At 41.1% G+C, this 144179-nt stretch overlaps 1 protein-coding gene and 1 long non-coding RNA gene across 3 annotated transcripts; one reads left to right on the top strand and one right to left on the bottom strand.

The window, feature by feature from the left end:
- Positions 1-27604: 27604 nt before the first annotated feature.
- On the bottom strand, positions 27605-32489 carry LOC128411138 (uncharacterized). Its single transcript, XR_008329704.1, has 2 exons — positions 32332-32489; positions 27605-27807 (listed from the first exon to the last, which is right to left on the bottom strand). It is a non-coding gene; the product is annotated as an uncharacterized LOC128411138 (long non-coding RNA).
- Positions 32490-32547: 58 nt separating this feature from the next.
- Positions 32548-123396, top strand: KCNK2 (potassium two pore domain channel subfamily K member 2). Of its 2 annotated transcripts, none has more exons than XM_053383189.1 (7): positions 32548-32803; positions 35689-35999; positions 52371-52482; positions 86394-86554; positions 87904-88090; positions 99950-100089; positions 121111-123396. In XM_053383189.1, coding segments are annotated over exons 1-7 (1230 nt in total). In that variant the 5' UTR covers positions 32548-32802; the 3' UTR covers positions 121429-123396. The 2 variants fall into 2 exon arrangements, with proteins under 2 accessions (XP_053239164.1, XP_053239163.1); XM_053383188.1 differs by having other exon boundaries at positions 86373-86554.
- Positions 123397-144179: the final 20783 nt, after the last annotated feature.

The raw sequence follows: 144179 nt of genomic DNA, 5'->3' as shown, positions 1-144179 counted from the left end.
AGCGAAATGAGAGCCGCAACCCCAGAGTCGGTCATGACTGGACCTAATGGTCAGGGGTCCCTTTACCTTTACCTAATTCAGTTTTACTAGCAAACTGGAGGTGAAACTAACCCCTTTCCAGCCTCAGGAGGAACGCAGGGAGCATTCACACCACACATCCACACACTGCAGCCAACACACTAACATGTCATGACACACAGTTTGGAAAGCTCTGTACTAAATATTTAATTTCTAGTTGTCAAATGAGACTTGCCAATTTGAAGAAACAGTGCAATCCTATACATTCCTACAGTGGGGAACACTGTCAGGTAAGTGGGTCCAGGAATGAATGGTGTGCATTGCGGCTTCTCTCAATGAATCCTGGAAGCTGTATTTTGTCAACAGTGCTAAGAATTCTGTTAGCTTGTTATTCATCGGGGGGACCAGGCAGGCAGGAGAGGAAGGAAGGTAAAGTCACACCAACGTCTCCTTCTTGTTCAGTATGGGCTCGGTAATGAGTGCCTTTGGGAAGACTGAAAGAAGGCAGAATCACACCCATGAATTCCCCCTTCAAAGCAGAATAAGTACATTTCCCTAGAAAATACAGCACTCTGGCGTTTCCCCCCCTCCCCTCCACCAGAGTTCCCTGCCTTGACACTAGTTCTTTCTACTTTGAAGTTTGATCTTCCTGAGCACATCTGCAGAATCTGCAGTTTGCAATGAGGGGAGCTTGTTAACTCTCCTTATCGAAAGTGCTTATCTCTGGGAGTAGAAACAATACAGGGGAGGGTGCTTCTCCTGGTTCAACAGTTTTAAATCTCACAGTTTTAAACCAAAACATCTGATTTGGCTTGTGCTTCAAGACGAGCTTATTGATACTCAAACCTTATCTCGGCACAGGTTGCCCCTTACAGAATGAAGTGACCACAGGTCTCTGAAAATATAGTGTGACATAAAAACCGAATTCCCTGTAGGGAATCCTTGAAATAGATGATTTCACGTTTTCTAGACTGCCTGAGGGGAAAGTAGCCGAACAGGGCTACCTCTTTCAAAATTTAGCATTAAAACACCCAAGACAGAGTTTTAATGAGAAATTTTTGAGAGGGGTAGCCCTGTTAATCTAAGGTGTTAGTTTAAAGTGTCTTTGTTTTTAATGAGAAATGTGATTTTAAAAAATTATATGGGACTGAAGGGAGGGCTGACAATTTGGTACATGTGGAGGGGCATTTGCATGTCCAAAACACATGACTTCCCCTAATTTTCCCCCTCACACAGGGGTGTAACATGGAGGGGCAGGGTGCCATAGCACCGGGTGTACAATTTTGAGGGGGTGAAAACCAGGAACCTCCGCAGGTATCCCCATACTGCCCTGCCTGTTGCTGGGGATCTCTGAGCCCTGGAGCCTGGCCTGACCTTGCCGACGCAACCCCAGCCCCTTTGCTGAATGACCGCCTGGCTAGTGTTGGGGGAGATGCACCCACCAAGGGGCACATTGGCCAGCCGGGCTCCCCCTTGTGTGGGTGGGTGGGCAGGTGGTACAGCGTGACCCTGTGAACTCTCTGTGCCCCACACCTGCCCGGTGACGGCAAGAGCTGGGCTGGCACAGCAGGTTTTGTTCACACTCCACACCCCGTCCTGCCACAGCTTCTGACACCGCTGCCTTCACAGAGCTACAATTACCAGCACCCATAACAGACTACAGTTCTCGGGCTTCTTTGGTGGGGGGGGGGGGACGTCATGTGCTTTAAATGTGTGCCAGGTGTGCTTTAGATATATAGCAGATCTGCTCATAGAGACTGGGAATCTTTCCCTTTACAGCCCTGAGTGACTCACTGGGTGGGGCAGCAGAATTTAGGTCTGTGGTTTCCTATTTCTATCCCTAGCAGTTCCTGAGAATGGTACACATAGGACCTTTTGGCATGATGAGGTACTTTTTCCCGGCATGCTACTTATAATAAGCATTCAGCAGACGTTGGGAAAGTCCCCTTGTTGCTTCACTGCATCACCTAAAATTCTGGCATGGATAGCCTTGATGTGGGCAACTGCTTCGCTGTGGATTCAGTTCTTATTTCATGCTCAGAAAGCCAGACACCTCAGTTCTGCAGGGTCCCAGGATATCAGTTGAGATGCTTGTACTAAGAAAGGCTAGAACTTGCAAGTGAGCAAGACAGCTAAATGGCTCCCTTGATCTGTGTCTTCAGACCACAGCTGCTTCTGGATTTTGTCTCCTTCTCACCCAATGCATATAAAAGATTGAGAAACCAGAGGGTTAATTGGGCTTACAGGTAAATGTATATATCTAAATATAAGGTTAGCAGCATGACAATTGTTCAGAGAGCATCAATGTGAGCTTGAAGTAGACAGAGGAATCCAAGTTGGACAATATATTCAAAGACAGTATTAGCATAATTCACATATTATCTTTCAATTACCCATGCTGCATATGTGCTGAATATCAATACTCAGTGCTAGTAGAAGCTCAGGAACCTGCATAAATTATACAAATTAATTCAAACGTAGAAGTCTTGAGTTGTTTATTTTGTATACAGTTATTCTGCAACTTTCAATCATAGGGTACAGATACAGATCTATGTAGGACACTGAAACCGCATGTTGTAACTACTGAAAATACTTCAGACCTTCTGAGAGTTCAGCACCACCCAAACATGGTGGTGGAATTCAAGGATTCTGAATTTTGCATGTCCAGTATAGAGATCGTATCCTTAGATTTACCACTGTTCAAGATGGAGTAGAAATTTGATTCCATTCACATTTAAAGGCAAACCTACCTAATTAATAATTACTGAAACAATGATTCAAAACACAGCCATCATGCAGAATTTGAACTTCCCCAAATTTTGCAATGCAATTCCCCAGCCAAGTAATGTGTACAAAAATTCATATACTAAAATGTGCATAAAAGTTAGTGAACATAGCATACAAAAATGTTTTATAACAGGGGATATTGCTTTGCAAAACACTGTACATCGGGGACAATTGCATACAAAAATGTGTATATTAGGAGAAATTTGTGCCAAAATGCCAATAATTGGTTTTCTTTTTAAAAGAAAATTTGCAGACCGATATGGAAACATGGAGAACTGAATTTAAGATTGTGAAAATGAGAAACTGAAATCCATCCCTAGGCTCTACACGTCTTCAGCTTTGATCTTTTCACGTAGGACAAAGAGTCAAAACTATGACCATGGCCTCACCTTTCAAGAGGGCTTACTTCACTTCCAACCCAGCAGCTGATTTCATCTTTGCCTGCATTCTAGCACAGAAACCAAAACAAGAGGCTAAGCAAACCCCTGTATCTTTAAAGTGCTAGTTCTGCTAAGCACTGCTATGCCCCATAGCCAGAAGAAAAATAGTCAGGTCCCTTTTGCATCTAAATGAACTCATAGCAAATTTGAACCATTTGTAATTAAACCATTGCACTGAATTATACAATGGCAAGAAGAATTATTGCTGCAACAGCACACAGTCCTAGTCAGTCACTGCTAAAGTACATGCGATAGTGAAGCAACTGCTTTGCCACTCTTATTTACTATGGGATGCACGTCGTGTGGGAGCTGAGTAAAGGCCTGGATTGGTAGTGAAGCAATTGGGATGAACCTTTTGCCATGCAGCTTATTTTAGTAAACCTCAATTTTACCCTCATAGTCCTATCAACAGGGGAATTATACGAATTATCCCCCAACTTGAGAAATTCCAGGTTCAACTAAGTGTTGCAATGCATATTACACAGTACTGTTTTTACAAGAGCAAAATAACATTTGAGATAGATTCCGAACATTCCTGTGCCAGGGCAGAGTAAGCTCTCCACTGCAGGCTACAGATTTCGAATTGTCAACATTGCGGACACAAAACACACACATACACAAACACACTAGCTGATGCTCTGTTGATTTTACTAAATCATGTACATGAATCTCTTTGATTTTCAATTATTCTTCTAAGAATTTGTATTATAACATCTCCCCCCCCCCAAAAAAGGCATCATCCTTTCCCAGCCCAAGCAGGCCGGTAGGAAGGCCAGGGCAGTGTGTGGAGCGGCAGGACCAGGAGTGGTAGGAATGGTGTTGGTTTTGGGATAATGGGCTGCTGGCCACCCCCAACAGGGCCGTCTTTACCCAGGGGTGCAAGGGGTGCGGTGCACCTGGATGCCAAATTCTGGGGGCGGCAGATGTATTCTGAGGGGCACCAAATGTATACCTACTGTATACCGGTCCCTCTTGATCGGCGGCAGTGAAAAGCAATGGAGCGCAAATCCCCGCCCGTCCTCCGTTGCTCTGTTACTCTGTAACGCCAAATATTCCCGACGAGTCAGGAAACAAAAGCAGTTATTTTTGCTGTGTCGTTGTTACAGGTAAGTGATTTTCCTCCCCCCCCCAAAGGTCAACAACTTTGGCTTCCTCCCTTCCCCCAAGAAGCTCAACAACTGGGGGTGGCTAAACTAAATTTGGGGGTGCTGGGCCGATCTTTGCGGCGGCGCATATCCTCAAGATGGCCCTGATCCCCAAGCATGGAATTCTGTTCCATGACTGGAATTTGTAGTTGTGGTTGAGGAGTGAGTGGTGCCTCGGCCCTTGCTTGATTGTATTTATCTTTCTCTCTTGTTGAATAAATTTTATTGCATTTTTTTGGGGGGGGGAGTACAAAGATTAATATTGGATCTCTTTTTACCAAGATTAAAAAATTTAAATAAACACACAGAGCAGAAAGAGAAAGAAAAAGAAAAAGAAAAAATAGATGGAGGGAAAGGGGAAAAAGACTGTATTTGTCACTCTTGATATTAGAGAAAGTAAGACTCAGACAGAAAATAAACTTGCAGTGCAGTCCTATGAATTAAGCAGAGGCAAGTGCCGCTGAGTCAATAGAACTCGCTCCCAGGTGCATTTTGTTTTATGTTACCCGTTGTTAGGCGTTTAGGAGCTGGTTGATAAATCTAAAAATGAATAAAATAATGTAGCAAAAGTTCTGTGTTTGGGGGGAAAGGTAGAGGTTCAGTATGAATTTTTGGAAAATAAATTCTACTAATATTTGTAGTTTCATTTAAAAAGCGGGGAGGTGGTCTATACTGTTGTTTCGTTTTATTCTGCTTGACTTTTCTGCAGCTCTTAGGTAGAGCACTAATGGATCAATAGAGCGGTCTCAGGGGCCATAGGATGTTCATACCCTCCTCTCTACATTCAGACAGGGTGGTCCACGTGCAGAGGCCTCTCTTTTGTGTTCACAGAAAGCTCCACTATCTTTGTTGGCTTATTCTCGGTGCTCTGAGATTAGTGTGAGCGGGTCAAAATGGGGCATTTGGGGAGTGTGTCAGGGGTGGTTTTGGACTCGGTGGTGTGGCCCTAGAATGGGAGACAACTAGGCCAAACCTGGAGCTGGCATACTTATTTTAGCTCCCAATAACCAGTTGGACCAGGGAGAAGCGGGGGAGATGGGAGGACAGGACACAACAGTGAAATGAAAAGGGGGGAAAGATTGTTAAAAGCCTCTGCCCAACTTCTGGCCTAGCCTGTGGGGGCCCAAATAGGCTTTAGGTAGTGATGGGTCGTTTCCCGCAGACCCCTTCCCCACCTCTAAGCTCTAGAGAATTGCTTTCTATGTACCAGGGCTGGATCAATTCATTTTGGCACCTGAGGCAAACCACAAAATGGCACCCCCTCCCTGCCAGGGAAGAAGGGGTGCGTGGAGATCTACATCAGGAACAAGGGGTGGAATAAAGATTATATAGGGATCTGCTGCCCCTCTGGATCCTGCCACCTGAGGCGGTTGCTTCACATTGCCTCAATGGTGGGCCAGCCCTGCTACGAACAATCTTATCAAGTAAAAGAATAATTTACAAAGAAGATTTATTTTGTGAACTGTTCATCTGCGAACTTACTACAGTCATAACTGCGATACCAGGTCTCTAGTCCTTGCCCTGTTTACAGTGGAGAAATTCCTGCTGTTCTGTTGCCCTATTTTCATTTTCATTGTATTCCGAAGTAGGAATGTATCTTTGTCTAAATATGTAGAAATGTAAAAAAATCGAAAGGACCAACCATAAAGGTCACATCTTTTGCAAACAGCCAAAACTACATAACTGAAATGAAGTGAAGCAATGGAATGTGACCTAAGAAAAATCATTCTCTCTCTCTCTCTCTCTCTGTCACACACACACACACACACACACAGAAAGAGAAAGTGTGTCTTGGACTATACACTTTTAAAATGCTAAAATGTAAAAACATGCCTTTTGAATGTGGGTGGATGGGTGTAAGAACAACTAGGGGTAATTCAAAATGCATCCCTCAATTTTGGACAAGAGGTTTCATAAAAATAAAGAAAAAGTTATAAGCTGCTATTGGAAGCTGAGGGAGCATCCTTGCCTAGAGAACTCCATGCTTGTTGTTGCTGTTTAGTCCTTTAGTCGTGTCCGACTCTTCGTGACCCCATGGACCAGAGCACGCCAGGCACTCCTGTCTTCTACTGTCTCCCGCAGTTTGGTCAGGCTCATGTTTGTAGCTTCGAGAACACTGTCCAGCCATCTGTCGTCCCCTTCTCCTTGTGCCCTCCATCTTTCCCAACATCAGGGTCTTTTCCAGGGAGTCTTCTCTTCTCATGAGGTTGCCAAAGTATTGGAGCCTCAGTTTCAGGATCTGTCCTTCCAGTGAGCACTCAGAGCTGATTTCCTTCAGAATGGATAGATTTGATCTTCTTGCAGTCCATGGGACTCTCAAGAGTCTCCTCCAGCACCAGAATTCAAAAGCATCAATTCTTCGGCGATCAGCCTTCTTTATGGTCCAGCTTTCACTTCCATACATCACTAAACTCCATGCTAAAGATGTCCAAACTCAAGTCCCTAAGGATCTAACAGTCCCAGAATTTGGATCTGGCCTGACTTAGCTGATCTTAATGGGAAGTTGTACATAGCAGAAGGAAAACCCTTAATAATGCAGTTCCCAAGTTGCGTTAACAACATCCTGAAAAACTCTTGAAAATGTAGTATGTCTTTCATGCTCAGCTAGTCCTAAGCTCCTATAACAGAATGAAAATAATATTTGATACTGCACCTAGACAAGACACTGAGAAGCAACAGCTGCTGGCTGCCTGCATGGAGGGCAGTGAATGTAGTTTCTCCTTGCCCATTCAGCATGATGTTCCCACCTCTGCCATCCATGTCTTTTCAAATGCCTGTACAACTCCCATCATATATTCAGAAAGAAATGGGGGAAAGGACTTGAGGTTTCCCAACCCATGAAAAATAAACCCCAATATATTTTCTAAGGCACCTGGGCTCAAACTAGCATAAAAGATGAACAGAGAAATCGAAGTCCTACCAAAGGAGATCGATATTTGTCTGGGAGATTCATTGCTGTCCATTCCTGAAAGGGTGTGCGTTTGTGGTTTTGTTGAAAAGATTTTATTGGAAATACTGTATGTGAAAAGCCTCTCAAGAAGAGCCATGAAAAAGACGAGAACCATTCATTTCCTGTTTTGGAAAAGGCATTTCATCATAATTGTTAAATGCAGACTCCCTTCCATGATCCTGTTGTTGCAAACAAAAGGTTAACGATTGATCTGATGCTTATGCACTAATCTTTCCTTTACTTGTAAATGGGTTTTATAGCTCAGAGATTAATATGGATAGTTGTTGGCAAGGCTGCCCTAACTTGGAGTGTAGCAATCAAAGCATGGAAGGTGGAAAGTTGTCTTCTTTCCTGGTTTTGTGAGCATTTTTATTTCTAGTCTCTAATTCATCTCTTTTTTTTTGCCTATGCTATATTACAGATTATATAGTTACAGATGCTAATCTTTCATATATATCAAGTTGTCCAAAGGTTTTGTTGCCGTTGTGTTTACAGTAGAGCAGGGGATAGTGGAATTGAGAAAAATGTTCATTGTGTTGCTATCCAATCTCTTGGTATGTGTGTGTTTTCTCTAGGCAAATGGGATGGACCAGTGGGTAACTGATTGTAGCAGCAATATGCAGGAAGGGTTTATTAGTTGCTTTTCAACCCATGGGAGGGGAATATGGGTTTTTGGGGGTGGGCTGGTGCTGCATGTATAAACACATAAATTGGTTTTTGTTGTTATTCAAAGAGATTAAGGTGGTGTACATGGCTCCCCAATTTCCCATTTGTTCCCCTCGCAACAAGCCTGTGAGTTATAAGGGTCATTCATTAAAGATTTCCCCTGACCCACTTCTGGTTATCGTAGGAGGGTGAAATTGCACATGTATAATGTGTCGGAATCAAGCCTTAGTCAGAGGAATTTGCCACTCTCCAGGCACCCGGCTTGAGTTCCTTTGTTGACCTCCCGGTCTGCGACTCCCGGCAAGATCAGGCGAGGTCTCAATCGGCGATCCTCCTCAACGTGAGAAGAACACACCACTCCTCCCCTGCCACCCCAGGGAGGGGAGAGAGACAGACAGAAATGTATTTACATGCCTTTATTTCTGTCCTTCCAGCAGTACAGAGAAATCGTGACTGCACTCTCTTAACATCAACAGCAGAGAGAGAATAACTCCTCCCATGTACTTCCAGTACAGATCAGGTGACACACTGAGCTAACATCCGGTGCTCAGTGGTGTGAATAGACTGTTCCTTTGTTCCCACGGAACAGTCCCAAAACATCAACATCCTGTTTGGCTTTCCAGCCACCTGGAGCTCGCTGCTGCATTGCTCCTCTCTCTCCATAGGTAACGTGGTAATTTGTAGCTTTGAGTTCCTAATGGTTTCTCTGTTACGGGTGCTAACATGGAGTAACGTCTGATAATGGAACCAGTTGAATCCAGAGCGGTCATCAGGTTCCTGTACTTGAAAGGGCGCACACCATGGGAGACGTTTGATGAGATGAAAGAGACTATGGGGAGGATGCCCCATCGTATGATGTAGTCAGGCACTGGCATCGTCAGTTCAAGTGTGGTCGGACTTTGGTGGAAAGGCTCCCATTCCTGTGTGACCACAGTCCACTATTGATGAAGACACTATCCAGCAAGTCTGACATTTTGGAGGATCGCCGCATAACTGTTTGCCAACTAGCTGCAGATGTCAAGATCAGTGTGGGCTCTGTAGAAAAAAATAATCCATGACCATTTGCACATGAGAAGGGTGTCCGCACCATGTGTTTCCTGGCTGCTGACGCCTTTCCAGAAGCAGGAATGAGTCACATGCTCATGGGCTCTTTTGGCCATGTGTCATGAAAACCATGATGACCTCTTCACCAGACTAAGGCCCCATTAGACTCAGGACAAAACATGGGTCCATCATTATGACTCAGAGACTAAATCACACTCCAAACAATGGAAGCACTCTGCCTCACAACCTCCAAAGTAGGCCTGTATCCAACCGTCAGTGGGCAAGCTCAAGCTCGTGGTCTTTTGGGACCAGTGCGGAGTAGTGCTGATGGATTTACTGGCAAAGGGTACTACAATTACCGGGACATACTACGCTTCACTGCTGCAGAAATTGCAGAAGGCCATCAAAATTGAGAAGCATGGTATACTGACCAAAGGTATCTTCTTCCTGCAGGATAACGCCTCGATTCACAACTTACACGTTACTCAGACGGAAGCACGGTCCTGTGGCTATGAAATCCTTCCTCACCCCCCTTATTCTCCTGACCTTGCACCATTGGACTTCCACCTCTTTCCAACCACAAAGTTATTTTTGACGGGCAAGCTTTTTCCAGATGATGAAATGCTGATTTCTGAGCACAAGTTGTAGCTTCTGATGCAACCTGCCAACTTCTACAGACGAGGTCTCCACAGCTGCATAAAGCGATGGGAGAAGTGTTTGACACTTGCTGGTAGCTATGTAGAGAAGGACTAATAACTGTGCCCAGTTTCATTTGCCTCAGTCCACGGGAAGCACGTCAGGGGAAATCTTTAATGAACATCCCTCGTAGGTTAGGCTGAGAGATGGAGGTTCAGGTCCACAGATAAGTTGTAAGACCCAAGATGCTGCAGACAATTGGCAGTGAATGTTCAAAATTACTGACAGGAATTCTCATCTGCTTCAAGACAGGGAGAGGACGGTGGGGGAAAGGGGATTCTTCTATTAAATACAGAGACCATCCTAAAATTTTGACTAGAGTTCCTTTAATATTTTGACCATTTGCTCCTCTGTTGGATACCATCAGATTCTCAAAATTTTGCTTAAAGCGGCAAAGCTGTTATATCAGCTCTTGATTCTCCCGCCTCCAAACTTTTGTGGAGAACAAAGGGAAGAGGCAAGCAAAACTGCTGAATTGAAAACTTTAAAAACACACTAATCTATCTAGAATGCACTGTGTTCTGGCCCATAGTTTTTTAGGGGAAAGATAAGGATCAACTAGCTCATATTATTCCTCCCACCTAGTCAACTATTCTTTCCTTTCTGCCTGCCTGCCATGTACTAATACTCAGAATAACTGTTCTATATCTCTATTGCCATACAGTGGTACCTCAGGTTAAGTACTTAATTCGTTCCGGAGGTCCGTTCTTAACCTGAAACTGTTCTTAACCTGAAGCACCACTTTAGCTAATGGGGCCTCCTGCTGCTGTTGCTGCTGCCGCGCCGCCGGAGCACGATTTCTGTTCTCATCCTGAAGCAAAGTTCTTAACCCAAGGTAATATTTCTGGGTTAGCGGAGTCTGTAACCTGAAGTGTATGTAACCTGAAGCGTATGTAACCCGAGGTACCACTGTAATTTGTTTCCATTGGGAGAACCTCAGCTGTTCTGTCCGGTGCTGTTTTTAAACACAATTGGGAAAAATTCTTAAGGCAAATGGTCTCCTATAGTCCAATATTTAAATTACTTTCATGGGGGTAGGATTAGGAAAGTAGCTTGATGGGTGGTCAAATAGCTGGGCCCTTAATTCTTATAGGATTGCAAGGGAAACCATTTTGACTAAACATATGTTGCACCATGAAAATCAAAATCATGACATTCCAGAGGAATAAGGCACCACCTCATTGGGTTGTTTATTTGATTCCAGAGGAAAGAAGCTCCATCAACTGAATATGTTGCACAGTATTTCTTAGTAGAAAAATCAGTGTTAATTATACATAAACAAGAGATCCCCAGCAATTTCATGAATATTGCTTGTATACACTTGTAATGCTGCCCCACTGGTGTCTGGAGAGTGGACCAGAGGCAGAGCTGAAGGACCTGCTGGATCCTAAGTCAAGCCAGTTCCTAGAAAAGAGTCTGATCTGGACCTGGTGCAGCAAAACATACGGCTATATCCACCACCACCTTTTACCCCAGTTGACGTGAGCAGCAGGGCTCAAGATGCCATGGCGGTTCTGCCTCTTCAGTCCCCTGGAGGAAGTTAGATTTGCTCTGCCCATCAACCTAATGTTATTTATTTAGCAAACTCTGTATGCCACTTAATCAATCAATCAATCTCTGAGGGGTTTATGCAAGATGTTATAAAATATTCATTTAAAATAGCAATAAAACCAACCTACAACCTCTCCATCGATGCTGAACTAGACAAGTGTATTGGCAAGGCTGCTTCGGCAATGGCTCGCCTCTTCAAAAGGGTATGACAGAATGAGATGTTAGCATGAAGTGATGGACATGAGGCAGGAGTTGATGATGCAGGTGAGCTGTGCACAGGTGAGCTGCAAGCAAGCTGCTGGCCAGCCCTGTGGAGCCTCCTTTTATTGACACAAATATGCAAACTAGGCAGATACATTTTGGGCTGTGATCTTTACACATCTTCTGGTCCCGAGATCATGGGGTGGTACAAAGTTATTTTGGCACCTGTTTCCACTGCTCCATTTCCCCCTTGCACAGTGTATGACGACAAAAGGTCTCAGAGACAAAGGTCTCTGAGACAAAAGGTCTCAGAGACAAAGGTTATAGACAGGACACTGCAGACTACTGAGACCGCAAAGGGTTAGACAGAGGGTACGATGTTAAGAAAGCTGTGGCTTTGTCTGTGAGGGGGTGTGTGCCCCGCCGCCCAAGGTCACGCGGTGCAGGCAGACTGTGGCTGCCTGCGGGTGGGGAGTGTGCTCCCTCCGGACCCCACGATCATCCCTACATTAGCGACCGATACCAACATGAAGGTCTACCAGGCTTGCAGTTGAGCATGCTGTTTTATGGTAGTGAGTTGTGGACAACTGACCACTGCCAGGAGCAACGCTTTGACACCTTCCACATGCGCTGCGTCAGGAAGATTTGAGTCATCGCATGGCAGGACATGGTCTCAAACAAATATGTGCTCTCCCAAGCTCACATTCCCAGCATGTTCACACTTCTGTCTCAACGACATCTACGCTGGCTTGGTCATGTCCACAGAACAGAAGATGGCAGGATCCCCAAGGACGAGCTCCATGAGGAGCTAGCTTTAGGCCCCCTAAAACTGTTGGAATACCAACGCAGTGTTACAAAGATGTCTGCAACATGGCATGAAGGCTGGCAAAATCAACCCCTTCGTGTGGGAATGTCTTGCAGATGATTGCAACACCTGGAGTCACTCAGTCAGGTTGTGTATTCACAGCAGTGACCAGAGGAGGAATGACCGCTGGGAGCAGCACAGAAAAAAGGAACGCCACGATGCATCTGCAGCAGCACAATTGGACGCCTTCATCTGCCCCAGCTGCAGCAAAACATGTCTCTCCCATATCAGTTTCTACAGCCAAAGCAGGCAATGTAACTCTCCAATGGTTTGACTTCACCCCCGAAGGCGCACTCCTTCATTGTCTCCCGAGACAGACACAAAAAACGAAGTATTTAAAAGCATTTTCTGCATTTAATTAATGGAGACCATTAGGCAAAGCAGTCCTAAGAGGTAAGTATCCCAAGGCAAAATGAATTAAAACCTGAAAAACAAAACAAAACTGGGAAAGACATGGGGAATATAATCATAGCATACAAAGCCAAGCCAAGCAATCATAAAAACAAACCTTTTAAACAACCCTGCCAGATGGCACAGTGCATACCAGGGTACATTTACCTTAATTTACAATATCTGAAAAATCAGGTTTTCATGCTGAAAAACATAGCCTTGCTTCTCCCTCAGAGAGGGCGGTCAGGTGTCTGGCATGCAGCCAGGATGATAACAGCAAGAAGCTCTGCAAGTCTTTTTCACGTTTCCTGAAAACAGTTCATAATGACCCTTGCAGCACAGTCCTGTACATATTTACTTCGAAGTAAGTCTCCTGTGTTCAGTTGTGCATACAGGTATATATTATTCTATTCTATTATTGTCATCTATTATTGTCATTTAGATACTGTATGCTAACAATGTCATCTAGGTGTTCCCCAGAAATTAAAAGAGAAATAACAGCATATATAACATTATATAACAGCATAACATTATAGCAGCAGATATAACATTAAAGCAGTCAACAACAAGAGTACCCAGAATCAGATCCTTCTAATAGATTTTTTTTTTTAAAAGCCTGGGGGAAAATGTCAGGTGCACGTAAGAGCATCTGCTTGGGAAAAGCATTGCAGAGATTTAGCATCACAGCTTTTGAGAAAACCAAACAGGAGTTTTAAGCAAAGAAGACAGTATCTGAAAGGTACAATACCACAGCTGAAAATCCAAGAGAAGAATCTCATTTAAAAATAAATGCACTTCATAGTTCTGTTATACCCAGCAATATTAAAGTGAACATCCACATTGTGGTGAATGTTTCTGTTGACATTCATGTGCAAATGCTGATCTTCCTGAAGCTTTTAGTTGAATATCTGAAAATAAACATGTATTTCTCCACCCTTTGTCAATATTCACTTCTGTATTTTCCAATCACATTCAGTTGACTCTTAATATATAATGATGTATCAATGAATTCTTCAGGCCTACAAAAAGTCTGTGATTCACATGAGTGCTGACATTTATCAGACTTTGGATATTTGCTGGAACATCTATAAATCATACAGATATCAATCAATGTGTTATAGGATATATAACCATATATGGAAAGTTTGGGAATGTTAATCTTCAGTTAATTAATTGCATTTATGAATTGCTTCATAATTGAATAATGTAATACTCTTGACTAAAAACAGCAGTTCTTGGTATTTCTTATTCATGTGTTGGAAAGTTGGCAACCTATAAATAAACTCATTAATGAATGCATTTGCTAGGCAAGGACATTTCTTATAATTGCTACATCAGCCTAGCGTTTCCTATCTCCCCTTACTTTACAATTTAATTTTGTCTCTTGCTATAGGCTACTAGACCAAAACCAAATAGTGAAGGTTAAATCACAAAAGCTAATGGAGCAAACCGATTGCACTTCTGCAATGCCATTTAAACAAATGGCAGCTACAGCAACAGATGGCAGCCAAGAAGAGAATTTATGTAGTGTCTCTTTCTAATGTTGCTGTGCAGTTACTGCTTTTCTTTACTCCAGAAGCACTGTAGCATTAACCAAATGTAAGAATGAAGAGGGATGGGTTTATTGAAAATATACACCTCCTCGGCGGAATGTCAGTAGGAGAGCTCTTATAAATATTACCAGTACACTTTAAAGCTCTCTCTTGTTACTTCTTTAACTCAGTGATTCATACTGTTACATGTACTCCAGTTTTCCAAGCCGTGAGAAGTTCTGGGGGTGCAGTGCCTACTCACACTGGGTGGCTTATTGGCATTTTGCAATATTTGCATTTCTTTACAAATGTACAGGTTGATCATAGATGGAGGTGAACAGCTTAAATACTCTTTAACAGATAGGCCCAAATTTGGTTCTTCCACACTGGATCTCTAGGGAGGCAGCCAGCACTGTAAGGAGCTTACAAAGCCCGAACTCAGCTCTCTGCATCTCTGTCTTTTTCCCTGTGGGTTGCCATATGTCCTCTTTTTCCAGGACATGTCCTCTTTTACATGGGTATGTGAAATGAGAGTTGTCATAGCAATCCATAATTAAAAGTAGAAGTCAGCAAATGTGTCCTCTTCAGGTTAAGAGCAATTTCAGGTTAAGAATGGACCTCCGGAACAAATTAAGTTCTTAACCTGTGGTACCACTGTAATAATAATAATAATAATAATAATAATAATAATAATAATAATTATACCCTGCTCATCTGGCTGGCTTTCCCCAGCCACTCTGGGCGGCTCCCAACTGAATATTAAACAGAATAAAACATCAAACATTAAAAACTTCCCTAAACAGGGCTGCCTTCAGATGTCTTCTAAAAGTCAGATAGTTGTTTATTAACTTGACGTCTAATGGGAGGGCATTCCACAGGGTGGGCGCCACCACCGAGAAGGCCCTCTGCCTGGTTCCCTGTGACCTCACTTCTCGCAGTGAGGGAACCGCCAGAAGGCCCTCGACACTGGACCTCAGTGTCCGGGCTGAACGATGGGGGGTGGAGGCGCTCCTTCAGGTATACTGGGCCTCTCATATTAAATTATCCACCCTCCTATAGTGTGGACAGAGAGACACAACTCAAGAGTTTGGGAAGGGAAGGGACTTTGCTGGCTTGTACAACTGAGAGGCAGATATCCAAGTCAAGCCAACCAATTGGTTATTTTATTCCCAGCAGCAAGATTCAGGAGGAAACTACCAGGAGTTTTGTACCTATTGAGAGCTTGGTTTGGCTGGGACAGAAGAATCAAAGAGCCTGGTTTCAAACTCTTCTGCATTATAATAGAAGAAGAAGAAGAAGAAGAAGAAGAAGAAGAAGAAGAAGAAGAAGAAGAAGAAGAGTTTGGATTTGATATCCCGCTTTATCACTACCCTAAGCAGTCTCAAAGTGGCTAACATTCTCCTTTCCCTTCCTCCCCCACAACAAACACTCTGTGAGGTGAGTGGGGCTGAGAGACTTCAAAGAAGTGTGACTAGCCCAAGGTCACCCAGCAGCTGCATGTGGAGGAGCGGAGGCACGAACCCGGTTCACCAGATTATGAGTCTACCGCTCTTAACCACTACACCACAGTGGCTCACAGAAAAGGCCGTGGGGAGTTTAGTACAGACATACAGGGGAAGAAAACCCTCTTTGTCAGTGGGATAGCATCTGGAAAGTTAAACAACTGCTGTCAGTTTCTATGCCCCCCAGAACAGAGGCGGATTTAAGGAATCACAACTATGATGTACTGAACTGAGTAGAATGGAAGGCAAGAGGGATGGGGGGGCGTGTGCCAAATTTTGGCATATTTTTTGGGTAAACAATTGCTAAAACGCCAAACAAAATAAATGCTACGTTCACTGTTTGACTCAGTGGTGGGTCGTAATAAGGATTTGATTAGATTCATGTTAGTTGCTGCCAGACTTACGATAACACAAGTGTAGAAGAACAATAGGACTCTTGCCATGGATTTCTAGTACAGTACGCTTTGGAAATTTGCCATTGCAGGGAAGCTTACGCATTATAACCATGTCATCAAGAGACAAACAAAACAGGATGCCTTTTTAGCAGAATGGAGTACATTTATTTTTCATACAAATAACACTAATAACATTTTCAGCCCATTATGTGACAATTTTGAAAAAATCATTAAGGATTCAAGTTTCTGGGGAATTAGCATCCGTTAATGTTGTTTATAATGTCTTAAGTCACTCTGACGAATATGATTATTTTCTTCTATATTAGACCCATTATGAGAAATAATATTACATTAGCTCAGCTGTTGGGCCATTATAATTGTGATACCTTTTCTCTGGCCCAGAAATTTATTTGTTCATTGGGTTTTTTCTTGTTTAATCCATGCAAATAATTGTAATTCTCAATAATTTTGTAAAATAAAATATAGATTATCTGTTTTGGTCGTGAGCACCTCAAGGAATCACTTGAGCCATCACTGAAAAGTTTTTATGTAAAGGAAGGTATGTCAGGCATAACGAAAAATCAAACATTTCAATAGGGGCAGCAGATATTTTTGACAAGAAAATTAAGAATTAATGTAACCCTGTTGGAATCAAGAGACTGTCTACTTTATTGCTAGAGATTAAGTGACTTCTTTCTGGAATCATTTTCACTAGTCAGCGGATGGGAGGTTTCTTTGATCTTATGTGGCTGAAACTGATTCATCCTGTTAATTGCTGTGTTTGAACTGGGTTAGCAGGAATTTTCTGCAAGTTGCAGTGCAACTATCTTTTTAGCTGAAAGGTTGGTAAACTTCTGTGCATCCATTGCAGAGAATCTCAACAGAAACAATAGATCTGCATTAATTTAACACACAGGTATTTCCAGGAAAACTCAGGTTTTCCTAAAGGAGTAACACCAGTCTAAGCTGAAGGAAGAGAGAATCTCATTTTCACTTTTCTTTCTTGAGAAAAATGTGCTCTTCGTGTTTCAAAGCTGAGCCCTGGTTCCAAAGCAGACTCAGGCTTCAAATTAATTTGGGACTAGGTGAAAATGGAATTCTCAGGTCCTGATCTAATTGCCTGAAGAGCATGGGGTTCCATGGAGCAGGGGTGGTGGCGTAAGTGGGATGTTTGCACCCCAATCCTAAATATATCCATTTATTTTAATGCACACAGTCACAGACACACACATCCATCTAGTCAGCAAGAGTTTTAGAGTGAGCTCTGAGACCTATCCTATTGGTAAAGTGTGTCAACAGCAACTTAACAGGTCATATACAAGAGCTATGGAGGAAAATTAACAGAAACTGTACCCTACAATATCAACCATTTTGCATTGTGGGTCACATGACCTTGATCTTCGTGGTGAGACCAGTATAGCAGGAAGACCTTTTATTTGAGGCAGGGGATGAATTTTGTTTTATTTTTAAAAAATGACACAGGCAGGAAATGCTAAGCACGCATGTTTAAGAGTGCCCAATGGGTTAACAAGGCTGTGCAACCAAAATTTGAGGGAATATGTTGTTGGGAAGGCTAAGGCTTCCATGAGATTCTCAGTCATAGAAGATGGAACAGCGGATACTTCTGGCATTGAACAACTGCCTTCAACTTTTATTGCTTGTCTTGTGATCAAATATTCTTTGATTAATGAGCCAGTCTCCCAAATTCTGAAGTCTGTGAGGTTAGATGTGATGGACATGAAAGAATATATAGAGGGTTGCTGGAAATACTGGAATACAGAGAATCTAGTGAGGAGACTTTAAGCACAATAACAGAATATAAGACATTGGCAGATGAAGTGGTTTGTAGAGTATCTAGACAAAACCAATCTGCCTTCAATTTGCTATAATTGTATCATACCCTCCAACATTTTCCCAATGAAACTAAGGACATCATAAGGAAAAGTGGGACATTCTAGGATCAAATCAGAAACTAGGATGTCTTCTCTAAATCAGGGACATCCCTGGAAAACAGGGACATTTGAAGGGTCTTCTACAAGCATCTCAGATACACCACATTAAAAACTTTCAAGCCCATGTCAACTCTATTCAGGAATTTTACAGATCGGAAAACATTGGGGATGTATCTGTTGCTTAGTATGAGTTGAGTTGAGGGCAAAAATACATCCACCATTGCATCACATATACTGTTGCATGTGCAACTCATACATGCTGTCTGTGGTATCCACTTTAAACACCCTAAATGCTCTGGCCAGTGGATATCTTCGGGAGCAAATGCTCCCATAAGAATTTCCCTACAGTATGAAATCAGTTGAGGTCCTGCCTTAGGCCGTGGTGGACTTTGGGGCCTCAAAATCCCCTCCCCCGCTCTCACCTTCCATTCTACATAATAGTTTTGGCATCTCTGGTCGCATTTGCATAAATCCGCCTCTGATTTAGGCTCCATTGTATTTGGAGGCCAGACTGGCTTCTGCAAGAAGCAGGACTTACTTCATTGTCGCCAAAGAGCTGTAGTATAAACTTCTATGGGGACTTCCCATAAGCATCTCATTGGCCACTGCGAGAACAGAATACTGGATTAGATGGGTCTTTGGCCTGATCCAGCAAGGCTCTTTTTACTTTCTTATGGGCTGTGCAATTCACTCCTTCCCTTCTGGCATTCTTCAGGTTCAAACTGCATAGCTCTGCAGTTGTTTAATTTCATTTTTAAGTTTTTGCTTGGTTTGTAATTTTGCTGTTAATGCATTTTTAAAATTGCTATTGTTGTTTTGACTGACTTTGATGTAAACAGTTTTGAAACCCCTTTAGGATAAATGGTGGCATTTAAAGGGCGGATATAAATTTAGATGCTACTGCATCTGAATTTACAGCAGCAGCACCACTACCAAAATATTTTAAGCAGGAACCCCCTTCCCATTGTTTAAATACCACTTGGCTATGGACTCCCATGCATATGATACAAATGCTTAGCCCTAAGCTGCCTTTTAAACAGAGGTGTTTGTTACGCTATTTCTCCATTAAACTGTGAAGCCTTACAATAATTGTTCATGTTAATAACCTTAAAGTGTGAAAGAGAACATAAACTGCCATAATTTCAGATTCTGATTCTTTTATGTTTCTTCTTTTTGTGTGTGGGATTATATAGTTAATAAAAAGAGTGCACCTCATTTCATACACACAGGAAGCAAAATATTGATTGTTGGCAAATAAATCTCCCTACAATAAATATTTTGCTATTTTAAATACATTTCTTAGAGCTTTTGCTTGAGCAACACTCTCCCCCCCTCCCCAGCTTTTAAGGTAATTCATTCCAATTTTGAAAGTATCATCTGGCTATTTATTTATCATTTAAAGCATTTTTTATTTTTTACCATAATGGTTGCCTTTATGATTTACACAAAGTCAACAAAAACAAGGCAGTCCTTGCCTGCAGGCTTACAATTTAAAGTACATGGCACAGAAGAAAAAGGTGGAGAGAAGGGAAGAGGAAGACAAGCATTCACATACCAGTTATTGAAGGTACCTAAGCCCTGTTCTGGTACTTAGTTTAGGTATTAGAATCATGGGAGGTTATTCCCCCTGAAAAGTACAAGTACTACACACTATGTAATATGCTGTTTTTATCTTACTGCTGTCAATTCTCTTGAAAACTAGACTCACTTCTTCCTTCCCCAGCTCAGTGTCTTCATGTTTATGACAAATATGAGCACATAGAAAGAAGCATAATCTATAGGGGGGATTTTTTTTTGGGGGGGAAAATATTGCACCACAATATCTATTTTTGTAAAAAATTACAGGTATTTGTAAAAACTGGAACCAGACTGGAATAGAACTTTAGGCATGCTGGCTGTCAACCTTTTTCTATAAGCTCAGATGACATTAACGAAACACTGAAAAAGGAAGCAGAAAAGTTAATTACAAAAGAACATTAGGACTGCTTTTGGAATTGGGCCAATGCACCGTTAGCACGCTCCCCCCTTCAAGGAGATAATATTAATTCGAAATAGTAATGAGGTTGGTTTTTTTTTTTTCATCTGCCACACAACTAATCCATAGCAAAAAAGAAACACCCATTAATTCACACTTCTCTCTTAAAGCAGCAGCAAAGGAAGCAAAGTGCTGTGAGGGGGAGGTCAGTCACAGCTAGCTTTATTGAAAAAAATATCCTGTGTAAACAAATAAATATTAAATAATTGCTTTTATTTCAATAATATATATTTCATAGAACCATATAATCATGTTGAGGACAGAGGGCCTTAAGGAGGAGCACAAGGTGCTTGCCAAAGCAAAGGCAATTTGCTAAGCACTGCCAGTCCCTGGAACCAACTCGGATACCCCCTTTGTTGGGACTGAGACATGACTTACAGAGCAATCTTTAATCCAAAGAAGGTTCAGTCATTTCATTCCGAACTCTCTGCCAACTACTGCTTCAAAGAGAATTGCATAATATTTGCACAAAAGGCGCTGAATAATACCTGCATAGAGCACCACTCATCTCAATGATCTTACAGGTCTATAAAGAGGTAGGCGGTCTTTTAGAACCTGTTCCTGAATTGTTCAGGACTTCATATGCTAACAAGAAGACCTTGAACATAGCCTGATCATAGGTGATCAGCAGCCAGTGTAGTTCCCTCATTGCATGTGGAACATGCGCACATCTAGGGGACAGGGGTGCCAACTTGAATAACATATTGTGGAGGCCCAGGTAAGCCCCGCCCCACGGAATCGATCACACCCCATTTGAATGGCAATGCCCATCAACTTTGTGGGGCCTGGCCCCCTCAAATATTTATTGTGGGAGCTGAAGCCCTCAAAGTCCCTAGAAGTTGGCTCCTATTCTAGGGGTTGTATGGGGTGTTAGGGGAAGGGTAGTGCTTCTTGAGAGCCAGTGTGGTGTAGTGGTTAAGAGCGATAGACTTGTAATCTGGTGAACCGGGTTCGCGTCTCCGCTCCTCCACATGTAGCTGCTGGGTGACCTGGGGCTAGTCACACTTCTTTGAAGTATCTCAGCCCCACTCACCTCACAGAGTATTTGTTGTGGGGGAAGGAAGGGGAAGGAGAATCTTAGCCGCTTTGAGACTCCTTCGGGTAGTAATAAAGCGGGATATCAAATCCAAACTCTTCTTCTTCTTCTTCCTCTCCCTCAACCGTCACCTGGGGTTGACGGTTCTGGTTCTTCTTCTTCTTCTTCTTCTTCTTCTTCTTCTTCTTCTTCTTCTTCTTGGGGGACACATCATGCTCCTTCTGGGGTAGTTTGTCCACACTTGGTCCCTAACCTGCACTCAGCTCTCACCTGTTGCTCCTAGAAGCATGTGACAGCAGCCACACAGCTTCAACTTGCTGGCTAAACCAGGTGAGTGTAGCCAATGGGTCTCAAACCCTTGGTAAGTTAGGGATGTAAAGACAGGCTCCGGTGGATTGAGCAGACGACACCAATAGTGGATCCAACGGTCAAGGAGATGGTTTCTGCACATGCTGTAGAGGGAATTGAGGGGCTGATGGGGCTCGTCAACCTGGGAAAGTAGCCCATTTAAAGCTCTGCTGCCTTGTGGTATATCTTCAGGGGAAGAAAAGGCTAAGGAGTAAACCCTATACAAATCCAGAGCGGAGTCCCTAGGGTGGTTGGATGGAACCTTGCATGCGTCCTTCTGGCAACACTTGCAGCCAAGTGGTGGCAAACATACTGCTGTTTTCCTTTGAACCACATCAGCAAAGTTATGGGTGTGTGTGTCTTGTCATCTGGGCAGTCCAGGACCTCCATACACACTGCCCAGTCTTGCACCCCAGCAAAATGCAGCAAAAACAATGTGGGAGGCAGCAGTTACGAGTTTCTGAGATACCGGTCTCTGGAGCCATAGCAGATGCTGTGATTCTCCAGCAGTTTGACTTCAGTTCTGGCAGCAAACTGCATTGTCTCTTGAGACAGATGGATGCTGACCACAACAACAAGGTGCACACAACAAAGCAATGATACCTGTGTATCATTGATGGTTATGTGATCATCTAAAGCACATATCCCCACAAAATGTAATGCAAACGAGTAACTGCCGAGTAAGTAGACTTTGGCAGAAATCGACCCAATCTAATTGAAAATGTAATAGAATTTGATGGAACTTAAAACTTTTCTGGTTTCCCATTGGAAACTCCAATTGTATCATTGGTCTAAACTTTATTTTTTTTAACCATTATTTACTCTGAGACTCCTTAGTGGTTTCCCCCCGCTGTTTCTTTATTCTGCATACAGAAGGTATCCAGCAGTGGGACATGAAAAAAGGTAATTTTTGGACAGCTACCATGCTGCCACCAAAACTCTGGAGAATGGGGGTGGAGACCCCCACAAAGCAGATTTTAGCCAAAGCAGATTTTGAAGGGGAAGACAGAATCATTAAAAGAAACCTTGCTTCCTTCCTCATTTCTCACTTGCTGCATTTTGATAATTTTTGGATCGGCTTCTTCACGTTTTTCATGCGAGCATTCTACTGCTGCTTGTCTGTCTCTTTTGTGTTATTTTAATCAGCTTGTATTTTACCCAATCATTTCTTCTAATTTCAGTGTTCAGTGCCATCACTTAAGTAGCCAAAATGGTACTGTCTGTGCAAAGAGAGAAGTATCAGTAGGCTTGTGAATGCCCCAATGTTTTCAGAAGTACAGAAAATCTGGTGTGTGGGGGAGGAATCCTAAGCAGCCCAGTGAGGGCTAAGTAGCCATGAAATGTTGGCTCATTGTTGGGGGAATTTGTTTCAGGGGTTAACATTTCTTATTTCCACCTCTCCTGGCTTATAGACTCTGTCATCCACATTTTTTTAATTTTTATTTTTGCTACATCCATCTTCATACTCAAATGATCCTCAAATCTATTCAGTTCTGATATAATTTGATCACCAGTAATGACCTCAGGTTTAATAATAACATCAGCTTCTCCAGGCCTAGGCTCCATTTTTAATTAAAAGTACTTAGTTATATTACTCTTCATTTTTATTTTTAACATAAATAAGCACAGGAAGTCATGAAGGGAAGGAAAATACTGAAACATTTCCTACATGTTTAACATTTTCCATAATTCAATGAATAATGATGATAAATCAATAAATTCTTCAGATAAATAGGCAATAATTAATGCAGAATCATAATGAATGATGGTTGTATCAAATCATTAATCAAATAGTCAGCTTGTCTCGCATTCTACCAATATCTGCCAATAGACCATCAGTAGCATCTAAATAGGCTGCCATGAGCTCTATCCAATAGTGACTTAGAGAGGTTCTTCTCACACAAGATGAAGCATTAAGTTTCCACAAATCCCATTTATCTGCTGCAGTCTTCTATGTTCTGGGTAGCCACTCAACTTTCCAGGAGGTGGCAAAGACTACAGTGGTGGGGGGAGGGGGATAGTTGAAAATCGGATGACCTACGTGGTGCAAGCAGAAATGTTTTTCACTAGTACAAAACCACCATTAGGTACAATGCCATGATCTTTCATTTCAAGCTAATCCGAAATCAATCCATCTGATCTGCCAAACCAAGCCAATTAATCTTATCAGTCCATGATTACTTCTAAGTACTTCATCCAGGTGAAAGCTATTAAGAGCTAGTAACGCGACATTGGCAAGAGCAGGAATCCCACAAGGAGACCTGCGAGTTGAAGAAAATATGCCTTGACAATATTAATGATGACAACAAATACACTGTGAATTCTGAAACAACTTCCCACTCTCTGTCCATGAATAAATAAGACAGTTATGAGAGCTGGAAAAAATTACAGCCCAATTAAGAGTGGCAACCGAGCAGTATGAAAATAGATGGGCACATGTGAAAATGTTCCCCCTATAAATTGGTGCTGCATTAGAGAACGATCACATAGATGCCTAACAAATAATTTGTCATGCTGTGATCAAGATATACAAGTGAGTGTGATAATTACTTTGATTGAGATTTTAGTTAATGATACCTCGGAGTCTCTCTCCTCTTTTTAAAAACAAAACACACACACACAAAAAACAAGCAATGTTTTCCTACAGAAAAACACCATGAATAAATACAAGTGTAAACACTTTTGACATTTATTTCTGGAAGAAAACTTGGGGAAATTTTTTCTTTCTTTCAACATAAGCAGTGAATGTGAACAGCTTCGCTTTAAATGTGTTTGACACCACAGCAACATTTCTCCCTGAAACGCTGATAGATTACGGGTTGGATTCTAGCCTCATATATGTTTAGTGTGGTTACATTTAGTTATTACTACATGTTTTAAATATCTAAGGTAAAGGTAAAGGGACCCCTGACCATTAGGTCCAGTCGTGGCTGACTCTGGGGTTGCGGCGCTCATCTCGCTTTATTGGCTGAGGGAGCCGGTGTACAGCTTCCGGGTCATGTGGCCAGCATGACTAAGCCGCTTCTGGCAAAACAGAGCAGCACACGGAAACACCATTTACCTTCCCACTGGAGCGGTACCTAATTATCTACTTGCACTTTGACGTGCTTTTGAACTGTTAGGTTGGCAGGAGCAGGGACCGAGCAACGGGAGCTCACCCCGTCATGGGGATTCGAACTGCCGACCTTCTGATCGGCAAGTCCTAGGCTCTGTGGTTTAACCCACAACGCCACCCGCGTCCCGTTTAAATATTTATCTGTTTCTTATGTAAGTTGCCTTGAGACCCTGGACTACAAGGTGATGCATACTAACACTAATACTAATAACACTAATACTAATAGATACTACTGCCCAGCCCTGCCAGTGTCACCCTATCAGGCCAGAGCTCCTTCTTTCATGGCTAGGGATGCAGACACCAGTGAAAAATCTTGTTAACAAGGCATTCTGGGGATGGGATGAGCTGGTCCTGGAACTATTGACAGTGCCCAGCGTCACTCTTAGATGGGGGTCCAGATGGTATTTCCTCACTTGATCCATGACACCCCTGGCTATTTTCTCTAGACCTGTGGCATACATTATCAGCCAATCCAGCAGCACCTTTTTGAAGATTACAAGTGCAAACGACACTGAACTCTGTCTTGACACTAGCTGTACTTGTGGAAACAGGATTCAAACATTGTTCTGTATGTGGACATTAGCTTCAGCCTTCCATTACTGAAGTATTTCAAATGCATCCATGGGTGCTGAACAGTTTTCCAAGGTGCTCCACCATCATGCAACTGTGTTTCTTCTGTTTATAAACAATGTGGGTGCCATGTACTCTCCCCACAACTTTTAAATATTTTTCTTATGTTGTGCACTGGTGACATCAGTTGCAAAGAATTTGCTAGGAAAACTAGAAAGATATATTGTAACCTCGGCCCTCACTTGATCCTGTCTATGTTTGTCTGCAGTGTGTTTTTTCAGTGTTTGAGCTTGTTTGCTTAATGAAGTTCTGAACCAATGTAGTGCTCAAACTTCAAACTGTTCAGAGGTCACCTCTAAATTGGAAGGGCAAGATGGTCACACACAATATTCCAGTGAGCATTACAACAAAAATATAAGAAGGCTTGATTCTGTGGAACAGACACTGCAAAAATAAAAGGTCCCAAAGAAAATATGGAATGCAACATAGACCTTTTTTGTCGGGCATGAACAAGATGTTGTTCTTTCCCGGATTCAAGATGTCTCTTATTAAAACCATCACGTTGAATAATTTTTCAGCTGAGAAAGCAGCAAGGGTGTCCAATGTTGTAATGAGGCATAAACTTAGAAATAACCAAAAAATAAAACAATATAAACAAGAAATGACCTTTTTATACCAAACATTTCTCAATGGCAAGCAATTACGGTCACTCAAACTTTTTATTACACATTGCCTTGCACTTGCTAACTAGACTTGTTTACCTATTATTAAATAGTTTTGTGTGCCAGTATTGCAGTACTGGACTGTAATACAAGTTGATTTTTAGATGCATTGAATGGTTGCTTATTATATGCCTGTATAATGTACAAAGGCTTATGGATGAGAATAAGGATAAAGGCAAGTTTAAAGCCCATCACAAAATTTACTGCAAAGTACAAACGTGTTAGGACAAAATGATCCCATAAGAATGTTGTAGATGATATAAGAACAGCGGCATAGAAATCTTTTAACAAACATAAAGCAAAATGGTTTAGGCTGCAATCCTGTACATCCTTACCTGGGATAAAGTTTTATTGAACTTAACTGGATTTACTTCTGAATAAACATGCATATCATTGCACAGAAGATGTCATAAAATATGACTTTTCATTGATGTTGCCACACTTTTACTTTGGTGCCACAATCAGACAAGTCAGCACAAATTTTAGGACTGGATTTTAGCTATGGGTTTAGGTCTGTGTTTTAGATATGGCTTCGGAAAACAAATGTCTTATATTACCAGCACAGTGTGGAGCAAAATGCATGACCACTTTTTTTCTTCACTCTCATCCTGAATCTTTGCTAGCAGTCTTCTTCAGGCTTACATAGCCAGTAAATTATTGAAGCTGCAGGGAATATGGGGTATCTCTCACTAGAATTATGAAGTTGGAGAAGGTTCTAGCTAGCTCCTATATTTTTAACAACTATGACAAAAATTGGTAGGTATGTTGGGGCTGCTGCTATTACTGCTGCAAGTACTCACTTGTGCTTGTTAGGATACAGCAGAGAAAATGAAGTAAAAACAAACAAATATAGTCTTTATACCATATAGAGCAGATCCTAAGTTTGGAGGTTGAGCTTCAGATCTCTGTGAGTGATGGGCTCACCCTAGACTTGTTGTCATTTTATAGCAAAAATAGTCTCACTTTTGTAAAGTTGCAAACATTCCCTCAGTTGTATACCACCTTTTGAGGACTATGCCACAAAATGTCAGATATACAGTATGGACAGTATCCAACTATATAATTATGATAGTGCAACAACATTTAGCTGCACAATATAATGTGCACTCCCTCTCCTCTCCTTTCCTTGTGCCCCACTAAATCTCTTCTGCAGGGTTGGAGGAATCCTCACAACAGATTTAGGGGGCACACAAGGAGAGGACCTAGAGTAGGCAAGTTACATTGTACAATTAAAAATACTGTAGTTGACTAATGTAACGTTAGTTGGTTACCACCCTATATATTTGTTATACTTATATACTGCCCATGCAGAATTAGCTCTGTGTAATTTACAAAACCCACTACAAGTATAAAACAGACCAGAATCTAAACAATAAAGACGATTATTAAAAATCCAACAAGCAAAAACCATATAAATATAAAACTAATGTAAAACTAGCAGGGAACAATTTGGTGCAATAATCCAAAAGCACCAGGCGAATACTTTAAGTAAATAAACATGTTAAACTTTGGAAGTGCTGCAAAAACAATTGAAATCAATACTGTAGAGTATGACAGTGATAAATATGATTAAGAGAAAGGGTTAATTGCTTCTGTCAGTAGGATGCTAATGTGATAAAGGCAAAAGCACCTTTTGTTTACTGCTAATCTTTAGTTGCTACTTGTGAAAAATAACTTTAAATAATGAAGGCTGCTACAAGGATCTCATTCTGCTGTCATAATTCTCAGAGCCCGGTTATCTGAGGATGGTGGCCCTTTCTTCTGAAATGTTTCATTAGCCATATAGATTGACAGAAGATCCACAGTGTAATATGAAGGCACATGAAGTCAGGATCAGACCAGGATACCTGTGAAGATAAAACGAGGTCATCACCTTGCTAAAGCTAAGCGAGTCTGGGACTGGTCAGTGTCTGGATGGGTTTCCACCTGAAAACCATATGCACACTGATTTACTTTCCATGGTGAAAGAAAGGCAAGGATTTTAATGAAAGAAAATAAAAAGTGTAAATGCATGTGTTCCATGGAACACAAGCGACAGCATAAGTCCTACGAAACAGGAAATGCTAAAAACAATAAGCCGAGGCTGTTCTGCTTAATGCGTCTTACAGACGACCCTTAGATAAAATGCCTTATGCCGCTTTTTCCATACAACTGTAGAAGGAACTGTAGGAAGAGAATCTTTTCCCTCATGGGAGGAACAGGCAGTGTTTATACAGGGCCATTGGTAACAAACTTTTCAGGGGGGAAAGGAGCGTGATATTTTATGTGCAGGTTTTTTTTTCCAGGCTCTAGCGGAAGAGAATTAGGTCATGTAAATATGTAGTGATGCCCTTTCTATCTGGAGGCTCCACTACAAATTGTGGAACTTTGCAGATCCTTCCAATAGTAAGTAGTATTGGGGCCAAAGCTTACATCCGAATTATGGCTACACTCCTAAAACAACTTACTCTAGAGTATTTGCTCTAAGGTATGTTATTGGAAGAGAATGTTCTAAGGTATGTTATTGGAAGATAGATGCCTAAATGCACTTATTTTATTTATACTTGTTTCTCTGCATCACAGAGATCAGTCTGCTTGAGAAAAGTGGGGTGTGAAGCTGGCCCTTAAGAATTCATCCCATTGATCTAAATAGATTTAAGAATAAAAGCCTCAATGCACAATTGAATAAATGCCTTATGTGCGTACAGCGCAGGTCATGGTGCAGCCTTTACAACATATTTAATAATACACATTCAAAAAATTGGCTTGAAAGTTGAAAGCCTTGTTTACTGGGATTAAGAGAGCCAGTGTGGTGTAGTGGTTAAGAGCGGTAGATTCATAATCTGGTGAACCGGGTTCACTTCCCTGCTCCTCCACATGCAGCTGCTGGGTGACCTTGGGCTAGTCACACTTCTCTGAAGTCTCTCAGCCTCACTCACCTCACAGAGTGTTTGTTGTGGGGGAGGAAGGGAAAGGAGAATGTTAGCCACTTTGAGACTCCTTTGGGTAGTGATAAAGTGGGATATCAAATCCAATCCAAACTCTTCTTAAGACTGAGCACATGATGTATATGCTCCCCCCTCATTTGTAACCCACACACTCAGTACACTTCCATATGGCAGCTTTTGGTGCTGATGGTTTGGGCTATGGTGCATACAGTAATTTGATGGAATACCACCTCTCCTATGCCATGAGTGGAGAGCCTTCAGCCCACAGGCCTAATTAGGTTCACCAGCCCACCCCATTTGGCTCACAAAGCCATTTTAGGCAAGCCACACCCATCTGCCCTACACCCGACATCACACATGCCATCGAGTAAGGAGCATGTAAGGTAGAGCTTGGTCAAAAAGGGCTTTGCAGGCACCACTGATCAGGTTTGGAAACACTGCACAATGTGCTTTGCAAGTGCTGGGCTTAGTGCCTTTTAGTTTTAGGAGGAGTTCCCCCTTATTCAGAGACCTCTAACAACAACAAAAGCTGGTTATGGGTTAAAGGGAGCTTCTTTGAAGGCACACTCCTGCACGGCTCAAAGAAGATTGCTCAAACAGATGATCAGTGATTACAGTGACCTCCTTGGAACATTGACAGCTGTCAGTTACCTGGCCTCATTATGATATTAGGTGATTGATGGGTGGGTGCTCCTGCCTACCTACCAAAATTGGCCCATGGGGGTGTGTGTTATAAGACTCTGACCTGCCATCTGAATCAATTTCCTCATTCCTGTCCCATATTCTAAGGCCATCAAGCTGATGCCTTCCTCCAAATACCACTTCTGTTGGAGTTGAGGCTTGCAACTAAGGCAGGAATGGCACAGGGCTTTGCAAATCAGCTAATGGGTGATGCCTACCAACCCGCTTCCAGCTGTGTCATACTTTCTCCTGCCCCATATCATACAGATAATGTCACACATGATTTCAGGTGTAGGACAGGAAAGCATAGCTTGGCCCAAATGGGCTGGAGGTACCTAAATACAGGTTTTCTGGAAGTGGTGTCCTAGCTATGAAATGCCATCTTTGGGGAAGTATGCCCTATGGTCTTTTAAGCACTAGGCAAAAAAATTCATCAAGGCATGTTAAAGCTTTTTAAAAAATAGTTTATTCCCTGAGTATTAATTGTGCCTTTATATGCTGTTTGTTTTATTTGTTTTATTTATTGTTACTTATATTTTTTTGTAAACTGCCTTGAAATAATTGCTAAAAGTAGCTTAGAAGTGCTTTCAATAAATAAAAAAGGGGAAACCTGTACCTGCAATTGACCTTTATGGAGCTAAGCTATATGATTAGTCATGCTGAGGTAAGCAACCTGTGACACACCAGATGTTGCAGCCCCTGCCTTTAACCATGATTTGGAGTCCAACAACATCTGGAGAGCCACAAGCTGTCCTCTTGTTAACTGCATGACTTCAGGTAGGGGTATTTCATTCCCTATAGCAGGGTTTCCCAAATTTGGGTGTACAGCTGTTTTTGGACCACAGTTCCCATCATCCCTGACAACTGGTCCTGCTAGCTAGGGATGATGGAGACCCAAGTTTGGGAACCCTGCCCTACAATATCCTACATGTAGAAAACAAAAATGTGAGAGAGAACAGCTCTAAGGCTGCTCTCCTCCCTGACACACAACTTTGTTTTCAATGAGGAAGCATAAGCAATATAAGTCCTAACAAGAGTTGCACCAAATAATTCTGTTGATAAATTAGCTATGCTCTTGGCTGGAGAGGCTGGCAGGGACTGTGAAAGCAACTTGCCAAAGACCAGTTTCCAGAGGGTTAAGTGTAATGAAACTGCACACCTGATCCCTTAAATGAGAGCAACCTGGGCAAACCTTTAGTTAGGCCAATTTCACCTGTGTTGTTTGAACTGGCTTTTCTGCATCTGCAAACTCAATTGGCTTACAAGGTGCATTTGAATTAAAGCCATCTCTCTCTTGCTTTCTATCCAACGCTTGGCAAACCCTCACATGTGTGCTTGTACAAGCAGCATGTGAGAGAGGCTCAAAGGCATTTTAAGTTTTAATGAAAGGTCCCAAGAAGGCTGTACCCAGTTCACAACAACTTATTAATGTTTATATGTATGGTCCTGACTGAGATTCTGGGCTCATCCATACTAATTTTCCTCCACGCTTTCCAGGTACTGGGTTGTGCTTTTCCAGTCTGTGCCACTTCCTTCCTTCCTTTTGCCCCACTTCTTTCCCTGCAGAAACCCACTCTTTAACGCTCTCCGCAGTCTGCGAAAAAACCCGAATTGCTGTTTGTTCTGATTGAGCGTTAGAGAGCGGGTTTTCTTGGGACAAGTGGTGGGTCGGAAAAAGCACAGACCCGTGCCTAGAAAGGACAGGGCAAAAGGTAAATGTGGATGACTCAGGCCAGCTGTCCAAGAGAAGGGGTCATCAAAGGGTCAGGGCAAAGGAATGTGTTTGTGTGTTTCTTCCCATTTAACAAGTGCTGCTTCCTCTTTACCTTAGGGCTTCCCTCCCTAGCATTGGCTGACATCCATCACCAATAATAGTTAATAATATATAACCAAAATGGTTGGTTGTATATAGGAGGACCCAGAGCCAATGACAGGCAGAACCAGAGCCAAGGCGAGGCAGAGATAATTAATTATAGTTTTGTCTGAGTTTTACGAGGGACAGCATGGAGACTGGGAGGAGGAAGAAGATGGACCGGCTGTATAAGAAAGAGAGCAGGTAGAAGCTGCTGCTGGTCGACTGGTGCTGGCAGGGCTCCTGTGGCTGTTGCCCCGTGAGGAGACCAACGGCTTCAGCTTCCACACACAACTGGCGTTTGGCGGGAAAAGGGCCGATTGGCGAGTATCGGCCGGTCCGTCGTGCCACGGGCGCGCGCACGCGTGCGCATCGGGGTGGGCGGGGAAGAAGGGCTGTCAGTCATACACATCTGGCAGGAGAGTCGCCTCGAGAGCCCACCCTAGCAGGAAAGCTTGCCCGCAGAGAGGGGTCAGGGCCATAGGTCATGCCTGCGCATCATCTGCCTTTAATGTTATAGTTGTATATACAATATATAGGGCTGGCTGTAGCCCCCTCCATTCAGAGAGATATGTAAGGGCAATTGTGGAGGCGCCCAGCCGGCAGAGTCGCCTCCTCGAAGCGAGAGGGGTAGGGGGCGGGCGTAGGTACTCGCCCCTCACAAACACCTCAGCAGTTCCACAAAACCTAAACCCCGAGAGCTGCGGAAAGGGCTCCGTGGACAGCGCGCCAGAAGACTCCCGTCGCTTCCTTTTCGGAGTGCCGAGACCCCTTTACGTCCAAAAAGGCGCGAGCCGCGCGCTCGGGAAGGTTGGGAGGACGGAGGTGGCCGGGAGAGGTGGGTGGGGAGAGGAGGAGAGCAGCGAGCGGAGGGAGTTTCCACACACACACACACACGGAATCATACACACCTTGAGTGGAGCCAGTCGCTTTGCACAGGCACCCAGACACCGCAGGAGACGCACGCACGAGGCGCCTCACACACGCGCATACACACACACACACACACACACACACAGGCGCGCGCAGGCAGCTCACACCCCGGCGAGAGGGCGCGCGTGGAATCCGAGCTGAGCAGCTTTCTCTTTCTTTCTTTCTTTCTTTCCTTTTTTGTATGCCTCCCTGCTTGTGCGTGCGCGCGTGTGCCTGCCCGCCCGCCTGCCTCTCTCCCCCCCTCTCCCTCTCTTTCTATCTCTGTGGTGCCTCTTCCGACCCACGCGCTGCTCCTCTCTCTTTCTTTTCTCTCCCCCCCTTCCCCTCCTCTTTCCTCTCCCACCCCGACCCCCTCGCCACCTCTCTCAGCTCTCAAACTCTGCCTCCCCGAGCCCTGAAAAAATGCCTGGCCGTGAAGCGAGGAGAGGGCACCGGGTCTGTAAATAAGAAGTGAGTACTCGTTACAATGGCGCGTCTCGCTGGCTCGGAGAGAAGGAAAGAAAGAGAGAGAGATATATATGCCTGGGAAGACAAAAAAAGAAAAATGCTGCATGCTCCTTTGCTTTTGCCGATGCATCTTCGCTCTAGGGCAGGGGGGGACTCCCCCCCCACAAAAGAACCCCACCCCACCCATTTGCAGGAGAGCCCTTTTGCCCATGCCCACCCACCTGCCTCGCTGTCTTTCTCTGCCTCCATCCCTCCCTCGCCTCCCCCCCCCCGCTCTCCATCCTTCTTGCACGAGCTTTCCTTGCTGCATGCAACACCTTGGCTCCTAGGCGCTTCCTTGCACTTAATCTTTGTTCAAGGGGTGTGTGTTGCTTCGGCTGGGAACATAAGGAAAAGCGAAGGTGGGGGGATAAAACCGAAGGTCCGGGAGGTCCATAAAACCCCTCCCGAATCCAGCCCGCTCCCTGCTATCCTTGTCGGCATGGGAAGACGCGCCGTTTGCAAACCATTTCAAGAGCATCTTTTCTCTTTATTTTTAAAGGGGCGAGGAGGAAAATGGGTTGCTTCCCTTAAAAAAAAAGAGTGGGGGGGGAGGAGGCATGGGGATGTAATTTATCTCTCGGGATGCTTTTCAGAGTGAAGGTTCCTTATTTACCCTGGGAGCGAGCGGGGTGGTGGTGTTGAATCTTGGCAAGGTGGATGAGCTTCATAAGGGCTAAGCAGGTGGATGGGGATGGATGAACAGTGAAGGATTGATGGGGAAGGGGGATGCTGAGAGTGGGGATGTCTGCTATATATGCGATCAGCGTTAAGAAGAAGGCGCTTTAAGCTCCCATCCCTCCCACCCACCCCTGCTTTGTTAGCTTAGCTGCATACAGCTTCCTAAAGGGAACTTAGGGACTGCACTTCCCTAGGGTGCCAGGATTTCCTTTGGAGTATGGGCGTGAGTTGCATCTGGGCAGAAGGTGGGAGGCACATTTAAAAAATAACAATAAGAGAACAGAATGTCCTGGTGAATAACAGGAGGGCTGTTGCAACAAACCTGGATTGCCACCATTTTGGGGTGGGAGAAAGAGATGAAGCAGGGTGACAACACGTTGAGGGGGAAGAGAGATCAAAGTGATAGTGCCAGCATTGAGCAGTGGTGGGATGGGGATTGCCCCACAGATTGTCCTAATTTTCCTGACCATGGCACATTCCTCAACCTTATCCGCTACCCAGTTAAAGCAAAGTATATTTATTTGTCAATCCAAGGTATCCGTAAAAGTCCACAGGGCTTTAACGCTGGTAGCTGCAGCCCAATCAGCTTTTAGATTGCCCTGCTAAACATCAAGCCATTACCACCATCAGTCAAAAAGGGAGCTTACATTAAAGGCCCTAGGCAAGCATCATTCAAACCAGTGACTCTGTAATGCTCCCCCTCAAATCAATGGGATTAGTTCCATCACATCTCTTGCAGGCAGAGTGAGGTGGCTCTAAGACTGCATCTTCAGCCACTTAGAAATATCTGATTGCATCAGTGTAGTTGTTTGGCAGTAAAAGTTGCCAGGCAGCCAATACAATGAAGGGTCTTAGGCGTGTGAAGGTATTGCCTCAAGTTATAGCTTTCTAGGAGTTGAAAAAGAGTAACTACATGACAGCTCAGTGCAATGAGTCATGACGAATGATCACCTGAAGTTTCTCATCTGTGACAGCTCCTACCTGCTGCCCCTTTTGGGGGGAAGGGGAGCTCACGTCTACAACTATACTAATTAAATTTACTATGCATGCAAGTCTCTCTCGTTCTATGTCTGATGGTGCTAAAATGCTATATAGTTGAACTTCTTTGCATGGGAAGTATGATACAGCATTCTGTCACCCCCTTTTTCTTCAAAGCATGTCCACCTTTCAATTGATGAAGGGAAAGAGATTTGCATCTGCTTTTAGGTGTGGGGTTTCCTTAATACCACTGAAAGGAGGACTGTGGTCACTCAGAAGTAAATTAGTAACTGGAGGGAAAAATACATTAAATATGGCCAATATTCCCATGACCTTACAGAGAAATTTCAAATGTGTTGATGTGGCATATTCTTATTTAACTCTCCAGGAGTTATGGAGGTTATAATTTATTGGCTTCTATATGTAGCTGCTGTAAGAAAAAAGTCTTCTAATATTTGCATGACATAGAGTTAGTAAAATCTTAGGCTCCCATTCAGCTACAACTTTGGTCCTAGCACTTAAGAACTACTTTAAATTCTAGCCACATACATGCCTTTTTTCAGCTAGGTACCAGCACTCACATTTCTAATATGGATTTCACTTAACAAATACTTGCTGACTGATGCTACTCATGATTAATTTCCCTAACACTACTGAAAGGAGGATTGTGGTCATTGAAAACAAATTAATAACTGGAGAAAAAAGTACATTGATATGGCCAATATCTCAGTGATCTTACAGGGGAATTTTTGTTGAAAGTTATGCACAAGAGGAAGTGATTAACAATGCATTTCTCAGCACTGTGTGTAAGATGTGAGAAGAGATGAACTTTTCAGAGCTAAACTTAAAACATAGATTGGGTATCTCATGTGCAATGCTTAAACCAAAACAAGAAATGTTAAAACCACCAGAAATTATATAAAATGCTATGTACATTTTTGCAATACTTGGACCACAGTTACAGTACTGTCACAACAGGTTGCAGGAACCCCTCAGTCTATATAGTAAACTGTAAATCATGGAGAAGATGGATATGTTGAGTTCATACATAATGTCAGCATCTATGAAGTTAGATTGTTATATGAATTTAAAGCTTCTGTCTTACCCTCTAGCAAAAAGAAATTCTGAATAAATATGTGACAAGCCTGGGAAAAAGTAACTTTCTGTTTTTTTGTTTTTTCTTTCATCAGTGGCGGCACCTGACTTGCTGGATCCCAAATCTGCCACTCAGAACTCAAAGCCCAGGCTTTCATTTTCTACCAAACCCACTGTGCTTGCCTCGCGGGAGGAGAGTGATACAACTATTAATGTTATGAAATGGAAGACGGTCTCAACCATTTTTCTGGTGGTGGTTCTGTATTTAATTATTGGAGCTACTGTTTTCAAAGCCCTGGAGCAGCCACATGAAAGTAACCAGAGAACAACCATTGTGCTCCAGAAGCAGGAGTTCGTATCGCACCATAACTGTGTGAATGACACAGTACTTGAAGAACTGATTCAGGTAATTCCCTGTAAAGAAGTGTGCTCTTGCCATGTTTTAAAGGAAACGTTGTTTGTTAGTTACAAGGATGCAGCTATACCAGCTACAATGTACCATGGCCTGATATCCATAAGAAATAATGTTTGGCACAAGTAATTTGACTTAAGGCTTTATTGTGCAAAAATCATTGCTAATTTCATTTTTTATACTAGGCTAATGGAGCAAATCCCTCCATCAAATGTTTCTGTTGTGCTTCTTAAATTGCTGTTTGTTGGCAGATACAATACAACATTCTCCTCTTACATTCAGGTTGTTATTTAGTCATATTGTCTGGCAAAAGAATAAATGGGAGGCTTACTGACTTGTATGAATATTATTTCTGGCCATAATAAAGTATAAGCAGTTCTTTGCAGAAGTCAGTGGAGGGTACAAGATGCAACATATCACTTTGAACTTTTGAAGCTTACTGTACTTTAATTCCCACTAATCCTACTGCCATTGGCAGGGCAAATAGTGGTGAGGAGATTCGTGGCAGAGCAGCTACTGCATTCAGAGCTTTGCCTGCTGACTTCCTAGGGAGCGAAATGGGTAGCTTTTAAAACCATTTGGTGGGGGCATTTTTTGTTTCGTCCCTTTTATTGCAGTCAATGGGAAGGACTTAATTTTGCCAGTTCCATGAGCGGTGTGGTTGCTGTCTACTTTGGGGAGCAGGTTAGGGGAATCCTCTTCCAAGTACACTGTGCCCCCAACTCACCCCGATTTGGTTCCTACTGCTAAGGAACTTTCCATGGGCTTCCCAAGGAGACGGGACTTCAGGTGGTGTACGTTTCTTCTTATCAATGGGCCTCCCATCTCCATTTCCACCTGCCCCTCCCCCAGTGAGTCTTCAAATGGCTTTAGGGTCACTCTCTTTATTGTACTGTTCTCAGTGCTAGGAGAATAGAGACAAATCAGTATACTAAGACCACAGTAGTCAAAGGGTAGGGCCATGTTTATTCATGCATTTTATTAAATAAGTAAATTTATTCTGCCCCTGTTGTTGAAGTGCAGTCTGATTAAACTTACTTATTAAAAAGAATATTTGATTCTACCTAGGAAAAGCCCAGACTTTTCAGTGTTTGAATGCACACAAATTGTAAATCATTGCGAGATACCTTATGTTGGGGTTGCATTTGATCCCTTTCACTCTTGTCAATGTATAGAGCTCTGAATGAAAATAGCTGATGCCCCAGCTAGGTATGGCTGAATCTGCCTATTTTTAGCCTGTGTCACTTTAACATGTTTTTACCCATTATTCCATTCTACGCTGATCTGTTTTTTTATAAATATATATATGATAATTTCAAAAACTCTTATTTAAATATGCATCTTAAGATATAATTTGAACATGAATTTTCTCCCGAAATGCATATTTAAAAATAGTGCTTTTTTCAAAAAAGAAAAAATGTTTAGGGGTACTCTCATTTTCATACTCATATTGAAATACTGCCCTTCAATGACTTAGATTCACAAAATGTTTAGGGGTATGCGTACCCCTGCATCCCCCCCGAAAAAAGCACTGTTTAAATGTGTATTTCCTCACAAAGTGTTTACAAAAATGCATATTTTTGGCATGCTTAAACTGCTGAGAACTATGTCTTAACATTCAGAAAAAGTGTTAATCAGGTAGATAGCTCAATTCAGATCCTCTCATTAATTGCTAAAGTGTGGGTCAGGTAATTTTATATAGAAAGTCAAAGATGTACTAAACTCTTCAAGCAGTCCTAATCGAAACTCTTGTGTTCAGATATTTCACAAATGCATACAATAATTGGCAAAGGTTGCATTTCTTAAGCACCCCTAATCCACAAATAGTTGGTTCTGGAGGGCTCCCAAGGTGGTAGTGAGAAAAGTTTGACATAATCCAGCAACCAACTGATAGGATGGTTTTGATTGTATGTTTGTTTAAAGGGAGCAGTTTTAGCCCGTTTTAATATACATTGGGTGACAGCGTCATCATTTTATTGGGCTCACTTTATGATCTGCCCATCTTGAAAAGTTCAGCTTCACCTGAGTTGCAGCCAACATCCTGATTGCCATTCTATAGCAGAAGTTGTGGGTTATCTAGGGCTCTCCTTATGCTGCTGAACTACAATTCCCATCATCCCTGGTTATTGGCGATGCTTGTTGGGCCTGATGGAAGCTGTGGTTCAGCAACATCTGGAGTGCAAAAGGTTCTCCATACTTTCTATAGTAGGCATAAGCTTTCACTCTTCCTCTTGTTTGGAAGTTTGCCCTCCTCCTGTCATCTTATGTAGTTACTTAATTGCTCTTGAAAATATATTGTGTTGAGCAATGGAGTTCAGTTGCTCATTCATGGTACAATTATAATAACAGTTTTCGCTTCAGTGGGGATTGTTCTCCCATGTGACTGAACACATAAACAGTATTTTAGAACTGAATTTTCTGAAGGATATAAAGATAAACATTATGCAATAGTAGGGTATTAAGATAGCTCTAATGATAGAGTGAGTGTGAAGAAAATTACAGAAATTTATTCACTATAATGTTCTGTTTTCAGACAATAGTTACCTGTTATCTTGTTTCAGGCTAAAATTAAATTCAGCTTCCTATAATTTTTTAGTCATTTGTGACTATGGGCAGTTGTAGTATAACAAGGACCTTTTGAAGCAATCCTATGAATGCATGCACATGGGACATTTATATCACAACTAATTATTGATGAAAGTTTTCTGTAATCACCAGTAGGATTCTTGCTAAGATTTAACTCAATAGCATTTGATCTAAAGTGGAACATCCCTAATTGCTATTAATTTGTGGTAGATAACCTATATGTGGTACTTTGAATGCTTAATCCATTTACTCAGGAGTTAGGGGTTTACCATCAGTGGAACTATTGTGGCTTCAAATGGTTTTTAGGGTTGTGTAGCACATATAATATTTCTGTTCACTTCAATCTTTTCCCATAAGCCCTATTTTTATCATGTCTATAAAATGAGTAATCTGTAGAAAGTTTAAAAATTGTGTTAATTTCAACAACATAACTATTAAGTAGGTCATTATTATGACCTTTCACTTGGTCACTGGCTAAGATTTGAACCTTAGTATTCTAGTTGTGACAACTTGATAATGTGAAATTTGCAAGGAGGTTTTTCTAATGGGGATTTCAATGCTAACATTTTTGACTGTTTTTCTTTAAACTTGAATTATCTCCTCCCTCACCACTATAGCACTATACAGTGGTACTTCAGTTTACGAACTTAATCCGTTCTGGAAATCCGTTCTTAAACCGAGGCGCGCTTTCCCTAATGAGGCCTCCCACTGCCAATGCCCTTCCACCATTCAGATTCCATTCTTAGACCGAAGTAAACTTTTCAAACCAAGACACTGTTTCCAGTTTTGCGGAGTTTGCAAACCAAATTGTTCTTAAACCGGACTGTTCTTAAACCGAGGTACTACTGTAATTCTCCCTTCCCAAGATTTTTTACTATCCTAATTTTGCAACTTCCCAAATGTTTTCATTGCCTAAGTGCTTGTACAGTAGTACCTCAGGTTACAGACGCTTCAGGTTACAGACGCTTCAGGTTACAGACTCCGCTAACCCAGAAAAAGTACCTCAGGTTAAGAACTTTGCTTCAGGATGAGAACAGAAATCGTGTGGTGGTGGTGCGGCGGCAGCGGGAGGCCCCATTAGCTAAAGTGGTACCTCAGGTTAAGAACAGTTTCAGGTTAAGAACGGACCTCCAGAAGGAATTAAGTTCTTAACCCGAGGTACCACTGTATTTCCCACAGTCTTTAAACACGTCTGTTTGACTCAGTCAATATCCTCCATAGTGATAAAGGTCCCTATTTACTATAACTTACCATAATTTTAATTAGACTTCTTGACATCTTTATATCTTTTTTTTGGGGGGGGGGCTCCATTTCTTGAAAAGTGAAAGTACTTATAAGAAACTTTTTATAGTGTAAGTCTCTGCATGTAAACAGAGTTATGTGAGACTTGCTTCTGGATAAGCATGTATAGAACTGCAGCTTTTAAAAGGCACAAAAGAAAACAACTTTCTAAATGGACACCATGGATTCTTACTATTCAACATTTTTTCTTTGGGATAATCATTCAACTCCAGTACCTTAGGCTGAAATTATTATTCTGGTCTAGGGTCTACATTTGATAAGATCATCATCATAACACGGAGTGATAAAACGCCTAGTAATCTGACTCCATGAGATGAACACACACTTCCAACTGGAGAAACCCAGTAGTCAATGGTATAGTTCATACATTAGCTAGGTGGCATACTTGGCACTTGAAAACCATTCAAGTATGGACTGAATCAATGAAAAGCATTCATTTGTGTCAGAATATTGGTTAATCAGGAAATTTTGTTAACTTTTGAGAAGTCAGCTTCCTCTGAAGTAACTTTTCTAATGATGCAGCAGTGATGTATTATTTGAAAACTGACATCAGGTTTCAAGAACCTGCTGAATAATTATGGAGTTATTAATTAACTTTGAGTGACCACAATCTTCCTTTCAGTGTATATTATATTTTGGAACCATTATAATCAAGTCTAAAGCCAGTAAGCTATAAATTGCACTACACATATTATTTACTTCAGAGTAGGGTATGTTGAAATCCCAGACACTGTTGATTAGAATTAAGTATAATATGTGTTATGTTGAAGATGTGAGGAAGTCAGATCTAGAGCAAGACCATCATAGCCTTTTCAGAAGGTAAGATAGCATACCCTTCAACATTTCTCCAATGAAATTGGGACATCCCATTCCATAATGATAATTTTACTATTTATACCCCACACATCTTACTTGGCTGCCTCAGCCATTCTGGGCAGCTTCCAACATAAATAAAAACAAAATAAAACATTAAACATAAAAAACTTCCCTATACAGGATTGCCTTCAGATGGTTCAGGGGTCGGATAACTCCATACCCTCCATTTCTCCAATGAAAATAGGGACATCCTAAGGAGATGTGGGACATTCCAGGATCAAATCAGAAACCGGGATGGCTTCTCTAAATCAGGGATGTCGCTGGAATATAGGGACACTTCGAGGGTCTGAGATATTAGAGTTGAATGATTGTTCAATACAGTTGTACCTCAGAAGTTGAACAGAATCCATTCCGGAAGTCCGTTTGACTTCCGAACGTTTGACTTCCAAAGTGTGGCTTTTGCTTGGCTGCAGGAAGCTCCTGCAGCCAATCAGAAGCCGCAGAAGCACCATTGGCCTTTCGGCTTCTGAAAGAATGTTAAAAAATTGGAACACTCACTTCCAGTTTTCAATCGTTCGGGAGCCGAAATGTTTGACCCGCAAGACATTCAGAAGCTGAGGTACGACTGTACAGGAAAAGTTGAATTATGGTATCCATGGTGTTTATTCAAGGAGGTATTTTCTTTTTCAGGCTGTTTCTGAGAGCTACAAAAGGCTAAAATTTTATACACTTACTTGGAAGTAACTCAGTAGGGATAGCTTCTGGGCAGACATGCATATGACAATAATTATAAAAGATAAATATTTTCACTTTCATTTTAAAAATGAAAGTAGGTGAATGTTTCAGGCAGTATTCAGTAGTCTTAAACACTGGTTTGAGTTTCAAAAAATAGTCAAAGAACTGGGGGAACATGTTCCCACTCATAAACCCAATTTTTTTCTACACAGTGAAATTATCAGAGACATTTCATAAATTTCTTAGCAGTTGAGCTTTTTTCCTTAGAAAACCCTTCTTGTCTTTCTGTACTTTTCATATAATTTAATATGAATAACTAAATGAATTGTAACATGAATGATTGATTTGTCAGTGAAACACACTCACCTTACTTTGTCAAAAGGAATGCTTGAAGACCCTTTGGTGGTGCACTCATTCACATCTTCTTGCCACTATCAGGAAGATGAACTTAGTGATGTAATATGATCTATTATGACTTTCTCATTTCATATTTTCATGATTCACACCATTAGCACAGACCTATAGCTTTCAGTTTTGTGTACCACAATAAAAATAATGTTTCAGACAGTGTGCAATAAGGGTAACCTTGAATGCTGCTTTTACATTCATAATAATACTAACACAATGCTAACACAAAAGTTAAAAATAATTTAAATAGGATGGGATAGAACCCAGCTGGTTGAGAAAGAGGGCCTTTTTGGATAACTAGTTCACTATGCATACTTACAGAGAAAGAAAATGTCAACATACGTTGAAAATAAATCCACAATTTTGGGTTTTCTGAAGAGATTTTGCTACAAATAGGCAGTTGTTAAGTTATGGGGAATTCAGACATATTTTTCCAAAGTAGTAACTTTGTTGCAAAGAGACCACATTTTCATAGCAGTGAGCCAGCACAACATCTGGGTTCCTCCTGGATGCAACACTGCTGCTGGAGCTTCAGGTAGCCTTGGTGGCCTGGAGTGCCTACTTCCAGTTCTGTCTGGTTCTCCAGTTGTGGTCCTTCTTGTAAGAGATGGCTTGGCCACTGTGCTGCATGCTGTGGTTACCTCCAGATTGGACTGTTTACAATGCACTCTACATTAGACTGCCCTTAGAGATGATGTGAAAAGGCAAACTGTTATCAAATGCAGCAACCAGATTACTGGCTGGGGTTCAATTAGAACTCATAGAACCCTGTTTGAAATCAGCTACACTGATTGCCAATTCATTTCTTGGATGAATTCAGAGTGCTGATGTTAGTGTTTAAAGTCCTAAATGTCTCTGGCATCAAATATCTGAAGGACTGTCTCCAGGCCTACTGACCTTCTTGATCTTCAGAGGGGACTTTCTTGGTAACCCTGCCACCCTCAGAAGTGTGGGGAGGGGTGGTCTAGGAGAAGGCATTCTCTGTGTTAGTCCCTAAATTGTGGTGATCTCTCTCCACAGATTTCTAGCATATTCATTATACAACATATGTTGAAGACACACATCTTTACCCTGGCCTTTGATAGTTAAGGTATTTTGTTTTGTGAAACCCACCCCATTTGATGAATTTATACTATTTTGTACCATTTGGAAAGGTATTACTTCTGCTAAGATTTTAATAAGAAAGTAAGATATTGTTGTAACCTGCCCAGGGACCTTAGGATATGTAAGCAGTCTTATAAATAAATAGAATAAATATACATAAATGAGACCACTCTCACAAGTCACAATTGTCCCAAGTTTCAGTCTAATTGTACACTTTCACCATCATCTCTATGGTGCGAGCACTGCATGGCTGACATTGGCAATCAGAGTGGCACCCACATTCAGTGTTCTACCAAAAAGTGTTAATTGGGATTTCATTTGGCTATATGGAGCTGCTGGTGGAGAGATGGGATTGTCGTTCTTTCTCATTTCCTTTTGCACTTCCCCTACATGCAGTAGGCCTCACTAGGGGAATCTCTTTGGAGTGCACCATATGACTGAATGCCTAGCTCCACTTCCACCCTTGCTTCTCAAATACATCCTTATGAAGCAAATTCCATGCTTTATTTTGTAAAAGAAGTTGTTTGAAGCAAGAGGAAAAACAAGCAAGTAGTAGGCCCCTTGCTTGGAGAAGATGGAGAAATGCTGTTGGGTGGCAGAGAGAAGGCAGAACTGCTTAACATCTATTTGACTCTTATTTTCACCCAAATTGAAAGCACAGCCTGTTGTTAACAGAATAAACAACACAAGGAGGAAGCTGAAGCCCAACATAGGAAAAGAGGGGGTAAGGGAACACCTAGCTACTTCAAATGAATTCAAATCTCCAGGGCCTGATGAGCTGCACCCAAGGGTACTAAAGGAGCTTGTGGATGTAATTCTTTAGGAATTACTGGAGAACAAGTGAGATCCTTGCAGACTGGAGACAGGCAAATGTTGTCCCAATTTTCTAAAAGGGGAGAAAAGAAGACCTGGACAAGATAACTGGACCAAACAAATACTCATTAACGGTTCATTGTCATCCTGGAAAAAAATGCCAAGTAAGGCACCACAGGGTTGTGTCCTGGGCCTGCCGTTGTTCAACATAAAGGACTTGGATAAAAGTATTGAGGGGGATGCTAATCAAATTCGCAGATGACACCAAACTGGGAGGGGTAGCCAAGGCCAATGAAGATAATTGGGATTCGAGATAACCTTGGCAGATTAGAGAACTGGGCCAAAACTAACAAAATGAATTTTAATTGGGAAAAGTAGTGAGACTGAAAGGAAATACGTTAGCCATCTTCAAATACTTAAGGGCTGTCACATGGAGGATTGAGTAAGCTTGTTTTCTCCTGCTCTGGAGGGTAGGACTTGAACCAATGGATTCAAGATACAAGAAAAGAGATTCTTACTAAACACCAGGAAGAACTTTCTAACAGGAAGAGCTGTTGTATAGTGGAACAGACTCCCATGAGAGGTTGTGGATTCTCCTTCCTTGGAGGTTTTTACGCAGAGGTTGGATGGCCACCTGTCATGTATGATCTAGTTAAGATTCCTGCATTGCAGGGAGTTGGACTTGATGACCCACAAGGTCACTTCCAACTCTACAGTTCTATGATTCTGGGATTCTTCTCCATTAACATGCTTTTGTCTCTCAACTCCTGCCTCCATAAATATCCAAAACCAGAGATTTAATCAACAATGAGGGACACCTTATTTACTGTCATGCTTTTTGGTGTACGCAAAGGATAATATGTTATACTCCAAATACTGCCTGATTTCTAACGAAAGTCATCTGTGGCAAATCCAAACTCTTCTTCTTCTTCTTACAAGACCAAAATAGGACACTTTTAAAAACACAGGCGATCTGCATGGTTGCAACACCCACAGGTGTGAGCTCTTTATGGGTTTACTCAGATGACTCAAAACTCTGGGCCTCTTTACAGTATATTCCAACATTTTCTCTCTCTCTCTAAATGTGTGCATAGGTGAACTAGTTTTCTGACAGGTTCAGTTATCAGAAGTCTAGGTCATATGCATTCCTGCAGTGAATGAGTTGTTCATGGAAGTTTTCTTCTTCAGTGGCCTTGTGCTATTAGTTGCGTGATGAGGTCCCCAAAACACCCCTACCCCAATAATTCACACATCACACATAATTTTTGTTTAAGGTTTTTGGCATAATTTTGGCCACAACTTTATTAACATACAAATTGTGAGTGGTTGCTTAGGCATTGGTTATGACTAGCTGTCCTCCCCACCTTGGGGGACAGCACTGACTCCCGGATTCCAGCGAGAGCCAGTGTGGAGGAACAAGATCAGGGATAACTGGAGCTGCGACACAGACCCTCAGCTACTCCCCGCATGCTCCCAGGAGCTTACGCGGCCCGCACCCTGCACCAAGGGTTTGGACGAGAGGGTGGTAAGCCCCTGAATTCCTTTAATGGAATTCCCATGCAGCAGCAGCATTGGAGGGGCAGGCACAGCCAATCCATACCCCTCCACCAACCAATTTTAACCAATGCCTAACCGCCAACCTTACAAGTTGTGACGATTTGTTATGCAGTAGGCAAAAACCAATTGGCACACACTAATCAGCCAAAAGGAAAAAATCCTACTAGGCCCCCGCACCAATGCAGACGACCCCATGACAGGCATAGCAAGGTCAAAGCGCAAGCCCAATCAAGGGAGGGCGGGCAGGTGATCCGGTGCCCACAGCGAAAGAGAAAGGAACATGCTGTGGACCTTGTTTAAATAACCTCTGATCCCACCCCTAAATTGGCAACATCAAATTTACCCCAGTAACACCAACTACCAATCCGATCCAAGCCCCTTGAATCTAACCTGCCTGGTAACTGTGGGGTGCTTTGCTCGGCCTCATCCGCAACACGTGCTCTCCTTTAATGAGAACACGCTTTCTACTGCTATTACTGCTATAAGAAAGATGGTGGACAAGCAAGTGGTCAGCCAGTGGGAACAGCCATGTTGGATTTGGTTTCTAAGTAATGGGATTTCACTGATATAAATGGTTAGAAACTGGAATGTGTTGCACGTAACCGTAGGCTAAATCATCACTTGTAAAATCAAACAGAAATATGCACAGCTTGAGGAACTGACCTTTTATGTCTGTCTTCATTTTAATGTAGTATTTCCCCAGGGAGACTTATTTTAACATGGTGATCCATCACAGCGTCAAATACATCTGAAGTTAAATGATTTAATGGGTTATCAAATTTTATAGGTTCCTGTGGCTACACACACACACACACACACACACACACACAAATGCGTAGTATAGCCAAAGTCGCAAGTGGGGTGACCACTTTCTTATGGGAAAGCCAGTGAGTTGTTTAAAAACATGTGGTTTGCATTGTAATGCCTGATAATGCAATAATGTGCCCTGTAAAGTGCTATTGGTTTAATGGTTTGTTGTGTAATCCTACTGAGAATGTTGCAATTTCTAGGTGGAGGGATTTATGATTAGTCATGATTTTCCACATAGACACGAAATATATATGTAAGAAACATCTTTAAGGGTGGACTTTAGGCTACCTGTATAAAACCAGGTTGAGGAAAGCTGACCTGAGTAGTGGAATTGTAACACAAGTAAAATTTACTGAGACTCCTAGATAACAAAGCTATTAGGTAGTCAGGGCCTGCCCTTTAAAATAACTAGGTTGGCTGGGCCTATCTGGTCCCATCCTGAATTCCATCCCCGTGGAGAGCCGCAGGTCCCCCATCCCTGCATTAAATATTGTAACGGTCCCTCAAGAATACACATGTATCATGTCTCCATACATCCTCTACTTTTCCCATCACATGACAAAATTCCACTTGAGTTTTTGAAAGCCCTACTGTGGTAACAGCCTTGTGAACAAACATATTAGGTTATGTGGATGCCTTTAAATGAGTCTGTACACATTTGAATTTGTAGAGTGCAAATAAAAACAAACAAACAGCTGACCACATGTTTGCTAGTGCTCAGTTTCTCTCTCTCTCTCTCTCTCTCTCTATATATATATATATATTATCTTGTTTTTTCCACTGCCTTGGGCAGTTAATATTGGGGCACTATTAACAATATCCTCAGTGATGATAGCAATCCATAAGTTTGAAAAATAAAAATATAAGAATATACCTAGTCACACTTCTTATCTCAATCCAGCTTCAGCCAAAGAAGCAGTTGTGTGGTAGCTGCTTTAAATCAATACCCTGCACAGTTGCTTTTCTACTTCTTACAAACCTCCAAAATGAATGGTTCCTCTATTAACTATACACTCATGGATGCTGTAGAAAGGGAAAGGGTAGAGTGTAATGCAGAAGGGACTGTCTTCTGGGTCATTCCTGCTGTTAAGAGTGAAAGCACTCAGTGCAGTGAAGCACAGGTACACCTAGGGCATTAGCTTGATGGTGTGGCCGCAGCGCAGGACAGTGACAAAGTGAGGGTTGAGTAGGCAAGCTAGCACATCCAATCTGGTGCTCCGATCGGTATGCCCACACAATCCCGGGCCCACCACCCTGTCGCATAGGGTCCAGATAAGTACCACCAATGTCAGTATTAAGAGGGCATCATTAGTGCCACTGTGCTGGCCAACATTCCCTAGTTAACTTTTTACATGCATGGGCAGAGTTTTTGATGCTGGTGGCTCTTACAGTAGTGCATGAATGAAAATGTTTTTGTTAGAAAGTGTCAAACATGTGGCTTATTCAAAGGCGGTGAATGGACTGGATTGACCAGAAATCTAAGCTTCATGTCATGAGATGGTTTTTAAACAAGTTATCATGTTGAAAGTAAAACAATGGGCTCCACTGTGCCTTTGTAAGCCTTGGGCATGTCTGGAGGAGTTCTCTGTGACTTTGTTCCCCTGACTCATGCTAGTATTAGTATATAGCCATGCTATGGAACACGTGATTAGAATACTAAGAACTTCTTGAGCTCTTGGACCCCTTCTTTTGGCTATTGCTCCCAACATACCCATATGGTTCAGCTGGGAGAAAGACCTATGTAGATCCAGTTTAGCTAAATAAAATCCCCAAATGCTTGAGTATGTATTGTGGTTATGACTAAGGTTGCCATATTTTTACACCTGAAAACCAGGACATGTCAGGAATTTTCCTGACAAATGGCAAGCCTAGTTATGACGTATCTATTTAAGCATATTGGGATTTTGCTCTTTAGTGGCTCTTATTGGTGCTGAAAGGTGGTATAAAATGCTTTCATAACTACAAATATATATCTCCGCCTACCAGAATTATGAATGAACTGAATTGTTGTACAAATTGGTTTTTGGAATTGCTGCCCTTACTGTTCATTATTATATGACTGTTATACACCAATAGCTCCATAGCAAAGAAGGGCAGGACTCGATCTAACAGAATTTACTTAGAGGAATTTAGATTTAGGAGCACATAAACCTACCTTCTGCTTAGTTGGATCATTAGCGCATCTGGCTCAGTGTTGTCTCAGTAGCTCTCTAGGCTTCTGGACAGGTGGCCTTTCCCAGTCCTACCTGGAGATGATGGGCATTGAACTTGTGGCTTCTGCATGCAGAGCAAATAATCTACCACTGAGCTATGGCCCTTTCAGTCTAACATTCAGCGGAAACCTCTTGACCAGGAATGCCTGGTATGGTGGCAGTGCCACAGAAACACCCTCCAGACACTGACATTGCTGTAGCTTATTTCATTGGAGATGGGACTGGGTGGCAGTGAGGCCAGGGCTGTGCAGGCACACTGTTGGTGCATTCATACAGCGCTGACCTCACTGCTGCACAGCCAGTGTCTGTCCAGGTAAGCTACGGACTGGTGTTGGGAGGGCAGCTCCCCAGCATTGCCCCCACCACACCGGCTGCTCCTGCTCTGCTAGGGATGCTTGAATATTGGATTTCCTGCATCAAGCAGGGTGTTGAACTACATGGCCTAAAAGAGAATGGATAATAATTGAAATGGGATAAGTAGCTGGGGCTAGCTTTTCAAGTGTTTATAATCTGCTCAGGTTTCTGGATCCTAAGTGTATGGGATATTGGGTTGGGGATAGCATCCTTTAATTATTTCGCTAGGAAAAGCTTTCTTTTATTTTTTTGTTTCCATATATTCATATATAGTATCTGTTTGATATTGTTATTTTGAGGACTGATTTATTGTATTTGATTGTAATTTGATTGTATGTTTTGTTGTATTGATATACTATTTATCACTTTGGGGCCTTTGGGTTAAAAAGTTGTGTGCGTGCATGCCATAGCTGTCAACTTTAAGATTTGAAAATAAGGGATCAGCAGCCTCGAAAATAAGGGACTAGCAGCCTCACCTGTCCCGGGGACAGTCTACGGGATATCTAACAATCTGCGATAGCAGCGGGAAGCAGTGGGAAACGGCGCTAGAATAAGGGAATTTCCCGCAAAAAAAGGGAAGGTTGACAACTATGGTGCATGCACAGAGAACACACACACAGACACACACAGAATAGAATCATGGAGTATATGCCTTTTGTCTACCCCATGAGCTATTCTGGAAGCACAACTACTCATAGGAAAGGCACATTAGTGTCCCAATCCGAGGTTGGTGCAAATATGTACCAGAAATAATATTGGAGTTTGTATGCAAGTGAATAAATCCTATTTGTAGTGCTACAACTGAACCTGGTGCAAAGGGATGTGATGCTAAGTATGTAGACATAGAAAGGCTTCCTTTTTAACATGGTGCTGGTTAGGCAAGAATTACTCACCCATGCCTAAAATTGTATTTTAAGCTGGGCCCTCAGCTTTTATATGTGCAGTGGTAGCACACCATTAAAGTATCTGGCTGGGCTGCTAATCCCTGGTGTTCTTACAGCGCAGACAGAGGCAAGGCGACATGTTTGTATAAGAAGCAAGGCACATGCGATGTTATATGGGGCGGTTCTTCTTGCTCGCTTTTCATTACATGTAAATTGGACCTGAGCTTTATTGAAATGAGTGGTTCTTACATCTGTGTAATGGGTCTGATGGGGATATGTTCCCAGTGTTTCTATGATCGGGGGTGCAAGTCTGTAATTCTAAGCACCCTTGTTTTCAAATGAGTTCCATTAAAACCAGATCAGTGGAACTTAATGCAAAATTTGGAACTGGTGTCTAAAATAGCATTTATCAAGTGTGCAACTACAGATTCAATGAAATAAAGGTTTAGGAACTTTTAGGCCTGCAGGATTTTACCTAAGTTAATAAAGTTAATAATAATAAATAAATAAATCATAATAAATAATAATAAAGTTAATAAAGTTAGCACTCTTTTGCAATACAGCTTTTAAAATCAATTCTCAATGAAGCAATGAAAAGTAAAGTTCTTTCTTTGTTATACTTTCCAGCTGCACTGAACATCATCTTTATTTCAAACAAATTGTTTTCAACATGTATTTTTATTTTATCTGAAATCTAAAGTTTTTAACGTTGACATTAATATTCCAGTATTTTCTCCAGAAATGTACAGGACATCCTTATCCATAAAGCAATTTACTTCGGTGCAAGTTAGACAGCTCTCAAGAGTTGTTTTAATCATGAGTAATGAAGCAGGCAAGTGCATAAATACAATTTAGTGTGTAGGACCTCATTGATTTTATTGGCTGTTTCAACATTGAAACCTGTGGTTTCAGAGTTTTTATTCACAGAAGCATAACTCAACCAGGTCTTTCAAAAGATTAACCCTAAATATGTTCCTAGTGTCAGAATCCCAGATATGCATTTTGCTTGCTTGCTTGCTTGCTTGCTTGCTTGCTTGCTTGCTTATTTATTTATTTTCAATCCCATCATTCCTCCCAAAGGAGCCTAAGCTGGCAAACAATAAAACAGATAGATGATAGAGAGATAGATGATAGATAGGTAGGTAGGTAGGTAGGTAGGTAGGTAGGTTTGTGTGTGTGTGACACACAGAGCGAGAGAGCGAGAGAGTGAGCGCATTTAAAAGCAATTGAATATGTTAACAGTTAAATAACAAGAAACAGTATATTTTTCTATCAAATGCCTTGGTGAACAGGATTGTTTGGATTGCACCTGAATAGTCTAAGCCACTTAAGGCTAGTGTTAACATCTTGCCTTGGACCTGTTAGCTTACTGGCAGCCAATGGGATGCTTTCAGGAATAGTTACACATGGTCACCAACCTGGCAGCCTCATTCTGCACTATGCAGTTTCCTCTTATTGATAAAGAGGGTATTAAGGTCTCACAAGGCTATTCTCATGGGGTTCTCCTACATATCACCAGAACCGCCTGTGCCTGCTCAGTCCGGGAAGAGGTTGTGCAGTGAGGTGGGTGGTAGACTTGTCTTTGCAATCCAGCACTAAGTACAAACACACCCAGCTCCCAGATGGATTGGTTTCTTGGTGAGAATGATGGAATTTACGTGGATGATTGCCAAGCCTCCCCTCTGGTCTGTACTGTTGCTGTACTGAGTACCCAGGCAGGCAAAAATCAGGAAGGTCACAAAACCCCTAGCATGCTCACCTGGGTCTCAGTAATCCACACCAGGCCAGCTACCTCATCCAGGATGAAATAATGAACGAGAGTTGCTTTCTTGTGGGCTGACTTGGCATTAAGTAACAGCACCATCAGGTGGCAGGGTGGTATCTAAACATCATGGCTACTCAAGTCTCTACGTGTTTGGGTGTGGGTGGGTAGGTGTCTGAGCAGGAGCAACCAATGTTAAGTGTCTGCCATCTTCTCTCCTGTGATGATACCCTCCATTCCATACCTTCCTCTCTGCAAGAACCTGGAAATATCAGAAGTTCTCCCACTTGCCTCCTCTGACCCAGGCATATGTTTTTGTTTTCACCATCTTCCTTGAAGCAACCACTCAGTAGGAGGGGGAGGTTTACCTGGCACCTGTTGACTTTCTAGAGTGTATCACGCTTCTGTTCAAAGTGCCTTTCATTAGCCACAATAATCAAAGCCAGCCATGGCCTTTGGTGTTAGATCAGAGATGGAAGCTTCAGGCAGTTTGGAGTCCCAGGAACGCAAAACGTGACCAATACAGCAAGAGAGGAGGAAACAAAATGCTATGCTGTTAGATCTCCCAGGCTCTAAGTATATGTTGCATTGTATAATAGCCATTAAATGCCCATGTGATAGTTCTCAGTTAGGATCAAGAGAATTTTCAGGAAACTTGAATTTAGAGGCTTTCTCTGCCCTCTAACATCAACAGTTAGCCTCTGCATTGAACCTCTAGGGACGCAACAATCAAACTCTTGATTTCATAGCAATATAAGACATGAAGAGTAACCAAGAGATGCAAAAATGAGTAATATTTTGAATTTAATTATATTTCAAGCTTAGGTTAGATGCTGCTAAAAGTGAAGCCAGTTGAATAACGCCACCCAAAATTTCTGTCTGTTTCTCTCTTTCTTTCATTGGCTGACATTTGAGAAGTTATTTTATCTTCACAAACCATACAAAACACTGTATTCTAACATTCTTGATTATGTTTCATAAATATTGACAAATATTGACAAATATCTCTTTAAACTTGCAGCAAGTAGTGGCAGCAATAAATGCAGGAGTCAATCCTAAAGGAAACACGTCTAACAGTCATTGGGATTTGGGAAGTTCCTTCTTCTTTGCTGGCACTGTTATTACCACCATAGGTAGGATAAAACTTATTATTCTATTTTGAAGAGTGTATTACCTAAAACAAATTTAGTTTACAATATATGTTTTCGTTTGGCAGATTTTGTTTGTCTATTTTAATAGTGTTTTTATATTTTAAGTTCAGATATGTTGGCAAAAACAGTTTTCATTAGACATGCACACTTACATTTATAAGATTCAATAAATGATATAAAAACTTTAATAGAAAGTAGGTTTATATGAAAGGTGCAGTTCATTAGTACACTGTTTACACCAATTATTTGATTATTCATGTTTTAAAGGAAGCTTGTGCTTTAAGCTGTTGATTTGGGTCTCTAGAAGTGACATAATTCTAGACAAATATTGTCTAGAATTCATATATATGTTCAATGTTTTCAACATTCTAAGTAATCAGCCTCTTTGGGAAATGCATTTTTATTATAAAGCTGTAGCAGGCAAACTCAGATTTAACCATAGTGGGTTGTATTAGGCTTTTAGTAGCGTGCAACAGCTCATGACAAATATTCTTCATAACCTTGTTAATGTTGTGCATCCTTCACTTCAGATGCTCAATGGGCAGTAGCACCATGCCAAACTAGACACAATGATGGCAGGTTCATGTGTTTAAATATGCATTTTGCCCCAGTCACAGAGAAGGAGGGATGAGGCAGCTCCATATTTGACAGCAAAATGGACACACAGAGGAGGAATGTAGACTTCCCCCCTTCCCGGTGAAGGAGGCAGAAGTTTGCAATGTTATGAATGGCACAAAGAAAGAGAACTGAAAAAAAATATCACTAGAAATATTATTGAACATTAGCTTCTCCAGGGTAACTGATTGGCAGTTGTTTAAGGGCATGCAACCCATGGTAGATGCAGGGGCGGCCTGGCCCGTTTTGCCACCTGTGGCAAAATGTGAAAGTGCTGCCCTGTGCATGTGGTGCATGCTATGTGCTACCCACTCCTCTGGTTGCCCCCGCCAAAGCCTCACTTACCAGGATCATGCGGCTGCAGCTTCCAGGTTCTGGTAAGATCTTGCAAGAGCCCTGTGACATTGACTTGCAGAACTCTCACAAGATTTTGCTAGAAACTGGAAGCTGCCACGGCCACTTCTGTTTGCTTCTCTGGTGGTGGTGCGGGTGCCCCTTGGATTCTGCCACCTGAGGCAGCTGCCTCAGTCTGGGCATATAGTATTGTCTCTATAACAACCTGTTTTAGAGCTGGCTTGCTTAAACTGTCTTCTGAACGCCCTACAGTCACTAATGGCCTGGTGCACATCAGTTGCTTTGAATATGGAACAAACAGCCTTCAGCATTGAATAGGATAATGTGTGTTTAATGGTAGCTCCTCCCGAGGCTTTGCAATAAATTCAAATCCCGCACTAGGTGTGACGATCTCCAGCTTTCTTCTGGTCTTTACAATATAAGGTCGTTCAAAGCTACTTCAAGTCCTGAAACTAAAAAGATAGCAAGCAATTATTGGCATTCTGGAAGGTATGCCATGGTTGATGGCAGGTTTGAGCTAGCACTTAACAGACTAAAGTAAATCCTTGTAGATCCACATTTGTGATTAGAGACCTGGTCTATGAGTTCAAACAAAATTTTATTGTAAATAATGTTTCTCTCTCTAGTCTATGTCCCCTGTGGGCACAAGCATTTCTTCTGAGGTCAGAACATTTTCTATCTTGTTATGTAGTTTATTGATTCAGCTGAACAATGGGGAATTGTACTATTAACCCTCTTCCTGCTGGCAGGGTTTTACTGCATTCATATGAAATATGTGCAGAGCTGCAAATTTGAGCTGGGTATCAGTGGTTTGATGTGTGGCCTGTCCTGCTTGCAACTGAGCACGCTGTTTGAGGCCCGGAAGCATCTAGGTCTGCATGCGTACAAACCCTAACAGTTGTAACAGTGTCTGTTGTGTGTAAACAAAAATGTGGCAATCAGGAAGAGCCAGTAGAAGCAAGAACTGTGGTAGCCATGAGAATGGGAATGGTGCCAATGGCGTGTTCAAGCATGTGATAGTAGATCATAACATTCCTCTTATTTTCAAATGCTGAAACAATTATATGTATTAGCTCAGAAGTTTGAGCTGATATGTATTAAGTTTGAGCTTGCATCAAAAGTTTGATGGAGGTAGAGTTAAGGTTTCTTCGTTGTTGTGAGGTGGGCATGGTGATGTATGCGGATTTTTCTTTCAAGTAAACATTTCTACAGCACTGGCTGCCTAAGTTTCCTGATCTGGAAAAAAAAACAACCCATGGGAGGAGTTGCCTTTTACTGCTCCAACCTTGCTGTCTCTCCCTTCTTTCTCTTGGTAAGGATCTGTGATGCACCAGATCAGAGGTCAAGTCAGCAGCGGTTCCCCATCATGCCATCTGCTGCTGTTTCTCACCTCTTGGATAATTTTGCGTGCAAATTCTCTTTTCATTAATTGATGGAGAATGCTAAGTACACTAGCTATGTTCACATAAACTAGCTTATGTACACTTAGCAAATCTTCTAAATTATGCTGATGCAAGTTCCTTTGGTGCATCCTTCTCATTGGTGCAAGGAACAAAAGCCACCTTTAAAAATGCACAAAATGTTGCAACACTATGTTCTCTGGAAGCCAGAATTGGCCTGTTAATGAGAGAAAGAGGAAGAGAGAGCTTACGTTATAGCTTCTGGTTTTGCATATGTTGAGTACCACTTTATTAAGGGAAAGTCTGAATGAACTGTAGTGTTGTGAAATGTTAGGCAAATATTCTACTTGACCATTTTGAACAAGTGAAAATTCTGCCTGATAAAAGAATCCAGGGAAATAGTTTTCAGATCATGAGTTCTAAGACCCAGTTATCACATTATTGAACTGGGAGGACACCAACTGGAAAACTGGCCTTGCTTACGATTCAGCCCCAAATCACTTTGGCAATGTATTTTGTTTGCTTCAACAATTTATATGCTGCTTAACACTGTAGTGCATAACAAGGTTACAGAAGGTACGATATAGATAAAATCAGTTAAAACACACATCATCCATGCTCAGGACTTAGAAACGTTAGAAGCTTCCATAATAATAATAATAATAATAATAATAATAATAATAATACCTTTATTGTCAATGTACAACCAGTGTACAATGAAATTAAAAGAGCTATTTGAGCATGGAACAGACTGCCTTGGGTGGAGGTTGTGGACTTTTCTTTTGCTGGAGGTGTTTAAACCTCACAACAATAAAGCAAGCTTGACTTCACATTCAGCAATGATCTAACAACAGAATCCCATGCATATATATACTCAGATGAAAGTCCTGTTGTGTTCAATGGTGCTTACTCCCAAGAAAGGAAGTTTGTGTTCAGCTAACTTCCAGGAAAGTGTGCTTAGGATTGCAGCCTTAATCATGTTGTGCTAGACATATAGACCCTCCATTGGAATCACTGTGCGCTATGTTACATCTTTTCTTGGTTCAAGTGGTTTTTGGGAGTACTATAATTTGAAAGCAATTGTGCAGAGTTGTAATTGCCTGGAATGAGGCACAAAGGTGGGATAGAAATATTTAAATAAATAAATACCAACTAATTCCTAATCCAGTTTATGGCGATTCTCTCCATCCTTATCTTGACCACTTCACATCTGAGATAAGCAAGTATCCGTTTCATCCAAACAAGAATTGTGGGGTTTTGGTGGTTATGGTGGGGGAGCAGAGTTATACTGATTTGGGTAACTTCCTTTCCTTTTCTCTCTCTCTCCCTGCCACTCTTCTTGCAGAAACTGACCAAGTCTGGAATGAAGTCTTGTCTTGGCTAGAGTAGGTTTGGGGGGGGGGGTACAACAGAGTGGCAGTACAGACAAAATAGTTTTTTCAGTTCTGAAGTGTTTTGAAAGCTAGTACGTATTTCTCAAGGGAAACAATGGTTTACCAACAAGTAAAGCAGCTGAGTTTGCTCACCTGCTCAACAGTCTACAACCTTCTGTCATATACAGTGCTTTTTTTTCTAAAAAAAAATGTTTAGGGGTGTTCTCATTTTCCTACTCATATTGATATACTGCCCTTCAATGAGGCCAAACTTAGATTCACAAAATGTTTAAGGGTATGTGTACCCCTGCGTCTCCCTAGAAAAAAGCACTAATTGTGTGTGTGTGTGTGTATAGTCACTTTTCCAAGTTGAGGCAATATAACATCTCAAATATGTTAAACAGGGCTAGTCACTGACAAAGATGAAATAATATAGTTAAGAATGAAACCCCAAAGATTATAATCTCTCCTCCTCCTCCTCCTCCTCCTCCTCCTCCTCCTCCTCTTCTTCTTCCTCTTCCTCCTCTTCTTCAGTATTCTTAGTATATCTATGCTGTTTCTCTCTTTATGATTCTCAACTACTCTCCCCTTCCAACACCTCTTTTCTCCTTGAGTATTGATTCTTTTTGACCTTGCATTCACTGTTTCATGCAGTCAAAGATCACATTCTTCTAACCCCCCCGCAATCTTCCTCAATGACACATTCCAAGCTGTATTTACGGATTCCAGAAAAAGGCACCCCCCATCCCCTCCCAGTAACATATTGGAATGTAAAGGGCTAGCAAGGGTCAAATTAAATATGTCCATTTGGAGAATATATGGGAAGAGGGTGCTCCCTGAGGTTGCATGGCATGCGCAAGTAGCAAAACAATAAGCCTGTGTTGGGATAATTATCTACATTTTCTGGCAAGTGTCAGTTGATAATAGCTCTAGAAGCTCATTATATCATGAAGCTATTACCTACTACAGCAGAGCTGGAATTTTGTCATGCTTAAATTTTGGTTCTAAATATGGCCTTTTGACAGTTGATATGAAAACAAACAAAAAAACTCTGAAGCATTTTAATTCTGAAATTGAAATTTTGGAGGTCTTTTTTTAAAAAAATGACCATGCCTTTTGAAACATAGTTATTTGTATTTATTTATTTATTCAATACAGTTAAAGCAATAACTTTGGGGGGGGAATAGAGAGACTTTATTTAAGATAGCTTACAATGATATATAAACTGAGCATATTTATAACAATATGTAAAAAAATATTGAGACACAAAATAACCATGAGGTGTTTTGCATGATGCAATAAGCCAAATCTTGACATAGTAGTGAGATCGTGTTGTATGGTGTGGTTTATTTATATACTACTTCTCAGCCTAAGGTCCCCAAAGCAGTGAACAATATTAATACAAAATAAATATACAGTAATACTAAAGGTAAAGGTAAAGGTACCCCTGCCCGTACGGGCCAGTCTTGACAGACTCTGGGGTTGTGCGCCCATCTCACTCAAGAGGCCGGGGGCCAGCGCTGTCCGCAGACACTTCCAGGTCACGTGGCCAGCGTGACAAAGCTACATCTGGCGAGCCAGCGCAGCACACGGAACGCCGTTTACCTTCCCGCTGGTAAGCGGTCCCTATTTATCTACTTGCACCCAGGGGTGCTTTCAAACTGTTAGGTTGGCAGGCGCTGGGACCGAGCAGCGGGAGCGCACCCCGCCGCGGGGATTCGAACCGCCGACCTTTCGATTGGCAAGCCCTAGGCGCTGAGGCTTTTACCCACAGCGCCAGTCAAAACAATACAAATAGCAACAGAATTTTCAGTGTCCAACCTTGGAGGTGAGCGGGGGAGAATAGAATGTTCCACTAAGTATAGGTCCAAGGAAGGTAATGCATACCAGAAGCAGCCTCCTAACACTTCCAACTCCAGCAGATGTGGAGAGCCTGTCAAATCCCAGTTGGAACAGATTTCCACAAATGTGGGGGGGGGGGGCACCACTGAAAAAGCCTTCTCCTTTGTGCCTGTAAGCATGAATGCTTTTACAGGTGGGTATACAAGTTCTTAGAAGTTGATTTCTGCATGCAGGAATGCTGATATAGATGGTGGTCATCTGGTCCAAAACCATTTAGGGCTGTAAGGTTAACACCAGCACCATAAATTGAGCACAGAAATGCACTGGCAACCACTGTAACTGATACAACATAGTTATCATATCATACGTTCTTACCGCCAAGCACCTAGCAGTACCCTGTTGGCTGCATTTGGATTGAAGTTTCCAAGCCATCATTAAAACTGCATTACACATGGTAGCCTAGGCTGGTGTCGCTAGTGCACGGGTAACTAAAGCATTGCCACAGGGTCACAGTACACCAGAATAAAGTGGTAAAAAGCCCTCCTGGCCACCGCTGTAATCTGAACTTGTCTTGTTAGCACTGAGTTTGGTGGAATTCCCAAGCCCAACATTCTGTTTCTAGGGCGGCTCATTGTTCAAGGACATTCGCAAGCAGATGTGATTGTCTTAGCCACCACTAGTATCTGGTGTTCAGAGGCAATATACTTCCCTTTAGGTCTATGAAGCAGCAGCTGAAGGATTTTCTTGAGCAGGCATCTAAGAGAAGCCCTAAAGAATTCATAAAGCTAAATATGCACTGTTTTTAGTGGTGCCATGACTGGTTCTGTCAAGCAGGCTTGTGGTTTTGTTTGAGTATAGCGACAAGTGGTTGTTCACCTAAGATTGGTCTATTTTTGAATTCTGAGACGCAACACATTTTCCAGAAAAGTTCTTACAGTCAGTAACAGCACTTGAACCCTGACTAACTCTTGCATTCTTTCTTTCCTCTTGGACACTTGGGTTCTTGACCAAACTTTAACAAGACCCTTATAATCCAACATGGCATGCTTCAAGTATCGCTGGATGTATCCCAATTCTGCAATGCTGATTTTCCCTGAAATGATTTCTCATATGCATTCTTTTTTTGTTTTCATTTGAAGTCCCAGATCATATTGGTGTGTTATAGTCCAACACTGAAAAGAGCAAGGATCAATTCACACAAATGATCTAGGTGCTTGAGGAGGAAAATCCAATTAAAGCTTCTGCTTCCCACAAAAAATGTATAACATAAAGAAAATTTGGCTACTTCAATCTGCTCCTGTTCACACCTTAAAGCAGAGGTGGGGAGCCTATGGCTCCCCAGATGTTTCTGCACCACAGCTCCAATCATTCCTGACCACTGGTCATACTGGCTAGGGGTGATGGGAGTTGGAGACCAACAACCTCTGGAAGACCACAGGTTTCCCATATTCATATGTCATAGTTTCACTATCCTTCTGCAACTATGCTGGAACCGTACTGCAATAAGGGATTTAGCAATCCTGTACTTAAATATATATCTATATTCCAAAAATGAAATACAATTAGTCAAACCTTTTCCGATATATAATTCCAAGATAATCAACTTCCCTTCCACCCTTCCATGGTTTCCTCTAATTATCTATTGCTGCTGCATATTATAGATAATCTATACCTTCTTCCTCCACCTTATTCTCAGAAAAACTTTTACTGCTGAGCTTATTCCAAACCTGCAAGAATCTTAACATGCTTATGATAATTTTAAAAATAATCTACAAACATTTTCCAATCCTCCTTGAAGGCTGCCTCGTCTTGTTCTCTAATTTATTTTACTTGTTAAACTTGCTAATTCAGTATATTTCATCAATTTCAACTTCCACTCTTCTTTTGTAGGAGCTTCATCCTCCCACCATTTTGGGGCATATAGTACTCTTGCTGTAGTAGTCACATACAGAAACAAACTCCTTTGATTATTTGGTACATCAAGTCCAATTATTCCTAGGAGAAAAGTTTCTGGTCTTTTTGGGAGAGTCCTCTGAAATATTTCTTTTTTGCCGTCTCATTATGTATCATCTCCCAAAATCCCTTTGCTACTCTACCACATATGATAAAATGTACCAGCAAATGTACCTATCCTTATTCAGTTCTTAACTCAGGGATAGGATTGCACTGGTCAGAAAAGCTGGGTTAATATTCTTTATATTTTTAGTAACTGAATTTTTGAAACTTGGATATTTTCTCTTGAGTTAATGGTTCAGGACTGTTTTCTTCTGAATCATCATTGCATTTGGGAAGAAATACTTGTACAAACCCAGTTAAAGGGCTCTCAAAAACTGTAGTGGCTTTTATAGGAGAGCTGAAGTAAATCTATCCTTTATTTGCTTGATTCTTGTCATGTTTTCAGAACTAGAACTGCTGGTACCTTCTGTCCCCTATGCTTTATGAAATCACAAATGTGCCAATTCTAATCCTTGCACAGATGTGCCAGCTATAGCCTTTTATTGATACCTTACAAGTTTACAAAGCTATTCTTAATTTCTGATTTGCACACCTGTCTTTTTATGCCATCTTAGTGCATGGTTAATGTAACCATTAACTTGCCCCACACACTTTTTTAAAAAAATAAAAAATAAATCTGTCCTGCAGGTGATCAAACTTTTCTAAAAATAGCACACTGGGCTAATTAAAATGGAGTTGTCCCTTTTTATCACATGCTGTGGAAGTCATGAACCCTGAGTGGCAAATATATAATTACAAGGTGCAATGTAATAGCTTATAATTCAATTTAGACATCTGTTTAATGAATAGGAAGCAGATAGTGTTGCAGTTTGTCAGTCACATGGATAATTGATCAAAACAAAACATGCCAGACCAAAGGCTCTTTTATTTTTTCATGTGCTAATAGATTGCAGGGGGAAGAGATTTAACTCCTGCATGCACATGTTCCTTAATTGTGTGCCAGTTTATGCGCCAACTGAGAACTGCATCTGCAGTTTAATCTGGGGACCAATTAACACGCTGCCCTTGATATGGATGCTCCATGCCAGCTGAGCATGTCCTCATCAGAAAGTGATATTGGTTCTGCAGGACCTCTGATCACCCCATGATTTAAGGTTGATGTAAAGGTTACTGTTATAGCAGTTCTGCCTAGCAGTTACCAATGAAACCATAGATGGCATCTTGAGCTCATCCACACTTACCTTTCCTCCATTCTTTCCAGGTGGTGTCCACTCTTTAAAGTTTTGTGTCCAAGTTCCCTTTATTGCCTTTTTTTCTTTGCTCCAGAGCTATCCCCACGAAAACCCGCTTTTTAAAGTTCAACTGGAACAAATGGCAATCTGTGGAGAACCCAAATTGACATTTGCCCCAATTGAGCACTAAAGAATAGATTTTCACAGAGAAAGCTGTGGGGCAAAGGCCTTAAGTGTGGACCTGTGCCTGGAAACAGCAAGGCGAAAGGCAAGTGTGAATAAGCCCTCAGTTGCTGCTTTGTTACAGAGTTGAGCAGCTTTTGACTGCCATGTGCAAGAAACTGCAACATCCTGTTTAGTTCAGACATAGGAAACAGTGTTTTTTGTTCTAAAACTAGAATATAAAACCAGGAACAGATCTCCATCCATGAAGATAAAAGCACAAAGGCATATATTGAATCCAGCTCACGCAGACCTCCTTTGACTGCAAATTATTCATTTGAGAATTATAATTTTTTTCAGAGAAGCTTCAGAACATTGGGGAATGAAAACGAATGCTATAAATGGGCCACAAAAGGGAAATATTACTTCATCATTGTTTTGGAGTTCACTGATGGTGTCAACAAACATGTAGCTTGGGGTGATCTCGTAGCTGTTAAATAGCTAGAGTTACAAAAGTATGTTTTAGACTTTGTTCCAGGAAGCTTATCAGAGGAACTATAGTGAAAATATCAATTATGGTGGTCAAACGTCCTTGAAAAAAAGGTTGTCCTCCTCCACTACCACCACCCATGGAGTATGTAGCCATGGAGGAGTGTTGGGTATTTTACATTGTGCACTCTCAATCTACCTGTGGTGTTGGTGAGTACCATTGGGTTTAGCTTAAACAGCCCAGAATCCCCTGCAACATGAGGGGAGTCATTGTAGACCAATCAATATGGAAAGTATTCCCTGGTCTTAATGCCACTTAAAAGTCTGTGTTAGCATATGGATAGCATAATAAAGTGATGTACTGTTACAAAAAGAAGTGGGAAGAAAACTTCCAACCTATGCCAAATTTAACTGACAATCATAAAAAGAGGAAACTGCTTTTATGACAGTAAGGCAGCCGTCTGTCTCCTCATCACAGACAAGTCCGGTTAAACATGAGGCAACTTGGCTGCCAAACACCAGGAAAGCAAATGAGGCAGACGTGCCAGATTTACAGTGCCTTCCATTATTATTCTACCCTGACCTCTAAAACCAGTTATGGGAATGCTACACATATCTGCAATTTGCAGATTGCATTATCAATATTTATCTGTTTATTTAAAACATTTACAGAGTACCTTGCTGCCTGATGAGAGGTCTCCATGGTAACTTACAATAATACAAGAAACTTCTAGTTTTTGAGGGGGTTTTTCAAGGCAACTATTAAGTTGTGGGTGAACATATCAGATGACATAGCAATTCTTCAGACAGCTCTTGTTTATTCACAGGCCAGAACAGAATAGGACTGAAGGATTCAGCCAACCTGCTTATATAAAGCTAAACTACATGGCAACAGTAACAACTTTCTGTAACTATCCAATCACTGAACGTCACTTTCAATTCCTTATTTGCATACGCGGACCTGAGTGAAAACTATCTACAGTATCCCCCTGCTGGCCCAGGGTGAGAACTTCAGTACATAACAGCAACATTGAACAGCTGGGAGGTCTCTGTTTCCCCTTTGCCAGTGTACTGTTTCTTCTTGGCACCCAGCACAAAACTGGGCCAGGTACCTGGCGGTCCTTTCAGAAAGGTGTAGCAGATTCAGGGGAGGTAGCTGCTTGAGGTGGGCTGGTCTGTACACCCCAAATCTGCTCTTATAAATGAATTGTCTTTGAGGGGGACCCATTGTGGGTATACAACCTTAGGATTTGTTTATCTTTTGGTGGCAGTAGCTAGATTATTTATAGCCCAACAATGGAAAAACTCAAAGGCTCTGAATGCTGGACTATGGTATTGAAATTTATGGAACATAGTTATAGCTTAAAAACTCACTCACCAAGTAAGACTTCTAAAAGGACCTGAATATCCCAAGTAATTTTATGCAAGAATGGAGTAGCTTTATCATACAGTAGTTACAAAATTGTGGTCATCCCTTATTTGCATATTTGGAAATCAGACTGAGAGGCAATAACTGAGTAACTTGAATGATTTCCCTCGTCTTTGCATGGTATATAATTTTTGTATTACATTTTGTAACTGATATTTCTTAAGGAAAAGAGTTGAAAGGTGTATAGCACTCCCCCTCCCTGCAATTGAGCAGACTTGTCCATTCAAGAGAGCAGCTCTTTTGGGTTCCTTATGGCACCCCTGGCTGAAGCAGGCTAGCCTGCAGTTCTGTTGACATTCAAGTATGGGTAGAATGCTGCTCAAAAGATTTCTGAAATTACTACTGAATTCAAAAACCCCATAGTAATCCAAAATTACTTTTAGAATGGTCCTTGGTAGCTTTTATTGTGTCAGAAAGCAATTTTGGAAAACATAGCTCAAGACATTATTTTCCACATCTCATGCTCTGATTCATTTATATTAACATATCTCTGAACAACCAATGGAACGTGAAAGTGCCTTATGCTACTATTGCTGGGGGGGGGGGCAGGGACGAACACAAGATTGCAAAGAGACAAGCCTCTGTCTTGCTCATCCAGGTAAAACTGGTGATGTCAAGAATGTTTCATTCATTCACCAAATCATTAATTTTTCGTTATGTTTTTCAAGGCCTTGACCCTTCAGCCAAGAATGTTGAAATGTGCAAATTTAAGTACGCATCCAAGTGTTTCAAGGGTCACAAAGTTATTGCCTTAATTGAAACCATGTTTAAAAATAGAATGCCTTGCACTTTGCATAAATAAAATATCTACGTGGATCTGGAATACTGAGCTAGCTTGCCACTTTAGGTTGGAGTCCTTCTAAGGAGGGCAGTGGCTCAAAATAGCTGTATTTATTATAGTAGGTCTGGACAGTGCCTGAATATTATGAAAGCTGGATGCTCTTTGTTTCCAGGGCTAGAAAGGAAGTAAAACCTCCCCCTTCAGCCACTCCAACGTTGAACGCTTTAGGATAACCCAACTATTTACGCAGCAGCAATGCTCCCTTCCAAGAGAGACATGTTTGTACACCAATTTCTATAACAGCTGGCATTTTCAGACTGAACGTCTTAACTGAGCATTAAAAACCAGCTTCTCCTGCTTTATAGTACTGTTTCATGATATATGATTTTTTGCAGTTTATTGTTGTGAATTGCAATGAGAAGGATCGTTGCACATGTATGCTTATTATTATTACATACATGTTGGACCTGCAGCAAAAGGGTGTATGCTCACCTCAGCAGTGCCTGCCCCCCCCGGTCACTCTGCGTTCAGTGGCTATTGCATATATTTGTTTGCTCTAGGACTTTTCTGGAGGGTGAGAGGAAGGAGGAAACCCTACCTTTTAAAAATGTGCTTGGTGGTGGGGTTCTTTTGGTACTTTTGCAAACCTCAGGGCTTCCCTGAGCAGGGTGATCTCTCTCTCTTTCTCTCTTTCTTATTTCTTACTGGAAAAATCTACCAGCTATATAACATAAAGCACACAATGTACTTACCAGATAATAAAATACAGCAAATTCTTCATTCAACCATGCCATCTACTCATGATGATTTACCACTCCTTAATAGTGAACTCAGGTGGCGAATGTGGATGGGATTACAGCCAAAGCATGACCACCATTTGGGCTTTCAAAGGCCCACCTACTCCAGCATTCTGTTCTCATGGCAGCCTGAAAGGTGGGACCTGAGTTCAACAACACTCTCCCCAGTTGTGATCCCAGCAACTGGTATTCAGAATCATGCCTCTTCCAGTAGTGGAGGCAGAGCATAGCTGTCACAGCACATCGGCACTTGATAACCTTATCGTCCATGAATGTGTCCAATCCTCTTTTAGAGCTGTCTAAGTTGGTAGCCATCACTGCTTCTTGTAGGAGCCATCACTGCTTATTTCAATAAACTCAACAGTTTATTGCAAGTACTTCCTTTTGCTTGTCTTAAATCCTCCCAACATTCAGCTTCATTGGATGCCCATGGGTTTCAGCATTATGACGGGGTGTGTGGCTAACATTTTCTCTTGTGTTTTAGTCATAAGTACTACAGGGGTACCTCGGGTTACAGACGCTTCAGGTTACAGACGTTTCAGGTGACAGACTCCGCTAACTCAGAAATAGTACCTTGGATTAAGAACTTTGCTTCAGGATGAGAACAGAAATCGCACAGCAGCGGTGCAGCGGCAGCGGGAGGCCCCATTAGCTAAAGTGGTACCTCAGGTTAAGAACAGTTTCAGGTTAAGAACGGACCTCCAGAACGAATTAAGTTATTAACCCGAGGTACCACTGTATTTTCTCATGCATGTGAACACAAGAACTTCCATTTTAGCAGGGAGGGAACATCTTAGTTGACCATTACATGCACTTTTTTCAACTTCACAGGAAACTTAACTTTTTTAAAAAGAGTCTGCATATATAATTGTGGGTGGTATTTGATGCTAGTCCTACTTAGAGAAGACCCATTGAAGTTAATGGACATGAATAACTTAGGTTTATTAATTTCAGTGGGTTTACTCTGAGTAGGCCTTAGTTTACTCTGAGTAGGCCTTAGCTGATTGCAACCCAGGGTTTTAAAACATTGCCTGCTATGATTACTGCATGCATAACAGTTGCCACATCTAATTTAGTTAGAGATAAGTTCCAATGAGTCTAACAACACTAGTAAATTTGAATAAGATTGCAGGCTAACTGTCTTCCTCTGTTGGTGTTTGCATAGTTAGTTTTTTATATCAGCAGAGGTCTTACTGTTTCAGAGTCTCTGAATACCAGGCATGTGTAAGTAGATGCTCTGGCAAAAGTAGTATATTTCTTCAGTATGTTTGACAACTGAGAGTAATAGATAATGGACAGAAGATAAAAGGCCTTTTCAACCTTGGCTCCCTGTTTGTGGAATGCTCTTTCAGCTGAGGTGATTATGGCACCCTTGGTTCAAGTTTCAAATGGGCTCTGAAAAGTCATTTGTTTAGAGCTGCCTTTCCTTAAAGATACTGTTGTTGATTTAAATGGATGCTGAAATGGTTTTAATATATTGTCACTGAAATTATTTAATATGTTGTTTTTACTGGTTTGCTGCAATATGATGCTAAGATTGTTATTCATATTGCTTATGTCATTGCCGTTTGAAGATAGTGCTATTTTAATGATGGTTTGCTTGTACTTTAGATATTGGGTGTTGTGTTTTTGTTTTCATGGAAGCCACCCTGTAAGGACCATCTGTACACACTGTCTTGCTCACAGAAGAGCATTTGAGTCAGTTTCTGGTAAGGACAAATAGTGTTGCTGTACTACAGAGATCAAATTCCCATTCTCTTTAAGAGAAGTCCCCTTTTAGCATTGGAAAACGAATATGCCTATCTCTTTGTTTGGAGTAATGTAGTAGTGTCAAGTCATTTAACCTCGTGTGATGGATGCTTAGGATGTGCAGTGAAGGAAGCATGTTCTCCTGAGGCCAGCATTCTTGTCACTTTTATTTTATACAGCTATTTGTGGTTCAACCACATGCTGTTGTGCTAGTGGTAGCTAAGAGATAGAATTGTTTTGGAGTATAGCCTTCCTAACTTGCATTGGGGCTGAAATTTACTATCGTGATCATTTTCCAACAGCACTTTTTAAAATTTCCATTTCTTAGCCTGTCTAAGGAGTTCACCTACCTCTTTATCAAATAATTTGTCTACATGACTCAACTAGTATTAATATATTTTGCTGCTGTTCTGGTGCCTGCTGCATTTCCTGTGATTTGTAGTCCTTAATTGTGAGAGCTGCCCTTGTTGTGCTGGTGAATACAATCCATAAACTTTCTATGGCTAAGGGCCAGAAGTATAAAATTATCTCATCAGAATGGCAAGCGCTGCTGTATGTAGGGATTCCTCATCCATAGATATCACAGCGGTATTGTGAGATCTGTTTAAGCATGGTTGGATATTAAGTGTTAGGGATTGTGAATGGAACAAGCTCCTTCTGGATGTCTCTTGGGGGAAGGGGCTGGTGGTTTTTGCTGTTTTATTGTTTACTTATTACCCTGCTCTTAACCCTAAAGAGCTTAGAGTAGTTTAAGTACAGTTGCTAGGCAATTTACACATGAAAAAAAAACTTGTTTGGTTTCAGCAACAGAACTGCAACATTTTCTTTCATACCATTTTTCTGCAACAGTGGTACCTCGGGTTACATACGCTTCAGGTTACACACTCCGCTAACCCAGAAATAGTGCTTCAGGTTACAAACTTTGCTTCCGAATAAGAACAGAAATCGTGCTCCGCCGGCGCGGCAGCAGCAGGAGGCCCCATTAGCTAAAGTGGTGCTTCAGGTTAAGAACAGTTTCAGGTTAAGAACAGACCTCCGGAACGAATTAAGTACTTAACCTGAGGTACCACTGTAGTCTTAAGTAACATGTTAGTCCGCAAGAAAAATAATGCACTTGAAAAGGCCTTGCTTTTGGATGTCTATTTCAAATAGGTAAAGGTAAAGGTACCCCTGCCCGTACGGGCCAGTCTTGACAGACTCTGGGGTTGTGCGCCCATCTCACTCAAGAGGCCGGGGGCCAGCGCTGTCTGCAGACACTTCCGGGTCACGTGGCCAGCGTGACAAGCTGCATCTGGCGAGCCAGCGCAGCACACGGAACGCCGTTTACCTTCCCGCTGGTAAGCGGTCCCTATTTATCTACTTGCACCCAGGGGTGCTTTCGAACTGCTAGGTTGGCAGGCGCTGGGACCGAGCAGCGGGAGCGCACCCCGCCGCGGGGATTCGAACCGCCGACCTTTCGATCGGCAAGCCCTAGGCGCTGAGGCTTTTACCCACAGCGCCACCCATGTCCCTTCTATTTCAAATACCAAAATGTAAATAAAGGGTTTGCCACAATCTGGCTGGTCTTGTAACCCAGTAAGAAAATCTTGCAACATTGCATGAGTTACCGTAATTCCCTTATCTGCATCTGCTCTCAAGTTTACTCAATGCTAGAGCCTGATAAGACATTGGGTTGGATTGTTAGACATGGGATACCCTGATAAATGGGTCCAGGAAGGATATGCTTGGTCCACACGGGGATCGATGGGCCATCGTAACCTTCTGAATGTTGGGATTGTTCTACTTGTTGTATGACAAGGGGCAACCCTCTACTCAGGGTCGATCCACCTTACTGATCAACCAGCAGGTGGGTCGCTTGATACCAGATACATACCCGATGCCTTAGCCAAAACTAGCTTACACAAAACTAGTCAATAAAGTTGTAGCCAATTTTAATGCAATTCTTATCTTATGTGTCTTATTTATAACCTGGACTTGTCTCAAGATGAGCCCCACACTTCCTGCACTTGGGCCCTCAAAACAGGGCATCACCAGCAACATCCTCACCTGTCTTGTGAACCACTTTCCTCTCCAGATATCTCAATAGCTTTTTGTCAGTCCACACTGGACAGGCTGGTACTGACATTCATTCATTCGTTTGACGATTATGTATTGCCATGTCATTAAATATCATGGCGATGTACAGCATTAAAACATAAAATACCATTAAAATACTATAGGTGGCCATTAGAAAAATGTCTGCAAATCAAGTCTTCAAAAAGACAGAAGAATGACAAGGGGAAACACAGCTATGGCCAAGGGGGCTGACTTAGAGGTGTAGCCTGGCTGAAGAAGTTAGTTTCTACTGTATGCAGACTTCCAGGCTTCATAAAAATAAAGTTTAATTTACCATTAATGCAACTTGTAGTGAATTCATCTATAAAAAGCAGAATACAAGACAATGATAACTGAATTAATTATGTCAATTCCAGTGAAAACATGCAGTGTAGAAGCAGTCCCAGTGCCATTTCTGCCCATCCACCCATTCCACAGTATCTCAGACACTGGTCCTTTTTCTCTGTTGGGCCAGTGCACCAGATGGTGGTTACGCTGTAATGGCTCATTTTGCATTCTGCGTTGACTACATTGCCATGCAGAGCAGCTGTTTGGAAAAAAGTTTGTGATTGTGGCTCATCAACCACCTGTGCTATCCTATTTGATTGCCATTTTTTTCTGAAAAAATAAGTTTCCAGACAAGGAAGCATATGGTTTTGTTGCCCCTGAGTTCAAATCACATGGACAACATACTTTAGTTACAAGTGCATTGTGGGAGAAGTTCAGTGCCTTATACAAATAACATCTACGACACTACCATCTCTCTTGATGTGAGAAGGGCTTCCTAGCAGAATGGATGACCCACAACTGCTTAGCTAAACTCCTCTGCAGTTCTTACACCTCAGCATTCCAATTCAGGAATATTGTTCGCAAATGGTAGGTTTCTCTTTCCTCACTTATAACCTGTAGTCTCCATACATCTGTCAAAGCTTCTTTTTGTGTAGTCTCAGTTTCTCATTATTGGTGTCTTTTCTGCTTGTGGATGCCTTGTATTAAACTATCTCCCATGTGGCATGGTAAATGCTTTGCTTAGGAGCATCTGATCCCACATCAACTTACCAAGGGTCCAGCTAGAGGCACAAATCTTTTTGAGGCAATCTTAACTAATTGAAGTACAGTGATACCTCAGTTTACAGACGCTTCAGGTTACAGACGCTTCAGGTTACAGACTCCGCTAACCCAGAAATAGTACCTCAGGTTAAGAACTTTGCTTCAGGATGAGAACAGAAATTGTGAGGTGGCGGCGCAGCAGCAGCAGCGGGAGGCCCTATTAGCTAAAGTGGTACCTCAGGTTAAGAACAGTTTCAGGTTAAGAACGGACCTCCGGAACGAATTAAGTTCTTAACCCGAGGTATCACTGTAGCTGTTTAGTTCCTGTTGATTTTAACGGCTTTGTTGCATTGGCATGAATTGCATCTCAAGTCATCTCCCGCAAGGCGTAATTTCTACCAGCGTGAAGATCCATTTCAGATAGTAGACAGAGAGGAGGAGGAGCCACTAAGATCAATCTCCACCCAGAGGCGGAGCTAGCTGCTCCAGCACCCAGAGTGGTGCACATACTGTGCACCCGGGGGCGGAGCTAGCTGCCCGCAGGGGCGGAGCAAGCATCCCAAGGGGGTGCCGCCCGTGATGAGCGGCCCAAGGGGCAGCGTGGCAATGTCACCTCCCCTCAGGGATGACACCCAGGGCAGACCGCCCCCACCACACCCCTTCCTCCGCCAGTGTCTCCACCCTTCCCAGCAAGTAATCCCCTTATGACAGCAGCTAGCCACCTGCATCATTTTCTTACTATTCCTTCTATTCCATTTCTCAGCCAGATCTAGTTCCCAAAGTGGCTCTGAAACACCTATTAAAATCATGCTGTACAAAACATCAACATACAATAAAACTCCCAGTTTAAACATAGAATTTAATAATGTAGTAGCAGGGGCACCTAACTCTTAGCTGGTAGACAGATAGGAATCAAGCCTGCTGGCTTGGGGATCTGATCTGCAACTGGTTTTAAAGAGAGAGCTGCTCGAATATGTCTTTTTAAAGCCTCAAGACAGGAACTATTCTGCTGGAGGGATTCAACTGCATACTGGCAAATTTAAGTTTTTTTAAAATCAGATTTATTTATTTTTGTTGGGAAAGTGATGGGGAAATGCATTAGAAAGTGTGGGTTCACAATTGATTGGACAGGAAGTCACATAAACTCTGCACAAACAAATGAGGATTAATAAATGGCACACACTATATAACCTCTGTGCAAGCTTTGTGCACACAAATCAGGATAAATACTCAGTAAACTGGTCCTCTGGAGGTAACTTTTCAGAGTCTTTGCTGAGAGCTTAGGATGTCAAAGGCAAGGCTGGGAGGGTGGTAGAATAAGAGATACAATGTTCTATCAATGGCAGAAGGAAAACACTGTTGATTCTGTAATTTTATGCAACGTATCTCAATCAGCTGGCTTTGTACATCTTTATGATAGAAAAGCTGAAGTTTGACTAGAAAATTAGTCAGCATAGTAGAGAGTTGCACTGGATTTATATGAAAACTTTAGGAGCCAAATTATTCTACTGTATCATGCTACAAAGTTCAGGGACGATTTGCTAGTCTCTCGTGCTTATTTTTTTGCCCTTTTTTGGTCTTTTTGTCCATTTAGCTGCTTGGTTTGCTATGCTTCCTCTTCTAGTATGCCTTAAGAATAATACCAGGTGCTGGGAGTCCACTTTTTGAGCACAATTGTTCTGTGAACCTCCCTGAGACCTCTGGGTATAGGGCAGTATATAAATTCAATTAAAAATAATAATAAATTACGATGATATATCAAAAAGGACATTTGATTTCTGAATGCTTTCAGTTTTCACACTGCAGAATAAAAATCATTTTAAAGTGACAAATGCCAACAGATTTTTATTCCCTGAGAGAACAATAAAAATGCAGTCTGTCACCAAACCTGCTTTTAAGGATTAACGGCAGCATGGAGTATAATGTTTATTTCGTTGACTACTACTTCTTCTTCTTCTTCTTCTTCTTCTTCTTCTTCTTCTTCTTCTTCTTCTTCACACAATAATGCCATTTAAAGACCATTAAAAGGTACTACCACTAGGTCCAATTACTGCTGCTATGTTCCTTATCTTCCTGGGCTTTAATGCTTTCTTTTTTTAAAACAGGAAACAGTGAGACACTTTCATTTATGAAACAATTTCCCTCAACCTTTGGGCAAAGATATGTTCTTCTCAAAGAAACTGATAGGTTGGTGTTGTCAGTTGAGAGTAATAGCAACTTGTTTCTGACATCCAGAAAGCAGGGCACAGTCATACTCTACACATCATTTGGTTAAGGCTTGTGCAGACATGGGAAATCTGTGGCCCTCCAGATGTTGCTTGACCCCAACACTCATCAGTTGCAGAGAGAGCCTTGACTTTTGGCAGCTCCAATTTAATCATAAATAAATAGACCTGATAGGCTCGTTTATGTAGGCAAGGTATCAAATGGATGTGAAAGGCTTAAGTATATTGGCTTGGTTCCTGAGATCCAAGTGTCTTCCATTCGCAGAAGGGGACTCTGATATAGCAGGGACCCTTGTTGATGGAACAAGGGGAGGTGATTTTTGCTGATTTCCCCCTGTCCCCACTTTCCCCTGGCATCCTAATAGGCAGGGAGAAGAAAGAGAAGAGATGGCAGAAGGAGAAATAGAGAGGGAAAAGGGGTAAGGGGTAAGGGAGAGAGACAGGAAGAGAGGGAGGGAGGGATGTTGGTCCTGGCCACTTTTGACTCTAGTCCCATCAATCCCCCACCCTATGGTAAAAAAACACCACAGTCCTTGGTACATTAAAAAAACTCCCCCACAGCTACTTTAAAGAATCATGTGAAGTCACACTGATGTAAGCAAGACAGCTGCTATTTCTTCTAGCAAGGGGATTAAGAATTCAGGCCTGATTGTTTCAGCCTTGATACAGGACACTTCATGTCTTTATTGAAGTCAATAGGACTTCTCTTATTTCTATTCAGGACCGGAATGGAAGCCCGTGTGTGATTCAAGGGAACAATATGATCTAGTTGAGATTCCTACATTGCAGGAAGTTTGACTTTTCCCTTTTCTTGCGAGGAATCCTATTCAGAATAAGAGAATTTCCCTTTAAAAAAGGGAAACGTTGACAGCTATGGTCCTGTGATTCTTCTGTAAATTAATGCCTGTAATGGTCACATAATTAAAACTGGTGGAAAAACTGAGGATGGGACAAACACAGGGTAAATTGCTTATATGTCACTCTTATGCAACCAATGAGTAGCAATGGTTAGCAGCTTGAATAAAGTAATTATAGACATTTCCCCCCTAAATCCAGAGTGCTTTTCTAGGAAGTTAAGTTAATCACAACAGCATGATTTCTAGGAAAGACTTATGCTACTGCACAACCTGCTGATACTATTATTTCTGTATTTTATTAAATCATTATTAATAAGTTTTACACATGGGGTCATCGACAAAAAAATCGACAAAGAAAAAAAGAAAAAAATCATTTCACACAAGAAGCGTTTTGAAAATAATCATACAGATATAATAATTGCCACAGTATATAGTGAAGTCCACCAACTTGGATGACTTTAAAAGAGGAGTAGACAAACTCATGGAACGTAAGCCTAGCAATGGCTACTACCAATGATGGCTATTGTTCAGTCCATGCCCTGGGAAAGCTTCCCCTCCCAAGCATCTTCAGAGCTCTAAGGGTTTTCCTGTCTTCAGGAAAATCCGGGGAGCTCTTCACATAAATGAGTTTAGAGCTCTTCTGAGATCTCTTTCTGTAAGCAGCCTTGCTTCCCCATTAATCTACCTTTCATCAGGTGTGTAAGTAACCTTGTTCCTATGTTCCTATGAAATTTGCAAACTATAAAATGGCTCGCCTTTCTCCCCTAGGCCTTCTAGTTCCAGTGACCATGTCAAAATACTTAAGTCATAGCATACGATTAGGTACAAAAGTTTTGAATATCTAGATACTGCACAAATGTTTTTCATTTTTTAAAATAATAAATAAATAAATGATACTCCGCTTTCCACCATGTAGGTCTCAAAGCAACTTAGAACAATAAAATATACATTATACAAAAGTTCTGGCACTTCCAGAATTGCCAGCCAATCTTCTATGCAACTTCTAGGACATTTAGCAGATCTCAAAGCACGTTTCCAAGACCCTTGATTATGTCATAAGGTACATGGATGAAACAAATTGTATCTGATGGGGAATAGTGTGCCTAATTCCAGGCTCTCCAATATGACTGACTGAGTTGATATTTGCCCCCTTTCTGATGCCTCCCAAAAATGATTAATGGGGGCCTTAAATTGTATCATAAGGTACAAAGCTGAAATTGATACCAGTTGGCAAATAGTACCTTTCTGCATCTTAAAATATCCAGTTTGATTGCTTCAAAACAGTCCATTTATATGGACTGAGCAATATCACTCTTCCCATTGTATTTCGTTGGTACTATGCACATTGGTTCTGAAATTATGAACAGCCTTATAATAAAGTCAAAGAATATAGCTATTTTTTGGCTTTAGGAATAAATACTTTTGCATTCTTTTATTTTTACAAGCTATGGAAACATTAGAAAATATAAATATACAACATCAGAAGTCTACAATACAAATTCCTCAAACCCCACTTTTGCTTAAACATCAAGCCACTCATCAGTTCCCTGTTTTAAGGTAATATGGATATGGTACATGGAATCCACAAAAGCAATACGTAACTGATTCAGCATATATTTATTCCTCCCCACTGTAAGGTTGGCAGTTTCAGAAGTGCCAAAGCATTTGTAAGATGCCTAGATAGCCAAACGTGTTATACTTTATGATGTAAGCATTTTTGACACAAGTTCTTGGACTATTCCACAACTTACATCATATGCTAATGCATTTCATTGATCAAGTAACATAGGCAGACAAGAGAAAACTCACTGATCCATATTTCAACATGCAGTTTGACTTGTGACGAAAACTATGTGCTATTCCATTGCTTTAGAAAACAAAAAGATACTGGGCTTTGTTGGTTTATGAATTATTCCTATGTATCAAGATAATTGATGCTCAGCTTTAATTTTTGTTTAGACTATACAAGTTTTCCTACATTAGGTATCCTCAAGGTTCAACATCTCAAGGTTGTTTCTTTATTTCTCTGGAGTCCAAGTATGGAAAGAATCCAAACTACAAATTGTTGTTTGCTTAGCTAGCTATTCATTGAACCCAACTTATCTCCTGCACATTTTCACCTTAAAAGCCAGTATGGAAAGGTACCATACTAAAATCAGGGGATAACTATGAATATTCTGATTAATCTGAACTTGTGGATGCACATTATCTTGTACATGTGAATAGGAGTGGTTTATAAAGATAGTGTTTTGCCTCCTAGTCTTGGGAATGTCCTTTTTTAGTTTAGAAAAACATGGGTTTGTTATTTTTTAGAGTGGCTCTGGTTGTCTTGAAGAAGCAGAGAGGGTGAAGAACAGAAAGCTAAGATTCCTATTTCTGCATAGTTTCTTAAAGTACATAAGAAGAGTTCTGCTGTGTCAGATCAAAAGCCCACCCAGTCCATATTGCAGATGTTAATGTTACACTGCATGAAGTGACTGGATGCCTAAGAACTGACTCCTTTTGGAAATGAACCCAAAGTTTACTTGCATAACATAAGTATCAAAGCTACATCCAAAATGTCCATACAATGGTTTGTACTATCCAGCACAGGCTCAGCCTCTTAAAAAGAAAAGATAGCTCTAAAAAGATAGCTCTTAAAAAGAAAAGATAGCTTGTAGGGCAGCAGCTGAAGAAGGAACAAAAAGGGTTTTCTTGTGTGAGTTTCTTGTGGCTGATTAGCTGCTTTCTCTGTGCAAAGGTCAGAGGGGGCAGGGCTTCTGTTGAGGTAGGTGATTAGCTGTGGGAGGAGCTTGTCAGAGCTTGTAGGGCAGCAGCTGAAGAAGGAACAAAAAGGGTTTTCTTGTGTGAGTTTCTTGTGGCTGATTAGCTGCTTTCTCTGTGCAAAGGTCAGAGGGGGCAGGGCTTCTGTTGAGGTAGGTGATTAGCTGTGGGAGGAGCTTGTCAGAGCTTGTAGGGCAGCAGCTGAAGAAGGAACAAAAAGGGTTTTCTTGTGTGAGTTTCTTGTGGCTGATTAGCTGCTTTCTCTGTGCAAAGGTCAGAGGGGGCAGGGCTTCTGTTGAGGTAGGTGATTAGCTGTGGGAGGAGCTTGTCAGAGTTTGTAGGGCAGCGGCGCGCGCCTAGCGGCGCGCGCAGTTTGATCCATCTTTTAGATTTAGGGGAGCTAGTCTCAAACGTTTGTTGGGGGAGATATAGGTTTATTTGGGGGGATTTATTTGTCCTGTCTTCACACTTTTTATGATGGAGGACCGCTGTAGTCACCCCCAACGACACCTTCTCAAGATGGAGGGTGAGGGAACAGCTGCAGTCGCCTGTGGTTCCTGCGCAATGTTTGCCATCTTGCCAAAGGTTGCAGGCAGCTTTACCTGCAGCAATTGCATGTTGATTGCCCTCTTAAAAGACAAAGTCCAGCAACTGTAGGAACGTGTAGCTACACTCCAAAGAATTAGAGAGCTGGAGCTCTTCTTGGAAGCAACAGAGCACACCGTCTCCACCAAGGAGGAGACAGGGGACTCCCCTGAGGAGGCTAGTTCACCAACACAGGAGCCAGATATATGGAGAAACGTGACTCAAAGAAGTAAGAGGCCCAGGGTTCGCTCTGATTGTTTAGAAATACGCAATCGCTTTGAGGTCCTTTCCCCTAGCATGGAAGACGAAGAGCAGACTCCATTTGAGGATCTCTCCCTCATTACAGTCGATCAGGTATATGAAGACGAGCAGCAAAGGCAGTCCTCAGGGAATGTGCATGCGACCTTGGAACGGACAGCTCACGGAAGAACCCCGACCAGACCTAAGAGGAGGCGTGTAGTGGTGATAGGGGATTCCCTACTGAGGGGAACAGAAGCAGTGATCTGTGGGCCTGACAAGATGTCTCGGGAAGTGTGCTGTCTCCCCGGGGCTAAGATCCAAGATGTAACTGAACGACTGCAAGGAATCATAAAACCCACTGACAAATACCCCTTCCTCTTGGTTCATGTGGGAACCAATGACACCGCAAGCAATAGCCTCCAGAAGATCAAAAGAGATTACGAGGCTCTGGGCAGGAAATTGAAGCAATTAAATGCACAAATTGTCATCTCATCTGTCCTCCCAGTTGAACGACGTGGCCCAGGGAGAGAGGGAAAAATAGTGGAAGTGAACAACTGGCTTCGCAAATGGTGTAAACAGGAACGGTTTGGATTCTTAGATCACGGAATGCAGTTTCTTGAAGATGGACTTCTGGCAAGCGATGGGCTGCACCTCACAACGGTTGGGAGGAATGTTTTTGCAAAAAATCTCAGAAACCTCATCAGGAGGGCTTTAAACTGACTAATGTGGGGGAGGGAGACAGTGCTCCTGAAGGTAGGAGTCTATCAATTGATGAAGATGATCATCCAAATGTCATAGACCGAATGGAGCAAACAGCATGCAGACCTAGTGGTGGGAGGAAAAAATCCTTAAATAAGAGACACGGGGGAATGATTAATGGACTTCAATGTCTGTACACTAATGCGCAAAGTATGGGAAATAAACAAGATGAGCTTGAGCTCTTGGTACAGCAAACTAAATATGACATAATAGGAATCACTGAAACCTGGTGGGATAAGTCCCACGATTGGAATGTAATAATGGAGGGATACAATCTATTTCAGAGAAACAGACCAGACAAGAAAGGAGGAGGAGTGGCGTTATATGTCAGGGATGTGTATACCTGTGAAGAGATCCAAGATTTAGAACCTCAAAGCCAAAGTGAGAGCATTTGGGTCAAAATTAAGGGAGAGAAGAATAACAGTGACCTCATTGTGGGAGTTTACTATAGATCCCCAAGCCAAACGGAGGACATAGATGATGCCTTCCTGGAACAGATGGCCAAGCATGCAAAAGGAAGGGAGATAGTAGTAATGGGGGACTTCAATTACCCAGATATTTGTTGGATGTCAAACTCAGCCAAGAGCATAAGGTCAAACAGATTCCTCACTGGCCTTGCAGACAACTTCATTGTCCAGAAAGTGGGAGAAGCAACAAGAGGAACAGCCATTTTAGATCTGGTCCTAACCAATGTTGATGACCTGGTTAGTGGGGTAGAAGTGGAAGGATCATTAGGCGCGAGTGATCATGCTCTTCTGAAGTTTACTATACAGCGGAAAGGAGCAGCCAAGCATACTAGGACTCAATTTCTTGACTTTAAGAAAGCCGACTTCATAAAACTTAGGGAAGTGCTTGGTGAGATCCCATGGACAGTAATACTAAAAGGAAAGGGAGTTCATGATGGTTGGGAGTTTGTTAAGAGGGAGATAGTAAAAGCACAACTTCAGGCAATACCAATGAGACGGAAACATGGAAGGTGCCTAAAGAAGCCAGGGTGGCTATCTAAAGAACTTTTAACTGAGTTAAGATTAAAAAAGGATGTGTACAAAAAATGGAAAAGGGGGGAAACCACCAAAGAGGAATTCAAACAAATAGCCAGCACGTGTAGACACAAAGTCAGAAAAGCTAAAGCACAGAATGAACTCAGGCTTGCTAGAGAGGTTAAAAGCAACAAAAAAGGCTTTTATGGGTATGTTCGTAGCAAAAGGAAGAACAAAGAAACAGTGGGGTCACTCAGAGGAGAAGATGGTGAAATGCAAACAGGGGACACAGAAAGGGCTGAACTCCTCAATGCCTTCTTTGCCTCAGTCTTCTCCGATAAAGAAAACAATGCCCGACCTGAAGAATTTGGAGCAAATGATTCAGCAGAGGAAACACAGCCCAGAATAACTAAGGAGATAGTACAAGAATACTTGGCTAGTCTAGATGTATTCAAGTCTCCAGGGCCAGATGAACTGCATCCAAGAGTATTAAAAGAACTGGCAGATGTGATTTCAGAACCACTGGCAGTCATCTTTGAGAATTCCTGGAGAACAGGCGAAGTCCCGGCAGACTGGAAGAGGGCAAATGTTGTCCCTATTTTCAAAAAGGGGAAAAGAGAGGACCCAAATAATTACCGCCCAGTCAGTCTGACATCAATACCAGGGAAGATTCTGGAGCAGATCATTAAGCAAACAGTCTGTGAGCACCTAGAAAGGAATGCTGTGATCACCAATAGTCAGCATGGATTTCTGAAAAATAAGTCATGTCAGACTAACCTGATCTCGTTTTTTGACAGAATTACAAGCCTGGTAGATGAAGGGAACGCAGTGGATGTAGCCTACCTTGATTTCAGCAAGGCATTTGACAAGGTGCCCCATGATATTCTTGTAAAGAAGCTGGTAAAATGCGGTCTTGACTTTGCTACCACTCAGTGGATTTGTAACTGGCTGACTGACCGAACCCAAAGGGTGCTCATCAATGGTTCCTCTTCATCCTGGAGAAGAGTGACTAGTGGGGTGCCACAGGGTTCTGTCTTGGGCCCGGTCTTATTCAACATCTTTATCAACGACTTGGATGATGGACTCAAGGGCATCCTGATCAAATTTGCAGATGACACCAAACTGGGAGGGGTGGCTAACACCCCAGAGGAGAGGATCACACTTCAAAACGACCTTGACAGATTAGAGAACTGGGCCAAAACAAACAAGATGAATTTTAACAGGGAGAAATGTAAAGTATTGCACTTGGGCAAAAAAAATGAGAGGCACAAATACAAGATGGGTGACACCTGGCTTGAGAGCACTACATGTGAAAAGGATCTAGGAGTCTTGGTTGACCACAAACTTGACATGAGCCAACAGTGTGACGCGGCAGCTAAAAAAGCCAATGCAATTCTGGGCTGCATCAATAGGAGTATAGCATCTAGATCAAGGGAAGTAATAGTGCCACTGTATTCTGCTCTGGTCAGACCTCACCTGGAGTACTGTGTCCAGTTCTGGGCACCACAGTTCAAGAAGGACATTGACAAACTGGAACGTGTCCAGAGGAGGGCAACCAAAATGGTCAAAGGCCTGGAAACGATGCCTTATGAGGAACGGCTAAGGGAGCTGGGCATGTTTAGCCTGGAGAAGAGGAGGTTAAGGGGTGATATGATAGCCATGTTCAAATATATAAAAGGATGTCACATAGAGGAGGGAGAAAGGTTGTTTTCTGCTGCTCCAGAGAAGCGGACACGGAGCAATGGATCCAAACTACAAGAAAGAAGATTCCACCTAAACATTAGGAAGAACTTCCTGACAGTAAGAGCTGTTCGACAGTGGAATTTGCTGCCAAGGAGTGTGGTGGAGTCTCCTTCTTTGGAGGTCTTTAAGCAGAGGCTTGACAACCATATGTCAGGAGTGCTCTGATGGTGTTTCCTGCTTGGCAGGGGGTTGGACTCGATGGCCCTTGTGGTCTCTTCCAACTCTATGATTCTATGATTCTATGATTCTATGAAAAATCAAAACACTTTCTCTCTCCCCCATTCCAGCCTGCCTAAGGCTATACAGCTTCTTGGAGAGCTTCCTTTACATCCTTTTGATCTCTGTGACATTCAGAGAAAGACTAAAAGCCACCACCCTTTCAAGATGGTGAATTTGCAACTCACTAGGTTACATTACAAGGTTACAAATGCAGGCTCCCTCGGCCTATAGAGCTAGATGAGCGTTGCAACCCCAGAGTCATCCGCGACTGGACCTAATGGTCAGGGGTACCTTACCTTTACCTTTAGGTTACATTCAGTTTAGAGTAACAGAAAACAATCAACAGGTAATCATTAACCCATTTAGGCACTTAGATTCTCTTAGAAAATTACTGTGGAAAAACCCCAATATTAGCGCTACACATTTAGCCATTTTCCATTTTAAACCTTTAATTAATACACATAGGCATTTTCCCATTTCTGTGTGAATTAAACCAATTAAACCCCACTCTCATAGTGGCCAATCGGATGCTGATGGCAAGCCTGCAAGTGTGACACACACTTTAGATAGCATCACTATTTGGGACCACTTACTGTGAGGGACATGGGTGGCGCTGTGGTCTAAACCACGGCTTGCCGATCAGAAGGTTGGCGGTTCGAATCCCTTCGACGGGATGAGCTCCCATTGCTCAGTCCCAGCTCCTGCCAACCTAGCAGTTTGAAAGCACGTCAAACTGCAAGTAGATAAATAGGTACCGCTCCGGCAGGAAGGTAAATGGTGTTTCCGTGCGCTGCTCTGGTTTTGCCAGAAGCGGCTTAGTCATGCTGGCCACATGATCTGGAAAAACTGCCTGCAGACAAACGTCGGCTCCCTTGGCCAGTAAAGTGAGATGAGCGCTGCAACCCCAGAGTCGTTCACGATTGGACTTAAGTTACTCTCAGGGGTCTTTTACCTTTACCTTTACCACTGTGAGCAGTTCTTCCCAATGTTAACTGATATGAAGAACTTTATCATTCATAACTCATAGAAAAAGGGCTAAAAATTATGTCGTTCTACACTTCAGCCATGCCTACTTTTGACTGAAATTTGGCCATGAGTCCTTTGTCCAAAAAAGAATAGCCACCCCAATTTAAAGCATTTTTGTCTCCCTATTCAGCTGAAAGGTTCCCAGAGTAGTTTACAATAATCTGAAATTAGACAATCCCTATCCTCAGGTTTACAATATAAAATACATGACAAAGGGATTGGGAAGGAAGTTCTTAGATTGCATACCCACAACATTTAATTCTAGAGTCAATGGAGAATTGTGTACTGGGTTTTTTCTGCATAGTTCACACAGAATCTAGATATACTGCATATTTTTTGCCCCTGAAAAGTGCTTCTTGAGAAACTGGTTTCATTCTGAATATAAAAGCTCATTAAATAAAAGGTTGATTCAGTGTTACCCTACAGTGTGTCCATTTGGGAACAGCTGTAAGTGGTTCTGTCAATGGGTTTGTGCGTAACCACACTTGCCCAGTGACATTGTGGGTGGGTGTATACCAAGATCACAATCTCGACTACCATCTTCATTCACCTGGGGCATGTGCAGAGAAGAAAGGGTGTGGATAACCTAATTGGGGCAAGGTTTTCAAACATGTATCAAGAAAGCACACCCATCTTTGTGGACAGCAGAATCTAGAATTAATCTAAATTGAAAGCAGAATGTTGAGGATGAGCGTGAATGATTCTGGGTTGAGAAAAACTACATTTTGGTGCTATGGGTGAGCTAACGTGTATGCAGACTTAGTTACAAAGTTTTTAAAATGGCTAGCTGGAATGGAAGCAGTTCAAGCGGAAGAGAAGCCCAAAGTTGATGGTCTCTCAGCAGAATCCTGCTTCCCAGCTCTTCTTCAGCAACCTGATGGAGTTGAGGGAAAGGAGGAAGCAGTAACTGACTTCCTATCAGAGTTGATGGAGTGACCTTCCTTCCCTTCTTCTGTTGCATCCTGGAGATGGGAAGGTGAGAGATACATACATGCCCAAGGCAAGATATATGTTCTTCCTAGCATGGACATAATGTTCATTTCTCTATAACTGATATACCTCTTTCCTTCCCACCACTCATGCCAGGGGGCAGAAGCATGAGTCATTCGCATTTCCCCTCCACGTCTCCTGCAAAGGCATGAAGCGTAATTTTTCTGTAACTTCCTCCCTTGTTTTAAACTTAACATTGTCTGGTTTTAAAATGTGTAATGATTTATATTAAAAGCAAGTAATAGACTGAAAATGAGACAGTTATACTTTGCAAGAGAATTTTCCACACAGTGAGTCTTCAACCCTGTGCCAAAGGATAGCAGCATCCGAATATAGCATACTAAAATTGTTCCAACAGAAGAGAGATGTTACGTGCCAGCTGAGAAATACAGTAGGTTCTGTGAAAGAGGGCAAATCATGATAAAAGCTAAACTATGCTGAGCAACAAGCTGAATTAAAAGGAGGTAATTATGTGACAGTGTTCTCTCTCAACTAAAATTCCTCACGGAATTTGCTGCTTAATGCTTCAGCTAACGTAGAATTGATGCTCAAACTCAGTGTCAACAGGTGTTCTCAAGCTGTTAGGTACTCTGGTCCAAAATGTAATGTCTTGTGTATCATCACTGCCATGTCCTCTTTGGCCAGTTATATATGCCACATCTACTGAACAGAATTTTTTTTGCTTAAAAATGAGACAACCCACATTTGTCTTGATTTATTGTTTTATTTCCATTCTCCTTGAAACACACATATACGCACAGAGAAACAATGTGCCTGATTCATGGCTTAAGAAATAGCACAGGTACATAAATAGGGCTCTTCTGGATCAGACCAGTGGCCCATCTAGTCCAGCATCCTGTTCTGACAGTGGCCAACCAGATGTCTGTTGGAAACCCATAATTTGATTTTAGTACAAACGCAATCACTCCTCCTGTGGTTTCCAGCAACTGGTATTCAGAAGCATTACTGCCTCCAGCTGTGGAGGCACAGCATCGTGATTAGCAACTGGTGTATACTGCTCAGCCAGTCTTGCTTCACTGTTCCCTGCCTAGAGCCAGGAGACACAAACCATGATACTTCACTTAGCAGTACGTACATGTGAGCCAGCATTCATGGTTTGTTTTTCTATAAGCAAACCACAAGAAGACACCGTTAGCACTATGGTTTTTCCATTCTAAGTCATAGGTCATTTCTTGCTGTGACTAACAGGACACATAAACTGATGATGTATAGGTATGGATATACAGTGGTACCTCGGGTTACAGACGCTTCAGGTGACAGACTCCGCTAACCCAGAAATAGTACCTTGAGTTAAGAACTTTGCTTCAGGGTGAGAACAGAAATCACACGGCGGTGGCATGGCGGCAGCGGGAAGCCCCATTAGCTAAAGTGGTACCTCAGGTTAAGAACAGTTTCAGGTTAAGAACGGACCTCCAGAATGAATTAAGTTCTTAACCCAAGGTACCACTATGGATATACTCACTCTTTTCTTCTTCTTACTCTCTTTGTACACATTTTTATATTAACATGCTATAATAATAATAATATTATAATAATAATTTATTATTTATACACCGCCCATCTGGTTGGGTTTCCCCAGCCACTCTGGGTGTTCCCAACAGAATATTAAAAATAGAATCAAACATTAAAAACTTCCCTAAACAGGGCTGCCTTCAGATGTCTTCTAAAAGTCAGACAGTTATTTATTTCCATGACATCTGATGGGAGGGCATTCCACAGGGTGGGCGCTGCTACTGAGAAGGCCCTCTGTCTGGTTCCCTGTAACTTCACTTCACGCAGTGAGGGAACCGCCAGAAGGCCCTCAGAGCTGGACCTCAGTGTCCAGGCTGAATGATGGGGGTGGAGACGCTCCTTCAAGTATACTGGTATAACACCATGAAGATATGCTTCTCAAGCTATACTTCAAAGCAGCTATGGTAACATGTAAAATATGAACTCACAAGTGACTAGTTCAGAGCTTTCCAAACTTTTCATGTTGGTAACACATTTTTTACATGTGTATCATTTTGCGACACAGTAATTCAGTTTTTCTAGCAAACCGTAGGTTAAACTAACCCCTTTTCCAGCCCTGGGAGGAATGGGGGAGCATTCACACAACACACCTACACACTGCAGTCAACACACCAACATGTCACAACGCACAGTTTGGAAGGCTCTCAACTAGTTACTTGTTTTATTCTCAGCACTTTGTTCTTTATCCTGTTTTTATCTTAAATTTTGATGCTGCATCACATCTTGTTGTATTACTCTTTAATTGCTTTTAACACATCTTTTTAAATAATAATCTTGTAAGCCACGCTGAGAAATTTCTGTTATAGGGAGGACTCTAAAAATGACAATAACATAAAAAGCTATATACCAATACGCATATAGGGATATTTATCTAACCACATATTTCATTGATGTGGTGTGGTAGGGTAGAGCTGACACCAGTGTCACTAAAGTTTGCCTGGGCAGAATGGGACAGGGCAGGGCAGGGCAGGGGTGAGGCTGAGATGGTGCAGATGCACTGATGGAGCCAATCTGGTGTTCCTGATAGTGCATCTGCACAGTCCCAACTTTGTCCCAGTCATGCACAGGTAAGATGTAGTGATGCCTGTTTTGGGATGGTAGCTCCATGACTCTGCTTCATCATACCAGCTGCTACTTGTTTCAAGCAATGCAGTGAGGATAGCAAGCAATCATATTTGGATGCAGTTTCTAATGTGGATTTTGATGGGTATCTGATTCCCCCCCCCCCCTGCAGTTCTTGATACAGCAAGTGGTATACATACAAAAGTCTACTTTCATGCACTGATTTCTTAGCTGGATCAGGACCTGCTTAAATAACATGTTGCAAATCTTGATGAGTTTTGGCATCCAGACCCCCCAAAAAGGTGGGGTGTGTGTGTGTGTAAGAGGTTTTCTCATTATCTTTCATTGGGAAGAAGAGACTTGAACAGAATGCTTAGACATAGATATATGCACGCAGCTGCTAAATGAGCAACTTCTGCCAAGTTTAGAGAGTGGGCAAGGCAGAGGCAAAAACATTTTATTACAGTGTCCAAAGTTATACCATATTAACTTGCTACAGCAATTAAGGAGATGTTGATGCTTTGTTAGTTCACTGATGGATATACAAAACTGGAAGGGTCCAACCTTAATATATATAATGTTGGAGATAGAGGTTTGGAAGAAAGATTGTTACTCTTTTATAGCAGAGTTAGCACAATGGTGATTGCTCTAAGCACATTAAAACTTAGTTAGATTTGCATCTGCCCTCATCCACCTTTAAACAAACGTTTCCCACAAAAATACTTAGGCTAAAATAAATCACAGTCACTTAGCTTTGCAAATAAGTGGATGTTTTACTCCAACAAGTCTCCATCCGTTAGCAGTAAAATGAAGATGAAAAAGTTTTTGGGTTAACAAAGGTGCAGACTATAAAATCTCCCTTTTGGAGAGATTTTGTTTACGGTGGTTCTTGCAGCTTGGAGCCACTGGCTGCATGGCTCGTTGTTTGTTCCAGGAAGCACAAAAGAGGAAAAAAGAATGGGAGGGTGGAAACAAAAGGCTGCAGGAGGCCTGCTAAGTTCCACGTGCATTGGCCCAGCTTACACCTTTCATGCACACAAGTGTGAGTCAGTATATTACAACATACAATTCAAGTGCCACTGAATTAATTATATTTAGCAAAACATGGCATACATTATGTGAACAGTTCAAGTAAAATCTTCAGCTTCAGTAAAGTTGGTGGGGTTTTGTTTCTGTATGGTCTTGAGGGTGTGCAGTGAAAAATAATGAGTTCATATTGTACGAGTAGATTATTTAGTGGCTGTCTATGAGTATCTGGTTCTCTTAGAGCACCAGAAAAATCCTCTTTGAAATGAATTTTCCCAAGAAAGCCTCTGTAGTGATATCATTTGTAAAGAGTAACAGGGCTCTTCAGTGGCAGTTTCACTGTGTTAGAAAGACAAATTGTTTCCTTGCAGAACACCCAAGTGCAGTTCAGTTTTAAGTGAGTTTAGCAATCCAATTAGGGCAAGATCTCCATATGAATGTTTTAATGTGATATATACTCCTAGGGAACATTTAAAAAGTGTCCTTATCTGCAGTACAAATTAGATGTGTAATTTAATGCCTTTAACTGATTTATCAACAGCTCAAGTTGTTTGTAATTTAGGATTTGGGAACAGCTCGCCACGTACAAAAGGTGGAAAGATATTCTGCATCATTTATGCCTTACTGGGAATTCCTCTCTTTGGTTTTCTGTTGGCTGGAGTTGGAGATCAACTTGGGACCATATTTGGGAAAGGAATCGCCAAAGTAGAAGACACGTTTGTTGTGAGTATGCTAAACATGTTGTCTTGAACCACAAATAACTTCTGTAACTTACAAAAATAATAATGTTGTTGTTGTTTAGTCGTTTAGTCGTCTCCGACTCTTCATGACCCCCCTGTTATATGCATATAACCCCCTGTTATATGCTTTATATTATTATTATTTTATAGGCAACAGGCATATAAAATAATAATAATATAAAGCATATAACAGGATCCACTACAAAACTACTAGAGGCAATTAATGCAATTAATCGTTTTACATGGTGGAAAAGCTTTGGAAGTTGTCGAGAGGTAAAGTGTGTACAGCTACATGTAGCACGAACAAGTACATGTTTAGGTTCCCAGAGCAAAGACCATGCCTCCTGCATTTCTTCTCTGGCCCTTCTGCTGCCCTGCTACCAAGGACTGTGGATTATTTGGAGCAGAGATGTAAAGGTGCACAAAGGGCTAAACATCTCTCGCACTTCTCTGCATCATGATGCCACCCCCCCAAAACTACTTTCCCCAATAAAATAATAGTAAGAAAAATGGCCATGAGGTGAATTGTACTACTTTTTCTGCAGTATCTATCTAAGTTGCCTAAGACAATGGTAAAACCCTGGTGCTTATATAAAGCCTTTACCAAAGGGCTTTTGGCCTTGAAAGTTATAAAAACACATTGCACAAGAAAGCAAGGAGGAAAAAGGAAGCTGTGTTGGGAGGAAATGCACAAGAATCATTGCACTCACTTTAATAATAAGAGCATGCCCAGAGCACATGTAAATAATTACTTTAGTTTCACCTGTGGAGTTTATGTATCATGACCACAGACATAAAAGGGTAAGAGTGACATTGAATTCCTGCAGCGACTTTGGTGCCATTTTTTTTTTAACCAACATCACACTATATTATCCTAGGAAATAAATTCCTTGAAGGCAAAATGTGTAGAACCCAAATGAGACTAATTTATATAACCAAAACAACCTAAGGCATAAGAAAATAAAGCACATCAATTTTACTTTATTCTGCATTTTTCGCAATCATGTATTTCTATTGTCAGCCCACGCTATCTTCTTATGAGACTTGTCTCCTTGGGTCTTGGGGAGACTCATTGCTGAAACTTATTTACCCTGTACCCATGAAAGATTCCCGCCCCCATTGTCAACCTTGTGCTTTTGCTCTTAGTGCTGTTTTGCTGCATGCTTTGTTTTCTTAGAAACTTTTAAACGTTGTGTCTAGAGGTTTTTAGTAAAAACATTAACATTTTATAAACACATACATGCATACATACAAAGCCACTGTTTTACTAATAATGGATTCTTCTCTTCTTCCATCCACCTTTCCCTTTCTTTGTTCTTCCGCCCCTCCCAGAAATGGAATGTGAGTCAGACAAAGATTCGCATCATATCGACAATAATATTCATACTGTTTGGTTGTGTGCTGTTTGTTGCTCTCCCTGCAGTCATATTCAAGCACATAGAAGACTGGGACACACTAGATGCAATATATTTTGTAGTTATCACCCTATCAACGATTGGGTTTGGTGACTACGTTGCAGGTAAGTTTTTTATAATTTTTTTACTAAAGTCTGCTGTTTCAGTTTTTTTAAAATATACAGAGATGTGTACACTATTTATTTATTTTATTCCTTAAGATTTATATGCTGCTTGTTAGTACACAGCAACAACAAACAAACAAACAAACCCAACAACCTCCAAGCAGTTTAGTGTCTTATTTATTTACTAAATTATTATTTCATTTATATACCACTCTTTATATAAAAGAAAAATCAGTGTGATTTACAGATTGTAACATGGAATATACAGCCACAACAACTAAGAAATGTATTTTGTGGTGTTATCTTGTATTTTTATGCTGCGAACCGTCCTGAGCTCTACGAATGAAAGGCAGTATACAAATGTAATAAATAAACAGATAAATAAACAAAATAAGAAAAACATTAAAATATTGGATACCAGGCTATCAGCAGCAAAATACAACCAACCAACTGCTTCAATTATCTCTGTAAAACATTATCAAAAGGACCTGAAAGGCTTTTGAAATATAGACTCCGACATATGAGAATATGTCATAATGTTTTCATCTATATAGGCTCATACTCGACTACTGAAATGTGTATGTTTTAAAATGTGAAAATGTCCTATTATTGTCATTTTCTTCTTGTATGAAACATGCATGAAAAACTTGATTCCTTTATCTGCTTCCATATGTATATATTATACAAAAATGACGTTGGGATTCTATTTCCATGCTCAAAAAACTGTGATCCTCATAGACAAGAATGGACTATGGTATGGTTATGTCGATAAAACCAACATAGAAGGAAGCATAAATAATTCCCAAAGGCATCTATTCTCCTGGCTGGTGTTCTATCAAAACTGGTATATTATTCAAAGCCATAGAACTGGTATTTTTATCTTGCTTTTATGCAACGAAATGCTTACCCTGGTTATGTTTACAGTAGGAACATTATGTGCAAATGCTCACTTAACTGTAGAACATTGACTAGAACATAGAGTATGTTAGTAATTTCTGTTAGTATAATTTTTTGCTCATTTTCCACTTCATGGACCACTTGATGCAACATTTTTTCATACAGTTCTAGTGTCATATCAAGACCATTTTTTAAAAAAAATATCCTGAGATACACCTCTGTACATTGGGATTCTCTCTGTATCTCAGTGGTAGACTATCTGCTTTGCATGTAAAAGCTCCCAGCTTCAATCCCAGGGATCTCCAGAGAGGGCAGAGAGAGATTCCTTGCCTGAAATCTGGTCAGTAAAAACAATGATGAACTAAATGAACCAATAGCCGTGATTCAGTGGCAGCTTCATATGGATTTTCTGCTAACTATACTGCTATCTGTGGGTTAAACCACAGAGCCTAGGACTTGCCGATCAGAAGGTCGGCGGTTCAAATCCCCTCGATGGGGTGAACTCCCATTGCTCGGTCCCTGCTCCTGCCAACCTAGCAGTTTGAAAGCACGTCAAAGTGCAAGTAGATAAATAGGTACTGCTCTGGCAGGAAGGTAAACGGCGTTTCCGTGCGCTGCTCTGGTTCACCAGAAGAGGCTTAGTCATGCTGGCCACATGACCCGGAAGCTGTATGCCGGCTCCCTTGGCCAATAAAGCGAGATGAGCGCCGCAACCCCAGAGTCAGCCACGACTGGACCTAATGGTCAGAGGTCCCTTTACCTTTACCTTTACCTTTACCTTTATACTGCTATCTGCACTGTTGGTTTGACTCTCTACCAAAAAGTAAAATGTGGAGTAAAAAATGGAGGACTTAAAGTAACAACTACAAAGGATCCCTCCTGGCATATTTTTTTTTTTGTGTGCACATGCATCATAGTATGTGCTCATGATGCTATACTATGCATCATAGTATGTGCTCATGGGGGCAGTCACATGTGACCCAGTTTTCAATGCACATGCAATGGCTTTGGGGTGGTCACACTGTTTCATTTCCAATCTGTGCATATCCTGTAACTTTCTGCTGAAATCCCTTAACAGTTACACCGCAAATGCTTTGGTTAATTTTTGTCCCACATTTGCTGCACTGTAGACCTTCTGGACAGCAATAATGTGGTAGCGTTGGGGAAGCATTGCAGAACAAACTGAAGCAGAGTGCAATCACCATTTCATATTGTATGCTTTAAGGGTATACATTATATCTGTGTGTGTGTCTGTGAGTGAGAGAGTTTGTGGTTTTTCTTTTATGATTTTAATTATACATTATACTTATTTTAATTTTTATATTTTTACAACTTGTCCTAGGTACATTTGGTAAAGTGTGGGCTATAAATGCAAATCATAAATAAACAAACACAACTTGAATTGATCAGACCGTTGCCCAGGCTTTTCATAGAAAAGGGACCCAAAGTAATCTTGTCTACTCACTAAGTAATTGATCCACTCACTAATCTTCCATAGGTCACAGTAGACAATCCAGACCAAGGTTTTACTTGGAGGGAGCAGATTTGTGTCTGCATTTCTTGCAAACTTATGGAAAAGATTTAAGCCATATACAGGTACTGCAGGGAAAGACGAAACTACACACACACACACACACACACACACACACACACACTTCATATGCTTGACTTAATTCTTGCTTTGCTTAATGTGTTTTTGGTGACATTCAAACCAGAAAGCTATGGTCTAGGGGCACTCGCTTCAAACCAGGATCATAAGAAGAACCCTGCTGATTCATTCCAAATGCCAATCTAGTCCACCAGCTTCTATCTCATAGTGATGAACCAGAAGTCTACAAACAGGATATGAGGACAATAGCCCTCTTGCTGTTGTTCTCTGGCAACTTATATAAGAAGCATGTTACCTATGATCCTGGAAGGAGCATAAAGACATCATGACTAGTAGTCTTTGACAGCTTTATCATTCCTTGTCCAGTCCATATTTATTTATTAAATTTGTATCCCATCCTTCATCTCAGGGCAGCTCACAATGTAAAAATACAAGATAAAAACACAAAATACACAATAAAAAGAAGAGCAGAAAAAACAACAGCCCAAACCAATAAACCCCCCTCCCTGCCTCCCTCTTGTCACCACATATATGAAAATAGATTCCATAATTTAAGTATGGGCTGTGGGAAGGAGTACATCCTTTTATTTGTCCTGAGTTTTCCACTACTCCACTTCATTTGATGAGTCTATGTTCTGGTAATTTTATAATAATAATATAATAATAATTTATTATTTATACCCCGCCCATCTGGCTGAGTTTCCCCAGCCACTCTGGGCGGCTTCCAATCAAGTGTTAAAAATAATACAGCATTAAATATTAAAAACTTCCCTAAACAGGGCTGCCTTCAGATGTCTTTTAAAAAGAAGATAGCTGCTTATTTCCTTCACATCTGAAGGGAGGGCGTTCCACAGGGCGGGCGCCAGTACCGAGAAGACCCTCTGTCTATGCATGTCTATCATGCTCTACATGCCCAGTTGCCTTTTTCTAAATGAAATAAGTAGCTGTAAACTTTAGAACCTTTCCTTACAGGAGAGCGGATCCAGCCCTTGATGATTTTGGTTGCAATTTTCTTCCATTTTCTCAGCTGTACAATATCCTTTTAGAGATGCAGCAACCAGAACTATATACAGTATTCCAAGTATGGCACTGGCAGGTTTATTTTCCTTAATAATAATCCCTAACATGCAATTTCAAAAGGTTATCCACCATGGCCCTGTGATGTAAGGGTTGTTTGCTCCCCTGCACACGGCCTTATACTTAACTAGATTTGACCATAATGCCCATTCCACAGTTCTGGAAATATTTTGTTGGAGCTCTTCAAAATCCCTTTTTGTTGTTACCACCTGAATAATTTGGTATCATTTGCAAACTTATCCACCTTGTGACTCGTTTCTAACTCCAGAAAAAGTTATGAACAAGGGGAATTGCACGAGTCTCACTCCCAATACAGATCCTTTGAGAACTTAGCTTCTTACATTCTTTTATTGTGAGAACTTATTTATTCATTCCTATTCTCTACTTCCTGATCTTTAACAAGTTGCTGATCAAGAAGAGGACCCATAATCTTATTCCATGATTGCTAAATTTGTTCAGAAGCCTTTTTTGGTGAGAGCCTTTGTCAAAACCTTTTTCCAAAGCCCAGCCACACAAAGTTCACTGGGTTGCTTCTGTCTGCTTTCTAATACTCTCAAATAACTCCGAAAGACTAATGAGACTACCTTTTCAGTGGTCATATTGATTCTTCATCAGCAATACATTCTTCTATATTCTTTATATTATATTTATAAATGCTTTCACCAAACTTTCCCAGAACTGATTTAAGCTAGCTGGCCTATAATTTTCCTGTTTCTTCCTGAATCCCTTCATTAAAAACTTGTGTTACATTGTCTGCTTTCCACTTCTCAGGTGAAGAGGCCAATCATAGGTACAATTTGTATCTTTTTGTTGGCAGTTGAGCAATTTCAATGCAATACTTGGACTTTTAAGCTTTTTCTTTAACAGCTACTTCTAATGTCATCACTTTTATTATTTTTTATTAAACCAATTTCAAAAGCAGTTTTCCATGCTGCATGAGGTCTGGTATATGAGGAAAACTAATCTAAAGCTCCATATGGTTCAATTTTGATGGCTCTTTAAAACAATTCTCCATATCAGGTATACAGAAAGATAATTTTATACAAGTTAACATAGTAATATGATTGAGATTTGAAGTTCTCTGCTATTAGTTTACTTTGCTTGTTTGAAACATTTATATCCTGTCTTCCCTAAATGTTCAAGCTTGACAGTACAAGGGGGTAATTCGTATAAAATAAAAACTGGAACAATTTTGTACTATAAAACATTAACAAATACAATAAAAGACTAAAAACATAATTCAAAAGAAGAAACAACGCAGTGGAAGACTGGAAGAGCAATCCATAAGAACAGGAATAAAACCAATCAAGCAGCTTTTAAGAAAGGCACTACAAATTGACATTTCTTCCCCAAAAGGAAGGTCAACCATGCACTGTAGTGAAATCCCATCAGGATTAGCAGCATGGTGGACTTTTCTGTACAGGAACTCCAGAGTCTGGACACTATCACCAAAAGAGTCCCCTCCCTGGTCTCAGCTATACATGATTTGGGGGGGCCTCTGCAGATGAACGTGGGTATGTGATCATTCGATAAGGTGGTCCTTGGTACTATGGGTCCAAGCCATATAGAGCTTCAAAGGTGCATTACTAGTGTTTTGAACTGAGCCTGGAAATAAACTGGGAGAAATGCAGCTCAGAAATGATGTAATATGCTTCTGATCACAAGCATTCTTCAAAGGTAGCACCGTGTGAAACACTTTGAAGTACTTCAGATGTGATGCTATTAAGACAAGTATCACAATTGGCATACTTGAATTAGATTTTACCTGCCTATTGCAGGATTAGAGATAGTTGGTCCACTAGTCTAAGTGAGGCATCAGCACATCTGGTCATAGATGTCACCTGAGCATTCAGGGTCAATACTATATACATAGGCATTCCCAAACTATGAATCTGTGCTTTCCAGAAAACACCACAGGGCTGAGTCCTGATTCCTGGAGTAGCTATTCTGCTGACCAGAATCTCATCTGTCTTCTTAGCATCAAGCCTTATTTTTTAGTCTCCATCATTACTGGCTCCAGAACTTCAACAGCATTTCTGGAATGTGATGAAAATGAGAGATAAGAGTTGGGCATCATCTCCAAATTGGTGGCATCACAATTCAGATCTCCTGACAAACCCTCACAGTCATTTCACATAGATGTTAAGTAGTATGGGGAAACAGACTGGGAACCTAAGATAACCCAGATAGGCCAGCAGCCATTGAGTCAACAGGTATCCCATAAGTACCACCTTCTGAAATTTCCTCTTTGGTGAAGGAGTGGAAACATCTAATATAGTTTCCCAGAGCCCCATGTCAGAGAGGAGCTCCAGAAGAATACCATACGCCACTGAGATTTTTTGAACAACCAGCAAGGATAACCTTCCCTTGTTCAGGTGTGTGCCTGTGTGGTTTTTATACTTTCCTTCATTCTGCAAACAAAATAAAATAATGGAGTGTGTATCCTGAACAAATAACTTGGCAGAACAAAGCAAATATAATTGCATAGGTCAGGGCTACTTTAATATGTGAAAAGATTTCTGATGGTGATGAGTCATGCATCTCATTCAAGAACTGGCATTTGAAGACAGCTGTCTGGCTTCTACCTACTCTAGTCAAAAATGCCCAGCCAAAGTTTTATTTATTTTTTGTTAGCGTGTATATTATCTCCTCTCCTCTTATAGATGTTAATGTTATTTCACTTCAACTCTCCATGTTGCCTTTTGATGGCCAAAACACATTAAACCCCCAAACCCTTTCACAGTGGACTTTGTAGTGGCGGGGCAACAGTTGGATTGGATAGAAGTTTCCCTTTGCTATTCCTGGCCTTCACCCACAGAGTGATACCAGTGTCACTCCACTAGCATGCAGCTCCCCATTGTACCCACCAAACATACTTTTGCCTGCTGAAATCACTCTGCCAGCTCCGTGCTGGTGCAGCAATTTACCTGCCTGCCCTCCTTCTGCCCCAGCATGAGTGTCAAGGCTGTTGTGGTTCCACTGCTTCATTACACCTCACCACTTTTAATCAACCTGCTAGTCACCAGCCAGGTATCCTTGAACATTAAAACATTAAATCCACTATTTGAAAATGTGCTTTGGAAAATTATGTTTCTGAAAGGACTGAGTAGGAAGCTTAGAGAATCCTTACAGAGATAAGTGGCAGAAGCATTTGCAAATAGATCAATAAATGAAATAGACCTGGAGAGGTTTTTACCTTTATTAGAAATGCTAGTAGAATCTTTTTTGAAATAACAATAGACGATAAAGAGATGGAAGATGGATGGTGTTGATAGCTGATTATTCAGCTGCAGGAATATATTTGTTCCCACTTTTATTTTATTTTTTTAAGGAATGCTTTCACTTCTTCTCTACAGTCTGTTGCTGAAAGATATCACTTTTTGTACAATAATGAAAATATTTCCACTTGTGTAAAGTATCTCTACTTCTTTCATCCAGCAAGATGCTGTATATAATTGCAGGTGATGTTAAGACTCTTCTTTCTTTCAGCATGTGCTACTGCCAAATGGCAAGCTACTCTTTAATCTCGGAGAGTGTAAAAGTGGGTTGACTAGCGAGGAGATTTACTGAAAGAAAAATAATTTAGACAAATCCCAGAGTATGCATGGTATAACACAACCATTTATGCAATCATCTTAAGATCAGATCTGTATACAATATATCTATGCCTAATGTGTGTGAATGTCTATACACAGATGTGCCAATCCAAAAATCGATGCATGCTCCCATTTTTATATGGCTCTCTTGTGCATGTAGAACACTCCATTCATTTCAGTAGAGGGATTTCTTCATGCAAACCATGGATTATGTCTTTGAAAATGTTCTCCCTATATAAATGAATAGAATAACCTGTTCAGGTTATGGGATCCTTTTGCTCTTATGGGATTGCTTTGTATATATTTCATACTTTGCCTGAAAAAAAATCTCAGAATCTGAGAGAAAAGGGTAATGCAACAACCAGAGAAATTTGCATTTGGCGAACTGCTTTATGCTGCAATACATGTACGAACATTTACAGGACAGAACTTCCCAATGAATCTAGATGCTTATGATAAATATTCATTTTTCTTTATACCTGTTTTGAAAACAATCTAATTCAATGATCTATTATTCCTTACATTTCAACTGTGACCTTTGCCACTGAACAAATTATTTACTGCTGGCTTAAAATGCCCATAAGTGTAGTAGATGTCTAAATTAATAGTCCACATGAATGAGAAAGAGGTCATTTTTGATGCATTGAAATCTTTATGGTTGCAATTATCATCTGATATATGAGCTGAGAAAAGCACCTTGAGAAACAATTCATAGCCTTGCTTGAAGAATTAGGGTACAATAAGGTCACATCCACACCATACATTTAATGCATGTGACTTCCGAAAGAATTTTGGGAACTGTAGTTTAAAGGTGCTGGGAACTGTAGCTGTGTGAAGGAGTAAATTACAGAATTCTTTGAGGGAAGCCATGTGTTTTAAATGTATGGTGTGGTTGTGACCTGAGTGTAAATTCTCTTCTGGTTTGAAATGAAACAATTCCATTAACAATTCCAGAAAAATACATTGCTCTGTGAAGGCGAAAAGTTAGAAAGCTTTTCCATGTACATTGTCATCTTCCAACATGATGACAGAGGTCATGCTAAATATAGTAACAAAGCTACATGAGACTACGTTACGAGCAGATGAAAACAGAAACATATTAAAGACTATAGAATTAGAGCTAATTCTCTCTGAAGCATAATTTCAAGCAGGCAAAGTGTGGTACAGTTTCGTGTTTAGATGTAGACGGCAGAGGTTCACATTCCTGTTCTGCCACGAAACCCTCATGGTAGACTTTGACAAGTCATTATCTCAGCCTGATCTGCTTTGCAAGATTATTGCAAGGGAAGAGCTGTGAAAAGTGACATACTGATTAAGAGGTGTCATGGATCGAGGTGTTGTAGAACTCACATGATGAGCAGAGGTGTTGCAACAGTGCTCACTAGAAATGGATAAGTAATGGATAATATAATGCAAAGGCCGTTTCCTTCTGGCCAGACTGACTGCTGCTGCTGCTGCTTAGCACTATCCGGGCAAACTACAGAGATTCAGTTGACTAGGAAATAAAATGAAATAAAAGGAAGGAAAATCGCAGCTTTTTAGGGCCCAGGGATTCCTAACTCCTGGTGCTGAAACAAATCACTCCTCATTCACAACTCACCTCACTTGGTTGGCTAAAATAAGCTGAAAGGCAGGAGCTAGTTCATCAGCTGCATCATCATCATCATCATCATCATCATTATTATTACCCCACCCTCCCCAGCCAAGGCCGGGCTCAGGGCGGCTAACAAGCAATAATAAAAACAAGTTGAACGAATACTTTGAACGAATGCTTTGCTTCCTAATATTCTTCCTGGAATTCCAACAGACTTGTTCCCCCACCCCCAAAGAAAGATGATAGCGTGAACCCCCTTACAGGCAGGACCCTCGTGCAATTGCTCCAACTGCACCATTGATAATCTGGCCTTGCCTAGAATAACAGCAGTGTGACACAGATTCTTAATTTAATTTCTGAGGCTCTTTAGACCTGAGGCTTTCCTTAGTATAACGTAGTAAAGATCCCTGGGTCCTTCTAAAATTTTAAGTGTTGCAGCCACCCCTAAGTTCAGCTTGCTAGGTCTTTACTAAGATTGTTTCCTTAGCAAATGTAGCATTTTAAGGGAAATGTGCAAAGTATTGTACAACAATATATTTTGTTCACATCTTGAAGGCTAGCTGCAGATCATTTGCCGCTGCTTTAAAGTTCTTCTGCAATGCCTACATTCGGTTGAAGTTGATGATAGAGCTGCCAGCTGGCTGCAGACTACAGCAGTGGCCTAAGAATGTTAAGAGGAAGACTTAAACAATTTCACTAATGTACTGGAGTCAATGAAATTGCTTACCCTGTAATTGAAAGCAGTGTTAAATACTCACGACAGGTTTATCCTCACGTAACCTCAAAATGCCTGGAACATTAAGTGCCTGTCATTGCAGTCAGCTTGGCCTACCACTAGGTGACAATGCTTAACTTAGAAAATATGGAGATGTGCAAAAATTCACATCAGTCAAAAGTACAAAACTTGAGGTAAACCTTCTTAGCACTTTTTTTAAAGAATTGTATTCAAAGCTTTGCCAGTCCTGGTGTCAAGGTTGGCCTTAGGCATTTCTGATATCCAAAATATTAAAATGGCACCTACCTTTTTGTTTGCACTGGATCCCTAGGAAGCCTAGATGAGGCTTCCTTCTCCCTACCCCAGTTTAATTTATGAAACTGTGCCAGCCCTTGCTGAATTCCTGGTTTTGCCTTCTGTAACTCTCCAGTGAGCCCTTGCACTCAGAATGGATTCCTGGTGCTCATATACATTTCATCCTGAGCTTTCTGAACTCGCTACCAATACCTGGCCTCCTTTGCTGCCCCTTTTGAATAAAACCCTGTATCCTTAGTCAACTTCTTGCTTCTTCTTTGGAATTCCCACCTGGTAAGCATAGCGTTGCCTCCTAGGGGTGGGTAGTGATGAATTCAGACCCAGTGCTAGACTATGACATCATTTCTTCTTATCCCTGGCCATAAATGCTTCAGTCAATATAAAACCCTCACTGAATGGTGACCCTGAATATTGCAAATGTAAAACAGAATTACTAAAATGGGTTATGTATTCCAGAGTAGCGACTATTTAATTCATCCATTCATTCAAACATTTTATATGTCACTTAACTATAATAGTTTGTAGGCTGTTTACAGAAGTACAATACAAAGAAAAAGAAAATGAAAACTATAAGATCAGACTGCCCTGAAGATCTCAATGATTGGGCAGAGATATAAGGGATCTTCAGGTAGCCTCCTGCTTATAATGCACAAAGCTTTAAAACAAATTTCCATTGTCATTTTCGTTTCACTTTTAATCTGTATACAACAAATGTATACTAGTATACCATACTATTGAACCATGCTGTATAGTGGATTGATATGTTAGCCCGCAGAAATTTCAGGTATTTGCCTTTTATTATTTGTCAGTGGTTCTCAGTTCTTTTAAGCCAAATAGTAGTACTTTAACAACCATTGTCTGCATTGTAGAACTGGAGCTTTTTTCTTTTGTTCTTCTTTCTTTTTCTTTTCATTTTTGGTAAAACTGCTTTCCATAGATTTTTAAAGACTGCTGTACTGTGTATGGAATGGGCCAGCATTGAGTAGTTGTATCAAGTATTCAGATGTAGCCAAACTGGTTTTTGGAGCAAGCTGAATGTGTGTAAGACAGCATTCTTTGTGATTCCAGCTTTTAATTCATTACTGCTAAAATCCATTGGTTTCAGTGGTAATAAGTGAATGTTAATGTACACATGAGTCTGTATGTGGAATATGGAAACTGTTTTTCACATGTTTAATACAAAAATAGTCTGAATTCAAATATTTTACAGTACAGTTGTATCACATCTACTCAGAATTTAGTTGCATTGAAGCATAGGATTGCAACCCCAGTTGCACAGTTTACCTATGATTCTGTGGCCTGCTTAACAAAAGGAGGGGGAGGGAATTGTGGATGCAATCCAGCTATTTTAAAGTTTAATTGAGCTTTTTGCTAAATAATAGTTTAGAATTATATGAATGAGCCCTCCAAAGACCATCTTGTGGCCAGGAGGAGAGTGGAAACCTTCATTTGCACTTTAAAACTACGGTAACGACTTCCTCATTGTGTAAACCTCAGGAACACTAGCTAGTTAAAACTGTGGTTTGTACAAACAAATTAGGGTCCACTTGTGGTTCATGATTCCAGTCTGTTAGTTTAAACTTGGCAGAATTCCCCTGAATCCGGATGAAATTAGGAACTCTTGGTGAGTTTAATATTTTTCTGGTCTTCTCTCAGCCATGCCAAAGCTGGAGAGAGAAAAGGGAGCTTTAAAGCTTACACATGCCATGTTAAACTATCATTTAGTATTATATTCAAACCAGGCAACTGAGTTCAGTGGGAAAGATTTACGATTGTGCATGCCATTGTCACAAAAATAAATGAAACTTACAAGTTACCTGCTTTTGGTAAGAAAGTTGGCTGGATTTTGGCCTCATTGGGGCTTTCATCTGTATGCTTCATGGTTGAATTTCTTTCTACTAAAGCTATTGCGCTGCAATATGATAAGTACAGAGAAAAGGAATGGCCAATATTTTTCATGAATTGGAATGAAAAGTAAATAAAGTATGATCAGTATAAATCGGAAAGCTATATTTATGTGCATTTTTTTTTAAAAAAAGGAACTTTGTCTTTTCAGGGGGGTCAGATATTGAATATTCTGATGTCTACAAACCAATGGTATGGTTCTGGATCCTTGTAGGCCTTGCATATTTTGCTGCTGTCCTGAGCATGATCGGTGATTGGCTACGAGTTATATCCAAAAAGACCAAGGAAGAGGTAAGGAACTTGAAGCAGTCTGATTATGACTCAAATATTCTCCATTTTTACAAAGTTTAAGTTTGTAAGCCTAGTTTAAGAATTTTTATTTAGTTAATATCAAACAGTGCTACAAAATACCACTACAAGAATGTAAAAACTGCTCTAGTAATTGCTTAATATTGTTTACAGTTCCATTTCTACAAACCTGGTAACAAGTTGTTCTAGCTGCAACATAATAAAACACATTTTAACATCTTAACATTTCTAGAGCTATTTTAGTCTTTGTTTAATAGATTCATAATTAGATATTGGTGCGATTTATTTTTCTTTTATCATTCATCCCTGCTGGTGTACATTGTTTCAGATTTGTGCATATTTATCTAAATTTTCCACATAGCTTCCAAAATCTTTTCTCCCATATCCCCACCCCATTTTTTAATGTAATCCACTTTTATCCTCTTCCTTATACGTTATCATTTTGTATATTTGAGACAACGTGGCTGATAAAAATATTAATCTTTCCAAAGAATACATCTGTCTTAATCCACTTTCTTGAGTTCTTAGCCAATTGTTTAGAAAATCTTTTATTTGACAATTTTCAAATAATACGGGCCTTGTATCACTCAGCTTTTCCCTTGGATGACGGAAGAACTTGATCTGGCTATTATTAATCCAATCAGCAACTTTGTCAGTGTCATTTCCAATTTTGTTAAATTGTGGCTAAAATAGCTGAAAAGTTAATGGGCATTTTGAAATGCAGTAGTAGTTTTTTAAAAAATTCCCATAAAACAGGGGACAGGGGGCACTACTAATCCTTTTTACTACGTTTCTATTTTTATTTTCCAAAAACACTTTCTGTCAGCTTCCAAGAAAACATTGTACCAAATGATTTCTGAAATTTGTATTTAGATAAAAATACCAATCTACAATCCTTCCCAAACAATCAACATGATAATTAGCTGGAAATGAACAATCTTCTTCAACCCTGTTGGTGCACATTATTTTAGAGAAAATCATTCACAATTCACTGTCATGCTTCCATTTTTAGCTCTCTTTTAGCTATTTGTGTATGCAGCAACAAAAATGTTATTTTATAAATAATATTAATTTTAATGTTGATATTCTTCCAAAAACAATAAATTTAATAAATCTCCATATTTCCTGCTTTGCTTTCATATTTGCTTCTAACATATCACAGTTTAATAATTCAAGTTGTCATTTTGTCCTAGGAAAAAAAAGATTCCTATATATTTCAGGTTTTAAAAACAACAGTCTGGATTTTTCTTTTTATACTCTTAATCTTCTTAATTGTTGTTATGAAAGCTGAAAGATGACTATTATGTTTCATTAATATTAATTTTATATCCCACTACTTTTCTAACAATTTCTAACAAATTCATAAACTAAACTAGTGACCTTTCTGGTTCAGTAATTATTAGAGCTACGTTATCTGCATATCCACAAAGTTTAAATTTCTGCTTTGCCATCTTCTGCTCTTTCATGTTAGAGTTATCCCATATATTAATCAGAAAACAATCTAAATACAAATGGAAAAGTATGATGATAATGGGCAGTATTGTCCTGTTCCTTTCTGCAAGTAAAACTATGATGACAATCTATCATTCACTAATTATATTGTCTGTGTGGCCAGAATCATACTTCTGCATCACCTGAAAAAGATAGAACCACTTGATCCTATCAAAAGCTTTTTCACATCTATAAAAGTTATAATTGCAGTTCCTTCTGCCCCCGTTTATATAATCCAACAGTTTTATCACCTGTTGTTCCATTAAAGTTCTATCTCTCCTATCCAAAGGAGCCTAGGACAACAAATATCAAAGCAGTAAAATAGCACAAGTAAAAACAAAAACACATTTAAAACATTTACAAACAGCCACACACACACACCTAATAATTTAAAGGTTGCTGGAAACAAGATCTTTCAGCCATCAAGTGCCTGGGTGAACAGGTATGTTTAAAAATTCCTCCTGAAGGTTAATGAGAGAGACAGATGCATGTCACTAGAGAGTCTGTATGCAAAAGGAGAATCATCCCTGAGAAGGCACCACCGCCATCAGGGTCTCCTCTGCTAATTATAAAGTTGTTTAATATTGGAGTTGGTGCTGTCTTAGTTTTAAGAACTATGGAAGGAGGTTTATACATTATACAGGAGCCAGCAACAAAAACCATCCCAATGAAAAGGAAATGCAAGAAAGCAAAGTGGCTGTCCAACGAGACCTTACAAATAGCGGGGGAGAGAAGGCAAGCAAAATGTGAGGGAGATAGTGAAAGATACAGGAAATTGAATGCAGATTTCCAAAAAATAGCAAGGAGAAATAAGAAGGCCTTCTTAAACGAGCAATGCAAAGAAATAGAGAGAAAAGCAATGACAAACCTAGAAAGCATATTAAAAAGCAGAGACATCACGTTGCTGACAAAGGTCCTTATAGTTAAAGCTATGGTTTTCCCAGTAGTGGTGTATGAAAGTGAGAGCTGGACCGTAAAGAAGGCTGATTGCCGAAGAATTGATGCTTTTGAATTATGGTGCTGGAGCAGGCTCTTGAGTCCCATGGACGGCAAGAAGCTCAAACCTATCCATTCTTAAGGAAATCAGCCCTGAGTGCTCACTGGAAGGACAGATCATGAAGCTGAGACTCCAATACTTTGGCCACCTCATGAGAAGAGAAGACTCCCTGGAAAAGACCCTGATGATGGGAAAGATTGAGGGCACAAAGAGAAGGGGATGACAGAGGATGAGATGGTTGGACAGGGTTCTCGAAGCTACCAGTATGAGTTTGACTAAACTGCGGGAGGCAGTGGAAGACTGGAGTGCCTGGTGTGCTCTGGTCCATGGGGTCACGAAGAGTCATATTTGAACTGATTTTATAATGAAATGATTTTAGAATGTTGTATCTTTTTACTGTTGTTAGCCACTCTGAGCCCGGCTTCAGCTGGGGAGGGCGGGATATAAATAATTTATTATTATTATTATCATCATCATCATCATCATCATCATCATCATCATCATAAATGACTAAACCACAACAACTGTCCAATACCCGCAGGTCTCAGAGTGGTTCAATCAAAACTAGCACTTAACATTAGCACACACAAAAATTAGTCAAACTAATCTTGCTAATCCTGCTGATTTCAAGAAAAGAAATTCTAGGTTTAAAGAATTTTTCCTATTCTGTTAGTGTAATGATTCTTAGTTATGCAGGAAAACATATAAAAAAACAGTCTTCTAAAACAGACAGTCATTAATGAAGATATAAATATAAAAGTCAATATTAGTAGTTATTTGTATTTGTAGTGAAGACATGTTCAGAAATGCAAATAGTCCAGAACTACAGAGGTTATTTGGCCGGATAATTATTTTTGTTATTAGTATTCTGTCCTACGTAAGGCGTCATTGTGTTAGTTCACTAATTCACTAATAAATAAAAAGGTAGCAGAAGTTCAATACAAGAAATTAACAGAGGAAAGAAATAGATCATTTCATTTGAAACTGTAAGTTCTGCTAAGCAGTTCATTAGCAGCAGTCACAAAATAAAATATCCCTTAGTGGTGAACAGAAGGAAGGTTGATATCTTCATGGTTTTTCAATAAAAGCGCTGTCCTTATAGTGTGAGTTAAAATTCTCCTGAAAGAGGAAGTAGCAGCCTCACATGCTATTCCTTTATCCTCTTGCTACTAGTCCTGTGTGGATCATCGTCAGTGTCTCCTTGGCTCCTCTCCTGTGTGTGACACTGAGTGTGAGCTTTGCGCTGCACTTCACAACACCACAGCACAAGCTGCAAATTTTCTTATGGAGGGTGACCTCTCACCAATGTGTTCTCTCTCTTCTACCCTGCCATGACCTGAGCAAGGGCCCTGATCCCACTGGAGGCCAAGAAACAGCAGCAAGTGGTTGAGTAAAAATCCTCTGTCACACTAAATAGTGCTACCCTGATAGAATTTGTTCTTCGGCATTAATTCCCATGTGGCAACACAAGTAGTAAACCTTCTCAGAGACAGTCACTGAAAAAGCAGTAATACAGGGCTCTTATACTTGTATTCATACCTCTTAAGGGTTCAAGAGAGTAGAAGGGAAAGGTGACATTTTAAACTTTCTACATCCCTAATATCACCCTTCTCTGTGCATGAACCAGAGCATCTCACAGCTATGTAGTGCTGTAGAGATGGATTCTGGGAACTGAGAAAGGGATAAAATGAACTTCTTTCCTTCCTCTTGAAACATCCCTGTATAATGCAGGGAGGTGATTTACTTTTAACTTCATGGCACACATTCCCAGGTACAATACCCCCCTCCAGGATGTTTATTATAAGCTTATGTTTTGAGCAGGTGAGACCCTGTTTTCTCTCTCATACACACCTCACCTCTGATCTTCTTCCATGCTTCAACTGAAACCTCAGCGTTCTACATGTCCTGTTAGCTGACAGCGCCTTGTCAGCACATTCTGAGGGTTTAATTTACATTCTGTTTTTCATTTACAAACCAGTGTACTTCTATGCACTTAACGAGTCCTCTGGTTATGTAGAAATGTGTGGCTCTCTTCCGCTTCCAAACTAATAAGCACTCACCCACCTGAGTTTGCTATTCATACATGACCAGCAGGACATGTAGAATCCTTTCCTCTAAAAGAAGTTCTCCTGTTTAGGGTCCCAGAGAGCTATTTCACTGTTCCCAGTTTTTCTTTTCCAATTGTTACTCTGCGTTCCTTTTTTTTAAAGGAATATTTATTAAATCTTCCAATTTTTTAAACAAACAAAACAAACAGAAACATTAAACACAGGCATAAAATTCATAAACCATACTTTTAAATAACAAATTTCTCAGACCTCCTCATACTTCTCCTTCTCGTATCCCAATTAAGATTATTTGTTCAGCAAATCCTTCATTTAAAGCATTACAGCTTATAACATTACCTTATTTTTCAAACCCTTTCTTTTCCCCATCTATGTTCTTATATATTATTGCAGCTAGAAACCTCTGCGTTCCATGGCTACTAAGCCTGCTCAGTCCATGCTTGTGAGAGGGTTGCCCCCTTAGGCTTTTAAAAATTATTTCTTTTTTACTTCTGCAAATCTCAGGGTTCCTGCAGATGTGCTGATAACCGCCTCTGGTTGTTTAATGGTTCCATTTTGGCTATAATCCGTCAGCATTCAAAAGCCAAGTTCATGGTTAGGAGTGCTGACGACATTAGTACTCAGTAGCAGGATGTAATTTACAATACTTGGACAATTCTTAAAGATTTTTATACACCCCCCCCAATTTCTGCTCCTTTAATTGGAGTGTTTTGTTACTGCATAACTGAATCAAGCAATAGCTGTCAGCAAGTAAAGACATAGCTGTTCAATGCACTGTGTTGTTTTTTAATTCTCTCTACTTTAAACCAAGTGATAATACTTCAGCCGAACAGTTAGAAAGACATGCTCACTTCAGCAGCACATATACTAGAACAGTTAGACAGAAATACAGAGCGAATGTGATAGGACCCAAAGGTTCAGTTGCTAGTTATATTTTCCACTTATCAATGAAATGCAAAGAGGTTGTAGTGATTGCAGCATGGTAGATTCCCAGAATTATTGGTCCTTTGAGGTTCTCAGCATGTAAATTTCTGAAAGGTTATACCAAATATTAAGATTAGCGATTTGTGAAAGTATGTCTTTCCTATAATGTAAGCATTGGCCCACATTTATGGACCATTAATCCATCTTTTGACGTGTCTTCATCTGTTATCATTTTGAGGCATGGATAGTCATTTGTAGGCAAATGTATTGGTTTCACTTCAGGTGTATTTTTTTTTTTTTTACATGATAATGTTCATCTGTTGGTGATAGTGTGGCTATAAATTATTTTAATTAAAATGTCAGTTTTCTTGGGTGTTGGATATCGAAATATTTTATTAGTATATAGACTGTATGAACAAATCATGTTTTACAAAAAGAGAAACACATTCAGGATATTTTCTGCTAGGGATATCTGCTCATTTGTACTTTCCAGGCACAATTCAAAGTGTTGGTGCTGACCTTTAAAGACTTAAACAGCCTCAGCCCAGTATACCTGAAGGAGCGTCTCCACCCCCATCATTCTGTCCAAACACTGAGGTCCAGTGCCAAGGGCCTTCTGGTAGTTCCCTCACTGCGAGAAGCAAAGTTACAGGGAACCAGGCAAAGGGGCTTCTCAGTAGTGGCGCTGACCCTGTGGAACGCCCTCCCATCAGAAATAAACAACTATCGGACTTTTAGAAGACATCTGAAGGCAGCCCTGTTTAGGAAAGCTTTTAATACTGGATGAATCATTGTATTCTAATATTCTGCTGGAAACCACCCAGAGAGACTGGGGAAACCCAGCCAGATGGGTGGGGTATATATAATAAATTATTATTACTATTATTATTATTATTATTATTAGTAGTAGTAGTAGTAGTAGTAGTAGTAGTAGTATTTCCCCAAAACAAAATGCAACCAATCATTTGTTATAGAAGACATATTGGGTCACCAATCCTCTACATGCCTTCTATGTTCAGCAGTGCTACCTGATCAGGAAGGTCTGGTATGAGGGCACTTCAGCATTTCACATCCATTTATTCCCAGGAAATCCTTGCATCCAGCTCGTAATGGCACAGTAATATGAAGATATTTTTCTAGTAGACAAAAGCATAGTATAACTGCTAGGGAGAAAGGCTGCGAATCTGGGCCCTGATCTGACATATGGCTCAGGGGTGTTAAACGCTTGTGTTCCTGTCACTTTGTCTCAAGATACTAGGACAAATCTTTCTGTACTTCTGTTATAAAATTAATTGGAGTTCTTTAAGAAGACACCCGTTGTAAAGAGTTATATGGTTACAGTGTTTGGGACTTTTTTATTTTAAAAGGCAATCCAGGGGGGCATACAATTATGTATATATGGAGAAAGTGGACAGAGATAGGTTTGTCTTCCTCTCATAATACAGAATAATAATTTATTATTTGTACTGCACCCATCTGACTGGGTTGCCCCAGCCACTCTGGGTGACTTCCAGCATATATAAAGACATAATAAAACATTAAACCTTAAAAAGCTTCCCTATATAGGGCTGCCTTCTGATGTTTCCTAAATGTTATATAATTACTCATCTCCTTAACATCTGATGGGAGGGCATTCCACAGGGTGGGCACCACTACCAAGAAGGCCCTGTGCTAGATTCCCTATGAGACATTCTTAGAGGCTATTTGGATACTATTTCATTCTCATTATTAAGAAGAAACACTGGGCAATATCTGGTGCCCTTAATCCATTAACGGAAGGATTTATACTTGTGCAATGGAATGTTGTCTCCCCAAATCTGCTCCAGAAGATGGGGGGGGCAAAGAGGGAGGAGATGTGGAAAAGTTATGTTTTGCAAGTGTAAATCATTGTGCTGATGGAACTTAGTCCTACTTTGGATACAATCCACTTTTAGGCTATTCTACTCCTTTTGTACCACTTACCTGCTTTCAGTTCCAGATTGCTCTTTCTGTCTTAATTCCTTAACCTGGCCTCTGATAATCTGGCAATGCCCCCTATCAGGTTTTTACTCTCAAATCTGTGCCATCATGCTTTGAGAGTATCTTGGTACTTGTATCCTGGAATGGAAATTGATCAAGATTTCATCTGGTCGCATGGTGTCCACATGCCCAACCTCACGAGTAGTAAGCTATACTAAGGCAGAAAGAAAAGAGAGACAAGTGAGTCGTGAAAACTAGATTGTGTGCACATGTTTGCATTAAGTTAAATGTTTTGCCCTTTAAATGCTATTTAACTAAATAACATTGCTGAATAACATATGCTGGGAACAAACAACAAGGAGGGGGTGTTGCTTTCATGAATGGCTTGTGGTGGAGTTCCTGGAAGCATCTGTTTGGCCAGTTTTTAGAAAAGGATTCAGAAGTAGATGGATATAAGAAAGAACTTGAGCAAAACCCTGTTGGATACCTACTGTACTCTAGCATTGTGTTTCAACAGTGGCCAAGCAGATGCTTCTGGGAAACCCTCTCTCATTGTTTACCTCCCAGCAACTGGCATTCAGAGGCAAATTTCCATTTATTCCATTAGCCTGGAGGCTAATACCCATCAACAGACCTGTCCCCCAGAACTGTATTCAATTCTATAAATTAATTATGTATTCATCCAGCTTAAATATGCTGCCAACCAACTTCATTGGGTGGTGCATGAGTTCTAATATTATTATACATATTTTTTAACAAAGCTCTAACATAATACTCACAAGCTGTCTTTTTTCCCAAAGTGACACTTTGGCTTTGAAAAAATACACTTTGGCCACCACCTCTCTCTCTCATCTGATCCAACTGGATTCTTACACTCCTAAATTATTGCCCCTTTCCTTTAAGGGCCCTATGTACAGCTATTTTTCCTTCTATGGTCATTGTTGAATAAGACATAGCATGGCATTAATTGTTGCTGGACCAAAAGTTACACTTAACATGGGCAGGCTGCTTGGAATGGGGTGCCATGTTGAGTGCTTTCTGTCAGAGGTTCCCTGTTCCTGGCATAGAAACTCACAGTGTGATAGTAGTGATCCATGTGATAAGTAGTTCTTACTGTTGTTGTTGTTGGTGTTGTTGTTGTTGTAAACATTTATTTATATAGTGTCATCAGTGTACATGGCTGCATAGACAATTTAAACAAGAACTTCTACCCCAAAGGGCATACAGTCTAAAAACTGTGCTGTCCAGAATGGAGATAAATGTAAACCAGCCACTGTGTTGATTAATATCCTTAGTCAGTTAAATGTGTGCTCTGACCCTTAAAAAGGAAAGAATGTGTTTAGGTACATTAAGTGCTTCAATTACAGTACTTTTCTTTTGTGTACTCAGTGGACTACTACTTGAGAAGGGACTATAACACAAAACTGTGGCAAACCTAGTTTGTTCAGCAACTGTAACAAATGTGTTTTCACATCATTATCTTTCTCACTTTTGCAGTCTAAACAAGTGTATTCACTGTTTCTACAGAAATGAAAAGCATATTGTGCTTTAGTTCATGTTTCCTTGACTAAAGCAAGATACTGTTACATAATGGCTTTCATGTGGACTCCCTCCCCCTTTTATTCCGATTTTATGAAGTTAAGGTACCACAGCAAACTTTCTGCTGTAAATCATATATATCTATTTCCTCTTGAAATGCCTAGACCCATTTGGCATTCTTTTAATCCAGAACACTAGCACTTGCAATAAACGAACCTATTCATCACAATGGTTTTGGAACTATTGTTGGCAGTAAGTACAGAGTAAATTCTATGATTTTGCCGGGAAGCTCTAATGCATTGCATTAACATACTACCTTGGAGGATTTTTTTTTTAAAGAAGGAAATTACATAAAAGTATTTTGATTTATTTTGTTGGAGCATTTGTATTCTTTTGTAGGCAGAAGCTTTTCTGCCTTGCAAGCTCCCAGACAGCACATAAAACAAGCTCTTGTTATATATATTTCCTATGTGCCCTGCCAATATAGGATTCTTTGTTGCAATTGTGTTTGGCAGTCACTGAAGAATTTACTTTCGCTTTTGGTGAAAGGGGAGTCAATTCTTTATCCTTCAATACTATTAAATATTGCTGGTCCCAAGTCCAAATAACTTGCAAACATCATCATAGTCTTCATGAGAGCAGCCCTATGTTCTTTAGTTTCTTGTAGCTAGAAGCAAAAGGTGACTTGGATGAATGTAGAGAAGGAAGAAAACAAAACAGGGAGCTTGGCAACAGTGTGTAGCAGTGAAGTTGCTGGGAACAATCATGTTGGAAGTGCAACAGCTGAGATCATTCCATGTGTGACTTAAGGGTTAAATTTTGCTATCAAGAAGTCAGTTAACCAAGAAAGGATGGTGGAGCAGCCAAGCAAAGTGGTGCGATTTTTGCTAAGGAAGCACACGACTGGATTGGCTGGGTCGTTCTGAGATTATTTTCCTTTGCTGTAAAGTTATTGGAGGGCTCAGGACTGCCAGAAGAGGAGTTCACTCTTGGGTACTCCTGGACCCAGCTTTGCTACTTAGGAAACTGGTGGTGACCATTGTGTATGTGGAGAAGGGCTTTTAACAGTTAGGTCAGCTCTGTTTCCTTCTGAAAATTAAGCATCTTGCCACTCTCATCTATGTCTTTGAATAAAAGCAAGAAATTTCACACAGAGAGAAAGATAGCAATCCTGAAGCAGCTGTGGTCAGACATACGCAGTGGACTCTTTTCCCTATGAAGGGACAAGCAAATCTTTGGTAGGATTTTAAGCACCATTAAATTTCTGTGGAAGAATGAACTCTTGCCTATGGAAATCACTGAGAGATAAAAGGCTAAGGTTTGGCTGGGAAGTCGGGAATCATGTAGAAACACAAGAGGACACCTGTTGTTTATCTTCATGATTCATTGCTCTGGCATGGTCTCCTTTCAGTCAACCTCTACATGGCACATATAATTCTATTAAGTCTTCATATCCACTGTGACTGGACTGTTCAATCACTCCTAAAGGAGAAATGCACCTCAATTATCCGGTCCTCAGAGGAAGCTGCCTGTCACAAATTTTTAGCTTTAGCTTGCTTGCTTCCAATCATGGTGTAGGCTCCTCTGAGGATGGGTAATATTTACACCTTGTAAAAGTAAACCACCCTAGGTGTAACAGTGAATTGTGCTTTCCATCTCAAAACAGAAAAAGTGTGCCTTGCTTATCAGAAGTCTGAGGAACATTAATATAATCTTCCTTACGTTCACAAGTGCAGAAGAGAGAGGCAAATGAATATATAATAAAACATTTATTGCTTGTAAGACTGTTTGTTACTAAACAACACGAATGTAGTCTATATGTTATGGCAGCCTCATGTCTCTAGCGTTCATTTTTAGCATTACTCCCTCTCAGGGGTTTCATGTTCTTTATTATACTATTCAATTACTCAAGCACCAATTTGCTCTTTTGATATTGTGGCCCATTGGTTTGTTTCAATAGGCGTTGTCCCTTGTAGTTCATTTTCTTGGGCAATCAAGGGCTGTACAACACACATTGATCACTCAATTGCCTATCAAAAATATGCTAAGATCAAGAAGCTTAATTAGCTGGAATGAGATTTCTGATGAAGCTCAATTTCAGAGGCAGCAGAGTGCCTCATTTCCTTAATATGCAGTTTTCAAATCATGTAGTCCTCCATTTTGTAATACTGTAAAGTAAGTAGCATGGAGATTGGACTTCATTCATTATTATCATTGACAAGGATGATATTATCTTAGGTCAGAAGTAGAGGAACTTTGTCTGTTTGAGGGCCACGCTCCCTTGTGGACAATCTTTTTTCGGTGTTGGGAGCATAAAGTAGGAAGAGCAACACATGCAAAATTTGCCCTTATACAGTAGGCTACTTTCTGCAGACACTCCTTATTCTCTAGCTAAGTGTTATCAGAGTTCACGGACACAATCCAGCCAAGGAAGTCACGAAGCAGGGTTTGACTTTTTTGCAACTCTGGGTTCTGGGGCAGGCAGAGGGGTTGAATATATATGTGAGTGTGTGTGTGTGTTTATATATTATATACAGTATATTAATTCCTGAATATGAATTTCTATTCAAAGGTTCTTATATATAGAAAGAAATAGAAACTTGCCAAATGTCTTTTGGTATTTAGTAATAGTGTGTATTGTGTAGTTGGAACATCCTCTTTGATGAAGGATATTGAGCATTTAGGCATATATTAACTTCTGCTCTTTGATGTCTGTATCATATGTGAGATCAGCCACCAACACTATATTAATCTCATGAACAAGTCTGAAGGGAAATAACCCAAATATCTTTTTTAAAAATAGCTTTTTAAAGAATAATGAGACCAATGTTTTCAAACATTTTACATTTTACTGTTAGAGAAATGCAATGCTGTATGCTTTAAAATTCTTGTAACACCACTCCCACACTTCAGTTTATCCATTTCGATATCATTAGTAGTTTAGCCCTGAGAACTTTGTCATTGATTTCAATGAGAGGTGAATTGCACATGAGAGTGCATTTAAAATGCCAAAAAATGCTTTGTGTTAAGAAGGGGTAGTATTGGTGAATTTTCAGTAATTCTGCATGTGATATGCTGTAGGCTATTGTATTTTTATTCAATGAATTTATACAGAGCCTTTACATTTTTTAAAAAATTGTAACTTCTTTAATGCCCCCGGGTGATAGCCAACCATGTATGAATAACATTTGATATCATCCAACTTCATTAAAATACAATACAATTATAATACAATACAATACAATACAATTATTAAATACAATAAAATGCAATACAATACAATTACCAGTTACAATCTCACTAAACCAACAGAACACAGCACAGATCAATGAAACAACAATGAATATCTCAAAAGCAGCACTGAAATTCATTACATCAAATAGTTTTAACCTGTCACCTAAAACAATTCAGAATGGGTGCCAGACAAATGTCTCTTGGAAAGGTATTTTGCTACTAGGGTACAGAAAACTCTCTCTAGTCGCCACATGTCTGACTTCTGAAGTTTGGACTCAAGACAAAAGGTATCAAAAGAAGATATTGGTTATTGGACAGATTCATATGGGAGCAGATAATCCTCAGTTACCTAGTTCCCATGTTGACAGGAACACACAAAAGCAAACTGAGTAAGACATTGATGCTCAAGCAAGTCTTCACTGGAAAAACAGTTTATTCTCCTTCCCCTCCATATTTATCAAAGAGCTATTCTGGGTGAGTGGGGCTCAGTCCAGGGTTGTTATTGTTGTTAGAATTTGTCTGCTGTGGGTTAAACCACAGAGCCTAGGACTTGCCGATCGGAAGGTTGGTGGTTCGAATCCCAGTGACAGGGTGAGCTCCCATTGCTCGGTCTCTGCTCCTGCCAACCTAGCAGTTTGAAAGCACGTCAAAGTGCAAGTAGATAAATAGGTACTGCTCCAGCGAGAAGGTGAACAGCATTTCCGTGTGCTGCTCTGGTTCGCCAGAAGCAGCTTAGTCATGCTGGCCACATGACCCAGAAGTTGTACGCCAGCTCCCTTGGCCAATAAAGTGAGATGAGTGCTGCAACCCCAGAGTCGGTCATGACCGGACCTAATGGTCAGGGGTCCCTTTACCTTTTTTACCTATGCTGAAGTTGCAAAATGCAGTTTACCTGCATGGTGAACCGATGAACTGCATATTGCAGCCATTGCATATGCCATTTAGTAATTTATTTCTGGTACCCCAACCCTCTGACTGGGTTGCCCCAGCCACTTTGGGCAGCTTCCAACAGAGTGGAAAAGAACACGACACAATATCAAACATTAACAGCTTCCTGAAACAGGGCTGCCTTCACATGTCTCCCAAAAATCACATAATTGTTTATCTCTTTGGCATCTGGCCCTAGGGGAATCCACAGGGTGGGTACAACTACCTGTTAAGTTGGAGCTCCAGGAGCTCCTGGTAACATGGCCCCCAGAGATAGGAAATAGCCTTTTTAAGGGACATCAGATTATGGACTCCAGTACAGAAGAAGAGCCCCCCCCAATCATGGTGAATTTGGCACTAGTAGACCAGATCATCTGAGTTATCTGAAGAGCCAACCTTTCAATTGCCCAAGACTCCATATTCATTTATTCTCTCTTGACTGAGACAACAATAGACTCTCCAGGAGATGACAGAATTCCAGAGGTGTACTAGATTAAAGGCCAGCTGTGGGTTAAACCACAGAGCCTAGGGCTTGGCGATCAGAAGGTTTGCGGTTCAAATCCCTGCGACGAGGTGAGCTCCCATTGCTTGGTCCCTGCTCTTGCCAACCTAGCAGTTCGAAAGCACAAAGTGCAAGTAGATAAATAGGTACCATTCTGGTGGGAAGGTGAACGGCGTTTCCATGTGCTGCTCTGGTTCGCCAGAAGCAGCTTAGTCATTCTGGCCACATGACCCGGAAGCTGTACGCCGGCTCCCTCGGCCAGTAAAGCAAGATGAGCGCCGCAACCCCAGAGTCGTCCGTGACTGGATCTAACAGTCAGGGGTCCCTTTACCTTTATCTTTAAGGGAATGGTATTTTGACATACCACAGGCCTATCTATGTTCTTCTCCAGAGATTTACAGAACAGGGTGGTGGTTTTTTCCTAATAAGGAGCTGTCCATAGTACTGAAGTTCATTTATCTGGTCAACTTCCTGCCTTACTGCTTCATTCCCTTGTCATACTTCAACTATGATCCAGGCATCTGCTTTCAAGTCACTGCTGATTGCTCCTTCCAGGTGACCTCTGTCTCTGCCCAGTCCCTGAGGACTGTGATGAGCAGGAGAGGCTGTTTGTGTACCCCAAATAACCAGGCAACTAGGGTTGATTTGGAGTGGCTTTTCAGGTTACGAAGTCAGATTGTGCCATTGTCAAGGCATATTGAGATGGAGCAGAGACTACCTAATCTTCTCAGTTGCCTCCTTTTTTCATAAGCTTAAATGCAGTCATTTCCCACTACCTTGAATTTTTTTGTGAATCAAAACCAAGCTGACTGGGGAAACACCCAGAGCTCAAGAGCGAAGGGGATGGAGAGGTTTGCATACCTTTCATTTTGATGGACTGGTGTCACTTTTAATCACAGTGCACTCCAATCACCATGATTTAGGGAAGAGATGTTGAAGTAAGCATGTGGGTCATCATTCTGCTGCAAGTTTTGGCTGTGAGTGTAGGGTAAGCATTATTGGATCTTCTTCTCCTTTCCTTTCAAACTTGAAGGATTATTCTCCAAATAACAACAGAAAGAAAGTGGAAATGTGTGGAAGTTTTGGAATTATGGAGTCTGAATCAGCCAGGAAACTGGATGGCTTATTCGTGTATTGAACAAAACCCACAGCCTTTTGTTCATGGTAACCTCATCAGAGGAACAAGAGGGTTCTTGATGGAACATTAGTGTTCAGGGACCTACTTGACCATCAGTAAAGCAATAGATGGTTAGCTTGTGTGTTCAAAATTTATTCCCATCCCTCATAATCACCCAGTTGGATTTTAAAAGAAACACAGGTTCCTTTATTTGCTTTCTGAACGATTAGGCCCTATTGAAGTCATAATTTTATGCTTTTGTCTGCAACCAAAAGAGCTGGAAACTTTTAAAAAGACCTTGGAGTGTCCTGCTATTTTCAGTTTTTTCAGAAATTCATCTCGCTGGCAGTCTTCAAAGACAAGTGAACTAAAAGTGGAACAGCTTTCCTAGCCAAACAATAAATTGGCACAAGTACCCCAGCAATCACCCTGCTTTCTAGTGATTCCATCTGAGCCCATCTGTTTTCAGAAACAGAGGCAAACTTAGCAGCTCCTGAGATGTTGAAAAAAAGATTTTTGAAAGGAAAGACAAAACATTCTGTACTCTAGTCTTCTGCATGGATAATGTGACACTTAAATTATTCTTTCTAGTTAGACTGCTGTATCCTCAGGAGGTTAATGGGAAGTTTTATTTTTAAATAACTGACAACTACATCAGCAAAAATGATTTCAGAGCTTCAGACAATGCATTAGTCATAATTGTTAGAAATTATAAAAGAGGGAGTTCAGTACACTGAAAGCATCTCAAACTTCACATTGAAAATCATATGCATTTTGTAACAAGGATGTCTTCAGCCTATGAGTTACTTCATTCAGTTGTTCATTTAGGACAGTTTTGTTAGGCACACAAGGCTGTGTGACTAGGCCATGCCCACTGGCCACTCAAGTAATGACACAGGACATCAAGCCCAGGACAGACAACTGCAAAGGAACAGTCAGGCACCTCCTGATTATTCCTTTTCAGATGTGGCTTGCATTCAGCATTCAGTGCCAATACAAGCCATACTGCTTGTAACAGACATCAGATCTGCTATGGAAGTTGGATTGGAAGATTTAGCTACTTTTGGATCTGGCTCTGCCTGAAAATGGTCTCCCACCTCCCTCACAGACTGGACAGGACACAGGGGAGACAATTCCATACGGACAATAAAGAACATTCTGCTCTTAGATTTTAGAAGGTTAATCACTTGAAAAGCAATGACAAACCTAGACAGCTTAAAGAGTAGAGATATCACCTTGCCAACAAAGGTCCGTATAGTAAAAGCTATGGTTTTCCCAGTAGTGATGTATGGAAGTGAAAGCTGGACCATAAAGAAGGATGATCACCGAAGAATTGATGCTTTTGAATTATGGTGCTGGAGGAGACTCTTGAGAGTCCCATGAACTGCAAGAAGAACAAACCTATCCATTCTGAAGGAAATCAGCCCTGAGTGGAAGGACAGATTGTGAAGCTGGAGATCCAATACTTTGGCCACCTCATGAGAAGAGAAGACTCCTTGGAAAACACCCTGATGTTGGGAAAGATGGAGGGCACACAAGGAGAAGGGGATGACAGAGGACGAGGTGGTTGGATAGTGTTCTCAAAGCTACCAGCATGAGTTTGACCAAACTGCGGGAGGCAGTGGAAGACAGAAGTGCCTGGCGTGCTCTGGTCCATGGGGTCATGAAGAGTCGGACACAACTAAATGACTAAACAACAAAAATCACTTGAAGCATGCTTTGTACTTACATTTGCCCCTATTATTTACATTTGAAGCCACTTGTACATTATAAACTCTCTAGGCAGCCACTATTGTATGGAATGGCTAATATGCTTTCAGAAAGTTCTTCTCACATATGTTTATTTAAATATATATTTGAACTCCAATCATTCATCCCAGTTTTTAGAGAGTAGCAATATGTCTGTAAAGAAAATAAAGTGTGCCGGTGTGTTTGTATGTGTGGACATAAATAATTCTTGTACTGAATTCTGTATCATTAATAAACCAAAAGAGGTTCAATGAAAGAAGTTAGATTGCCCTTACTGTTGTATGATACGCATGTACAAATGTTTGGGTCTTCAGTACAAAATCCCAAACAACTGGCATTTCAATCACTTAGCATCAGCTACAGACTGACTTCTACGCTACAAATTAAGGTAAAATTGAGTGTACCATGAGAAAATGTCATACCTCGGGGGGGGGGGGAGGAAGCTGAACTCTCACCAAAACATTGTTATAAAGAGGAGGAGGAATTTAATTATAAGAGCTTGTTGTTTATGAGCTCTGGCAGTCTGAAAATTGCGCAGCCCTCTATCAGTAACCTTTTGAGCTTATGTCTTTAGCAATACATGGGAAAGCCACTTGTATTTTGAAAAGGTAACATTTTCTTTGAGTGCATTGGAGGGCACAGAAGAATTAGAGTCCAGAGCAATAGTCTTGCTCATTGTTACTTCCAGCAACTGTGATGCCAACTTTCTCCAATCAGATGCAATAGAGAAGGATGACACCACTATATATACAAGTAACCCAAGAATCAAAAGGAAATGGGAGTGCCTTAATAGTGTGCTGCACTAAATCCCTATCACCTTTTTACTCTGTGAGTTACTTCTGCCCAAAGGCACCACCAAAAACACCTGAACTCCATTTTATTACAAAAATTACTATTAAAACTTACAGAAGGTAATCAAGAAACAGGCCTCAGAGGCACCTTATGACTAAGAACTCTGAGAATTAGATTGCTCAAGATCTGGACCAAGTTACCTGAGAGACCACCTTCCCCTTTATAGACCTTAGATCACCTAGGGAAATTGTGCTTTTGGTACCACACCCTACAGAATTTCCATTTTGAAAGAAGACGTGGACAAACAGTTTGCAAGGGCGGAGCCCATACACTTTGCTTTGCATGTTATTGCAATGTGATGAGGAGTGCCAGTGCTTTTGGAGTTTTTCAGAGACCCATTGAGACCTATACAAATGATGTGAATATAGATTGTTGAACATGCCCATCCTCCAATTGTACAGTAATTTCGGGAGATGTAACTTTCTGTCATCTCCTGGATGTATGACCAAGCAGTCTGCAGAGTTTATGAATAGTTCCTGCTGCATAGCCAACTGGTTCTTTAGTAACAACAAAATAAGGGGTCAGTTCAGGATGTTCAGTTCAAGATCTGGCCTGAACTCAGGTATGGGATGGTGACAGAGAAGAAAGGTGGTATCCAAAACAAAGCAAGTCTAATAACATCTCATTCTAAATCCAGGAGGCTTTGCACATTGTCTTGAAATATAACAGTCCAGATTGTCAGTGACATTTTCACATTCCATTATAACAGCATAAGTGGAGGTACTGGGGGAACCCTGAAGGAACAGTTCAGAAATTGGCAAGTATGACTCCATGTCACTAAATTCAAGCTGCATTAAGTGCAGATACTGGCCTCATTAATTTCAAAGGGACTTAATGTGTTTTTAATCTTCTCTAGAGTGTGGCTTTTGACTTCTGTTTGCTTTTATTAGCAACTTTAGTTGTGAAAATGCCTGGCCCCTTTTAAATCAGGAACCATCACAGAAGGAATTTTGCAAATGGAAGGTACATGTTCTCAATTTGCCATCGAGGGGAGACCTGAAAAAGAAACAGTATGACTGCTGATTAATTTTTCATATGATCCTGGATGCTATACAGAATAGAAAATAGGATTTAAAAACACACTGGCATGGATCCAGAGATGTTTTGCAGGAGCGGAAAGGCTCTTTGCTTGCACAAGGCAGCCCTGCTGACTTTCCTCAGCCTACTGCAACCCTTCCATGCCCCATCACACACCATTCCAGAGGGTCCCTTGGCAATGTGTGAGTGGCCACCCTACTCTATGGTAGAGCCAATACCAGCTGGTGAGGCTTTGTGGGTGCAGCTACATTGCCTTCCTGACTTCCCAATGGTGCACATTGCTGCTACTTACCAAGATGGGGAAGGGCAAGGCAGTGGGGAGCCTGGTGTGGTGCGGCTGCAACCATGGAGCCAATCCAGTGCTTTGACCTGCTGTGCCCACATCATGCGAAGCTCCCCCACTGCCTTGTCCTTCCTCCTTTTCTTCTTGTTAACTGATAGCATTGTGCAGCACTGAGAAGCTGGGTCTTCAATGCAGCCCAATTCACACCACCTCGCTGGCCGCTCCTGCAAAACACCTTTAGCAAGGTATCTCCACAATAAATTTATTGTAGTTTATCAAAATCTGTAACCCTTATTCTTTCCATTTAAGGTCAGACAATGCAACTTTGAATAGTGAATGCTTCATAATTCATGTTGCTTTATTTTTTTATATACTTTTGCGAAAGATACGTTCTTGCTAATCTCCGTTTCAGCCAATGACTGAAAATTCAACAATTAGGCTAATTTATTTAAGTGCAGTAATTACTATAAAGAGATTCACTTTGAAGTGATTAAAGCAGCAGTCTGAGACCTCCTTTCTAAACTTAATGAATCATGAAAATAAATCAAATAGGTTTTAAGTAAAAATGCCCATGCGTTATCTGCTCCCAACTTTAATGGAGTGACCATAAAAATCTATATCTTATGAACCAATGCGCATTGGGTACACAAGTGGCTTTATCAAGAATGTTACTGTGTGCCTTTGTCTACACGTGCATGTGCGTCATGTACCCAAACAATACATGTATTTTCAGGTCTTGAGCTCAGAGTTGCAGCATGCCACAGAACCAAGGAAACTTATAATAGCACTAATCAGGGATTTAGCAAGCAGATAAGAGACAAGTATTGGAAGAAAAGAATTAACAAGTTTATTGCAAAAACAGAAAGAGAGAGTGATTGATATGTATGGTTTTAAGAAATAAAAGAATGCAATCATCTGGTACTGGCAACTTTTACTGCAATGCACCCTGTATGGATTACTGCATTGAGGCGTCTCTTGTGCTTGGTCTAGGAACTGCAACTAGTGCATTATGGGGCAGCACAATTGCTGACAGGCATGAGACCCTGTCAGCATATTACACCTCTGCTCCATTTGCCTGCACCAGCTGCCAATTTGTTACCAGGCTTGATTCAAAGTGTTGCCATCCGTGTATAAAGCCCTTAGGAAGAAACCTAGGAAGCTACCTTATACCTTAGATCTAAGAGTTGATTGCTGATCCTTTGGCTGTTAAACCTTTGGCTGTTTCAGCCAGTTTTAATCTACTGATGGCTTTGATTTGTTGTTAGTGATTGATTCCTGTCATATTGTTGTTGTTTTACTTTAAATATATTGCATGTTCTTTTCAATTACATTTGGGAAAAAGCAGAATATAAATAAATATATAAAATAAAAATATTTCAAATAATAAATGCAAAAAAAAATAATCAGTGCAAGTGGCTAGCCGCAACACCAAGATCATGTGTGTATCCCCACCCACCCACATATAGCAGCCTCAAATTGTACAAAAGAGAAATATTAGCTCACATTACTTTTAGAAATGAGTTTCCACACTTATCATTATGCCTGCACCCTGGGATATACATATATGCATGATTTGAAAGTGTTAGTGATCACTTCATTCTACCACTCTTGCAAGTTTCACGTAGTAATCTTATTACTGCAGTGGAGGGAGAGACTGGCAATCATTCTGCTGACTTGACTAAAACTGTCACTTGCATTAATCCTCAGTTTGAACGTGCACTAAAAACAGAACAGCGACAGCTGAAATTTTTCTTTTAAAAGCCCTTTCCATCTAAATTTAGAAACGCCTGTGTCGAGTCTCACAGGGATCATTACACATACTGCCAGGGTGTCCATAAATAACCACGACAGCTCCCCTGGTAACAACACATAACACACGCTCTGGATTGCTGGGAATTCAGTGCTCCCTGTGCAGCTGGGATCCTCTCAGCTGTCGAGGCTTAATTTTTAAAGGCAATTTCACCTCACTGGCCTAGATAAAATTATAAAAAGAGCTGTGAAATGTTTTAGCTGTGGAGGTTTTTTAGCTGTTGCTGTGTGTCCTTTTTATTATATTAGGAAGATGGCAGCTAAATTCTTCCACTGAAACAAAATAATGCGAAATCTGGGCATCAATCAAAGGGAGTATTTGTGGGCACAAAGGAGGTGTGCCAATGGGCAGCTGTTCTTTGTCAGCCTATGGTCAACTTTTGTTCCTATGGAGATTTAATAGGTGCATTGATTTTTATAGTGCAAAGTGACATTATCTTTCTCCCCTCTCTCTTTCCCAATCTTTCTCTCTTCCTATCTCTCCCCCTTCCCCCCCTTCTTCCCTCTGTTCTTTAGGTGGGAGAGTTCAGAGCTCATGCAGCTGAATGGACAGCCAATGTCACGGCAGAGTTCAAAGAAACACGTAGACGCCTGAGTGTGGAGATTTACGACAAGTTCCAGCGGGCTACCTCCATCAAAAGGAAGCTCTCTGCAGAAATGGCAGTGAACCACAGCCAAGACCTGACTCCTTGCAAGAGAACCTTGTCTGTCAACCACCTCACCAGCGAGAAAGACCTCTTGCCTGCCATCACAAAGACGGACAGCATTTATATGAATGGCTTGACTCCTCACTGTGCAGCAGAAGAGATTGCTGTCATTGAAAACATTAAGTAGCACTGACTTTGAATCCTGATCTTTTAATAAGAAGAAGCCTACGGTTTAGACTTTACCTTGTAGTTCCTGATATTTTTCCCCCTTGTCCATAACTGATGCTAATAGCATTATTTTTATCATGTGCATGAATTCCAACAGAAATCCACCCACAATAAGGATTCAGAGTCACCATCGTATCTCTTGAAAGACACAAAACGAATGGCACTTCTGTCATTGACAAATGCTGGAACAAGCAATGTTTGATGCCTTTTTTGTGCCCAGACTGTTTCTTCATCTCTCCTAATGTGCCATAAGGCGTTAAGAATGAATACTGCTGGTTTAGGTTAACAATGTAGCTTTGAGGGATCAGTCCTTAAACTTTTCAGGGTCTACCTTACCAAGCCTAGGAACGGACCATGTACGGACTACAATCTATATGTAAATGGCAAGAAAATCTTATGCAGCCTTTTACCTAAGAAATTTTTGTCAGTGCCTTATCTTTTAAAGAAACAGAACCTCTATAACTCTCATAATGGTTTTTTGTTTGTTCGTTTGTTGGTTGGTTCTTGCATGAGTAACATTATCTCATTTTGATATTTCATCTAGACCATAACAATCATGTTTTAAGGGTGTCTAAAGCTGAGGATACCAGCATTAAGAAACTGATGCCAAATCCAAAAACATCAAAGCACCGCTTCTAAGTCTAGCTTTAAAGGCACTGCAATTACCAGGGTTGCAAAAGGTGTCTCCCTGCAAGTAGGTTTTTTTCCTTTTTTTATTACTCAGGTGCAGAGTATGTACAGACCTGTAGAATTCATGGATCCATTTCAGGCCTCGTTACTTAAGCCGTAGTTGGCAGTTCAGTCCCATGCATCATATACCAAAAATCTTCAGTTTTGTATTATTAACTGATTTGATAGGTAAGATTAACTTGGTGCAATCAAAAGACTCATTTTACACAGAAACAACATGAAACAATCCTGAATTATCAGCATTTCTATGAAACACCATGCTGCTGGCGGATAAGGATTTGAAATTTTCATTGTTTTAGCCACGTCATGCCATACGCTATTTTAGCACAGGGATCCTGCCTGTTGATTGCTTTCCTGAATGTTACATCGTACGCTTTTGCCCATTCTGGAGCTGGGATTAAAAGTGGGAATGCAGCTGAAACTGGCATCACTGTGACTTTCTACATCGAGAATATAGACGGTATCTGAACACAAATGCAGGCGTGAAAAACAGTTGACCAATAGCACAATCTGAATATAATTGAATATTTGGGTAGAATAGGCTGATACACAGATCTGAAACCAATCCTTGGGATTTCTTTAATTGTTTTAAAGAGGAGAAAAAACATTAATTTTATAGCCTCTTGTGTCTTTTGTTTCTAAGTGTGTGCAAGATTCAGAAGGAATGCAGGATTTTTAAATAACGGAATGGATTGTCTTTTATTTTCCTTCACCGTTTTATTCTATTTCATCCTGGCTGTATATAAAACAAATATAATACCCCTTAAGAGATTAATAGGCAGCCTGATCCTCAAAGCATAACTATGATGCAAACTTCGTTGAAATCAGAGGCTTGCATCTGTAGAGCTGTTTGAGGCCTGCATCCTTGGCTCTGATTATCTAAAGCAAAATGGGACTTCAATTGGACACAATTCAAGTAACAAATCCATTCTGTCTGATTATTGAATAGCATTATGAACTATGAATGTTAAATGTACGGATGCTTCATCTTCTTTTCTGACAAATCTAAGTTATCAATGTAAATAGCAATCAATGAAGAGTTACTGAGAGTGTACATCTCAAGTCAGCAAAGTTCCATTAACTATGACCAGGCCAGGCTCATCAAAGGAAAGGCCCCTCCCCACCATTTCTCCCAGCACAGTGTTCTGAATGTTGACATGGTAAGAAAGGTTCTCTTGCCATGCATAAACTGTGAATTGTAATGAAAATGAAAATAATAAAGTTTTTAATTAAAACATGCCTTACCGAGTTTCCTGTTTGTTGCCATTAAAACCCTGAGAAATCTGTTGTAATAATAATAATAAATAATAATATTTTTTTATTTATATCCCACCCTCCCCAGCCGAAGCCGGGCTCAGGGCGGCTAATAACAATAAAATAATACAACATTCTAAAATCATTTCATTAAAATATTACTTCAAATCAAATTGAATTGATGGCAACCATTGGGCCAGAGTTCTGCAAAGATTGCCAAAGGAGGGAGTCAGGCTGTGCCCTGGCCAAAGGCTTGGCGGAACAGCTCTGTCTTGCAGGCCCTAATCTCTTGTGACAGAGTGTTCCACCAGATCGGAGCCACAGCCAAAAAAGCCCTGGCTCTGGTTGAAGCCAGCCTAACCTCTCTGTGGCCTGGGACCTCCAAGATGTTTTTGTTTGAAGATCGTAAGTTCCTCTGTGGGACATACCAGGAGAGGTGGTCCCGTAGGTAAAAGTAGCACAGCGGATTAGGATAGCTTTGCGCCAAGTTACAGCCTTAATTTTAGCAAACAAAACTAATTATTTTGGCAGATATAAAGTAATAGGTCCTCTTGGCACCAACTTGTTTCTTCTTCAAAGAAAAAAGTACACTTGCTGCTATTGCCTTATGTTTGTCTTAAACACATTGGCTATGATATAGTGAGTCCCCTTCAGCTATGCCAAAGAGATTGGGTGCATACAGTTGCGCTTCATTTTCCTGTTGCTACATATCAGGCCCAGCTTTGAATTGGTTTTGCAAGCTATTTTTCAGACATGTACAGCATTTAAATAGCATCCTGAAATCCAGGTTAAGATGCTACTTTTTTTGCGAGTCAGTTGTATTTGCAAATAATCTGTTCACACTTCTTTCAACTGGGGTTCTGATGTGAAAATTGGTCCTTAGAAATTAATGGAAATGGCTGCCAAGTAACATCTTAAGTTTTTAAGCTGTTAGATTGTTTTGGATTAAGTCAATTTTAAAATCCTTGGGCACTCAAATCCGCATGTGGATCTTTTACAGAAAGTAATGGGAAAGTAGGGTGAGGATAGGGCCATAGCTGAATGGGAGAGCATTTGCATTGGCTGCAGATGTTTCCAGGCTTGGTCCCTGGCATTTTTGAAATCCTGGAGAATTGGCAGTGAATGTACATAATACTGAGCTATATAGATTTGTCTCAGTATAAGCTAGCTTCCTGTGTTCCTGTTCTACGCTGCGGGGAACTGTGCACACTTTTGAGCACACTTCATACTCGAAACTGGACACTGGGTTCTTGCAAAGGGGATAAAACTGTGCCTGGGCTGTACCACTTGCACAATGAAATAAATCTCCATACAACAACTTCCATGGACACGGAACAATACCAAGTCAAGTAACCCTTTCTATGCACATGGTAGTTTTTTAATGGAGCATCAGTCCAAAGCCCACAGTCTCTTGTCATATTTGGAGCAGGGTGAGCGTGATAAAAATCAGTGATATGCAATAAACAGCAGGATTTTCAGGACATGGGACAGCACTTAGGCAGAGCAGAATAGCTTAACCCTCACATGCAATATAGGTATAATAATTCCAGTTTACATGACAGGATTGGTATAATGATGTGATTGTTAGCTGGCTTTCAGGTTGTATAAATTTACAAATTACATTCTCTCTTTTTAAGTATCAAGAGCAATATACCAACCAAATGTGTGCTGCGTTGCTTCTGGCTGGGCTGAGCTGCTGAGGACAACTATTTTCCTAGGCAGGAATGGTTGATGTTCCATGACAAATAATCAGGGACAAGATTCTCAGGTGTGGTTGCAGATTAGCCTTTCCCACCATGAATAACAATTTGAGCTGGCTTCCTTCTGATTTCCTAGCAGCTCCTACTCTTTGGGAAGTTATGACACCCTTAATCCTGTTCCAAGGCCTGAGCCATGACAGCTCCTTTAGCCAAATAGCTCTGGATACATCCGAAACACGTAAATAACCAGAGCTATGAATATAACTTCACACAGCACTCAAATTACTGGGGAATACAGGGAGGCACAAAAAATCAGCACAAAATGCTTTTGGTCCCCATCCCTCTGCAATTAGTTTTATCAATCTCTCCCTCTTTCCCCCTTGTTTTGGTCTCTGTGCACATAGGTTCCACTTTATTGAAGCTCTCACTTTCAGACACAAAGATTGTTGGGGATTATCATGCACATGAATGATTCTCTGGACATGACAACTGTGCTGCTTCCCTCTCACCCTTGGCAGAACAGCCTGGTCAGATGTGAAGAAAGCAGCTGTATACAGTCAGCTGTATACAGTACCAACAGTGGAGGGAGGTTTATTGTAAGCCAGTGCAAAATCTGTGTATTGGTGGGTGCCTTTGCTGTCACACTATAGTGATGACTGAGCGTATTCTTCTTTTGCAGTAGCCAGAAGTAAAACACCCAATGATCAGTTTATAAAGGGTTTATTTTGTTCCCTAGAAGGGTGATTTTTGGAATTCATAAATGCTAAGCCATCATCCCGCTGACATATTCAGTGCTTCCAGGAAATGCCTACACTCATATTGTTAATGCAATGTGTTGCTACCCTACCCTAAACTGTAAATAAATTTACTAGACAAGTGGTTCTTGGAATATGAAACAGTAAACCTTATCAAGACAGACAGCAGCCGCAACAACAACAACCCACTGAGTGTAAAAACCCAGTATTGATAAAAAGCAAGTCAGATGAGTTGCTGCCACATTTACTCCTCTTCAAACCCAGATCAAGTAAACTAAAGAGACAAAGCATGAAGAGAGGGGTCCCCAGCAACCTTTCAGATGGGCTCATATATACCATATTTTTCCGTGTACAAGACTAGGGTTTTTTCACCAAAAAATTAGGTTTGAAATTGGGGCTTGTCTTATACATGGGTAGTGCTGAGGGGGAGTTTTCTTAACTTGGTGTCCCCAAAAATAGGGGGCGTCTTATACATGGGGGCATCTTATGCACGGAAAAATATGGTAATCAGTTTCTAGTTTGCCCTTTCGCCAAGCAAGAATTGCCTCCAGATGACCAGGTAGGAAAGCTGTACAAAAGGTCCTTGGCTTTGTTTTGTTATTAAACTATAAATGACTGTCATGGATATTGGTGCTGTGCATTGGCTGCCTGGGAGGAAGGCTGAATAACTAGACAAATGGGGGTGATTTGGATGTCTCCCTCCCCCATACTGATTCAAAACCTGTTGTCAATATCTCCTCAAGTCAGCTGAGGCCCCACAAAGCCTTCTGTTCCTTTAGTATTTCTGAACTCTTCAGTCCCACATAGTTCTATGTTTGATCTTTCCATCAGTAGTGGTTAAGAGTGGTAGTCTTGTAATCTGGGGAACCGGGTTCGCACCTCCGCTCCTCCACATGCAGCTGCTGGGTGACCTTGGGCTAGTCACACTTCTCTGAAGTCTCTCAGCCCCACTCACCTCACAGAGTGTTTGTTGTGGGGGAGGAAGGGAAAGGAGAATGTTAGCCGCTTTGAGACTCCTGAAGGGGAGTGAAAGACGGGATATAAAATCCAAACTCCTCCTCCTCCTCCTCTTCTTCTTCTTCTTCTTCTTCTTCTTCTTCTTCTTCTTCTTCTTATCATCCTTGGCTACTGGCCATGCTCGCTGGGGCTAATGGAAGTTGTAGTTCACCAACATCTGGAGGACCAAAGGTTCCCCACACCTGTTCACTGGATTTTCAAGAAGTGAGGCTGTCCAAAATGTTGACTAAAGAACTCCAAATTGTGTGTGTTTTAAATGAATGAATGAAGGCAGTGGAGGATTTTTTTTTAAAAAAAGTTAGACATTGAATTTAAGATGTGTTCTTTTAAATCCTGCATTTCTCAGCTTTAACACATACACACACTCACAAACTAGAGCTGTTCAAAACTCCACAGGTATCATTCTGTACAGTCTCATGCCATAGGCCTAACGCCTGAAAGGCTGCTGTGAAGCCAGCTGCAAAGGTTTTTAAAATGTGCAAGCAAGCATACACACCACTCAGCCACCTCTTAACTATTTTACATTAGCTAAGAAAGACACAAACCCCTGTTTTCCCTCTCAAGAAAAGGAAACTAATGTGAATTATGGAAGAACATGAATTCATTTTACTTCCCCCCACAAAAGGCCACTGGACCTATTTGCCTGCAATTTGGCAGCCTTAATCCGTTCTGGAGGGGCTCGTTCACTTTGGCCAAAAGAGGAAAACTTTAAAAAAGGGGGGGGTTCCCCGTTATAATTTTGTTAAATTTTATTTTGTGAAATAAGAAAAATAATGAATGAGGAGCACAGAGTTCTGTTTTGTACAGAGCAGCTTGGAAGCAAAGAGAGCATGGAGTGGCTCAGATCATAATTTTAAAAAACAAATTGATACAAGGCGAACCTTGCAGGGAGGACCTGTGCACAACCCTAATAGATATGCCTATGAAAGCAGGTAATTAACAAACATACAGTATATTGTGGGCGAGTAATTGTGGCAAAGCTACTTCACTCTGTAGAGGAAGCCCTAGAAAATCAAGACAACTATGAAAAATAACTTGCCCTGGTTAGAAGAGATTGTAATGGTACTTTACAATCTGACTGGTACTTTACCTCTGACCCAAACAAAGTGCACACTGGCAAGAGAATCTTTTGCTTTCCTATCGATTGTTCACACTTGCCTAAGAAATAATTCATTGTTGGAAGACAGCCATTTCACGTCACTGAAATTTATAATTGCCTGCTTTGTCGTATGAACTTGTCCAGTTTGTAATGCTTGACTGCAGCATCATTTTTTAGGAAAAGTTTTCCAGATTAGAAAGTTGAATGAGATTCTGAGCATCCACAGTCACTGTGTTCAGTGGAGCAGGCATTTGAACAAAAAGAGCTGCTTTGCATCTGTACATACAGTGGTACTTCAGGTTACAGATGCTTCAGGTTACATATGCTTCAGGTTACAGACTCCACTAACCCAGAAATATTACCTCGGGTTAAGAACTTTGCTTCAGGATGAGAACAGAAATCGTGCAGCAGCGGTACAGCAGCAGCAGAAGGCCCCATCAGCTAAAGTGGTGCTTCAGGTTAACAACAGTTTCAGGTTAAGAACAGACCTCCAGAACGAATTAAGTTCTTAACCCGAGGTACCACTGTACCTACAAATGTTGATTCTAGAGCAACTCTCACTGAAATTATCACTTACTCTTGTAGTAGCTCCCACTGACTGCTGCTCCAAATTATGTTAGAACACTTGACCAAACAGCCTTTTCACTGGTAAGTATGTTCTCTATCTAGGTCAATGTTTTATCTTGATCATACCTTGCAAATGGGTAATGTGGTTGTTGTACCCCTGTTTTATGTTTTATGCAGGGCTTTTCACCACAGCTGGAACTTGCCAGTGGGCACCATTGCCATTCTAAGAAAACGAGGGAGATGTTCATGGTGAGTTCCAGCATCTCTTTTTCTAGAAAAACAAAACTGGTTTTATGAGATTTTTCTCAACCCTATGTTGAGAAACCCTATGATGCTAAGGTATGTTTGGTTGGAGGGAGTGGTTGAATTCCCACATGGGTCTCCAACATTCCTAGTACATCTATGGGATGTCCTCCAACATCCTCCAACATCTATGGGACAGATGCAGGAAAGGTGAAACCAATCTCCAAGTCCACTGGCACAATGTAATAATATATGTGCAGGGCACTATCAGTGAGCATTGATCTGAAGAATGCATTCAGAACCGATAGTTTTTCTGAATGCCCACTAAGAAAGTTTATAAATAACAAGTCAATTCTGAATCAAACAGAGGGGTTAGGGTTACCCATTTCAAAGGAACAGTACTGTTAGTAACGGTTTCAACAAACTTGGTAAACAGATTTTACTAGCTTGTAGATAGATTATTCTGGCTGCTTTGTTTGGGAAGTACAAAGAGTGCCTGAAAGGCCCTGCAATGCCATTCTACAGCTGGCAGATTAAGAGCACCAGTGCTTTCAAATAATAAGATTCTGTTCCACCACAGAAAACATTATTTTTCTCAAATATTTTCTAAAAAATCAGTTGAAGTAGCTACACAGAACCTTAATTGTGTATGCACAGCTACAGAGAGCCTTGCATTATTTACTTATTTATTATTTTATTTATTGAATTTATATACCGCCCTATACCTGGAGGCAGTGCGTTTTTCCTGGGGGGATGCAGGGGTGCGCATACCCCTAAACATTTTGTGAATCTAAGTTTGGCCTCATTGAGGGGAAGTGTTTCAATATGATTAGGAAAATGAGAGTACAGTGGTACCTCGGGTTAAGTACTCAATTCATTCCAGAGATCCGTATTTAACCTGAAACTGTTCTTAACCTGAAGCACCACTTTAGCTAATGGGGGTCTCCTGTTGCTGCTGCACCGCTGGAGCACGATTTCTGTTCTCATCCTGAAGCAAAGTTCTTAACTTGAAGCACTATTCTGGGTTAGTGGAGTCTGTAACCTGAAGCATATGTAACCTGAAGCATATGTAACCCAAGGTACCACTGTACCCCTAAATATTTTTTTAGAAGGAAAAAAAGCACTGCCCGGAGGTCTCAGGGCAGTTATTCCAAAGCAATAAGATCAGACTTTTGTAGTTTCTGCAGGCAAGATGTCAGCCTCAGTGATGCCCATGGAAAATCAGCAAAAGCTACCAAAATCCACTATTCAGAGTCCAAATTGTTGAGTTCACATTGGAATATATTATGTTCCTGCTTTTGTCACATCTGAGTATTAATTGATTAGCTCAATTAATCCTAACACATACAGGATATACACATTTTGCATTTGCTTGAAAGATTATGTCTGTATCATGTATAACACCATTGCTAATCCTAAAGGAATGCAATCTTTCCAACACCTAGCTTGTTTGTGACACGTCCTGTAGTCAGAGGTTTGCAAATAGCACCTGCCCAATTACTCCCATTTCATTTGTGGCTCTAGGGACCCAAAAACCTTTCTCACTTCCCACATATAGCCTTTTTCTCTTCAGCCAGTCACACCTCAATAATAGGAGTTTAAAACCCATGCCTACGGACTAAACTACTTTTGCTTTTTGCTTTTATATTTCAATACTTTTTTCTCACAATCTTCAAAGGCCTTCAAAGATTATCAGCCAGCTTCAACTAGTAATAAATTGTAGGGGGGAGAATAGTATTTGGCCATGATTGCAGCAATGAATGCAAGTTATATGGAAACCTCATTAAGCGGATTTCCAGCTCTTCATGTTTACAGTCTTATAAATGGAATAAGCAGGTCAGTCAAGGTGCATATGTCTCATCACACTGTGCTTATGTGTCATATTAGCATAAAAATAACCCTGCAGGATCAGCCATAGGCATATGTTTTCATGTTTTACTTCTCCTGGTAAATTCTAACACCAGTGAGATATTCCTAAAAAGTGATGAATTTTGCTAGCTCAGTTGTTAATTTGAGCTAATCCCAGAGAACAAATATGTAACTTTCAACTCATCCTCCTATCAGATCTTCCTTTTGTTAAATAGGCAATAACAATTCTTTCATCAGTGATAAATAATATTTTCCGGGGAATGAATTTCAGACTTAAATTACTTTTCTAATTATAAATTAGAATGGTGTTCATGGCTGCATTTTAATTAATGGTAATTAGACATTTCTAAATAGCAAGTCTGAAAATGGTTTCCAAATAGACAGAATATTTAATGACCGCAAAATGGAGGTTTCTTCCTATTTTTCCAAATAAATACATTTTGTGGTTTATCAATAAAGCTGAATTTAATATTAGAAGGTATTATCGCATATTTAAATTTAAATAGTTAAAGCACCTGCTGTGGCTGTAGAGACCAATATGGCAGAGATATGTTTTGTTGCAGCTGGAGCAAATGAAGGTGTTCAGTTGTGCTGCTGCAGATGCACCACGGTGTTTTTTTTCTCTGAGCTCCATCAGTCATTCCTCCTCTGGTCACTGCTGTGGATACACAACCTGACTGATGGTCTCCGGGTACTGTAGTCGTCACATCCCAAATAAAGCATAAATCATATAAAATAATTAATAAACCATCAATAAAACAATTGTTGTTGTTGTTGTTGTTTACTTGTTTAGTCGTGTCCAACTCCTGTCTTCCACTGCCTCCCGCAGTTTGGTCAAACTCATGCTGGTAGCTTCAAGAACACTATTCAACCATCTCCTCCTCTGTCGTCCCCTTCTCCTTGTGCCCTCCATCTTTCCCAACATCAGAGACTTTTCCAGGGAGTCTTCTCTTCTCATGAGGTGGCCAAAGTACTGGAGCCTCAGCTTTACGATCTGTCCTTCCAGTGAGCACTCAGGGCTGATTTCCTTCAGAATGGAGAGGTTTGATCTTCTTGCAGTCCATGGGACTCTCAAGAGTCTCCTCCAGCACCATAGTTCAAAAGCATCAATTCTTCGGCGATCAGCCTTCTTTATAGTCCAGCTTTCACTTCCATACATCACTACTGGGAAAACCATAGCTTTTACTATACGGACCGTTGTTGGCAAGGTGATGTTTTTAAGATGCTGTCTAGGTTTGTCATTGCTTTTCTCCCAAGAAGCAGGCTGTAAAACTCTATTAACAAAACTGCAACTAAAAAAATTAGCTAAGCATCACAATTACAGGAAAAATCATATTATTATTATTATTATTATTATTATTATTATTATTATTATTAACAAATTAATACCTCACGTACAAAGCTACGTTTCTTAGTAAAGAGCTCCATGATACATGATAAATTTCCGGAACTGGTTTTCACGTCATGTGATAGCTCAACTATAATGTGCAAATTAGCAGCTGAGGAAACATCAGGGTAAAATAATAAACTGTCATGTGAATGCAGCCCCATTCTTCAGTGGCACAGAATCACTGTGGTTGGTTGTGTGTCTGGATGTGACCTTAGACATCCCAGTTGCAGAGAGTTGAGTGGATGGCCTTTTTCCGGAGCATCATGTGTTATTTGAATCCAACTATTTTTATCAGGCCCTTTGCTGTAAAAAGATGTGTGCGTCTGAAGACATCTCCCAGCCGGCTGCAAGGAAAGAGTTGCTCATTAGATTTTCCATGTGGAAGAGGCTTCTTTTCAGTGATCACCTCACCTCCACCCCTCAGGGAGGACTCCAAAGTGGACTTCCCTGTTCCATGCTTCACTTTGCTTCCTTGTGATGTTGCTGCTAACTCAAAGAAAGCCATTAAAAATAAATGCCAGAGAAGAAGAAAAGAAAAAGAAATCTCAACCCAAAGCACGGCATAATATCTGGAGAGCTGAATAAAGCTCTCCCTGAAAATATGGGGTGGACAGCTGGAAGGAATATAGGCAAGGAAGAGAAGTAACTACAAAGTGGTAAAAAGTTAGCAATGTTGTTGTCTAGTCATTTAGTTGTGTCCGACTCTTCATGACCCCATGGACCAGAGCACGCCAGGCATTCCTGTCTTCCACTGCCTCCCGCAGTTTGGTCAAACTCATGCTGGTAGCTTCGAGAACACTCTCCAACCATCTCATCCTCTGTTGTCCCCTTCTCCTTGTGCCCTCCATCTTTCCCAACATCAGGGTCTTTTCCAGGTGTCTTCTCTTCTCATGAGGTGGCCAAAGTATTGGAGCCTGAGCTTCACGATCTGTCCTTCCAGTGAGCACTCAGGGCTGATTTCCTTCAGAGTGGATACGTTTGATCTTCTTGCAGTCCATGGGACTCTCAAGAGTCTCCTCCAGCACCATAATTCAACGCATCAATTATTCGGCGATCAGCCTTCTTTATGGTCCAGCTCTCAATAGCATTACTGTATTTTCCTGCCTTATCATCCTTCAACCAACCACTAATAAATGTGCTTCTTTTTTGGGTGGGTGGAGGTTGAAAACCAGGCTTGACAAGGCATATCAAGAAGGCTCATGAATTTACTATTTCTGAATCCCTATAGAGATGCACCCTGGCAGCACCAAGACCTCCATGCAGACTGGAAACTTACATATTGGGAGAGGGATTCACCTAGCGAGCCACATCAGCAGAAGCCCTATGCAAAGACTTCTGCTTGTGCAATGGGACTTTTACCTCTCCCCCCAAACCCGTGCATCCATGCAGCCCTATATTAGTGGGGCTGGGGCACTGAGCTATGATGAAGCTAAAGTGCTTGCACAAATGGAACTTTCATCAGAGCTCAGTGCTAAATTCTACCTGGCCTGGGTAGGAGGTGTTTGGAGGAGGAAATGAATGGGAGCTAACAGTAGTCTATAACTAATGTGTCCCATTGATTTTAATGGGACTCCGGTATCATTGACCTACTACGGATGCATCTTTAAAAAATCTAAGCAGGGCTTTTGGCTCTGCACTGCTACTTCAGCAAATTGTGTTTTTGCCTTTTTGTTTGCGTTTGGAGTTTCTTTTGCTATGGGTTGAATGGTTCTCTGGAGTGGCAGGACATCAATATGGTTAATAAATAATGCATTAAAATAAATACATCTGCCACCTACTATATTACATGGAGGGCATAATCCAGAAGAGGAAAAACCAACCACCTTCCCATCCAATTCCCAGTGAATTTTAACAGTACTATAGAATTTGGGACTATGACTATGGGGCTACAGTGCTGAGAACTTGGTGTGCCATCAAAGGAGCTTCCTACTCTGTTGATGCTATTTATAAATGTGACAGTGCTCTCCATCCCACCCTGATAAAATCAATTGTTGTTGTTTTTTTAAATAATAATGCTATTTTTATTTATTTTCATGGTACAGAAGGTTGCTGTGAACCACATTTTAATCTCGGCCAGCTTGAAGGTTTCTGGACTGGAGATGCCTTGCAAGAGCACACTATGATGGCACAAAAACAACATTTGGAGATTTTTAAAGGGTGCCTCAAAGGGAAAGGCAGGTGTTTATGCACCCAACTGAACCCCTGTGCTTTTTTCCAGTTTGGATCATAAGTGGTTACTACCTGGCTTCCTTCCCCAAGGCACCTTCTCTTTCTTGCCTACATAAGAGGAAGGACCAGGACCAGATGTTTGTTGTCTTTTGCTGTATCTGTGCCTTGCTTATAAAATGGAAGTTACAGGAATGTTGCAAGGAAGGTTAATTAGAAATTGCTTCCCACATTAAGGCTGTAATCCTGTACCCATGTACCTGGAAATAAGCACCACTGAACTCAATAGGACTTATTTCTGAGTTATAGTAATGTCATATTGTTTAACAGATCTGACACTTCTTGCCTACTTTAACTCTGTCACCATACAATTATCTCAATGTTGAACAGTAATCCAAAACCTTTTCCAGACCTCAATCTGCCTTTAACCCTAACCTGCTGCATGACACCCACTTATATTTTCTTTTTTCAACTATATATGCCTACTTTTCTCCAATGCCCCTAGTGCAGCTACACGTGTTCTGCTTTGGAACATGTTGATTAATGCATGAGACACACAGATTAACTAAGATGGTACCCCCTCCTTGGCCAACCTTAAGACATAGAGGAATAATAATAATAATAATAATAATAATAATAATAATAATAATAATAATATCTTTATATATACATGCTGCCAAGATACAATGCAAACCTTAAAACTGATGTGGCTGGGGAACAAAACCAAGAGCAGAATTTATCTCTTGGTGTTATGTTCTAACAACCATTGCCTGGAGTTGAGGTGAAAAGGTTATGAAATATTAACAAGCCAAAAGCAAAGTCGACGAGTTACAGTAGCACACATAGGAGAGAGACATTGAGGTGTCTGGGTAGGACAGCTGTCACTCAATAGGAACTGCTCACAATTCAAGGGACGCTGTTGGTGACATGAGGTAACAAAGACAGGAGCCAGTATTACAAAAATAGAACTGCTGTTTTATTACAGGAGTTCTCAAATATTGTCAAAGTCAAGAAAACAAAGGTTTCTCCAGAAAACAGTCCAGAAAGCAGCTGTTTCAGCTTTCCCAAGTGCTATCAAATTATAAAAGTACATCTTGAACCTGACAGAGCTCATGTTTTCAATCTGGTGACAAACAGATCAAAAAGAAGACAATAGGGTACCAATGGACAATTGGCATTCCAATACTTGGCAAATTGCCCTTCTTGGGGGGGGGGGGAGCCTCACATAAGCTAAAATTGTTCAGGGACCAAAGTGCCCAATATCACTTATATGCCATTTGGATTAATTTTATTCATATACAAACAGTGTTGCTCAGGAGCACCAGATACCACAAGTCTATGGGAGTATTTAGATTTAGTAAAATTCAAGCTTATCTTCTTTTTTCCAATGAAAATTTGTAATTGTTTCTATTTAGACAATGGAGCCCTTTACAAGTATAGACCACGCATCCTTTTATTCTTGGCATGCTTTATGATTGACTCAGCAAATTGTATGTGTCCTATATTGCTTCATTGGAAATTGTTAAAACGTATCTTTAAAGAAAGAATCCTTATTAAAATTCAATTTAAAACGTTTTAAGAAAATGAATAGGTAGAGTGGCAACAGATTTTACCTGAGTCCATAATAAGCTTTCCTAGAGAACATATCCCTATTACTAACAATTCATCTGAGGAGCTGGGACACAGGAAGCAACTGCCTATAGACGTTTTAGAACTGGCAATAGGGTTTAGGGCAGGGATGGCGAAACTGAGGCTCTACAGATGTTGTTAGACTCCAATTCCCATCAGCAGGGTTAAAGATGATGGGAATTGGATTCCAACAACATTGGAGGGCCACAGATTCCCCATCCCTGGCGTAGGAGAAAATTCCAACACCAGGGAGCCACCTCACCTTCTTTACAGAGGACAGTTTTCCATCTGAAGGGCTGTCCAGTCATAAACCAGTTTACAGATAAACAATCATAAGAAGGGTGAGCAGGAGCCTTGAGGGTGCCCATTAATAAATAGCACCTTACTGCCAACAGAGCCAGCATACAGGTCACATGACCACAGTCTTGCTTGCTACCAGCTGAGACCCAGTGTGGTGTAGTGGTTAAGAGCGGTAGATTCGTAATCTGGTGAACCGGGTTCGATTCCCCGCTCCTCCACATGCAGCTGCTGGGTGACCTTGGGCTAGTCATACTTCTCTGAAGTCTCTCAGCCCCACTCACCTCACAGAGTGTTTGTTGTGGGGGAGGAAGGGAAAGGAGAATGTTATCCGCTTTGAGACTCCTTCAGGTAGTGATAAAGAGGGATATCAAATCCAAACTCTTCTTCTTCTACCATGGTGGGATGTATTTTTATTAAAAATATAGTGTGTATTTCTAAATTTGCGTAGACATCAGTTAGGATATTCAGACTTAATACAAATCTGTGTCCTCTCTTGTTCTCTTTTTGGGGGATAGTTAAGAAGTCACCCTACCCAGTGCCCACAGGCCAGGGTAATGGGGCAAGATTGAAGAGGAAGAGGACCAGCATGCATTCAGACCTTCTCTCTGGTGTGAGGGTGGTGCAGATGTCAAAGCAGAGAACTGTTGTGTCGCTCACAATTGTGTGACACATGTAGCCATTGCCTCTTATTGAGTGCTACAGCATTTTAGACGAGGTTAACAAGTGAACTTCACTGCTTTCTGGCAATATTGATTACCATTCTAGAAACTGCATTTAACGTGAATGGATTCCGTCTTCCACTGAGACTAGTCAATAGAAAGTATAGTCAATTGACACGAGTGGAATTATAATACTTTGCATTCATGCAGCACACTGAAAGCATTCAAAGCCTCTAACACGCACAACTACCTCAGTGATCCTTACAACAACCCTGTAAAGAAGGCTAGTATCATTGTCCCCACATTATAGAAGGGTGGTTTCAACCTAGTAGGTTTGTTGCTGTCTATTTTTATACCACTTTTCCACAAAACTTCCTCCCAAAATGGCTCACAAAATGATGAACGGGAAGTGTAACAATTAAAAACATCTTAGAAACAATTATAAATAATCACAACAACAACAACAAAAATACCTCAGTCCATACAACATTGGGTAAAGCTATACAAATAAGCACTGTGGGTTAAACCACAGAGCCTAGGACTTGCTGATCAGAAGGTTGGCGGTTCGAATCCCCACGACGGGGTGAGCTCCCGTTGCTCGGTCCCTGCTCCTGCCAACCTAGCAGTTCGAAAGCACCTCAGAGTGCAAGTAGATAAATAGGTACCGCTCCGGCGGGAAGATAAACGGCGTTTCCGTGTGCTCCTCTGGTTCGCCAGAAGCGGCTTAATCATGCTAGCCGCATGACCCGGAAGCTGTACGCCAGGTCCTTCAGCCAGTAAAGCGAGATGAGCACCGCAGCCCCAGAGTTGGCCACGACTGGACCTAACGGTCAGGGGTCCCTTTACCTTTACCTTTAATGAACAGCTTAAACACATCAGCAGGTAAGAAACCTAATAAACAAAACAAAAAAACAACACTGCATAAAGCAGGGATGAGGGACCTTTTATTTTAGCCAGAGGACCAGATTCCCTCATGGGCAACTTTCCAGGGGCCACATACGACTGGTGGATGTGGTATAAGGAGATGTGCTGAGACACACACGCCATTTTCCATCCTCTATTCAGGCAAGCTAGAGATAAGATCACAGTTCAAGGATACTTTCTAGCCAAGTAAAATGCCTAGAGGAAGGTTAGGGTTTTGTTCTGGGCGATGTTTCATGGTCCAGATAGAGTGCTCCTGTGGGCCACATTCAGCCCTGGGCCTGAGGTTCCCCACCCCTGATATAAACCAATATGACCAAGCTAACATAATTAAATAGCGAAATGAAACAGAAAAAAATATATAACCAATATGAAAATGAAAGAATATACTACTAAAGCATCACCCTGTCCCAGACGATGATTTGGTTCATGTCTCCTCCTGACACAGAAGGGCTGCAAGATGTTCTTGATTTTATGGGACATCCTTTATTCCATAATATCTATGTCCAAGACAACCTTTACAGCTGCATAGGTCATACTATTTCATTAAATAAATATTGGGGTGAAGCCAACTAAACCTCTTAAAAAACATTTCAGTTCTGATTTCCAAGCCACATTTTTAAAATGGAATGGAATTTTCTGCATATATTTAAATAAGATCTCAAAGTTGTTAAAGATATCCTGCTCAGGCTTCAAAGACTTTGAAACAGATCTTTAAAGACAATTATGTTGTTATAAAGAAAAGGCATAAAAGGAAACAATGCAGGCAAAAAAGCCAGATGGTTTGCATAATAATTAAGGCCTAGAGAGAAGCAGTTTGCAAACATGTCTTCTGGTGACTAATATTAATTTGAACTGGAAATCCAGGCAATGGATTGAATGAAGTTAATGAAGATAAAGAGAAAAGCTGTAGAAATGGAGTAGTGACATTTCTGATAGTTCCATTGCGCTCCCTTAGTACTTAGCAAAAAAAGATATTTAGAGTGGAAGACAATTTGATCCAGTGAACACCTCAACAAATGGAAAAGGGAAGAAGTAGATTTTGCTCCTCCCCTTGTTGTCCCAAGCACCCTCCAAAAATACTACTTTTAGTTCTTTCCAGTTTTCAAAACCCCTGGTTCCACCACCCCACCGTATATCAAAAGCACCACAGATCATATTTGTAACCACATATAATTTCTTTTAAGGATGCAGATGAAGAGATATATATCACAATGCTTTCGATGAAATATTGAGAGAATTTCATTATTTTATTCATTATTTGTGTCTTTATTGGGGCAATATATATTTATATTTAAACAAATCTTTGAACGGTTTACCTGGGTTAAAACATCAGCAGCAAATAACACATAAAAAACCCCAGGGAATTTCTATTCAATTAATAAACCTAGTAAAAAAAACCCTAAATAAGTAGACTATTGCAAGTGAAAAGTAACTAAAAAGTATAACCTCAAAAAGTGGCATATATTGTAATGTACAACAGATTTATTTTGTATGGTATTAGTTTGTGTTATGATTAGCGTTAATGTGTATAATGCATTTATTTTATCATATTGTCCAGTTAACAGGTATGCCAATGTTCATTATCACTTGTGTTTCAGTTTATTTGCTTGTTTTTTCCAGTGCCCTTGATTGGCCTCAGCTGAAATGCAGTTCGGGTTTTTAGTAAGTATGTGATAAAGATGGACTTCTTAGTACTATTTTGAAGCTCTTCTTCTTCCTTTGCTTATTTCCCCCTTATCTGAAGTCACTCACTTTGCTGAGAAAATATACTGGAGGAAGTTATTGCATGCTGGGGAACCTGTGGCTCTCCAGATGTTTCTGAACTACCACTCCCATCATCCCTGACCATTGGCTGGTTGTTGGACCATTGGAGTCCAGCAACATCTGGACAGATTAACAAGAGAGATTAACATCTGAGAACAGCTCTCTGCTTGGTGCCTTCTCCTTTTATCTTTCCAGCCCAGTGCCATTTTGGAACGGGAAAATATTCCCAGGAAATGGGATGGATGAGTGGAATGAATGTGTTGTGTTTGCGTGGTAGCCTCCTCTATAACTGAATATGGCAGTTACCAAGGAAAGGGGTGCAAAGTAAAGAAATATTACGGACCCATTTACATGATAACCTTTTGAGATAAATAAAAGTTTTCATAGGGTGCCCCCTTCCCATATTCTAACCCAGGCATCCCCAAACTCGGCCCTCCAGATGTGTTGGGACTACAATTCCCATCATCCCTGATCACTGGTACTGTTAGCTAGGGATAATGGGAATTGTAGTCCCAAAACACCTGGAGGGCCAAGTTTGGGGGTGCCTGTTCTAACCTGTAAGTGTGACTGCCAAATGATAGAGCCTTTTGACTAAGATCATAAGTAATTCTGAAAAGTGATATTTTTCTGACATTGTCAGATGTGATTCATAAGCTGGGACCTTGTCAATGGGACGGAGGAAGGGAGGTGCGGTGGGAGTGGTACACCCCAGGTGTCACCACTGAGGGGGGTGACAAAATTCTGGGTAGCACTCACCGCAGGGCCTGCAGTGCGCCTGAGCCGTGCGCCTCTCCTGGCCGTGGCTTGGGTCCGTGCAGGCTCCGTGCTGCTCAGACAGTCTGACCGCTGCCTCCCCCCCAGGGTAGGGTGGCTGAGTGGGAGGAGGCAGGCAGACTCCAGAGGCCCCGCAGTGCACCCCGCCCCTATGTGTGGCTCGCCCCACCCTCGCCCCACCTCTATAAGTGGCTCACCCCACCCCTGGGCTTGCCGCCCCAGGCGCCTAAGCAGCTTCCTCTGCCACTGCTTGTCAAAGAGGTGAAAGAGCCTTCGTAAAAAAAAGTAAAGAAAGAAAGAAAGAATAAAAAGCCTGCACTGAATTCTTTTGTAAGCAATACATTCTTGAAATGTATTCCAGGAATCTGTCATTGGAGTCTTACTCTGAACAGCCCTATTAAAACTCCCATTCACTTGTCACACATTGTCTGCAAGTGCTCCAAAACACAGGCATCAGCTCATAAGTAGGAGCAAGATTTCCTTTTCCTAGCACACACTGATTCGGAAATATTCCCCAAGGAAACCTCATTATTTTCCTCTTTCCAGAGCTGTCCGTGGAACCTATTGCTCGAATCACAGACACAAATCAAACTAAAGTAGAGCTATGCGAGGTGGAAAATAACTGACTGTATACCAGGCTGTAGTCAATAAACTGGCAACGTGTTCTTTTTAGTGTCAGCCCCCAGAGCCATGACTAAATTATGGCATAACTAGAACTGGCAGCCTTCCTCTTGTCTCTTACGTGCAGAAAGATGGTTGTATTTTTAAAAAATGTTTTCAGCAAACGTTCAGCCTGGCTTGCCAGGCCTCCATCACGTCTCACCAGGTCTTCACCCACCCACCTCTACAAGATGCTCTTGATTTTATGAGGTATCCTTTAGTCCATAATATCAATGTCCCAGGCAACCTTTAGGGCTGCATAGGTCAAAAGCAGAACAGCGTTGGCCTGTGGGATATTGGGTGGTTCCATTTTGAGCACTGCTTGTTTTCACCAAATAGAACCTTGGTGAATTTGGAGGTTCCTGCTCAGGGGTCATGCCTATTTGGTGAACAGGTCAATTTCAACTTCCTCTCCCCATGGTGGCCTCCTCATAACAATTCTCCCATCTTTCTCCTAGAGCAGGGGAGATACCTGGTGGGCCTGTCTCTCACTTAGGACTGCACATCCATCCTCTTGCCACTCACCTGTGTGACACACTCCCTTCCTTATCTGTGGCAAACCCCACAAGGCAGTGGTGCCCTCACCCTCATGTCTCCCCATATTTTACAACTCAAAGGGGGATCTTGTGGTGTTTTCCCTTTGGGGCTGACCCCAAAGGGAACCCACTGCCTTGTGGTGAGCCTCCATGCTCTTCAGTGCCCAGATGCCAGTGAGGGGCAGTCCCGACAACCAGAAGTTCTTAGCAGGGATTGTATGGGAAGACAAAAGATGAAACTGCTAAAGCCACCATAGTTGAGTGCAGGCTTAACTTTGATGCTTAGCTGCTACACTTGCTCTCAGAATGTATGGTACAATTTGAATTGCAAATTCCACTCTTGCCTCTACCATAGAGTAGGACAGCTATTCATGCATTGCCAAGAAAGAGGAAAGGCAACATCAAAAGGTGAACACAGATTTGCATGTGCTGATTTATATTCGTAAATGCAAATTAAGAAGTAATTAAGTAGAAATGCAATACATCTCACCATAGCAGAGATCAATATTGTGACCGGGTAACCTGTATGCCTGCTCAGCCTACTGTCCAGCTGCTAACTTCAAGTTGATGAGCAACTTCAAGGTTGCCCACTCTGCCTTCTTATCTTCCCCAACCAATTTACAATCAATACTTTATCTTGAGCCTGGAATTGGACTGTGTGAGGAAGCTTTGGTCTTCTGGGGTCATGCTTGCTGGGGCTGATGGGAATTGTAGTTCAGTAATGCCTGGAGGGCCACGGATCCCCACACCTGAGACAGAGGATGCCCGCAAATAGAGGAGTGTCCTCTATAAAGCAGGACACTACTAATGAGCTATTTTCCCCCCAAGCTAGTTTTCTATGTGTACAATTTTTATTTGGTGTGAAATAATAAAGCCTGTACACAGGTTTTACCACCTAAGCGAGAAGTAGGTCCTGGTCTCAGGAGTATTTCTTCAGATGCAAACCTTCCAAACGGTTAGCCTTGTTTGAGACGCATCAGTAGAATTTTTCTTTGAAATCTAAAGCAGTTCAGAAAGTGTAAAAGATGGGTGCTAATGAGCACAGTTTTGATTATGGTTCCAAAGATAGTGCTGATACCTTGCTGATGAAGCAAAAATGCTCACAATCCCTTCAATAAGAACCTCTTAATTAGGCATCGTATTTCCCCCCAGGCTATTCCCCTAGCAAACAATTTGCTAGCTTCACTACTGACAGCTGAAACGCCTTCTCTCTCTCTCTCTCTCTCTCTCTCTCTCTCTCTCTCTCTCTTTCTTTGCGGAGTTCACAATAACTTTCTCTGATCACTGTAATTAATAGGGATTGCAAAACAAAAAATAAAAAACCCCACCACCCATCATGCAACTCATTCAAATATAAGTATAGCAAAGAAGCACCATGGAAGTGGAGACGCTACCTTTTCTTCCTTATTCATTTTTCTTTGATTCATTCTCATTCAAAAATCTCTATACTGTAACTAATATAACAACACTCCATATCTCTGCAAGTATGTCTGTCCAGTGTGTGATTAAAAAGTTACTGTATTTTTCGCTCCATAAGACGCACCCTTTTCCTCCTAAAAAGTAAGGGGAAATGTGAGTGCGTCTTATGGAGCGAATAGCGCTGTGCAGAGAGGTAGAGCTGCGCAGCGTCCCTTCAGCGAAGCGGGAGGAGGAATGGAGCCCCTTCTGTTCCTCCTCCCGCTTCGCTGAAGGGGCGCTGCACAGCTCTCCCTCTCTGTGCAGCGCCTCTCCTGCGAAGGAGAGGCACTGAGCAGAGAGGGAGAACTGCGCAGCACCCCTTCAGCGAGGTGGCTGTCCTGGAAGCCGGAGGAGGAACAGAAGGGTCTCCTTCTGTTCCTTCTCCAGCTTCACTGAAGGGGCGATGCTCCTGTCCTGGCTTCTGCCTTAGCTGCGTGCAGCCTCTTCGGGCAGAGGAAGCCTTCATCCCGCTGCCCTGAAGAGGCTTGGCACGGTTATCCCAGAAGCCAGAACAGCCACACGGTATCCCAGAAGCCAGATCCCTCTTGCTGTTCTGGCTTCTGGGATTCAGAATTTTTTTTACTTGTTTTCCTCCTCCCAAAACTAGGTGCGCCTTATGGTCTGGTGTGTCTTATGGAGCAAAAAATACGGTAATAAAAGGAATGTTCTCAAATTTGGTTATATATGTATGAGGAGACTAGTATTCAGTTAGTGTGCCTAGGTGGCCTTAAAGAAAACAATAAGTGTGAAACCCCTTTTTTCCAATGAAAGGGATTCAGAATGGCGTGTGTAGGCAGGATGAGATTGTGATGCTTCTAACACTCATCATCCAATTTGTGTCTGGGACCCAAGGATAGCCACCTCAAAAGACATTCATAAGAGCAGATTGCAGCAAATTCTTTTCTTCTAACTTTACATTCCTTCTCCAAATTCCCTGTATTATGGAAGTATTATGGAACCTTTCTCATCTGGTACATACTGATAATAGGTCTGATTTCAGAAGCCCTGAGAAGGCTTAAACCGAAGTACTTAGTTTTGACAAGATTGTACAAGGGGCATTAGACCACATTAGATCTTCTTTGCACATAATTCTAAGCAGTGCTCTTTTTTTTCTTAGAAAATGTCTCTCATTTTGACTAAAAAAAACAACACCATTTTATAGTTCAAATTGGGAAAAATAAATACAGTAAAAGGACAAAAGGACAAAGATTCACAAAATGTTTAGGGGTATGCATACCCCTGTGTATTCCCAGAAA

This window comes from Podarcis raffonei, chromosome 3 (genome assembly GCF_027172205.1).
Source record: "Podarcis raffonei isolate rPodRaf1 chromosome 3, rPodRaf1.pri, whole genome shotgun sequence".
In the NCBI taxonomy this organism is placed as follows: Eukaryota; Metazoa; Chordata; class Lepidosauria; order Squamata; family Lacertidae; genus Podarcis; species Podarcis raffonei.
Note: the sequence above shows the minus strand (reverse complement) of the source record. Positions and strands in the feature narration are given on the sequence as shown.

Coding starts and splice junctions, on each gene's coding strand:
- KCNK2 (XM_053383188.1), top strand. Junction 52,483..86,372: donor CACTGTTATTACCACCATAG/GTAGGATAAAAC, acceptor ATTTATCAACAG/CTCAAGTTGTTTGTAATTTA. Junction 100,090..121,110: donor CCAAAAAGACCAAGGAAGAG/GTAAGGAACTTG, acceptor TCTGTTCTTTAG/GTGGGAGAGTTCAGAGCTCA.